Raw genomic sequence first — 144,179 nt, 5'->3', positions numbered from 1 at the left:
TGTTCCTTTGCCTGAGTCAGACTATGTTTACTTTGTTGATGGCTCTTGTTTAAGAACAGAGGAAGGCTTTTTGAGAGCAGCATATTCTGTCTGCACGGTTGCTGATGTTGTTGAAGCATCATGTCTCGAAGGAATTTGTTCAGCTCAAGTAGCAGAATTGATTGCTTTGATTCGTGCATGTGAAAGAGCAATACATTTGAAGATTACCATAATAACTGACAGCCAGTATGGGTACGGGGTTGTGCATGATTATGGACAGCTCTGGTCTCAAAGAGGCTATTTAACATCTGCAGGTTCACCTATCAGAAATGCAAAATTAATTAAAAGATTAATTGATGGCATTCAGTTACCAGAAAAGATTGCTGTCGTGAAATGTGCTGCACACAAAAAGGGAGATGATTTCATTACCAAAGGAAATGCCTATGCAGACGAGATAGCAAAATACTGTGCAAGAAACAATTTTGCAATTAATCGGGAGAAAAATGATGAACATGTCTTGAGTTCACTAATGCTAACATCAGTAGTTGAAACATGGCAGGAAGTCAAAGATTTACAGGACGAAGCTGATGATGAAGAGAAAAACACATGGTTGAGAGCAGAATGTAGACAGCGAGATGAGGATGGAATTTGGACATTCAAAGATGGCAGAGTAGTTTTACCAAACTGCATGATTGCTGACATGGCCAGGATGTATAATGGTTTAGGACACATTGGAAGAGATTCCATGATTAGGCTTTTTAGAGAGACTTGGTTCAATACAAAGTTCAGAACGATTGCAGAATCTCTTTGTCAGAGGTGTTTAACTTGCCAGCAAATGAACCCAATCAGGAAAACAGTTGTGGGAATGGGAACCATAGGACGGGAGGGTGGTCCATTCACCAGATTACAGATGGATTTCATTGAAATGCCGCAACATAACAAATTGCGTTATGTTCTGGTGTTTGTCTGTTTGTTTTCAAGATGGGTTGAAGCGTTTCCCACACGTCACAATGATGCAATTACTGTTGCAAAATTACTTTTAAGGGAGATTATACCTAGGTACGGTTTCCCGGTGACTGTGGAGAGTGATCGTGGAAGACATTTTGAAAACAGACTGTTACAATTGATTTGTGAGGCTTTACACATAGAGCAGAAGTTACATTGTGCATACAGACCAGAGGCATCTGGAGTTGTTGAGCAAATAAACGGAACAATTAAGAACAGGATTGCAAAAATGTGTCTAGCTACAGCAATAAAGTGGACAGATGCTCTTCCACTTGTTGTGATGACTCTAAGAAGTACACCTGATAAAAAGACAGGTTTAAGCCCACATGATATTCTTATGGGCAGGGTCATGAGACAGGCTTTCATACCAGTGGGAAAGTTGATGGCTATTAATGATAGCGTCATTTTGGAGTACTGTAGGAATCTGTCTGACATCGTGACTTCTGTGTTTAATCAGGTGGGAACTGAAGTACAGAGAAGAGAAAAAGAGCAAGCACACGATCTGTTACCAGGTGACTGGGTGAGAACAAAAATTCATCGAAGAAGGAATTGTCTGGTTCCAAGGTGGCAGAAGCCAAGGCAGGTTATTCTTGTCACAACAAATGCAGTAAAGTGCAAAGGCCTGAAGAGGTGGATTCATGCAAGTCATACATTTCGTGTGCCTACACCTGAAAACTCTGATGAAGAAAGTGATAACACAGCTGATTCAGATTCAGAAGAGGAACCTGAAAGAAATCCAGATCCTGAAGATCGACAGGCAGGTCGACATCTGGAAAATTCAACTGTGAATGAAAAATTGAGTGAAAAAGATTTTAAGCCAAATCAGAAATATAAGTCTCCTGAGTGGACTTATATTATTATTCCAGCTGTAGTTGAGGTGAACAGTAGCAGTCAGGAAGAGATTGAAGAGAATAGTGACAATGATTGAGGTATTTTTCTGTTAAAATTTAGGGTTTTGTTTTTGGCGTAAGGCTGAAGAAATTGTGTTAGGTGACACAAAGTCGAAGAAATTGTGTTAGCTGGAAAACAAATTGTGACGCAAAGTCGAAGAAAAGCTGTTAGAAAGTTAAGGGTTAAAAAAAAATTTGAAAAAGGGGGGGTGTTAAATTTAGACAATTTTAAATTTTTGTTTTCTTTTTCCTCTTTACAAGCCTAGTGAAAATGCCTTATGTTTTTGTAAATAGTAGCTCAAGATGCTCCATCTGTAAGAGATGCTGTAAGATGTCTCTGATTTGTGTGTTCTTAATAATTCTGCTCTGGTTAGTTTTAGCTGTCATTTTTCCTTTCGGGATCGATAAGGAAATGTACAAGGTCAATATGACAAGCAAAGCTTCAGTTAAACAAGACAAACATGGTGTATCAGGCAAAACTAACAAAGTTATTGATCATAGACCAGAATCTCATCAAGATAGGTCTGTTGGTGATTTTTCTAGCAATACATTTTCAAGACTCCTGGCTGAATATGTAAAGGTCATGGAGGTGAAGGATTGTTATATTTGCGTGAAATTGCCTGCTTCTGTTTCAGAGGGAGTGACGTACAATATGCTTCCTCTTACTTATGGCATAACCTGTAGTGTAATAGCTAGCTTATTTTATCAGACTGGTCGTTTAGAGTATTATTATTAAAATTATGATGAAATCTTTGCAAACCTGAAAATTGAGAAAAGCTTAAATAAACACAAGCAAGCTAAACAGATGAGGGAATTCTTTATTGTAACTAACGAACTCACCTATGAGTATGCTTTCAGAAATAACTTGACCAGCAAGTTGAGAACTGAGGAAAAGACTTTCCTAAACCTTGTTGAGGAAAGAAGGGCAATCTATAAAATAAATGAGATGATCAAGCAGACCAAATCCAATTTTTGGCAGAAGGAAGATGAGAAATTTAATGGCAAATCTTTTGATAATGTTGCAATTCACATAGACAAACCAATTAGTGGCAAGTTTTGTATCAGGAGAGATAATACATTGTTTGACAACTATTTTGTTGGAGCTAGCAGTTGTGAGGACACTTACCAAATCATGGGGGGTTGGGGATTCAAGGGTGGCAAAGACCCAATTTTTCCTGGAATCTATTTTGTTTGCGGAGACAAAGCCTACTATAACCTCCCAGATCATTGGTATGGGACGTGTTTTGTTGGTCTTGTTTTTCCGAAAATATTTCATGTTGACAGAAATGCAGAAAGCTCATTTGAAATTAGCAATCATGTAAACAGGTTCAAAAGAGAAAGTTTCTCAGAAATTATGGGAGACATTTTTGAGGCAGTAATACCTTTAGTGGGTATAACCCTGAATGCAGGAAGAATCAGAAAATTGTCTACAATTGTTGACAGATTGTCAACTGACACAGCTGGTGGTTTCCAATTAGTGGATACTGAGGTTATTGCAATACGATCCATGGTAATGCAAAACCGTCTTGCCCTGGACATTCTCCTAGCTAAAGAGGGAGGAGTTTGTGGCATTTTACATGTTCAACACTGTTGCACTTACATTCCAGATGAGACTAGGAACATTGAGATGTACATTAAAAACATTACTGAGCTCCAAACAGAAATTGTTCCCTTAGAAGAGGATGATTTTTCAGAAAGTTTGTCCAAAAGATTTCAAGCAATCAAAACCTGGTTTCAAGAAATTTGTGGTTCAATTCTTGGCAAGATTCTGACACCTTTATTTGTAATAATTTTTGTGATACTTTTGTTGAAGATCAGTTGCATGTTAGATAAGAGAAAGAAATACCTGAGGGAAAAGAAGACAATTTATAAGATCAGGAAGGAACAGGAAAGGGAGATTGAACTGAAAGAGTTTCGTAAAACTCAATATGAAAGTTGCAGACAGACAGCTGAGACAAGTCTTTAGAAATACTAACACAGAGAAATCAAATCATGTTCATCTATAAAATAAAATTTTGCTAAATTTTTGGGTGTGGTGTGGTGATTTTGAAATCACCAGATGAGGGAGTTGATGGAGCGAGATTTGAAAATAAATTTATTTCAGCTCGCAAAGTTAAACTTCCATAACGAATAATATTATTAATAAAGTGTGCAGTGAGATTTACTAACCAACTTAGAATAAAAATTGCAGATCATTATACGCGGGGGACTAATATATGTGCTCATATATGTGCTTTATGTTGCAAATGCATGTGTGTGTGAAATAAATAAACTAATTTTGTTTATCGTTTGTCAGTATTAAATGCGGCTGTTTTATAATTGCATGTGCTTATTTCTGTGTGCTCATGTTTTGTTTTTCTGTCTTAAATGTTGCACGAATCTGTTTGTTGCTTCATTTGCTTCTGCTAGATAACATTAATTAATGGGTAATTATTAGCAAAGGTAGGTGGGAAACAGAACGAACTTTATTTCTCACATTAATCGATGTTTTGTGTTTGTTTATGCATTAGTTTTGAGAATGGGCCTAAAGAAGATGGCTGCCAGTACTACAGCCTTCGAGTCTTGACCAGAGCAGTTCTTTCACTTATGCGTGGAACATTTTTGCTGAGCTGATAATTTCTATTCCGAAGAAATCCTGGTCGTATTAAATGTGTTCTTGGTGACATTGTCAAGGACTGGACGGATGTGGTTCTGCCAAGTTTTGGAAGAAATAGTTTCCTCCGTCAAAAGTATCATTTTGAGGAAGCAAAGAGGATGGTGAGACTAAGAACAATAAAGGCAAAGAAGAAGCCCCGGACTTGGTCATGAGCGTGTGACCTCATTGTGGGCTGTCGTGGCTTGACCAATGAAATATCTGGATTAACAAAAAAAAATATACGCTGCTGTTACTTTAGATAGTTAGAAAGGTATAAAAACTGTCCCCTTGGGAGGGAGAGCGCGCTTGCTGCTCATCTTCTCCTGACACCGTGACGTGCTGATGGACTTTCTTGGAGCACGTAAGCATCAATAGGGCTAATTGACTTTTACTTTATTCTTTTAGGTGAAGTGAGTTTTAGACAGGGACGTTACGGCTTAGGTGATGGAAAACTGTTTTATTCTTCTTTGAAATATGCTAATTGATTTCGCTAAAATTGTCATTACTTTTTGCTAAAACCTCTAATAATGATGCTTGAATAAAAAGATTTTAATGCATTTTACTTGGATAATAGTTAATAAAATAAGATTTTTGGAATACAAGCTGGCCTTGTCATTTCATGAGTTTTAGGTTACCATCAGCAGATCCATTTGCCAAAAGTGGCTTAATTAAACTAAGAGCTTTATAAAACATGATGAAGTCATATTTCTCGAGATGTATATAAATGTGTATATAGTTTGTGAATAGGTTTTATTAATTAGGTCACATGATTCAGTTGCTCAAAATATGACATGTTAGTTTGTGGGCCTTGTGAATGATTTATGATTAATGGTGAGTATTGTGGAGTTGGGTAACGTTGCTTAAGGTATATTTTCTATAGGGGCGCGGATCAGGTGCATGTGGTGTGCACAGAGGGCTGTGTGCCCGTGGGGGTACTTCATGTAATTCTGCCCCAGAATATTGATGTTAATTGGGTATTGAAGGACATGGAACATTCTTTCACCCTGTGCCTTCTCTCCGGCTCAAGACTCACATCATCTCTCTCTTTCTTCCAACCTGTCTCACATTGTCCTCCTCCGCCATCTCTTTGGGTATCTGCCATGCTTATCTCTCACTCTCCATTTATCTCTTGCCCCTCTCTACTTTTCTCTCTCTCCTGTCCTCCACAGGTCTATTTCTCTCTCCCTTTTATATATGTATCTCTCCTCTCCTGCTGTCCGCCCTCTGCATATTTCTCTCTTCTCTCCCTTCCTTCCTGGGTCGGTGTTACTCATGTCCACCACCCACCCCCCCACTGTCACCTCTGTGTATTTCTTTCTAACTAGCTGTGACCAAGTAGAGTAGATGTTATGTAATGCTGATTGAATGTATATTGTGTGTTTTTAATGTATTTCCTTATAGTAAGATGCCCCCCGGAATTAGTAGCCAATGTCTGGGTTGGGCGGGCGGGCGGGACTGGCTGTAAGTCTGGGCTCCCCAGTCTTAACGCTGGTTCTGGTCCTGCAGAGGGTGGTAGGATAGGGGAGGGTGAGATCAGTGGAGGGGTAGGAGTGACTGGTAAACATGCAGGAAGTGTTTATTTTCCAGACAGGCCAAAGGATATATATATATATTCTATCTTGCTCAACATCGGCTTCTCAGTGACCCCTACCTCTCATCTGTGGCTGGTTGATTTCTGATTTATCAGCTGTATCACGTCACCTCTGGTCTGTCTTGTACCCATGCTTCCGTCATTGCAGCTAAAAGTTCAATTTCTCTAGACCTGTTTTTTAACTCAGTTTTTATCTTTTGTACAGTGCCTAGATTGCTATTGTCTGATAATAGAAATGTATTATCAAAATGTGCTCTTTTTACTTGCATCTGCTTTTGAAATACAGCATTGTCGCATTGCCTGGTAATGTTTTGAAAAGGTGGTAATTTTTTTTCTTTACTCTAGCCCCACGTCCATTGACCCAGCCCCCATTGACCCCACCCCCATCAATGAAGCCCTCGGCCACAAACCACACCGTAATTTTGACCACCGAGACAAAGTTTGTGAGTACCCATGATCTAAATACTGTTCAAATATGGCTGACTTTTTAGATTTGGTACCTTCTTCCTTGTTGTTTAGTCTAGAGTCCTTCTTTGGTTTCAGTTTGTCTGCCTAGAGACAAAGTCCTACTATACTTTCCTAGAACCTGTACATAGCAAGTCCTCTGTCTAATCGCCATCTTGGGATAGTCCACCATGTAGGCTAGGGGGAAGGGGAGAGGGGTCCCAAAATGGAGGACTGGATAAGTCCCAAAATGTAGAGCCTTGATAAAGAGAAATCAGAAAAAATCAAGCGCGAGGAGCGTGGCTGGCATTGAGTGCTATTGCTATGAATCAGCCCCTGTGAGTGATCCCATTAGGGACAGACTAGCGTTGGGCCACATGGGGGCCTGCAAAGCTCCCAATGCGAGAGCAGAGAGGGCTGTATGTGCCACTCCCTGATTAGTGCAACTGTTGTTTCAAACCATCACCCAGGAAGTACTGGATGCAGCCATTGCAGGGAGCCAGCCCTTGGCTGTGTTGCAACCCATATGTGATGGAGGGTGGGGCACGAATAGTCCCAAGTGCGACAGCCCTTCTCCGGGTGCTTCCTGATAAGAGTGCAGAAACCTCCATTGTTGGGTGGACACCCTGTACAGCAGAAGAACGCCCAGTGTGAGATAGCCACCCGGCAATGTCTGGGAGGTTTGGCTGGTCTTCTGCCCCGGACCAGGCAAGAAACTGGCAGAAGTAATTGACAAGATGAGTTGTGCAGAAGCCTTAGTTGTCAGGCGGACAGCCTGTGCAGCAGAAGAACACCCAGTGTGAGAAAACCACCCCCGTAGGCCCGGGAGGTATGTCTGGTCTTCTGCTCCAGACCAGGTGAGAAAATGGCTGAAGCAATCAGCCACATGTCGCCAGTTACTTACATGAGGCTGGAAACATTCTGATTTTCACATGAGCAAATCTACACATGCAAATTTGCTCATGGAAAAATGCAGTACACAAATATTTTCTAGGAGTACTATTTCTTGGCCTACTACTGTAAATTCTTGTGAACTCTAGGAAACCGTATATATGTGCAAGGATATATACCATGCATGCACTTTTGAGACTTTCTTTAAGAATTGGGCCTCTAATTAGGCCTGGCGTTAGCCATGACCTTTTGAGTATATTAAAATGATGCCTGTCACTCTCTCTCTCTCTCAAACAGCTGGCATCACTGTGAGTGACAGTATTCTGCTCTTTCACAAGGAGCATATTGACACACAAAGTAGTTTTGTACAGTGCCCAGCACTCCTGTGGCAATGTGAACTTATTGAGACCAAAAACGATTATTGCTTTTGCCAATGCTTGTTAGAATGGTGAGGGCCCAGCAGCTCCAACACTGATATGGGTTAATAAAAACCATGCCTAAAGAAGTCACGCATTGAAAAAAAAACAAAAGGCTGACCTCCAATTTCAGACCTACTGGCTTTGGCAATGGTTGTTTATTTTTGTTTTCTATAAATGTATTTAAACTGGTTAAACTGATTTTCCATTATCAATATTTTTGGGAAATACTAGCATACATCGACATGTTACTAAATAATGCTGCAAAGATTATCCTACTTGCATTTTTAGCTAACGTTTTATTTTCAAAGCAAAGAATGATAACACTTGCTTTCAAGCATCTGCAAATATTTGCATATAATAAGAGAGCATTCTGGGATCATTATACATAGCCTCATATGACTAAACTTTAAAACTTGTGTACAAATTTATACTGGAACCACCGTCAGTGGTGCAGTCAGAGCTTACAGCATTTAAGAATCAGAGGCTTTTGGCAGCTGTTAACCCAGGACGTATCAAAGAGGGCAGGAAAGGTCCTAGGGTCAGGCTGGGATAGATTTGTTGGGGAGGGGTGATTTTAGAAGTGCGGGCGAGTGGTTTGGTAGAGACAGACATGGCTAGCTCAGTGGGTCATTAATACTAATTGGTACATGGTAATGTTAATACTGACTTTTCCTAGGAAAAGGCACTAAATAGAAGAAAGTAGGCCTCACCGAAAAAAACGAATTTATGTGTTTTTACAAAACTAGGACATAACTAATATTAAAACGTTGAAAATTATCCTGTGCAAAGTATATATCCAGATTTCAATGTGCACATTAAGATTTATCCCCAACTGGTTAAAATATGTTATTGCACCACATAAAAAAAGTGAATATTAGTTTTTCTGGCAATCACAGACAGGAGAATTATATTGCAAGCCTTTATGCAATCTTTTACTTGTATGCACAAGAATTCTGGGCACACTATGGCATTCAGAAGGCTGAAGTTTTGAGCCAATTTTTAGATGCTAGCACGCACAGTGCACAATAAAAAAAAATAATAAAAGTGGACCATACCTTTCAATTATAAGCACACAAGCACGGAGCAGGAAGGCTTTTCAGTCATGCTTGTTGAGAGATACTTTCAAATGCGATTGTACCTATTAAAATATTACCACAGAGACACGCTCCCTCAGTCATGCTTCTGGAGATGTTTCTTTACTTCAAGTCTGTTTTATTTTCAAACCACAGGGTTCATAATAAATGCATTTGATACACAGCGTTAAGCCTACAACTTTGAACAAATAACTAACAAACTACTTTTCCACCAAGGGGCATTTGTTTCTACTCTTGAACATGAGGCCCACAGTAGCTTTACAGGTCTTACATGCGTGATTTAGAAGGTTGTATTGCATTTGTGCCATGTAGTATGGTGCACGTATGAGGCCCACATCTGTTATGTACGCACCCAACAGAATTTTGGCTATTTTATCCTACATAATTTACTTTCACGCGGTCAGTCATGTGCTTGAGATTTATTTACCAACCTGTAGGCCATTCCCATATGTCTCATTCTGGAAGCTCTCATTTATGATGGAATGTCTAAAGATGCATGCATCATGAGCACTTCCAGGGTACTTTGCCAGCACATTGATGAACATCCCCAGATCGTCCACTATTCCCTGCATGTTGATGGAATTTGTGTGCTTCCTATTGCGGTACAGGTGGGATGCAGCTGCATTGCTACTTTGATTTGTTTAGCTACATTTTAGTTTTCAGAGGAGTCTGGGTAAGAACATGTTGAGGATCCACACAAGCCATACCTCTCTGAACTCCCCCGGGTATCTAGCTTTCAGAAATGTCTGGATTTGGTTGTTTTCCCTAGATGGCAGCCAAGCCTGGGACCAAAAACGCAGGTGCCCCCCTTGCAAAATCAGTTTGTTTTGTGATAGATAATTTGAAAGTCTCCACAAAACCTTTTAGGCCCTTTCTTTGTCGCAGGCACTTAGCCCACCCACACAAGTGACGTACCATTTTTATCGTGAAACCGGGGAGGATGCTGGGTGGTAGAACATTTGTGCAGGCATTGTGATCCCACAACTTTCCCACACAGAAATGTGAGGAAAATGAGATTCTTTTAGCTACATTTAAGGTTTGCAGGGGTTTATGGGTAAGAAAATGGTGGGGATCAATGCAAGCTATACCTCCCTGGAGTCCCTCAGGAGTCTAGTTTTCAGAAATGTCTGGGTTTGGTAGGTGTCCCTAGATAGCCGCTAAGCCAGGTACAAAAAACACAGGTGATGCCCTTAAAAAAACAGGTTGTTTTATGATTGATCATTTTGATGCCTCCACAATGGTTTGTGCCACAGGCACTTGGTAGGATATTTATCAGGAGACCTGGAGGAACGCTGAGTTGTAGGAAATTTGTGCCGGTGTAGTGATCCCACAACTTTCCCACACAGAAATGTGAGGAAAATGAGAATTCTTTGTAGCTAAATATGAGGTTTGCAGAGGATTCTGGGTACGAAAATGGTGGGTGATCATGCAAGCCATTCCTCCCTGGACTCCCGTGGGTGTCTAGTTTTCAGAAATATCTGGGTTTTGCAGGTTTCCCTACATGGCTGCTGAGCCCGGGACAAAAAACACAGGTTACCTCTTTGCAAAACCAGGTTGTTTAGTGATAGTTAATTTTGATATTGCCACAATATGTTTTTAACCAGTTAAATTTGATATTGCCACAATATGTTTTGAACCATTTCCTGTCACTAGCACTAGGTCTACCCACACAAGTGAGGGAAACATTTTTGTTGGGAGACTTGGAGGAATGCTGGATGGGTGAAAGTTTGTGCCTCCCTGCAGATTCCATAACTTCCATCACAGAAATGTGAGGAAAATGTGTTTTATTTAGACGAATGTTAAGGTTTGCAAGAGATTCTGGATATGAGAACCTGGTTAAATCCACACAAATCGTCTGATCCTGAATTCATCTGGATGTTTATTTTTCAAAAATGTACAGGTTTGCTGGGTTTCCCTAAGTGCCGGCTGAACTAGGGCCCAAAATACAAGGCTAGGCAGTTTTCGGTAATATGTTCACGTTGCGTTTTGAGTCTTTTTCTGTTGAGAGCAGTAGGCCTACCCACACAAGTGAGGTACCATTTTTATTGGGGGACTTAGGGAAAACAGAATAGTAGAACAAGTGTTATTACCTTTTGTCTTTCTATACATGTCTTTGTTGGACCGTTCCTTTTGACAGGTTTATACTCAAACTTTTTGCCTTTTGCCTCCTATTTTTCTGACCCTATTTTGTTGGCGTTAAAACTTCAGGCACTTTTTTACCACAGCTGATCAGTGCTAAAGTTTATATGCTCTCTGTGTATATTGTGATTCTCATTGATTATCCATGCTTGGCATATTTGATTTACTGGCAAATCCCTTCTAAAGTGCCCTGAGTGTGCGAGGGCTTGTAAATCAAATGCTAATGGTGGGCTTGCAACACTGGTTGTGCCACCCTCATAAGTAGCCCTGTAAACGTGTCTCAGACCCAATGCACTGGCAGCGCATGCAGTTTCCAACTGCCCTGTTGACCTGGCAAGTGCACCCATTTGTCAGACCCTACCTTTCCCTTTTCTTACATGTAAGGCACCCCTCAGGTTGACCTGAGGTACCTGAGGTACCCCCCGTGGGCAGGGTGCAGTGAGGGTGAAAGGGAGGACATAGACTAGTGTGTGTTACATGTCCTGATAGTGATATACTGGAAGAGAAAGACTGATTAAACATTAAAGATAGACACGTCCGATCGACAACAACAGAAAGTTCTGAGTACATATTCGAGACATGTTGGATAAACCCTAAGTTTGAAAGAAACATAGCAGTACAATTTTAGATCCTGGAGAAACCTTGCTATGCAGTTTAAAGGCAACTACAGATACCCCTGCAATTGCAGTGACTACTAGATCAAATCTATATAAGAGTCTTATAAGAGGGGACTTAGCACCTGTAGGGTAACATCAGCAGACCCTTATGACTGTACAAGCAAAGCCGATAACCTTGGTATATTCTTCTGGAACAGGCAGGTCGCTCCCCACGCCACCACACGGCCACACGGCCGCCAGCTGCTTCATGTCTGTTCTCTGCCGCCCGCCTTTTTTCCCGCCATTCCTGCTCCTTCCGCTGCTGTGTCCTTGCGGCCCCGCCCCCCTGCTTCCCATTGGCCACCCCACTCCCGCCTCCCAGCTGCTCCTCCCTCCCTCTCCCCCTCTTATGGAGGCCGCGCAGCAGCCGCACGCAGCGGCCACGCCGCTGGCACGCCGCTGGCTCCCCAAAGGCAAGCCTGTCTGTGCCTGAACCGCGCCCAGCGCCAGAACCCCTGGACCCTGCGAACGTCACAACACCAGACTCTGCTATGACGCCAGCACCCTCTACGCACTCAACGCCGGCCGAAACCACAACTGCTTCCAAGCCGCCCCAAAACGGACTCACAGACCTTTCTCCTGACACACCTGCAGCTTCACCTGTGACAGAACCACCAAACCTCCTAGGACTGGACCTAACCCACTCCGCTGCATACTCCTCAACACCCTCTCTGCACGCAAACATGCCGTCGAGCTCTGGGATCTGCTCGACACCTCTGCCCCAGCCGTTGCCTTCCTGACCGAGACCTGGTGGAATGACTCCTCGGTGCCCGACATCACCATAGCCATCCCGGATGGCTACAAGATCACCCGCAGAGATTGCGCCAACAGAATCGGAGGAGGAATAGCCATCATCCACAAGTCCACCCTCAAGGTTGCCACCCACGCAGACGACACCCTCAACACTGCCGAGCACCTGCACTTCCGGATCCACACCAACCCCAACACCACCCTCGGAGGAACACTCATCTACAGACCCCCCGGACCCCGGGCTCAGTTCAGCAACTCCATCGCCGACCTCGCCAGCACCCACGTACTCGCCTCCACGGACTACATCCTCCTCTGGGACCTGAATTTCCACCTCGAGAACAACAACGACGCCAACTCTGCCACCGTGATCGACAACCTCACCAACCTCGGCCTCAGACAACTGGTCACCGCACCCACCCACGCCGCCGGCCACATGCTGGACCTCGTCTTCTCCACAGGCACCCACGTCGCCTTCAAGCACACCACCGAACTCCACTGGACCGACCACGGCTGCATCCATTTCACCTTCAAGAAACCAACCACGCACCACCGCACCCAAAAGCTACCTCGCCGCTGCTGGAGCAAAAGATAGATAGATAGATAGATAGGTAGATAGGTAGATAGATAGATAGATAGATAGATAGATAGATAGATAGATAGATAGATAGATAGATAGATAGATAGATAACCACCCTCGCCCAAAACCCACCCACTGACCCCACCATCCCAGACACTGCAGCCCGCAACCTCAGACAGTGGATTGACGACTGGACCAACACCCTTGCCCCACTCAAGAAACCCTCCAACAACCACACCAGCAAGAGAGCCACCTGGTTCACCGACAAGCTGCAGACCTCCAAACGCGCATGCCGGAAACTGGAGAAGATATGGCTCCACGAACGCACTCCGGACAACCACACAGCCCCCAAGGATGCCACCCGCAGACATCACCACCTCATCAGATTAGCCAAGAGATCCTCCTTCAAAGACCACCTGGATAACAACGCACACAACAGCAAAGAGCTCTTCAGCATCATAAAGGAACTCTCCAACCCCAACGCCAACGACATACGGCCCTCAGCAGAACTGTGAAACTCACTAGCCATCTTCTTCTACCCCAAGATTGCTGACATCCATGACAGCTTCAAGACCATGATTGCCCCACCTATGCCAGACCCCACCTTCCCTGTGAACACCACCAGCACCAACCGCCTGACCTTCTGGTCGAACGTCAGCGATGACGAGACACGCAAGGACATGAACTCCATCCACTCAGGATCTCCGTCAGACCCGTGCCCACACCACGTATTCAACAAAGCAGAAGCAGCCATCGCACCCCAACTACGGAAGGTCATCAACATCCCCTTCGAAACAGCGACATTCCCAAAAAGCTGGAAATACGCCGAAATCAACGCCCTCCTCAAGAAGCCCAAGGTGGACCCCAAGGATCTCAAGAACTTCCGGACCATCTCCCTGCTCCCGTCCCCGGCAAAGGTCATCGAGAAAATCATCAACATGCAACTGGCCCGCCACCTGGAAGACAACTACATCTTGGACCTGTCCCAGTCCGGGTTCAGACGAAACCACAGCACCAAGACAGCCCTCATCATCCCCACCAACGATATCAGGCGCCAACTAGACAAAGGCGAAACATCAGCCCTCATCCTCCTGGACCTGTCAGCCGTCTTCAATACGGTCTGCCATCGCACTCTAAAGACACGCCTCCTAGAAGCCAGAATCCAAGAGAAGGCCCTCGACTGGACCACGTCCTTTCTCTCCGGCAGAACCCAGAGCGTCTGCCTCCCACCCTTCCGATCCGAAGCTACCGACATCATCTGCGGCGTCCCCCAGGGCACATCCCTCAGCCCGACACTGTTCAACGTCTACATGGCCCCCCTCGCACAAGTGGCCCGCCAACACGACCTCAACATCATCTCCTTCGCCATCCTCTCCCTCACCAAGGGCCCGCACACCGTCAAAACCAACCTCTACTACGAGGGAATGAAGGCCGTCGCCGACTGGATGAGCAACAGCCGTCTGAAGCTAAACTCGGACAAGACGGAGGTACTCATCCTCAGACCCACCCCCTCAGCCTGGGACGACTCCTGGTGTCCGACCACACTGGGAACAGCACCAACACCCACCGACCATGACCGCAACCTAGGATTCATCCTCGACTCCTACCTCTCCATGTCTAAACAGGTCAACGCCGTCTCCTCCTCCTGCTACAACACCCTCCGCATGCTCCGCAGGATCTACAAGTGGATCCCGACCGAAACAAGAAGAACGGTGAAGCAGGCCCTCGTCAGCAGCAAACTGGACTACGGCAACACACTCTACGGAGAAATTCCAGCCAAACACCTATGACGACTACAACGCATCCAAAACACCTCCGCCCGACTGATCGTCAACGTCCCCCGCCGCAGCCACATCACCCCCCACCTGAGAGTCCTACACTGGCTCCCCGTCAACAAGAGGATCACCTTCAAGCTCGGCACCCACGCACACAAAGCACTCCACAACACCGGACCAGCCTACCTGAACAGCAGACTCAGCTTCTACACCCCCACCCGCCTGCTCCGCTCCGCCAGCCTCGCCCTCTCCGCTGTCCCCCGCATCCAACGAACAACCTCGGGCGGCAGATCCTTCTCCTACCTCGCCGCCAAGACCTGGAACACCCTCCCCACCCACCTACGGCTGACCCAAGACCTACTCGCCTTCAGAAGACTCCTCAAGACCTGGCTCTTCGAGCAGTAGCGGCACCCCCTCCCCTCAGCTCCTTGAGACCCTCACGGGTAAGTAGCGCGCTTTACAAGTACTCTGATTGATTGAACAAAGATCACAAATCCTATATGGAACGAGTTCATAGAAAGATCTGACATTCTTTGCTTTCAGGAGACTTGGGTGTTGAATGCAATCCATATCAATGGCTACAAGATCTTCCATAAGCCAGCTGAACCCTCTCGTTAAGGGAGATCCAAGGTAGGGCTGAGTACATATATCTCAAATCTCGTGAACGCTACTAAAATACCCATGACAATATCTGATACCTATTACCAAATTGCTACCATACATATTAATAAACTGTTTTATGTCACATTGGTATATTTATATAATAATACTCCTTCCGTTTAAATTGTATGCATATTGAAATGAGTAAGTAATGACCTTAATAAATTACAAGATGGTACTGTAAAAGATGTATTGGTGGTATGGGGTGGGGATTTTAATACTATCCTATGGCCTTTGATTGAAGGAAAAAACTGTGGATTAACATTGGTCGATAATGGTACTGTGGTAAATAAATAAATAATACCCTATTTTTGACTAGGCATATAGCATAACAGATAGCTCAATAAATAAGAGTCAAGATTCGAGGTAGTAGGAGTTTCTGCAGGTTTAATACAGCATAAGGACAGGATCAGGACAACCTGCATAGGATGACCCAGCAGCTGCTGGGTCCGGGTCTGGGATGAGCGCGCTAACTTTTCATAACAATACACAGGCATATATACATAGCGCGAACACATAGCATTACATTGCAGTAGGCGTAGCAGTGGGTGGAACAGAAGGCGTGACGCGTAGCAGTCGCGAAAGATAACAGTAAAAGTAGGTGTAACTGGGCGTATACATAGACATGTGGTGCAAACGTAACAGAATATGTCATGAAATGGGCGGAAACATTGGAGGGGGCTACCTAAGGAGCCGGGACCTCTAACCTAATGGTGCGCGTAAACTGGCAATGACGTATCACTAGGAGAAGCTGGGGGCTATGAACTCTGTGCTAGGAGCAGAGACTAAAGTCTGGAGGGTCGGAGCGACATGTACCTAAACCCTATCTAGTATCTGATGTTTAGGGAACATGTCGATATAAACTAGAAGTCATGAGGGGAAAAGCTAACTTGACTCTAAGACTGGACCATGCATTATTCTACATGTAGTGCGTGATGAAGAATATTAAATGACCATTAAATACAGTATTTCTCTAACGTGGAGCCGCATAGGCTAGACAATGACGGAAACTATTGATGCAGTTCAGTAGCTTAGGAATGCAGAGAAGGAGGACTGAACTGATAGCTGGAACTATAACATACTCTTGGCAGACTCAGAGGCAGAGCCGAGCTGCACCGGGCACTGTGAGGCAGGAAGCAAGTGAAAGGTCGAGGATACAGGTGGGGGCTGTATCGCTCCTTAACGAGGCTTCAGGAGACAGGAGCTGAATCTGATGTCCAGGCCCTTTTGAGGCCTAGAAACGGGGACTAAAGTCTGGAATAACGTGCACACTGAGAAACGTGGCAACGTAGCTTTACATAGGCCTGATAATCGTATTATTCACGAGGACTGGAAACTGACATACTAGAGGTGGACACAACTGTAATTGCGTCATTAATCGGACATGGGGAATAACATATGCATATTGGTCATGCACACATAACATATGATGGATGAGGCGTAGGGACACAGAACATGGCAAAATTTACTTTTCCACAGTACTTGTCCTCATTTTCCCCATACTAATTATGGGGACTGTTTAAATGAGAGATTATTTTTATATGACTTGGGTTTCGCTAATAGTCTATGCACTCCACCTGTTGCTTTTGTTCAGACATTCAGTGGGAGAGGTACGCACTCAATTATTCACTGTATAATTTTATCCACATGACATGCATCAAGGCTTATAGATTACAAAGTACATAAAAACTCCCCGAGTGATCATTTTCCATTGAGCGTGATTCTAACCATACAAAAAATGCTTTAAACACCAAAGGTAATTCACGACAACTGGTACAGAGCATAGCGTTGGAAAAAACGAATGGGTATTCTCTGCACTGGTCAAAGATAGAACCAACTGAGTTCATTAAAAAAATTATGATTAAGTGCCAGGAATCCTTTCTAACTTGTTTGGACGAGACAGCTCCCCATGATGTGATCTCAGCTTAATTTGCCCAAATTACCGGTGAAATAAAGAATGTATTAAGGGTGGTGAATAAAAAGGCCCATAATAGCAAGCAAGGGTGGTTTAACTCAAGGTGTACAAAGGCTTACAAAGACCTCAAATGTGCTCTACATAAAACACCAAAAAATATCCCGGAAATAAAAAACAGTCGAATAACCTATAACCAGGCATTGAAGCCTCGTAAAGATGAATTGAAAGATCAGGCGTGAGCCAATATGCATGAAGCTACCCTGACCAGAGATAATACAGCTTTCTGGCAAGCCGTAAAAGCTCTATTTATTATAGCTCAAGATACTCCTGCAATTGAGATAGCTATAGACGAAAGCCAATTGGTGGGTTACATTTTCGAAAGTGTACGAACAGGTAATAGAAATGAGCCCTCCGAATACTCTATCCTTGCCACATGGGACAATTATATCTCTGAAATAGCCCATTGACCTCTGTTTTACCCTAGACTAGGTCAATTGCGCAATAAAGGCAAGCAAGGGTCGGAAAGCACCCAGTCCGGACGGCATCCCCATAGATCTTTTGAAATCAAATCATCTATTCTGTGGTCCCTTATTAACACAAGTTTTAGCAACCAGTTGCTCCACGGAGTTCATAGGGACTTGGTCGGAATCAATATTGGTCCAAATATTTTAAAAAGGCGATAGTCACAATCCTGCCTGTTATCGACCAATATTGTTGCTAGACTCCTTGGTGAAGATGGCAGGCCATATAGTGCTGAATTGACTCCAGGACTGGGCAGAAGAAAATAATTTAATATCTGAATTACAGTTCAGATAACGACAGGATATTGGCATGCTTGAGCAAGGATTAAACCTCAATATTTTAATGGGAAAATACACAAGGGCCAAACAGGAAACATTATTCCTGGTCTTCGTAGACCTTACTGCAGCCTTTGACAGTGTTATCCATGCTAAATTATGGCACATGTTAGCTTAAATGGGAGTGGAAGCCCCATTGATACACATGTGGAGACAACTTTACAGTAAACCAAAAGCTAGGGTCCGTTACTGGGCTAAGGGTGAGTTTATGAAGTTGTTCAGCGTGGAGAGGGGGGTTAGACAAGCTGTGTCTTGGTGCCACTCTTATTTACCCTTTACACCAATGGTCTGGGCCTGGCCTTGGTGGAGTGGTGCCAGGACCTGCCCTAAATAAATAAACGACCTATACCCGCCCTTTTATATGCTGACGGCGCAGTTCTGACGGCCCGTACGCAACTAGGGCTCTAAAGAGTGTTGACAAAATATAATGTATTCATGGAAAATTTGGTCCTTAAAGTAAATATTTCAAAAACCTTCATTATGAAGTGAGGAAAAGGCAGCTCACAATGCAGGAACATATTTATTATCAACAAACAGGTAGAGTTGACCAAGATGTTCCCCTATTTGTGCATTTTATTTTACCACAGTGGGATGTGGTCAAATGCAGTTAAAGCAGGGAAGTTATTATTTATGAAGACCACAACTGCACTGGCAAATGTTACAAAGAAATTGAGCAGAAGACCCCCGGAGGATCTCCTGCACATTTATAAAGCCAAATGCATCACTGTAGTTGTGTACGGGGCAGGCCTGAGGGGAAATTGTGACCCTAAGCCCATACAGTTGGTCGAGAACGCCTTTTTAAAGTTTGTTCTGGCAGTCCCGGGCAGCTCTTCAACGTATGTTTGCCATTCTGAATTAGGGTTACCCTATATAACGGACCTAATACATATCCAACCGGTCCTATTGTGGCATGGGATATGGACATCCACAAACACTTCTCTCCATCGTGACATCATAAAACATAGCCTTAAGTTAGAAAAGGCATTGGACATCCCATGGTTCAAATACATAAAGAATTTCATGAATGATCTTGGTCATCCTGAATACTTTGATGATCCAGCCTCTATGACCTCCATTAGCAGAAAAGACTTTAAAGTAAACTGCATGATGTACCCGGAGATAAACAGATACACAGCTGAAGCATTGAAACCATTGGTACAGTCCAATGAACTAGTACCTACCACTTGTAGTATGCAGCCATATCTAAAATTCAAATTGAGTGGTTATCGAAGGCTAGTATTGACTCGCTTCAGACTTGGGATATTCCATCATTTAGTTAGTTTCCCAGTAATAAATGATTGGTCCAAAACAATGTGCAATTGCCCATGTGACAATAATTCCCCACAGTCAACAATGCATGTAACTTTATTTTGTAAAGTTTATGAATCACAATGGAAAAGATGAATTTTACTAATTTTAAAGGTACTGAGCGTGAGACAATATCACCCTGCATCCTTATTAATGCCATTCTTAGAGAATGAATGCTTAACTACACCAATGTCATCCTTTTTAAGGAGTGTAATTAAATGCAGAAAGTTTATTATGGTATGAAATCAATGAAATGCATCGTTCTGTTTTTAAATGTAATTTATTTCTTGTTTGGAATCTTGAAAGTAACATTTTTATATTATAAAGGATAGCCAAATATGGACTTATGTATGCTTGCTTTTATGATTTTTTTTCTCTATGAATCGAATAAAGCTTTTTTTTATTATTTCAAATCATTTTTACTTGAGAAAAAAATAAAGAGTAAAGAATAATAAAGAAAAGAATAATAAAGAAAAGAAAGAAAAGAAGGAAGAACAAAGAGTAAAATGTATACATACATTGAATCATAAAATGAGCGTAATACATAAAATGAATATCAAAGGCCACAAGTGACATCCAGATCAACAAGTGTTACATGAACACACACTGTTACATATACAATGAGGTCTTCCAGAGTCCATGTTTTAATCCCACAAAAGTCCAACAATTCAGGTGTCAATTAAGATGAATACCAATAAGTGTAAGTATTGCCGCCGATCCCCAACATAGACGTATAAGAAGTGAAACTACCTACACAGTGACGAATGGACTGCACCCCATCCACCAGTGGTACAGTTACTTAGAGTATCCTCACGGAGGATCAAAGGAAAAGGAAGAAACATCAAGGGATTTCCACAGCTTCTTATGGGAAGCGCGCCAAGGGGAGGAATGCAGAGCAGGATTGTCCGCTCCTCTTAAAAAGGATAACCATTCTTGCCACATCTTGAAGGATACTTCAGAAGCGGTCTTCCACTTACATAAGACTACCTTACACGCCAGGGTGAGCAGCAGGTCTAACAATTGGCGGTCATTATCATTTGTTAGATTCGGATCCAGGACACCCAGCAGGACATAAGCAAATTCCCTTGCAGGCTTAATTTTAAAAGTATATTCTATGCAGTCAAAAATTCTTCCCCAGTATTTCCTTAGTGATGGACAGTTAAAAAGCATGTGGGCCAGATCCCCTACCCCTGAGTTGCAATTCCAGCATTTAGGGCTATCCCTTATGTGAAGTCTAAAAAGCCTTTCTGGCGTCCAATACGTCCTGTTAAGTAACAAATATTTGGTTGGTGACAGTATTGGGGAGACTTTATTCACGAGGGCTGTAGCATGAATTGTGTCCCAGTCGAAAGTGAGCCCTTTTGAATTGGGTTCATCCTCCCATCGCGTCTCATTACGCCTTTGGACTTTCCCGGGCAAAGGTAGGAGAAGTTTATGTAAATGTAAATGAATGTAAATGTAGTATACTTGTAAAGCGCACAGCTGCCCCAGCAACGGGGCGTCCCGGCGCTGTATAACTCTGGGGAACCCGTCCTGGCTTTCCCTGTGGGATGGTCCCTTGCTGGGAGTCCCCAAGGTGGAGCCAGGCATCCCCGGAATTGGTGGGGCCGTTGTGGAGATTAGGCAAGCTAATGCCCAGAGTTGCCGAGTGGAAACCCTGATTAGAGTAAGCACCGAAGCGAGAATTATCAAGTCCGCTGACCAAGGTCCACGACCCTGCCGCGTCGGGAATTGAACCCTGGTCCCGGGCTGACTTCTGCTCTCAGGCCTGCCGCCTCTAACCAGTGAGCTACACTACTCCACTTGATGCAAAATGGCTGGCTGCTCTAATACGTGTTAACTGGATCGTGAGCCATGGCTCGAAGGGTTTCAAAGAGCGAGTGGACAGGAGTGCTTTCAACTTTAGGAAGTCATAAAAGTCCATCGGTGTGAGACGTGTATGGCCTGGATCGAGGAGAACGGTAGGGGGTACAACCCATCATATAGGTCACTCACCAAATTAATACCCTTTACAGACCAATGCTCCCAATGGAGGGGTTTCCCGTTAAGTTTAAGGGCAGGATTATGCCACAAAGCTACTGAGGTGGTATTTTTAAATTTTAAACCGGTTTTGTGTGATTGATCAAGTCTTAAAAGGGCACGTCTCGTGTTCAACAAGATGTATTTCGAGTGGGGAAGTTGTGTAAGATCCATGGTTAGTAGATTGGGGAGGGGAATATTACCAATGAGGGATCTCTCTACATCTAACCACAGCGGAGTGTATGCTGGATCATCAACCAGCCATTGTGCACCCTGCTTACATAGGAACGCAGTTTGGTAGTTTCTGAAGCTGGGAAAACTCAGGCTGCCTTTATCTTTAGCTAGTTGTAGCTTTTTCATTGCTATCCTGGGCTTCTTCCCCTGCCACAGAAATGTACCAAATAGCTTGTCTACCTTGTGTAAGAAGTCATCCGAGAAGGTCATTTTCAGGGTCTCAGCCCTACCCCACCATGATAGATATTTAGGAGACCAGCCAACGAGTAATTTGGATATTTTCTTTAGGAGCAGGTCCTCATTAATTCGTAAGGTAGCAATGAGGTCCTTATCAAAGTCCAACCCTAAATACTTGAAGCAACCCGGCTGCCATGTTAAGCCAGATTCCCCCAGCACTTCCTTATTCCCTTGAATATTCAGTAATTTAACTTTCGTTTTGTCCTTATTTAATTTATAACCGGACACCTTCGAGAACTCCGCAATAGTAGACATGAGGGTTGGTATAGCCTCCTCCACTTTCTCCGAAACGACTAAAACGTCGTCTGCATAAGCTGTTAGTTTTATCGTGCAATCTTTAAAGGGGATCCCCGAGATTTCGTTATTATTGCGTATGTGATGAAGAAACGGTTGGATAGCTAATATGAATAGCGAAGGGGAGAGGGGGCACCCCTGTCTGGTTCCCTGCTGTAATCTGAATGATGAGGAGAACGACCCACCCGCTCTGACTCTGGCTGAGGAGCAAAAATAAAAGGACATAACTAACTTCGTAAAAGATTGCCCTAGTTTGAATTTATTTAATACAGCCTCTAAGTATGTCCAATCCACTTAATCGAACGCCTTTTCGGCATTGAGTGTGATTGCTGCAGTAGGGGTGGTAAGAAGTTTCGCTTTTTCAAGGACATGTGCTAAGGTCCTAGTGTTGTCGCTGGACAGCCTGTATTTCAAAAAGCCTGCCTGGGAGGGGTGTATAAGCTTAGGCAGAACTTTCTGGAGACGGTGGCTAGGATCGAGGCTAAAAGCTTACAATCCAGATTGGTAAGCGAGATAGGTCTATAGTTTTTGGGGAGTGTTGGATCTTTCCCATCTTTGGGCAGGACAGCGAGGATGGCCTCCGATAGTGTGCCCTTCACCTCACCCGTTTCATTGATTTCCTGAAAGAGGTGGAGGAGTGGGGAAGATAATAAGGAGGAGAAGCATGTATAAACCCTAGCAGGGAACCCATCGGGTCCGGGGGCCTTCCCACACTTTAGCGACTTTATGGCCTTCTCGACCTCAAGAATCGTGATTGGATTATTGAGATCTTCTTGATCTTCAAGACAGAGAGACGGTAGCACACAGTCCCCTAGGTAATCTTCAATTTTGCTCCTTTCCACATCCACGTTTTTGGCATAAAGATGCTCGTAAAAATCTTTAAATACCTCAGCAATTCTGAGAGGGTCTGAACAAGCCACCCCAGATTGGTCTTAATGGAGTAAATTGTGTTTTTCTGGACTTTGAATTTGAGATAGGCTGCCAGGCTTTTCCCAGCCTTATTTGACTCGCATAATTTAAATTGTTTCCTCCTGTTCAACCACACCCGTGCTCTCTCACTTACTATTTTATTGTTTTCATACTTTTTATTAGCCAGCTTATTTAGCGTCTCTTCTTTCCTGTCCCTCAGGTGTCTAACCTCCAGAGTAGAGATGTCCTTTTCTAGGGCCTCTAAGGCCGCGTTGTGGTCTTTGTTTATGGCAGATTTAAGTTTAATGATAACCCCTCTGACAGTGCTTTTCAGTGCTTCCCAGCGGGTCAAGTCAGTGGTATCCCCCCTATTGTTGTATTCCAAATATTCTTTGATTGCAGCTTCAATGGTGGACCGGTGTTGTTCTTTTTCAAGTACTTCCTCATTAAGGCGCCACAAAGATTGGCGGAGAGATTGTTTTACATTGGAGGTGGTGAGTGATATGCAAGAGTGGTCTGATAAAACCCTCGCTCTTTAGTCATCTCCTCTATTCTAGGGATGGCATTTTTTGTGATAAATAAATAATCAATTCGGGAGAACGAATCATGTGGTGAAGAGTAAAACGTGTATTCCCTCCCATCAGGATTTTGCAGCCGCCATGAGTCTACTAGGTGAAACCTGTTGCAGAGATTAGTGAAGGCTTTGTGCGACCTGTTACTACGGAAGGTGCATCTGTAATCCCTGTCAAGAGTTGGGTCAAATGGCAGGTTAACGTCCCCTGCGAGGATATGTACAGCTGAGTCAGGGATAGTGTCTAATTGTTTCGTAATGTCTGACCAAAATTTTAAATCACATGTGTTTGGGGCATAAACGTTTGTGACATAGAATTCGGTGTCATCCTTAAGTAACTTTGTTGTGACCCACCTCTCCTTAGTGTCAGCCGTAGAGGAAAGTAAGTCAACATTGGAGTTTTTGGCTATCAGTGTTAAAACGCCATTCTTTTTCGCAACGGCTTCCGAACCTGCCACTTCAGTGTAGAATTTGTTCCTAAGTGTATGAAATTGTTTAGCGTCTAGTTTGGACTCCTGCAATAGAACAATATCTCCTTTCTGCCTACGTAAGTAATCTAGGATTTTCTGGTGCTTGACAGGCTGATTAAGCCCTTTAACGCTAAGGGAGAGTATTTTCAGGTTACCTACTCTCGTTACCCCAAGGGGTGTATCAATTGTGGATGATGCCATGTAAATATAGTGAGAGATCAAGTATCAGCAAATAGGCCCGACGCCCGTATAGTTCGCATACCTTCCAAACTAAAGTGCAGCTGTGTGGACATAGAGGAGGTGTGTAAAGCAGCAGTCGTACTAGCCAGAACTGAATAGCAGTCGGAATAGGGACAGCACTGACTGCAGAGCAACCGATGGCAGTTCCAGAGTATTGATAATGTGAGAACCCTGGCATTGATATGCAACAACTAAAAGGTACATAAGCAAAAGCAAAAGCAAAAAACAAACGAAAGGTCAAACTCTTACCCCATCTCGTCCCCCCTCCCTTCCCCCCTCCTCCCCTACCCACCCAACCCTCCCCAAACGTAGGTGGTAGGCATGGTGACTAGGGAAAATAACAACGTTAACCCTCCCATGGCTTTTCATACAGATCCTAGTAAGAGTTGGGAACTAAATCAACAGTTGAGCATCTAAGAGCAATAGCGGTTAAACGTAATCGAACATCTAAAAACAATAACTATTAGGTACAGTACAGTCTGAATCCATTGCGCTTCATGGATCTATGTAACATAAGAACGATAAAATAGGATTATGACAGGATGACAAGAGTATGACAAGATGTGACCTTCCTGTGCAATTCGTTAGATTACAACAGACTCTCTCTTGTAGTAACATTCCCCGAAACCCCATGTCCATTTCAAACAGATCAACTTCAAGAGCAGTGTCTTGTACACAGGATATGGAGATTATCTTCATTTAGGCCGTGTCATACATGCTAGAGCTATCGTAGAACAATCTTATAACAAGTGCAACGTAATAACGCCATAACATTAGTTTGGAACCAGCTGAGTAACCAAGGCCGGGTGTCTCTGTATGTCTGTAATAACGACAGCGAGCCAGCAATCAAGGGTCCCATGTCCTAAAGCCGCATGGCGCCAAAAGGGCAACATGGCGTCAGTAAATAAGATGACATCAGTAGCACACTGTACCAAACAAAGTGTTCTGGCAATTGTGCGGAAAGGAATGCAAATGCTAACAATGAAAGCAAGGAAAGCTTACTAAAGATACATGACAGCATGATAGTACAGCTATACACAGATAAAGGATACTCATTTATGGTCAGAGACAGAGGCAGCTGCTGAGTCGGTCATCGTTGTGTCCATATTCAGCTCTTCTTGGCCATCCAAGAACCTTTTGAGTCTTTGCAGATCCGTGAAAATTTGAGAGACTCCTTGGATAGACACCCGGAACTTAGCCGAGCCAACGAATCCGAATTGGTGCCCCAGCGATCGTAGTTGCGGGCGCAGGGCAAGGAAGGCCCTCCTCACGTTGACAGTCTCCTTACTGTAATCTTGTGAGATGTAGATCTCGTTTGCTTTCCATAATACGTGGTTGTTTTTCCGCACAAAGTATAGTATTTGCTCCACATGTTGGTATCTAAAGGGTTTGCAAACGATGGGTCTGGGGCCTTTTTGATTCTTTGTTATCCTGCTTGGAACTCTATGCCTTATGTCAAATTCAGGTGGTTGATTAAAGGTGAGATTGGTTGCTTGTGTGAACCACGTCTCCAGAAAGGACACACATGAGCGATGAGCCTCTTCTGAGCCTCCCGGAATGCCAAATATTCGGAGATTCCCCCTTCGGTTCCTATCTTCTAACTCGGACAACCTCCTCGTCGTCTAATCTGAGGCTATAGTAAGGCGTTTAAGGGCTCCACAGGTCTTAACCTCTGTATCTTCTAGTCGACTGATTCTTGATTCCGTTTCAGTAAGTCTAGAGTTAGTGTCTCATATATCCTGCCTAATGGCCACGATTTCCTCCTTTGTAGACTTTGCTAGATCGCGCACTTCTTCAAGTCTGTTCAATATGATATCCATAGTCTCGCTGAAATCTTTCTTGCCTTTGATGGGCGATACTGGGTTCGGCGGCTCAGCCTTGAGTCTTTTGAGATTTTTCGTTGTTTCCTTGTCCCCCATGTTGCCTCTAGTCGCGAATGTGTGACAGATGAAGAGTCGTTCTCGGAAAGTGATTGCACTACTGAGCGCGTAGGATCTATGCTGTTGGGCTTAATCTGCTTGCACTATTCAGTGGCGTCGTTAGACACCGTTTAGAGCTTGAGAGATAAAGCTGCTACAGCGACATTATCAGGCACCTCATATAGAGATGGTGAGCGCCTCCATGTACCAGGAATTGGGAGTCATCAGTGGTCTTAATCCAATTACTCCGCCGGTTCAGAGTGAGGTGCGTTGCTACAAGCACGTTCCACCACTATGGGCTATAAATGCGTAATGCGATGCGCCCATGACCACGAGCCATTTTAAGTGGTATCCCTTCTTTAGATCAATAGTTTACTGCTCGTTTGCTTTTTTATTGTCCTGTGTGTCAATCGCCCCAACTCTGTCCCTTGACCTACGTCGCGCTGCAGAGTGCTGTTGTGTTGCCCTTAGTACAAGTTACTTCCTGATGCTTCCAATTGCAGGTCCCCAATTCACTCTCACAACTGCAAAAGGATCTCACTTCAATGCTGCTATCCCCAGCCAATGCGTAACATCAAGCACCATCCGTTCAGTCGCCAGTTGCCAGAGAGTCTTCCGGAGAACGCTGGGCTGTCTCTGCGTCTCTCCATTCGTTCCTGGCATGCATAAATCAGTGATAGCATAGCTTTAATACATCGTTCCAGCACTGCTCTGTCATCGCTCTATCACAGCGCCCCTCTGTCTGTAGGCACATTACCTGGTCACTTGTAAATCGGTGGGCGAAGGTGTTCAAGCTACTTCTCCTGAAGGGAATGGGCCACTGGTGTTTAAGCGCAAATGGAGATTGCGCGCCCGTCCACCTATTTGGTAAGATAGGTTCATACGCGTGGTGGCAATGGGGTACCAAGGATATCAAAGTTATGTAGGGATGGCAGCGCTAGGTCATAAAGTCTCACCAAAGCCCATTATCTGTATGGGACTGAGTGGGGGTGCCGTTTTGCAATACAAGGCACGGTCTGGCCGAAATTCATAATAGATCGGACGCGCCCGGCATTTTGTGTGCTGCCTAGGATTCCGGCAGATACTTCTGAGAAGCAGGGAGCAGCGCTATTGCCACATACTCACTCAGGAGTCCTGGGAGCACAATCATGTAAAGGGCGTTCGGTATGAGGCATATGCAGAAGCCTCAGATCAAGTCCTGCAGGAGCCGTCGGAACTCCGCGCTTACGTCAGTGTCGGGCGAGAGGGGAGATCGGAACTTTCACATTATCGCCGCACAAAGGTCTCGCAGCCGTCCAGGAGTCAGCCCCAGGTAGGACCCCCACATCCGATTTGCAGACCTACACTCAGATCCGTGTTTCGAGTGATGGAAGTGTCCACAAAATCACGTAAAGCTGGTCGCCACGGGAGGAGAGAAACTTCACGCCGCCATTTCTCCCGGCGTCCAAACCACGCCCCCGAATAAAGCTTTTATTGATTGATTGAGATACTATTGAAAGGCTGTTAGCCTACGGGACAATCATTGGAGCCACACTGTAGCATTTTACATGCGTAACTTTCAATTGGGAACAGCTAGAGATTTGGAGTTTAGGCTCTCTGAATTCAGAATTTAATAACACACCTTTTAGTGAAGGTGGTTTTTAAATTGTGCATTTGAAAAGGCCACTTTTTGAAAGTTATTACATATAAGGGTTGACCCAAGAAGTACCGGGACCTGAGTATTCAATGTTACAGGGAAGAGAGGGTCCCAGTATGTGTGCTTTTGGAGAACACAAAACGTTCTTTATACTGTTCTACGTGCAAATAATTACACAATTTATGAGATGTTATTTATTCACATCCTCACACACGCATATATATGCAAAAAACGTATTCAAGCGTAGATAAACAATGTGCCTAAAGAGTAGTAGGAAAGGAGGTGGGGTAGGTAAGTGGGTTTGTGAGGGTTGAGGTTAAGTGAATAGTTTCAAAGATCGATTTGATCACAAAATGAATAGTTGACATAACATAGGCATGTTTTAAGCCAAATAAACAACATTTGCAGGCCTATCCCATACATAAAAACATAGTAACAATAATCTGTTGTTCATGGGTAGGTAAAGATGTAAAAGTCGACGTTCCGACCCCCAGATGACGTAGGTTGGGTTCCACCTTACTATAGGGTCTTCCTCAGGACTAGAATGTGAAGTGGGTTGGGGGGGCACCTAGGATTGATAAAAAATAAAGTAAACTAACAAAGTTGCATCTAATTAGCAGTAGGGCATAAATGGAACGTATAATTACCAGGGGAGACTCCTTAAGTCTGGGGCTGAATCAATTAAAAGTAGGTTGGGCCCGTAGGCTCCTGTTGTCAGAGAGCGTGTTAACACCTGAAAGTTAAGGTATCAACATGAGTGACCGCATAGTGCACAATTTCCACACACATCAGGGCCACATCTATGCATGCTAAATAGTCATGTCAAGAACTAACCAATAGTTAACCAATGTAGAGGAACACACGGTTTCAAATAACTCAAGCCGGTTCAATGCAAATATTCACATACAACAGACATCATTGAATCAAGAAAAACACAGGTATATTAATCAGCGGACATGATAAATTAGCCAGAGCGCCAAGCGCTAGACATACACATAATGTTAAAATTAGAGGGTCTGATCAAGAGTGCCATATTGGACACCACAGAGTTTCTAAAGCTTAGACTGATACGACATATATGGCCAAAAACATCAAAAACTAATCTTACAGTACATTAAAGCTTAGGGGTACCTACATAGTCAGAGCGCACAACTGCTAGCCCCTGTTGTACACAAGCTTCGTTAACGATAAAGACACTGATCACCGGGCACTTTGATAATCATAGCGCAAAGTGCTAGTCACTGCTGCACACAAACTGCATCAAAATAATTACCTGATCACCAGTATAAACAATTATTGTTGCTGAGATCGCTCCTTGCATGTATACACGATCCAGGCAAAAACGATCAGGCCCGTGCTTAAATCTGTAGAGATTAAGTAAAAAGGGGCTCCATCACTTCTTGCAACTCGCATTCTATGTCAAATCTGTAACAGGGCTTACCGCGAGACAAAACGTCGGACCTCCCGGCTGAATCGAGGCAAGTGATGTCGGGCCGGCAATGTTAATAGATTTATACGCGTGTACGTTAAACGCGTATGTCTGCAGCCGCTAGATGCTGCCAGACACGGCATCACTGTGTTCCGGTGTAGTGAGAGTGAATGTCAGGGAAAGTAAGTGGATGACCCGTTTTGACTCTATCCAAAATGGTTTGAATGAACAAGATGCCAGTTATGTCCAGTTAGCATGTCTCTGCTAGATGGTGACGTACACGCTATGAATGCCGGGTACGGTGTGTACACACGCCATGAATACCGGGGTACGGTGCGTACACAGGCTATGGTGCGTACACACGCCATGAATGCCGGGGTACGGTGCATACCCGGGGTACGGTGCATACACACGCCATGAATGCCGGGGTACACGCTCGCGTATGGCTCCATCACAATAGTGATACGACTTGCTCATACGCAACGTTTTTCATACGGATTGCATTTTGATTCCCTGGTCTGGATCGTACTTGTCGGGTCGTACCACATGTTTACGATTAGTACGGTTCACTTTGAGGGTCCGTGACGTACGGATTTTCCCTTGCTATTCATACGGTTCGCAACGATTCGGTCGTATATTTTTCCTATGAATCGTACTACGGGATTCGGATGGTAATTGGACGAGTCGTATGGAAAGGGCTACGGATTCGGTCGTATGGATTAGTTACCGAATCGTAATCGGCTCCTATGTGTATGTCTAGCGATTGGCGCTCTGGCTAATTTATTATGTCCGCTGATTAATATACCCGTGCTTTTCTTGATTCAATCATGTCTGTTGTATGTGAATAATTGCATTGAACTGGTTTGAGTTATTTGAAACCATGTGTTCCTCTACATTGGTTAACTATTGGTTAGTTCTTGACATGACTATTTAGCATGCATACATGTGGCCCTGATGTGTGTGGAAATTGTGCACTATGAGGCCACTCATGATGATACCTTAACTTTCAGGTGTTAACACGCTCTCTGACAACAGGAGCCTACGGGCCCAACCTTCTTTTAACTGATTCAGCCCCAGAGTTAAGGAGGCTCCCCTGGTAATTATACGTTCCATTTATGACTACTGCTAATTAGATGCAACTTCGTGAGTTTACTTTATTTTTTATCAAACCTAGGTGCCCCCCCCCCACCCCACTTCACGTTCTAGTCCCGAGGAAGACCTCATAGTAAGGTGGCACTCAACCTACGTCAACTGGGGGTCGAAACGTCGACTTTTACAGCTTTGCCTACCCATGAACAACAGATTATTGTTACTGTGTTTTTAGGTATGGGATAGGCCAGCAAATGTTGTTTATTTGGCTTAAAACATGCCTATGTGACGTCAACTATTCATTTTGTGATCACATTGATCTTTGAAACTACTCACTTAACCTCAAACCTCACAAAACCACTTACTTACCCCACCTTCTTTCCTACTACTCCTTGGGCACATTGTTTATCTACTTTTGAATACGTTTTTTGCATATATACGCGTGTGTGAGGATGTGAATAAAAGACATCTCTCATAAATTGTGTAATTATTTGCACGTAGAACAGTATAAAGAAAGTTTTGTGTTCTCCAAAAGCACATATACTGGGACCCTCTCTTCCCTGTAACTTTTTGCAAGTGGGCATTTTCTTGTTTAACCATGCTGTGTGCCTCGACCTGTTTGTTTATTCACCATCTGGTTTTGCAGTGGCACAAGCTGGGGATATGCATTCAATGTAGACAGCCACTGGAGTGGTTGAGGTGTGTCCTGCCTTTCCAGGATGAGTCAGAGCTGGGCTGAATAGACCTGGGCTGCATTTTGAGTAGTGGGAGGAGATTTCCTCACACCTGAATGGGCCTGGTCTGCCTTACACAATGCTTTCTCCATCTTCTGCTGGGAAGCTGGACCAGAGAGGACAGAACTGGTTTGGACTAAGTAAAGGGAATCTCTGCCACCATAGAAGAAAGGAAAATGCTGTATACATTTTGGGGTCCTAACCCCGGAACTTTAGAATACTTCAGGACTCAAGAGGAACCTCTGCCAAGGAGAAGAGCCGGGAAAACTGAAAGAGTAGTACAGTCCCTTTGCTGCGTGCTATCTGGGGTTCACCTGCAGTTGCTCTTTCTACCAAGGAGAGGACAAAGACTTCGCTGTGTGCTGTGTATCCTGCTTGAAGAAGATCTCCAAGGACTTGAATCACAGCTTTCTTCCTGTTCTGAAGTCTCAGGGACACCACCGGCTCCCCTGAACTCCATTGCTGGGATGTTGTTCCTGCTGCTGGGAGCTTAGAGAACTTGAAGCAACTAAAGAAGCATGACACATTCACTCTAGACAGCCACAAGAAGGGTTGAGGTGTGTCCTGCCTTTCCTGGGTGACTCATAGCCAGGCTGAATAGACCTTTCTGCATTTAGAATAGTGGGAGGGGTTTTCACTAGCACCTGAATAGGCTGTGTCTGCTCTGCACAATGCTGTTTCCACCTTCTATAGTGAAGTTGGACCAGGGAGGACATAACAGGTTTTTACTGAACTCAGAGACTCTTGCAACAAAGACTACAAAGAGAAAATAGGATATAAGTATTAGACCTAAAACCCCAGAACTTTAGATTATTTCTGGAATCAAGAGGAACCCCTGCCAAGGAAAAAGATTCGAATAGTTGCGAGGAGGAGACGGCCCTCTTTGCTGTGTGTTGCTTTGCTGGGTTTGCCTGCAGTTTCTACTTCTGCCAAGGAGAGGACAAAGGCTGGAACTTTGTTGTGAACCTGCTTGTGAAGAATCTCCAAGGGCTTTTATGTACTTGCCTCCTGTTCTTAAGTCTCAGGAACACAAATACTTCACCACCAGCTTACTTGAACTCCACTGCTGGGAGTTTTGACCTGCCAAGAGGTGCCTATTTAAGTTCTGATCCTTTAGAGGTTATTCCTATTGCTTGGAGCAGAAAAAGCCTAAAGAAACCAAGAAAACCGATGCATTGCCCTTCTAGCATCTGTTTTTCCAACGCCGCACCGCAGTGCTGGAAGAATTTCTATACACTGCCGCCGTGGGGCCAACGAATTGACACAGCACCTGCCAGCAGCTGAAAAATCTGCTGCATGCGGAGTCCCGTGCACCGACCTCCGAAGTCCGAGATCCCCACACAGACTGCAATGCAGGCCCTGCTGTATGACTGAAAGAATCCATACATCATGCGACCATGTCGGCTGAAACAGATGTTGCTCCTGTTTGCCTCTGCTGCATCGACCTCCAGCACATCCTGGATTTCCATGCATCGCACCTGTGCAACAGTTTTCTGATACATCACTTGCAGACCAGAACTCTCTTGGAATCGAAGCATCACTTCCCCCTACAGTCCGGATTCAATGCATCACTTCTGTGTGCAGCAGAACTGACGCATCACTGTGTTTTTCAACGATTCCCTTCTCTGCAGCTGTTTGGCCTTGTGAATTTTGACATACCTAGATGTACATTGTGGAAAATCAGGCATCCATAGATTTTTATGGCTGGAGTTGCTTAAAACATTTAAAAAATCATATTTTGAATTGTGTATGTTGTATTTATTTTCGTTTTGGCCTTATTTGGTTTAGATAAAGATACTTTATTTTTTAAACTGGTTTCATGCCCCTTTGTAGTGTTTTCACTGTGTTACTGTGTGTTTGTGCAAGTACTTTACACATTGCCTTTGGGATAAGACTGTTTGCTCGTGTCAAGCTACCAAGGGGGTAAGCAGGGATTACCCAAATTGTGTAACTCCCTTATTTTGACTAGAAGGAAGGGTCCCTACTTGGACAAGGTGCATACCTCTGCCAACTAGAGATCCCCATTTCTAACAGTCTGTATACCCGGTACACAATAAAAAAACATTGCAAGGTGCAGCTCAGTTATTGGCTCTGGTTACCTCAGGTTCTTGGTGAACCTTCAAGCCATATATAGCCCTGCAACCAAAAGGGTCCAGTGGACATAACAGTATATTGCTTAAAAAAATCCTCCATAGTTAGAAGTTACAGGTAGGCACAGATGGCTGGGTTTTTTTTCAACTCAATTTCAATATTTTTTATTTCAACTGTTACTTTCTATAAAAGAACTTTGAAGAATCAACATAAATGACCCCTTGCTGGATTTATAATGTTATCTACTTTTCAGAAATATATAGCTTTCTGGGATCCACTATTGGGTTCATACCCAATTCGACCAGTAACTAGAAGGAAATTAAAAGCACAAAACATATGAAAAATAGGGTATCTCAGTAAAATGCCAAAACGGTGTAGAAAATGTTGGTTATCTAACAAAAGTCTACTCGTTCCTGAAAGTTGGGAATATGATTATTTTATTAATATAAACCCTTTGTTGATACCATTTGCAGGGAAAAACAGATGCTTTCTCCGGCAGCACTTTTTTCCTATATTTTTCCCAAAAATCCCTGAAATGTAGCTGTATTTTGACTAATTTTTGAGTCCCCTTCATGGGAATTCACAAACCCCTACCTTTAGATTCCACAGCATGTTGGAAATAATACATTTTGTGTGGATACCTTATGTGGACAAAAACAAAAAGTTATGAGGGCCTAAGTACAAACTACCCCAAATAGCCCAACATTTTTCCAAATACGGTAGCTCAAAGAACTGTTGGAGGAGCACCTGTGACAAAGTTTATCTTGACATTGCAGAGTTCTTAAATTGATGCTTGGACACCACACAGACTGTTCAGCCATTGGGGGAAGGGAGAAGGATTGTCTTTACAGCACCAATAACACAGGATGAGACTAAGTTATTTGAAGATGGGATTTTTCCCCCATGGGTTGAAGAAATGGCATGGAGAATAAAAAAGGCAGAAAATGCTGAAAATCAGGATCCCACTACATAAGAGATGAAAAAAGCTAACAAAAGACCTCTAAATGTCCTGAGGTTAAAAATAGAGCTAGAAGAAATCATTGTTGGATGTTTAGATCTTGTGCTTGTGAATCAGTAACTAAGGAAAAGAGCTGATATATTTGAGCAATGAAATTACTAACCGTGCAGCAGCTACGCATGATAAAATAACTGAATTAGCCCAAAACATATTACGTTGAGCTTTCAAAGTGTCCATTACCAAAAGGTTTCAGGGTACAACTGGATGATGAAGCTATTGAAACAATATGTTCTTAAGGAATGCGATTATACATTACTGTATTAGTAAAATGCAGTAGTAAATGGAGTGATTTCGGGAAATTAGAGAGCAAATGGGCAAAGAAGCATTATAAGAAAAGACACAATTATAGGCAGTGGTAACAAATAATAAGCCACTGTCAGGTTTCCGAGATGAAGGAGAAGCCTGATTTTACCTTTGAGAGAAATACCAGGTCGAGGGTATGTTCATGTATCTTGGAGAAGAGGCAATCATGCGCCATTTACGAATAATTTTCCAAAACTGAAGGAGAAACGTTTACAGTGTGTAGTAAAAAAAAGGGAAAGTCACAAAATTCTCCTCAAAACTGGTGTGCGCATCACCGAGCTAATGAGTTGTGCGTATCACCAATGCAACATGGTTGTAGTGTAATCCAACACAATACAAAAGTGTACCATGAACAGGTGTTCATAGCAGCGTAAGTGTATGCACATTGTCAAGACAATATTTAGACAGTAGAGTGGCTGGTGTGCATATCACTGCAAATATATACTAGAGGCTTGAGCAGAAAACGTAATGCGCATAAAAAGACAAAAACAATAAAACCAGTCAAGACAATATCCAGACTGTACTGTGACAGGTGTGCACATCACCATAAATGTATGCCAGATGACTGAGCAAATAAATTAATGAGCCTAACCTTAGGAAACAATAAACTACAGCAGAACATGAAATCAGTGTGCGGATCAACACACACAACTTTGCAAAAGTACCAGGGTCACTGCCGTCAGGCAAACTTGTGCGCGATTAAGACATTGATGGTGCATGCACTGTCTTCATGAATATGGCAATGAATCTACATCTCATCAATGTTGATGCAATTTCAAAGCTGGTGCTGACCCCACACCTTTTGACTCATATGGACCCCAAAGTATGAACACAGCTGTGCAGGGCATTCTGTAACTTTGGAGAGTTGGGCAGATTGTATCCAATGTTACTCATACAGGCCAACAACGACATTCAAATCATCCTGGACTGAGAAGAAACAGTGGCCCTCATCCTGCTCGACCTCTTTACAGCCTTTGACACTGTCTCCCAGAAAACTCTACGAGATTGGTATTCAAAGATCCGCTCTCAAATGGATCACTTCCTTCCTAATGGGTAGAATGCAAATGGTCAGACCGCCACCCTTCACATCAGTGACAAAGAAATTCATATGTGGAATCCCACAGGGATCCTCTCTCAGACCCGCTCTTTCCAACATATACATGAGACCACTCACCAACATCATCCGATCACAAGTCATAAATGTCATCTCCTATGCGAATGACACCCAACTTATCTTCTCCTTGACGGACAAATCAACCACTGCCAGAACCAATTTCACTAACTGCATGACCATGGTAGCAGACTAGACGAGAATTATCTGCCTGCTGCTCAACTCTGACAAGACAGAAGTATTGGTCTTCGGCAACAAGAAATCCCCATGGGACTCCACCTGTTGGCGGTCAGCTAGGACCAACAGCCACAGTCCATGCAAGAATCTAGGACTCATCTTAGATGACCAGTTCATAATGACTGCTCACATCAATGCAGTGTGCACCTCCTGCTTTCACATCCTACGGATGATGCAGAAAATCTTCAAAGGGTTGACTCAGAATACCAGATAAATGGATCATCAGGCAAGAACTCACCACCAGCAACCTGGACAACGGCAACATTTTCAATGGTAAAGTCTCCAAACAACTCTTACTCAGACTACAGACCATCCAGAACATTTCTGCAAGATTCATACTTGACCTCCCATGCCACGCCACCATCACACCACACCTCAGGAAACTTCACTGGCTCCCTAATCATAAGTGCTGCAAATTCAAACTTCCCAGGCACACATACAAAGCCCTACACAATTCAATTTGTCTTTATTAGGTTAAAAGAATCATAACCATAAAAGTACATAAAAAGCAGTTCATAATAATACAGTACCATATAAAACATGAATTAAATTTAAGTACAAATTGATTTGCGTAATCTAAAAACATTGCTAAAAAATTCCGAGATGCAGGCAACATTAAAAATAACATCTAGTTTCTGGAGTTCCCGAAAGGCAACCCTACAGCGTCTCACCCCCATTTCCCTTAAAATTGGTATAATCAATCTTTTCCTGGGTAGAGTATAATATTTGCAGAAAAATGTGATATGGATATCAGACTGTTCCGATAGGTCATCACATGGGCATTTAGACAAATTACAGGACCAGCAATTCATTGTGGGGAAACTTAAGGCCCTAAAGAGGATACCTAACCTGAATCGGGTCAAAATATGCCGCAAAAATTCAGTCAAAGAAAGGGTTAAGTATGGTTGAATTTTCCCTTGAGTTGATACAGGTAGGTGGGCTAAGACAGTTTTCTTCTTAAGTTCCACTGTCATTCTACATTCTTCCAGGTGTTTCATACATTTAGTTTTTAGTGCCTTTCTCGTGATGTTGCACATGGACAAAGGATTGTCATAATAGCTCGTACAGTCCATATCTCCAAAAAAGTCCCTAATGTATATAAACCACCTTATCCTCCCAACATAATCCAAACTTAGTCCATCCCTTAGGATAGCACGGTTCAGTACACATCCATCACTAGTTCAAGCCCTATGCCACAGCAGTATTGGTTGAATTCTAATTGTGTCTTCAATATAACATTGGCCCAGTTCCATATGACAAATATAACTTGAGGTACTCTCAGGTACAGCCAAGATGTATCTCAAAAATTTGTTTTCAACAACTTGTATAGATTTAACATTGTCATACCCCCAAAGTCCCGCGCCATAAACCGCAATAGAGACACGAGTGGCATTATACATTTTCAAAAGTTCTACAGTTGGTTTTTCCCCCATCTTTTGTGCAAAATTTTTAAGGGCAGTGATAGATTTGCAGAGCAGGGCTTTCCTTGCTTTTATCGCATCGGTCCAGTTCCCTGCTTCATGGAATAGAATGCCAAGATAGGAAAAGGTGGCGGTGTAATCTATAGGGCTGGCTTTAATGAACACCCGCCTCTTTCTTCTACTAGAACCAGGGCCACAGTTCATGTTGAATGTCTTAGAGCAGTTGATTTGCAAATCCAGTTTAGACATAAATGTATTAAAAGTACAATACAGGACCAGAATGCCTGAACAGCTGGATACACTTTCACCGACCCACCAGATACGTACGCTCTTCCTCACTCTCTGTCGCACACATTCCTCACATCCGCTAAAGCAAAACAGGAGGTTGCTCATTCTCCTACATTGCACCAAAGACATGGAATGACCTCCCTCAACACATCAGAGCCTCCTATTCAATCCTTGAGTTCTGTAACAAACTGAAGTCCAGGCTCTTCGTATGAGCACCTTGGTGACCACACACCTACCCAAGCGCCTAGATACCCTCTCAGGTGATTAGTGTGCTATAAATAATCCATATAAAATAACACACGCAAAAATGTGAAACACATCGGAAACTAGCTCATCAGGTGCCTTTTAATACTGGTTTTTATAGGGTCATGTTAATTGACGATACCAGTGGAAACCCTTTCACCACCAAATTCATACACTTAATAATGAATACGAGCCCTCACCTGTCTCTCCTTGGGACCTTCTGGGACCTTCTGATGCAGGATTAGCAAACATGAGTGAGTACATTACAGGGTAAATAGTGATGCCGTAAATATGTGTCCCATTCCCAGAACCCAGCACCCCGCCTAGAATCATTCTAATTCTGCCTCTTCCTACCACCACGTACAGTGCATCACTGCCTTTTGGCTATGTATGCACTACACAAATACCATGTACATAATTACATGCATACATGTATACACATAGGTGGGTTCATATTCTCTGCTACACTGACATTATTTAAAATGCTCCCCCAACAAACAGATCAAGTTTTCCATTGTGAAATATCTTATAGGTTTGCTGCTGCCCAGGACATGAGGTTAATGGTCGCAGTTATGCTCCCCTCAGTGTTGACTGTCATGACACTACACTACAGTCAACACAGAGGGGAGCGCAAATTGTGGACTGCATGTACCATGATGCAGAGGAACAAACTTTTCTGGGATATGATGTAGTGTCTGGCCACACTCTTTTCTTTGCTCAAATTGATTCTCATGACCTGTATAATTTATCACATGTTCCTGCGCCGGAGAGTACAGCCTGAGCCAGAGAGTATGGCCCAGGTGCGAAGCGTACGGCCCAAGCCGGAGTTTCTGGCCCGACTGCGAACGCAAAGATACAACTCGTAAATGACCTGTGTGAAAACAAAAAGTCGTAAAGTTAGACATTTGTCTCAGAGATTGCCTTTGTGAATCTGACCCATTGTTTCTAGACCTAAGATTTAAACGTGCTAAATATTGCTTTAAGGTGTGTTGATCTAATAAGCGGACTGGAAGCATATAAATACTACAATACCTACAATGCATCAGGTTGTCACATGAAAGCCAAGTACTACAAACAGTATCCATAATGACAAGTAGTGATTTGACCACCCAGTATCCTTAATGACAAGGAGTGATTTGACCACCCTACATCATGCACACCTTAACCACTGATGACGTCACAGGGTTGATTCCTTGCCCACCCTTGGCCTTCAACCACTGAAGGGAAAGACATGGAGTGGAAAGTGCATAAAGTAAACATTGATCTGTTAGCTGTGTTCACTTTGCGCTCATATCTACCTTCATGACCCCCTTGAACCAAGTGTAGCTGGGTTGGTACCAAAGGGTAAGCCAGGGGTTACAACTACTCTCCTGGCTATCTCTGTCATCACTGCGAGGAAGGCGAGCATTCTGGCACCGTGAATGACTTCTTCTTGGAACAAGACTTAAAGGTAGATCTGAAAAAACTAATTTCTCTTCCAAAAGCAAACGATTTGCTGACATGAAAGAAAGACCTTGATCGTTTTACTACCAGGATTGATATCTTGAATGTGAGGAAACAGGTAGTTGCTGTATTCATAAAAATCTATAGGCGGATCAACAACTTACATTTTATACATTAATAACACTGGATGCATGCAAAATTGATGGTATTAAAACTCAAATGTACTCTTTCGAATCAATAGGGTTTAACATATTCAGTGAACCATCATTAGTGGAAAGAGACCGTAAGTGTTTTTGATTAGTTTAGGGATAGACTGGAAAATTCAATTATGCAAATTAGAGATTCAAGAAGAGGCAATTAGATTCTATGAATATGTAATAGGCTATTTAGCATGCATCACTTCCCTTAAAACGTCTGTACTGGTGAAATTGTTAGCTATGGTATGCACGCAAAGTTCTTTTAATTCAGACTTTTTTGCACTCCCTTCAGAAGTCAAACAAAGCTGTTTTTATCACGAAAATAATTTATGCTCATGTTTGAGCATATGATTGGCAAAGCAGGTGAGAACATGTGGATGGAGATTTATACTGGCGAATTGCGGCATTAATATGGATTTTGTGAAACGTTCTTTGGTAAATATAGTATTGTCTTACATTATACTTTAATACAACAGTAAAATCTAAATTGGGATTTACTTTTTAAAACATTGTTCGTGTAATGTCCAGATTCAGGTGAATTATGGGTTCTGCGAACCTGGTCTCAGTTTGTCCTGTGATCAAAAGTAATAACAAAGCCAAAACACTATATATTAACTGGCAATACATCAATAAAAACAAATAAGCATACTGTACCATCATGGCCACTGGCTCGGCAGAGAAGCCTCATCTGCTGTAAAGTTTGAGCTGGCGGCTCTCCCCCCTCCGACCAGGAGGAGTCGAGGAACCACTCCAGTGTAATCCATGGCTGGAAACCGGAGCTTGTAGAAACCGGAGCCTGCAGTGAGTGATGGCGGTCCTGCGATTTAACCCTGGACATGCCTACCCTCCAGTCCCGACCTATATTGCCTGGCACACCGCAGCCCCTTCCGGAACATATTCCCCCCCCAGGCCCCCAGAGAACACTCTTCATCAGAGCGGCCCGTCCCGCCACGGACTCTTATGGACTTCGTTACTTTTTGTTTTGTCCTGGCCGCCATTTTGCTGCTGTTCTCGGCCGCTTTTCTCTGGACCCCGACCTGCCATCTTGTCCATTCCCTCGCCCTTTACCCTTTTCCCTCGTTTCCCCCTTGACGATCCTCAAATGTTTCTTCCCTTTTCTGATTTGCCTTTTCTCCATACCCTTGTATCCCTCCGACCCTCCCTTGGTGCTGTGACTGCGTCCCCCCTCCGACCCCACTTAATGGAACTCTCCTCTTCTGTTTTTTTTTTTGGGGGGTCTTGACCTGAGAAAATCTACTATGTGTATATATATGTATATAGAGATAACGCTAATCACTAGTATATGCAGTAGACCTTTGTACTCTCTACCATTCCTATGTGACTCTTAGAGTATATCCATTTGTATCTCTTCCTTGAGTGACTTTACATCTTGCACATTTGAAATTTTTTTCTGTTGGTATCTTTTATGTAACGCATGTAATCCTAAGTCCTTATGTTTTGCAACTGGTTCTTATGTAAAGCGCTCTGACACCTTCGGGTAAAGTTCGCGCTATATAAAATTGCATTAAATAAATAAATAAAAAATAAAAAAAGACTAGCGATTCGCAGAAGATGGCACCAGAGGTAAGTTTATTAGTCCAGCAATACCAAGAGTCAGGCAGAAACTGCCGACCTCGGTACCCCCTCACATTCCATACACTCCCTGCATTCCATCGCTAAGAAACTGCCCGCAGCTTTTGTTCTGAAAAAAATGAAACTGCCCGCAGAAATGCATAACACAAACCCCACCTATCCCCTTCCCTTACAATGCACAAAGATTAGCACATAACAAAATTACCAACTGTGTACAGATAATTGAGTTAGAGAACATGACCGGGGGAAAAACCTGTAAGGGAAAATGAAAACAGAACAAACATCATATAATATGCACAAAACAATATACTCAACGACAACGACAACGACAAAGGAAAATGAAAACAGTAAAAAAACAGACTGTAATTTTATACAGTACAGTATATTCAACATGACAGATTCAAATGGATAAATTTGAGACGGATCCTAGTATGTCACGGGCTACCTACTTATACATGACAAAATCGCTAAGGGCCAGATGTGCAACCCTTTTTTGCAGTCGCAAGCGGGAGATCCACCTGTTTGCAACCACAAAAAAGGGTGTATGCATGTACAAACACTATTTTCCAAGTCACTGACACGCAAAATAGCGTTTGCGACTCTCGCTATTAGGAAGGGGTGTCCCTCCCTCATAGCGAGACTCAATGCCATGTACTATTGTTTTGCAACTGCATTTGCAGTCATAAAACACTCGCAGTTTACCACCTACTTCAAGTAGATGGTAAACCACTCGCAAACGGGTAGGTGTCCCAGGGCACCCCATCCCCTTTGTGAGTGTGGGCGAAAATATTTTTTAAGAGCAGGCAGTGCTTCCAGGGACCACTGCCTGCCCTTAAAAAATGAAACTGAAAAGTTTCATTTTTCTTTTTTAAATGCATCCCGTTTTCCTATAAGGAAAACGGGCTGCATTTGAAAAAAAACTGCTTTATTTAAAAAGCAGTCACAGACATGGTGGCCTGCTGACCCCAGCAGGCCACCATCCCTGTGAGTGCTAGCCATTCCCAATGGGGTCGCACATTGCGCTTGCCTCACGAATATTGAAAAGGCACGCAATTTGCGACCCCATTGGGGATTGCAAACAATGTCTGAGACACTGTTGTACATTCACTTTAGCAAGTCGCAAATTGCGAGTCACAATTCGGCACAATTTGCGACTCGCTAAAGTGAATGGTCATACATCTGGCCCTAAATCTTTATGGCATACATTTTTTTCTCACACAGGTAAGGGACTATAACCAATGCTCGTGGATTGCCTTGCCTTTTTTAACACACCAGCACCCATTTTCTCGCAGACATAATCAGCCTTCAGACCTGGAACCATGACCACCATATTCTTGTTCCACACCATGCCCTTCTCCAGGAGCACCACATGTTCTTTAACCTCTCTCACTAACACTGGGAATGAAAATCTAGAATGGCATTTCCTCACATGCAGAGGAATGAGAACTCTGACAAAATCTCCAGCACATACACCAACCTCCCTGCGGGAACTGACCATCAATTGAATCATACATGCGAAAGCAATATCATAGAAACCACAAATCACTTTAGATACAATAACATTTAATGCACTTAGCTCGCTGCTGCAGCAGCAAAGAAAGAGGAAGCAGTATTGTGTTAGAGACATTTATACCTGTGGGTGCTATGTGATTGGTGCATACTATGGAGGGGCAGTCCTTCCGGGGTTATGCTTGTTAAAGTTTATTGGCTGCTGTTGGTATTCAAGTAAGACAGAGAAGCATAATCCGAAGCCTCCTTTGACTGCCATAGAATTGCCTGTGAAGTATGCACTATACAGCACCGGAAATTCCGTGCTGAGAATGAGTCGTCCAGGGGACATGCACTGGACCGGCACACGTTGTCAGGAGGTCGTCGTCGCACGAAGATGCACGCCAGGAATTACAGACCCGAAACCTAGAAACAGGAACATGCTTGGACACTGCATTCCATCGCTAAGAATCCACATGCAGAATCCACAAACCCCACACACACCTAAAGAACAACTCTGTATTATATAGTCTTTACTTCCTCTTACTTTGACAGGCACCTCCTCTGAGGCCTCTCATGTTTTCCGAATTTTTCTGTCTCCCAATACACAAAGCAAGAACTTTGGTGCATTACGTTTTTTTCTAAATTTCCTTTAAAAGCCGATGGGCATTGTGCAAAAGTGATTTTAGAATGCATTGATATGCTCATAAGAGTTAAGGACTTGATTTAGTGAGGTGGTCCTTTTCCTTGCGGAGCAAGTGATAAATCTATTCAGGACCAGTGGTGAAACATCTACCAGAATTACCTCAGCTGTTTACTCCCATGGAAGAGAAAACGTCTGCCGTCTGATTTTTTACTGGTGGAGGATCTACCACCGGACAACTGACCATATACTTCAGATAAAACAGAAAAGTACCTTGTCACCCAACTCTAGTTTATGCCTTAAAAAAATGTGGGATTTTTCTTAGCCTATCTCCAGGTGCACATTCCTTGAGTCAGTCATTCACAGTTCATAGCCTGCTGATCAGTTCGAGCACAAGCTTGGTGGTCAGCTAGTAGGCCAAAAGCAACAGGCTCAGAAAAGGGGGTGGTGATGGACAGAGCATCTGAATTAAGCAGAACACTCATACCCAGTCAAAAGATCAGGGATTGATCCATCACCGTTTTTTAGCTCACTGCACCATCCCAGTTCAGAACCTGGCTACATGCAAATTAGTCTGTCCCTGGCCCAGTGCATCATGGAAACAGAGCAGACCAAACTACCAAGCCAATTCTTTACTGGAAAGGAAACAAGACCAATTCTTTACTGGAAAGGAAACAAGCTTCCGGGGACCGGTTTCTGGCATTGCAGCCGTCTTCGGCCCGGCTTGCTTGAATCCTGATGGTGCAGTGAGCAAGGGACTCATGTCTGAGCATACCCTTCCACTCCTATAGTGGCCAAAACGATTCAGAAAAGGGGGTGGTGATGGACAGAGCATCTGAATTAAGCAGAACACTCATACCCAGTCAAAAGATCAGGGCTTGATCCATCACCGTTTTTTAGCTCACTGCACCATCCCAGTTCAGAACCTGGCTACATGCAAATTAGTCTGTCCTGGCCCAGTGCATCATGGGAACAGGGCAGACCAAACTACCAAGCCAATTCTTTACTGGAAAGGAAACAAGCTTCCGGGGACCGGTTTCTGGCATGGCAGCCGTCTTCGGCCCGGCTTGCTTGAATCCTGATGGTGCAGTGAGCAAGGGACTCATGTCTGAGCATACCCTTCCACTCCTATAGTGTCCAAAACGATTCAGAAAAGGAGGTGGTGATGGACAGAGCATCTGAATTAAGCAGAACACTCATACCCAGTCAAAAGATCAGGGCTTGATCCATCACCGTTTTTTAGCTCACTGCACCATCCCAGTTCAGAACCAGGCTACATGCAAATTAGTCTGTCCCTGGCCCAGTGCATCATGGGAACAGGGCAGACCAAACTACCAAGCCAATTCTTTACTGGAAAGGAAACAAGCTTCCGGGGACCGGTTTCTGGCATTGCAGCCGTCTTCGGCCCGGCTTGCTTGAATCCTGATGGTGCAGTGAGCAAGGGACTCATGTCTGAGCATACCCTTCCACTCCTATAGTGGCCAAAACGATTCAGAAAAGGGGGTGGTGATGGACAGAGCATCTGAATTAAGCAGAACACTCATACCCAGTCAAAAGATCAGGGCTTGATCCATCACCGTTTTTTAGCTCACTGCACCATCCCAGTTCAGAACCTGGCTACATGCAAATTATAGTCTGTCCCTGGCCCAGTGCATCATGGGAACAGGGCAGACCAAACTACCAAGCCAATTCTTTACTGGAAAGGAAACAAGCTTCCGGGGACCGGGTTCTGGCATTGCAGCCGTCTTCGGCCCGGCTTGCTTGAATCCTGATGGTGCAGTGAGCAAGGGACTCATGTCTGAGCATACCCTTCCACTCCTATAGTGGCCAAAACGATTCAGAAAAGGGGGTGGTGATGGACAGAGCATCTGATTTAAGCAGAACACTCATACCCAGTCAAAAGATCAGGGCTTGATCCATCACCGTTTTTTTAGCTCACTGCACCATCCCAGTTCAGAACCTGGCTACATGCAAAATAGCCTGGCCCTGGCCCAGTGCATCATGGGAACAGGGCAGACCAAACTACCAAGCCAATTCTTTACTGGAAAGGAAACAAGCTTCCGGGGACCGGTTTCTGGCATTGCAGCCGTCTTCGGCCCGGCTTGCTTGAATCCTGATGGTGCAGTGAGCAAGGGACTCATGTCTGAGCATACCCTTCCACTCCTATAGTGGCCAAAACGATTCAGAAAAAGGGGTGGTGATGGACAGAGCATCTGAATTAAGCAGAACACTCATACCCAGTCAAAAGATCAGGGCTTGATCCATCACCGTTTTTTAGCTCACTGCACCATCCCAGTTCAGAACCTGGCTACATGCAAATTAGTCTGTCCCTGGCCCAGTGCATCATGGGAACAGGGCAGACCAAACTACCAAGCCAATTCTTTACTGGAAAGGAAACAAGCTTCCGGGGACCGGTTTCTGGCATTGCAGCCGTCTTCGGCCCGGCTTGCTTGAATTCCGATGGTGCAGTGAGCAAGGGACTCATGTCTGAGCATACCCTTCCACTCCTATAGTGGCCAAAATCGTTTTAGCCACCACAAGTGTGGAAGGGTATGCTCAGATGTGAGTCCCTTGCTCACTGCACCATCAGGATTCAAGCAAGCCGGGCCGAAGACGGCTGTAATGCCAGAAACCGGTCCCCGGAAGCTTGTTTCCTTTCCAGTAAAGAATTGGCTTGGTAGTTTGGTCTGCCCTGTTCCCATGATGCACTGGGCCAGGGCCAGACTAATTTGCATGTAGCCAGGTTCTGAACTGGGATGGTGCAGTGAGCTAAAAAACGGTGATGGATCAAGCCCCGATCTTTTGACTGGGTAGGAGTGTTCTGCCAAATTCAGATACTCTGTCCATCACCACCCCCTTTTTGAATAGTTTTAGCCACCACAAGTGTGGAAGGGTATGCTCAGATGTGAGTCCCTTGCTCACTGCACCATCAGGATTCAAGCAAGCCGGGCCGAAGACGGCTGTAATGCCAGAAATCGGTCCCCGGAAGCTTGTTTCCTTTCCAGTAAAGAATTGGCTTGGTAGTTTGGTCTGCCCTGTTCCCATGATGCACTGGGCCAGGGCCAGACTAATTTGCATGTAGCCAGGTTCTGAACTGGGATGGTGCAGTGAGCTAAAAAACGGTGATGGATCAAGCCCCGATCTTTTGACTGGGTAGGAGTGTTCTGCTTAATTCAGATACTCTGTCCATCACCACCCCCTTTTTGAATCGTTTTAGCCACCACAAGTGTGGAAGGGTATGCTCAGATGTTAGTCCCTTGCTCACTGCACCATCAGGATTCAAGCAAGCCGGGCCGAAGACGGCTGTAATGCCAGAAACCGGTCCCCGGAAGCTTGTTTCCTTTCCAGTAAAGAATTGGCTTGGTAGTTTGGTCTGTCCTGTTCCCATGATGCACTGGGCCAGGGCCAGACTAATTTGCATGTAGCCAGGTTCTGAACTGGGATGGTGCAGTGAGCTAAAAAACGGTGATGGATCAAGCCTCGATCTTTTGACTGGGTAGGAGTGTTCTGCTTAATTCAGATACTCTGTCCATCACCACCCCCTTTTTGAATCGTTTTAGCCACCACAAGTGTGGAAGGGTATGCTCAGATGTGAGTCCCTTGCTCACTGCACCATCAGGATTCAAGCAAGCCGGGCCGAAGACGGCTGTAATGCCAAAAACCGGTCCCCGGAAGCTTGTTTCCTCTCCAGTAAAGAATTGGCTTGGTAGTTTGGTCTGCCCTGTTCCCATGATGCACTGGGCCAGGGCCAGACTAATTTGCATGTAGCCAGGTTCTGAACTGGGATGGTGCAGTGAGCTTAAAAACGGTGATGGATCTAGCCCCGATCTTTTGACTGGGTAGGAGTGTTCTGCTTAATTCAGATACTCTGTCCATCACCACCCCCTTTTTGAATCGTTTTAGCCACCACAAGTGTGGAAGGGTATGCTCAGATGTGAGTCCCTTGCTCACTGCACCATCAGGATTCAAGCAAGCCGGGCCAAAGACGGCTGTAATGCCAGAAACCGGTCCCCGGAAGCTTGTTTCCTTTCCAGTAAAGAATTGGCTTGGTAGTTTGGTCTGCCCTGTTTCCATGATGCACTGGGCCAGGGCCAGACTAATTTGCATGTAGCCAGGTTCTGAACTGGGATGGTGCAGTGAGCTAAAAAACGGTGATGATTCAAGCCCCGATCTTTTGACAGGGTAGGAGTGTTCTGCCTAATTCAGATACTCTGTCCATCACCACCCCCTTTTTGAATCGTTTTAGCCACCACAAGTGTGGAAGGGTATGCTCAGATGTGAGTCCCTTGCTCACTGCACCATCAGGATTCAAGCAAGCCGGGCCGAAGACGGCTGTAATGGCAGAAACCGGTCCCCGGAAGCTTGTTTCCTTTCCAGTAAAGAATTGGCTTGGTAGTTTGGTCTGCCCTGTTCCCATGATGCACTGGGCCAGGGCCAGACTAATTTGCATGTAGCCAGGTTCTGAACTGGGATGGTGCAGTGAGCTAAAAAACGGTGATGGATCAAGCCCCGATCTTTTGACTGGGTAGGAGTGTTCTGCTTAATTCAGATACTCTGTCCATCACCACCCCCTTTTTGAATCGTTTTAGCCACCACAAGTGTGGAAGGGTATGCTCAGATGTGAGTCCCTTGCTCACTGCACCATCAGGATTCAAGCAAGCCGGGCCGAAGACGGCTGTAATGCCAGAAACCGGTCCCCGGAAGCTTGTTTCCTTTCCAGTAAAGAATTGGCTTGGTAGTTTGGTCTGCCCTGTTCCCATGATGCACTGGGCCAGGGCCAGACTAATTTGCATGTAGCCAGGTTCTGAACTGGGATGGTGCAGTGAGCTAAAAAACGGTGATGGATCAAGCCCCGGTCTTTTGACTGGTTAGGAGTGTTCTGCTTAATTCAGATACTCTGTCCATCACCACCCCCTTTTTGAATCGTTTTAGCCACCACAAGTGTGGAAGGGTATGCTCAGATGTGAGTCCCTTGCTCACTGCACCATCAGGATTCAAGCAAGCCGGGCCGAAGACGGCTGTACTGCCAGAAACCGGTCCCCGGAAGCTTGTTTCCTTTCCAGTAAAGAATTGGCTTGGTAGTTTGGTCTGCCCTGTTCCCATGATGCACTGGGCCAGGGCCAGACTAATTTGCATGTAGCCAGGTTCTGAACTGGGATGGTGCAGTGAGCTAAAAAACGGTGATGGATCAAGCCCCGATCTTTTGACTGGGTAGGAGTGTTCTGCTTAATTCAGATACTCTGTCCATCACCACCCCCTTTTTGAATCGTTTTAGCCACCACAAGTGTGGAAGGGTATGCTCAGATGTGAGTCCCTTGCTCACTGCACCATCAGGATTCAAGCAAGCCGGGCCGAAGACGGCTATAATGCCAGAAACCAGTCCCCGGAAGCTTGTTTCCTTTCCAGTAAAGAATTGGCTTGGTAGTTTGGTCTGCCCTGTTCCCATGATGCACTGGGCCAGGGCCAGACTAATTTGCATGTAGCCAGGTTCTGAACTAGGATGGTGCAGTGAGCTAAAAAACGGTGATGGATCAAGCCCCGATCTTTTGACTGGGTAGGAGTGTTCTGCTTAATTCAGATACTCTGTCCATCACCACCCCCTTTTTGAATCGTTTTAGCCACCTCAAGTGTGGATGGGTATGCTCAGATGTGAGTCCCTTGCTCACTGCACCATCAGGATTCAAGCAAGACGGGCCGAAGACGGCTGTAATGCCAGAAACCGGTCCCCGGAAGCTTGTTTCCTTTCCAGTAAAGAATTGGCTTGGTAGTTTGGTCTGCCCTGTTCCCATGATGCACTGGGCCAGGGCCAGACTAATTTGCATGTAGCCAGGTTCTGAACTGGGATGGTGCAGTGAGCTTAAAAAGGGTGATGGATCTAGCCCCGATCTTTTGACTGGGTATGAGTGTTCTGCTTAATTCAGATACTCTGTCCATCACCACCCCCTTTTTGAATCGTTTTAGCCACCACAAGTGTGGAAGGGTATGCTCAGATGTGAGTCCCTTGCTCACTGCACCATCAGGATTCAAGCAAGCCGGGCCGAAGACGGCTGTAATGGCAGAAACCGGTCCCCGGAAGCTTGTTTCCTTTCCAGTAAAGAATTGGCTTGGTAGTTTGGTCTGCCCTGTTCCCATGATGCACTGGGCCAGGGCCAGACTAATTTGCATGTAGCCAGGTTCTGAACTGGGATGGTGCAGTGAGCTAAAAAACGGTGATGGATCAAGCCCCGATCTTTTGACTGGGTAGGAGTGTTCTGCTTAATTCAGATACTCTGTCCATCACCACCCCCTTTTTGAATCGTTTTAGCCACCACAAGTGTGGAAGGGTATGCTCAGATGTGAGTCCCTTGCTCACTGCACCATCAGGATTCAAGCAAGCCGGGCCGAAGACGGCTGTAATGCCAGAAACCGGTCCCCGGAAGCTTGTTTCCTTTCCAGTAAAGAATTGGCTTGGTAGTTTGGTCTGCCCTGTTCCCATGATGCACTGGGCCAGGGCCAGACTAATTTCCATGTAGCCAGGTTCTGAACTGGGATGGTGCAGTGAGCTAAAAAACGGTGATGGATCAAGCCCTGGTCTTTTGACTGGGTAGGAGTGTTCTGCTTAATTCAGATACTCTGTCCATCACCACCCCCTTTTTGAATCGCAAAAGCAACAGGCAGCATTGATGATGAGATTTTGCTCTCCTATGTAATGCTGTTATGCTATGTCATGCTGTTATTTTTTGGTGTTATGCTATGGTATGTTGTTATTGCTATGTTCTACTGTTATGCTATGATATGTTGTCACATGTTGCTTTGTTGTGCTGTTGTTTGGTGTTATTTATTTGCTTATCTATTTACACATTCTGGTTACTTAAAACAAAAGTAAGAAACCATGTAACTGGAAACAAATATGTTAATCTACGCACCAAACCACATCATGAAACACCAGGATGGAGGTGAAACATGACTCAAGAGATCAGGAGTTAGGAAATAAATTTTGGATTAGGCAGTAGAGAAGAACACGGGAGAGGATTATTAACCCGCAGGGTCGTGCATAGGACAGCAAACAAGAGAATACCAATGGCTATGGAGAACAAGCACTGCTCCAGATGTAGTCTGAACAAGAACATTTGCATTTTCTTCTAAATTGGAACAGTGAGTGTTTCTGAACATCTCACTTCAACGAGGAGACATTTCCAGATATACTTATGATATGATATGGTGTTGTATGTTGTAATGCTATGTTATGTTGTTCTTCTGTTATAGGTTATGTCAGCTTATAAGGTGCAAACAATCACCACAGATTGTTGATGGGAAGACATTTAAGAACAACTTAAGCAACAATCACTTTGTCTAAAATAGACACCTCACCTAAAGTTACTGTTGATGATAGTTAAAAGATACTAGACATGCCCGATATAAAGGCAATAATAGCTTGACAAATGAGTTTCAATAATAAGAAAATTAAGCATTTATTGTGTGAAAAGAAGTATAACAGCTGATAATGTTGCAATTAAGAAAAGTCAATAGAAATAATTTTTAAAAACTGTCACTTCGGGACAGAAAGATGTTTACGTTACAAGGGAGGTTGTTGCGGATTGATGTAACTGAATCCGTAAAATGGTCCTCTATACCTCTGTTTAAAGACTTTGCTTGCTTGTAATTGAATCTGGATTTCATTAAAAACACAGAGGCTAGCATTATGCATTAATCCTTTTAGTTCTACTCCATGCAGCACTTTAAAGAACACATTACATCATAAAACATTAACATTATTGAACCAGAATCTTCCTTCACATTTACACAGTCCCTTCACATAATCATATTCCATTCCTCTTTTAAATTTCAAGCCTTGCTCTTCTTCTTTCTTTAATAATACAAGTTTTGGTCTTGAACACCTTTCTTCCTTCTAACCTGAATACTCATTCCCCACCCACTGTACTATCATTTAAAAAAAAATATATATATATATATATATATTGAGTGGATTCAAGCATTACACCTGATGCAAATTAAAAAACAACGGATGCAAATTAAAAAACAATTTCATTGAGCAAATCTGTCCAATAGTGCCAATCAATACATGAATAAAGTGCTAGTGCAATATAGATAAAGTGCTAACAATACAACCAGAAATACAGTGCAAATATCACAAAAATAAAAAAACAAAAGCAGCAGCCATTATCATGACATCGATAGCAGCAACTTAAACTCAGATCACCCTTACATCGAGCAAAAGAGATAAAAAAAAAAGTTCATGTTAATGCAAAAAATTAGTTCCCATCTAAAGGAGATAAGACCTGCATTGTAGAAAAGATTATGGGCCAGATGTAGGATGGCTATTACCGGTCGGTAACGGCCGAAATGAACGAATTTCGTCCTTTACCGACCGGTAATAGGCTTTTCTGATGTAGGGGCCGAAATTAAGGATTCGGTAATTTACTGAATCGGTAATTTAAGGAATCGGTAAATTACTGATTTCTTAAATACCGATTCGGTAAATTACCTAATTCCTAATGTAGGGAGCACTTAAATGAGTGCTTATCCCATGTTAGGATTCTTTATTTACCACCAACTACAAGTTGGTGGTAAATAACGGGAAAAAAAAGAATTTTTATGCAAATTGCTTCAGTGCCATGTTGCAGACATGCATGCCCTTGGGGCATGTATGTCTGCAACATGTGCACCCATATACAATTGAGGGGTGCAACAGGGTGTCAAAGTGACACCCTGCCACCCTTCAATGTTTTCCCCATTTTAAAGAATCGGTATTTACCGATTCGGTAATTGCCATTCATTCCTATGGGCCTGGAGGCCCATAGGAATGAATGGCAATTACCGAATCGGTAATTACCGATTCGATAAATACCGAATCTTAACGATTCGGTCATTTTTACCGATTAATTTGCTACATAGCATTTACCGATTCGAAAATACCGAATCTGTAAAATTCGGTATTTTCGAATCGGTAAATACTATTTACCTACATCTGGCCCTAAGAGCATTAGGGGTAAGAGTGCCACAAAGCAATCTAGGATAAGTTGTTAAAAAATCCGACCAGGTTGCTACAAATCTATGAAGGGACCCTATACATTTGACATGTGCTTCTTCCCAGATAAATGTCCTAGCAATCTTCTCGTGCCAAGGATGAATCGAAGGTATCTTATCGGACTTCATTTCTGAAGAATTAGGGACCTAGCCACTGCTATAGCTACAGAGAAAAAATATTGCTAGTACTTTGACATGTGCTGGACTTCTGTTGAATAACCAACTAAGACTCATTTAAGAGAAGGGGTCAAATGGACCGATAGTGCTAATGATTGATTTATCATTTGAAATACATAGGACCAAAATTGATGTAGATAATGACATTTAAAAAAAATATGATTCCAAGACTCTATCTCTAGATCCCCGCATCTAAAACAATACTCTGAGGAAGCCAGGGCCATGTCTGAACTGGGGTGGCAGAGTGGGCTAAAGAACGGTGATGGATTAAACCCAGATCTGTTGACTGGGTGTGAGTGTTTGATTGGTTCAGATGCTCCGTCCATCACCACCCCCTTTTGTACCACTTTGGCCGCCATAAGATGGCAGGGTATGCTCAGACGTGAGTCCCTTGCTCACTTTGCCACTGGATTCAAGCAAGCCAGGCTGAAGACGGCTGAAATGCCAGAAACCGGTCGTCGGAAGCTTGTTTCCGGTCCATGGAAGGCATGGCTTGGCAGTTCGGGCTGGACTGTTCCCATGAGGCACAGGGTCAGACTGATTTGCATATGGCCATGTCTGAACTGGGGTGGCAGAGTGGGCTAAAGAACGGTGATGGATTAAACCCAGATTTGTTGACTGGGTGTGAGTGTTTGATTGGTTCAGATGCTCCGTCCATCACCACCCCCTTTTGTACCACTTTAGCCGCCATAAGTGTGGCAGGGTATGCTCAGACGTGAGTCCCTTGCTCACTTTGCCACTGGATTCAAGCAAGCCGGGCTGAAGACGGCTGAAATGCCAGAAACCGGTCTTCGGAAGCTTGTTTCCGGTCCATGGAAGGCATGGCTTGGCAGTTCGGGCTGGACTGTTCCCATGAGGCACAGGGTCAGACTGATTTGCATATGGCCATGTCTGAACTGGGGTGGCAGAGTGGGCTAAAGAACGGTGATGGATTAAACCCAGATCTGTTGACTGGGTGTGAGTGTTTGATTGGTTCAGATGCTCCGTCCATCACCACCCCCTTTTGTACCACTTTGGCCGCCATAAGATGGCAGGGTATGCTCAGACGTGAGTCCCTTGCTCACTTTGCCACTGGATTCAAGCAAGCCAGGCTGAAGACGGCTGAAATGCCAGAAACCGGTCGTCGGAAGCTTGTTTCCGGTCCATGGAAGGCATGGCTTGGCAGTTCGGGCTGGACTGTTCCCATGAGGCACAGGGTCAGACTGATTTGCATATGGCCATGTCTGAACTGGGGTGGCAGAGTGGGCTAAAGAACGGTGATGGTATAAACCCAGATCTGTTGACTGGGTGTGAGTGTTTGATTGGTTCAGATGCTCCGTCCATCACCACCCCCTTTTGTACCACTTTGGCCGACATAAGTTGGCAGGGTATGCTCAGACGTGAGTCCCTTGCTCACTTTGCCACTGGATTCAAGCAAGCGGGGCTGAAGACGGCTGAAATGCCAGAAACCGGTCCTCGGAAGCTTGTTTCCGGTCCAGGGAAGACAGGGCTTGGCAGTTCGGGCTGGACTGTTCCCATGAGGCACAGGGTCAGACTGATTTGCATATAGCCATGTCTGAACTGGGGTGGCAGAGTGGGCTAAAGAACGGTGATGGATTAAACCCAGATCTGTTGACTGGGTGTGAGTGTTTGATTGATTTAGATGCTCCGTCCATCACCACCCCCTTTTGTACCGCTTTTGGCCGCCATAAGTGTGGCAGGGTATGCTCAGACGTGAGTCCCTTGCTCACTTTGCCACTGGATTCAAGCAAGCCGGGCTGAAGACGGCTGGAATGCCAGAAACCGGTCCTCGGAAGCTTGTTTCCGGTCCAGGGAAGACAGGGCTTGGCAGTTCGGGCTGGACTGTTCCCATGAGGCACAGGGTCAGACTGATTTGCATATAGCCATGTCTAAACTGGGGTGGCAGAGTGGGCTAAAGAACGGTGATGGATTAAACCCAGATCTTTTGACTGGGTGTGAGTGTTTGATTGATTTAGATGCTCCGTCCATCACCACCCCCTTTTGTACCGCTTTTGGCCGCCATAAGTGTGGCAGGGTATGCTCAGACGCGAGTCCCTTGCTCATTTTGCCACTGGGTTGGACCTAGGGAACCCCCAAGTCACATAGGGTAGCTTGGCACTAAGTGGGAAGGCCTAACTCCAAAGCAATTGTGTTAAATTTGCGTCACACCCTTCAGTAACCAAACATCCATCCACTCAAAAATGACACTACACCAATTCTAGAAAAATACGGGTTGCTTTATAAAATCATCTTTAGCAATTTCGTTCTACTTTTAGCACAACCTTTCTATAATATAGTACAAATCTCTATTATCACTTTCTGGGCGAAACCCAATTTTCACAAAACAGCATTAATACTTTTTAACACTTTTTCAGGGCAAAAGTTCTGGGATAATTCTTAGAACCAGAGCACTAAATACAGTTTCTACAGCTTCAACTCAGGTACACGGATTAGTTTTGCTCCTCAGTGTGACAAGCTTATATTTTACTCACTATGCTCCAAGGCTATTGCAAGCAGAGGATTACAGGTTCCCAGGTACAATTCACTCACAGGCCCCTAGAGTCAAGGCTCACGCAGCTGGCTATCTGGATAAAGACAGGCAATTGAAGTTACGTTTATTAGATATCCATTTACGTTATACTTTAAGCACAAGGTAACATTCGTCTCTCACAAAAATCATTCTCAGGCTCTAGGAGCTTTGTTTTACAAGGAGAAACCCTTCTCATCTATTTCCCTCGTATTTCCTATACAGCTCTCAGACCTTGACTTTCAGGTCCAGTACATTAATTCAGTCAGATACCCCTCCGTCTTCTAGGCACGTTTTCTTGAGCAGTGTTAGTGTTGTTCTGGGCCACGCGCTTCAGTAACGCTGTCCCTGGCGCCGTTAGCTAGAGAGATCCTCCCACCCAGTCATTTGGTTCTAGAGTAACTCCCCAGGTGAGGCAGACTCCCACGCCACTACTTCTGGACCGAAGCAGGCCCCTTTTACTCCGGGAGCTCCGCTCCTCCCTCCCGATCTTACTGGGTCTCTGCTATGCTGGTCCCGGCTGGTTTGCTGGGTAACACCTGTTCTGCTGGGCACCCACCGCTCTGTGGAGGATCCGGTCCCAGTGCTGCCGGCTCTCACACAGCTGACTGGGCCGGGGCTGTGGCGTCTCTCACTCGGCGTGCCTCGCGTCTTCGGGACACGCCCCACGCCTTAGCCGTCGGAGGCGGAGGAGGAGGAGGCTTCCTGGGTTGGTCTTGGGCGACTTCCCGCCCCCTTCTTCTGGGTTCCTGCGCTGCCGCTCCTTGTCAGCTCTCCTTACCAGAGACCCCCAACTTGGGGCAGACGTCCGGCAACAGGCGGTCCCTTCTCCGGCCCGACGAGGTAGGATTACTGCTCTCTACTGTCGCCTGACAACGGGGACCCTTGAGATACGGGACAACGGCTAGGTCCTGCACTTTCCAGCAGCAGTCCAGGCTGGTCTTCCGAGGAGGGGGAAGGCAGACGGTTAAGCTAACCGCGCTTTCTCTAGTGCCTTATTTGCTACAATCCCAGGGCGGGTGTTCTACCGCTCCTCAGCTGGTGATTTGGCAAGATTGGAAAGCTGGTGATAACCCGTGCTGATAGGGCTCGGTCAGTAGGCGGGGGGTACGTCAACCGGGTAGGGTAGCTAACCTAAGAGACAGACTGACCCCTCCCTCAGTGCGCCTTCCTTCCCACGCTAAAGCTTTGCTCCTGACCAGTCTCCACCCAAGCTCTCCCTGGTCACTCTATTTCCACACCTAAAATGGCCGCCCTGGTGCTGGCCTTATGTAGGCTGGTTCTGGCTACCAGAACCCTCCAGAAGGTTCTAGTACCTTCTTAGTGTAACCCTATGGTCCCTTCCCTAGAGGTGACAGTTATGGCAGTTAATGGCGACCATTTTGTGGCTCTTACAAATCTAGTCAGAAGAGGCACCTAGGCCTCAGGGAAAAGGACTACGAGGGTCAAAGAGCATCTAACCCCTAGCTAACACCGCAAAAATTCAGTGGACATAAAAATTAAGGAATTTGAGGGGCAAAAAGGGGACAAAAATAAATAACTAAATAGGAGGGACTACCCAGAGGGCAGACAGGTCTAACACGCGTCCCCCCCCAGCTGAAAGTGGGGAGAGCTACCCAACCCCTTGGGAGTCCTCATCACTAAGGCGGAAATACCTAGAGAGACCGTCTGCATTGGCGTGGTCCACTCCAGGCCGATGTTCCACCCGGAAGTCCATTCCCTGTAGGGAGATGGACCATCTCAACAACTTGGGATTTTCCCCCTTCATTTGCATCAGCTAACGAAGGGGTCGGTGGTCAGTCTGAACCAGGAAGTGCGAGCCAAACAGGTATGGCCGTAGCTTCTTCAGAGCCCAAACCACCGCAAAAGCTTCCCGCTCAATTGCACTCCACTTCTGTTCCCGGGGAAGCAGTCTCCTGGACAGGAAGACTACAGGCTGATCCAGACCCTCTTCATTGAGTTGTGATAACACTGCCCCAATGCCATGCTCTGATGCGTCTGTCTGGACAATGAACTCCTTGGAGAAGTCTGGGGCCCTCAGGACCGGTGCTGCACACATTGCCTGTTTCAATTTCTCAAAGGCTTGCTGACAAGCCCCTGTCCAGACTACCCGTCGAGGTTGTTTCTTGCATGTGAGCTCTGTGAGGGGCGCTACAATAGTGCCATACCCCTTCACAAAGCGACGGTAGTAACCTCTGAGGCCCAGGAAAGCTCGGACCTCAGTCTGGGTCTTGGGGGGTTCCGAGGCCATGATTGCCTCAATCTTTTCCTGAAGGGGCTGCACTGTTCCCCTACCCACCAAGTGACCTAAGTACACAACCGACCCCTGCCCAATCTGACATTTGCTGGCCTTGATTGTCAAGCCAGCCTGTTTCAGGGCTTGGAGAACAGCTTGCAAGTGACGCAAATGGTCCTCCCAACTGCTGCTGAAGACAGCAATGTCATCCAGGTACGCAGCGGAGAAAGCCTCCATTCCGGAGAGGACCTGGTTCACCAGCCGCTGAAAAGTGGCAGGGGCGTTCTTGAGCCCAAAGGGCATCACGCAGAACTGGAAGTGTCCCTCAGGCGTGGAGAAAGCTGACCTTTCTTTTGCTCCGTCTGTAAGGGAGATCTGCCAGTACCCCGAAGTGAGGTCAAAGGTACTCAGATATTGGGCAGCTCCCAGCCGGTCAATCAATTCATCCGCCCTAGGGATCGGATGAGCATCAGTCTTGGTTACTGAGTTCAGTCCCCGGTAATCCACACAGAACCTCAATTCAGGAGTGGTGCCCGGTGGGGCAGCTTTTGGTACTAAAACCACCTGACTGGACCAGGGGCTACTAGAAGGTTCAATAACTCCTAGCTCCAGCATCTTGGTACACTCACCGTGGATGCTGGCCTTCACCTTGTCTGACAGCTGGTAGGTCTTTGACTTCACTGGTGGGCTGTCTCCTGTGTCCACATCATGGGTACACAGGTGGGTCCTTCCCGGGACAAGGGAGAACAACGAAGAGTACTGCTCCAATATCTGGCGACAGTCCTCTCGCTGTTCAGGAGTTAGGGATGGGGAGAGAATCACTCCCTCCACGGACCCATCCTTTTCTTGAGACGAAAACAAGTCCGGGAGAGGCTCGCTTTCCGCTTCCTCTCCTCCATCAGTCACCATCATCAAGATGACCTCGGGCCTCTCATGGTGGGGTTTAAGGCGATTAGCATGCAGCACCAGTACGGGCTGTCGAGGGGTCTTAAGGTCCACCAGGTATGTGGCCTTACCCTTCTTCTCTAACACCTCAAAGGGGCCTGTCCAGCGATCCTGGAGGGCACTTAGCTCTCCAGGCTCCATCACCCACACTTTCTGGCCAGGCTCCAACTCCACCGGGTGAGCGTTGTGGTCATACCACTCTTTCATAACTGCTTGGCTGACTTCCAAGTTGTCAGAAGCTTGCTTCCACAACTTTGCCATTTGGCTCCGGAAGGCCAGCATGTAGCTCACCACATCCTGGGGAGGCTTCCTGGGAGACTTTTCCCATCCATCCTTCACCAGGCTGAGAGGTCCACGTACAGGGTGCCCATACAGAAGCTCAAAGGGGCTGAAGCCCACTCCCTTCTGCGGCACTTCCCTGTAGGAGAATAGCAAACAGGGTAGGAGGACGTCCCATTTCCTCCGCAGGCTCTCAGGCAGACTTCTGATCATGCCTTTCAAGGTCTTGTTGAACCTTTCTACCAGTCCATTTGACTGGGGGTGGTAGGGAGTGGTGAACCGGTAGGTCACTCCACACTCCTTCCACATTGCCCGCATGTATGCTGACATGAAGTTGGTCCCCCTGTCGGACACAACTTCCTTGGGGAAACCCACTCGGGTAAAGATCCCCATCAGGGCCCTAGCCACAACAGGTGCAGTGACAGTCCTCAGAGGAATTGCCTCTGGGTACCGCGTGGCGTGATCCACCAGAACCAGGATAAACCTGTGACCAGCTGTAGTTGGTGGATCCAATGGCCCCACAATTTCGATGTTTCAAGAAACAAGGGAACCCTAAAGGTATAGCGTAGGGACCTTGGGCATTACATATTACAAAGAACAATGGTCCCTATGTGCATTAAATATACAGTCCAAAATAATCATATACCCAATCAGTAATATGTCTTCTGTCCGTCCGGACAGGATTTAATGAATTCCAAATCAAAAAGATAAAATATTTTACGAAAAAGAATGTCAAGTGGGCACAGCCGTGACCATCAACATACAAGACAAAACAACAGAAAAGCAATGTAAACAAGGCAAGGGAATAAGTCTGCGTACTTGTACTTCAGTAAGGCAGGCATAAGTTACAGGAAAACACTCCATTGCATTTTGTAATTTTAGACACAGATAATATGCATATGGGGTTTAGAGGTCGACGACGTTTCGATGCCTATAAAAATAGAGGCATCATCATCAGGACAAGAATTGGCACTATTGTTGTCTTGAACACAAAGCAATATATGGTGCCTTTCAATTACATTTATTGATATAGCTGAGACCGCTCCCCGTTATATCAGATCAGCCGATCTGGCGGTGCTTAAGGGTTTGCTCGGCAAGTCTAATTACCCGGTCGGGCAATGCAGTATCCGTGGGATTAGAATTATTATTACCGGGACTCTGGCGCTTCAATGGCGGCGTAGCGTAATAGCTACCTGAGAATTGAGGAGTGCGGCGGCACTATGGCACGAGTGGTGGCCGCCGCACTCCTCAATTCTCAGGTAGCTATTACGCTACGCCGCCATTGAAGCGCCAGAGTCCCGGTAATAATAATTCTAATCCCACGGATACTGCATTGCCCGACCGGGTAATTAGACTTGCCGAGCAAACCCTTAAGCACCGCCAGATCGGCTGATCTGATATAACGGGGAGCGGTCTCAGCTATATCAATAAATGTAATTGAAAGGCACCATATATTGCTTTGTGTTCAAGACAACAATAGTGCCAATTCTTGTCCTGATGATGATGCCTCTATTTTTATAGGCATCGAAACGTCGTCGACCTCTAAACCCCATATGCATATTATCTGTGTCTAAAATTACAAAATGCAATGGAGTGTTTTCCTGTAACTTATGCCTGCCTTACTGAAGTACAAGTACGCAGACTTATTCCCTTGCCTTGTTTACATTGCTTTTCTGTTGTTTTGTCTTGTATGTTGATGGTCACGGCTGTGCCCACTTGACATTCTTTTTCGTAAAATATTTTATCTTTTTGATTTGGAATTCATTAAATCCTGTCCGGACGGACAGAAGACATATTACTGATTGGGTATATGATTATTTTGGACTGTATATTTAATGCACATAGGGACCATTGTTCTTTGTAATAACCCACAATTTCGATGCCCACCCTTTCAAAGGGGGTGCTAACGACAGGTAGTGGTTCCAGGGGAGCTTTCAGCTTCACCCCTGTCTTCCCATTGGCTTGACAGGATACACACGTCCGACAGTAAGTGTCGGAAGCCACTTTTATCTGAGGCCAGTAAAAGTGGGGGACAAGCCGGGCAAAGGTCTTGTCCTGACCTAAGTGTCCTGCCAAGGGAATCTCATGAGCCAGTTCTAGAAGAAAGGCTCGGTATCGTTGAGGGACTACAAAGGCCCGTGATGAACCAGGCAAAGGTACTTTGGGTTCACTGTAGAGAAGTCCATCCTCCCAGTAAATATGGTAGTGCCTCGCAACGTTCCCTGCTGCCTGGGCTTCGGCCTGTCGCATCAGTCCCTCAAGGGTAGGGCACTCCTTCTGGCCCTTACAAAACTCCTCCCTGGTAGGCCCTCCCTCCACCTGCCACTCGGCAGGGATAGGTAAGTCCTCCAGGGAGACTACTTCCCCTTCCACGGACTCCTGGCCCACCACCGCAGGTGGCCAATCTGTCTCATGGGGCGTGGAAGCCGAAGCAGGCTTCTCCTGTCTTCGGGTCTTTCCCTTTTTGGCAGCGGGCTGGGCCATTGTTCCAGGCTCCAACCCAGGCGAACTCCCTCTCTAGGCAGTCGCAGACCTTGTGCTTACACAGGCCCAGTCAGGTGTACCCAGCATCTCCAAATGAGTCCGGTATTCCACCTCTCTCCAAGCATTGTACTCCATGTCATTCCCCAGCAGGCAATCGACTGGCACGGCAGGGCTTACGGCAACTCGAAGTAAACCTGCAACCCCTTCCCACTCAAAGGGAACCTCGGCCACAGGGTAATGGCCCATTCTGCCGTCAGCCATCGCGGCAGGGTGGAGTACATTGGGAATCACCTGCTCTGGAGACACCAGTTGACTCCTTACCATAGTCATACTGGCTCCTGTATCTCTCAGAGCCTCCCCTCTTTGGCCATTGATGGTGATCCATTGCCCATACTTGGTAGTATTTGGGGGCACCTGGATCTTAGGAACCATCTCCCGATCTCCCAGGGATACTAAGGTGACACCCGCCCACTCACCCCCCTTATCTAAGGGCAGCTCCTCCCGAGCGCTACACTAGCTACTCCCGGGGCTTTTCCTCCGGTGGGAGGGGGTGGTCTCTTTGGGCACTTGACATCTCCCTTATAATGTCCAACACCACCACACTCAAAGCAGTGGATAACCCTTGGCTGCTGGCTTTGGCCAGGATGAGGGTTTCTGGGCGGGTTAGCCTTAGGGGTGAATCCTGTTCCCTTTCCCTGGAAACTGTTTTGGGGACCTTTTGAGAACTCCTGCTTTTTATCTCCCCCCCCTTCTTCTGAGGGGCGCCCTGTCCGGCCATTTGGGAATCCCCTCCCGTCCCCTTTGAGGACACCCGGGTACTTGCCCAAATGTCCGCCTCCTCTGCAAGCTTCCGGGGGTTAGTCAGCTTTCTGTCCACCAAGTGTTGGCGCAGCTCGGGAAAACATTTCTCGAGTAGGTGCTCTTTGAGAAAAAGGTCATATAACCCCTCATAGTCCTTCACCTCGCTGCCCTGTATCCAGCCCTCCAAAGCCTTCCTTGCATAGTCCAGGAAATCCACCCAGTTTTGGGTACTTAATTTGTGACTCCCCTGAACTTTTGGCGATACTTCTCTGGGGTTAGCCCAAACTTTTTAATTAACGCTACTTTCATGGTGGGGTAGTGGGTCTGCTCTTCCTGTTCCAGGGCCAATAATGTGTCCCGACCAGTAGGAGGCATATACTTGTATAAACCACCCCCCCCAGTGTTTCTCCTGGATCCCATGGGCTCTTAAGGAGACCTCATAGGCAGCCAGCCACTTGGCTATGCCATCCCCTTGACTGTAGTTGGCAACTATGTCTTTAGGTAGGTAGGGTCTGGATTCCCTGGTTAATTCTTTGGTTTCGTTGCCACCATTCGGAGAATTGGAGGGTCCTAACTGTAGGGCCTTGAGTTCTAGCTCTCTCAGTTTTAACTCATGAGCCATCCTCTGTTCCTCCCTCTCCTGTTCCAACTTGGCTAATTCCAACTTTAATTGTCTTTTCTCCCTCCTGTCCATTAGTTCAGCTTCGGTCAAGCTTCCTCCGGAGACACTACTGCCCTTCCTTGAGTAGGTCATCGGTCCTGGAAGTAGGTTTCCCATCTCAGGATGAAACAATCCCTCTACCCCTATGACTGTGTCCCGGTCCGTCCCCTCTTCCTCCTCCTTCCTTTCTCCATGTGCTGCCACCCAAGCCCTCAAACTGGTCTGGAGTTCCCCCTTCTTCGCACCACGCTTAAAAAACACTCCCATCTTTTGGCAAAAGTCTCTAAGCTGGGCTGCAGAATACGTTTCCAGTTCTTCCAGAGCAAATTCCATTTTGCTGAAGAGCAATGTAGGGACAAGCACACAAAAAGAATAGATTCAAAAGGGGCAATTCAAAGCTATCTCCACCCACCACCAGGAGTAAATTTAGAAAAAGCAAAAGTAGTAACTGGGAAGTCTGCCAGGAGAAAACTCCAGGTGTAGGCCTGTGGGGTATGCTTTGTTACTTCAGAGTAGACGCAAACACAGTTCGGATCCCACCGCTGCCACCAATTATGTTGGACCTAGGGAACCCCCAAGTCACATAGGGTAGCTTGGCACTAAGTGGGAAGGCCTAACTCCAAAGCAATTGTGTTAAATTTGCATCACACCCTTCCGTAACCAAACATCCATCCACTCAAAAATGACACTACACCAATTCTAGAAAAATACGGGTTGCTTTATAAAATCATCTTTAGCAATTTCGTTCTACTTTTAGCACAACCTTTCTATAATATAGTACAAATCTCTATTATCACTTTCTGGGCTAAACCCAATTTTCACAAAACAGCATTAATACTTTTTAACACTTTTTCAGGGCAAAAGTTCTGGGATAATTCTTACAACCAGAGCACTAAATACAGTTTCTACAGCTTCAACTCAGGTACACGGATTAGTTTTGCTACTCAGTGTGACAAGCTTATATTTTACTCACTATGCTCCAAGGCTATTGCAAGCAGAGGATTACAGGTTCCCAGGTACAATTCACTAACAGGCCCCCAGAGTCAAGGCTTACGCAGCTGGCTATCTGGATAAAGACAGGCAATTGAAGTTACGTTTATTAGATATCCATTTACGTTATACTTTAAGCACAAGGTAACATTCGTCTCTCACAAAAATCATTCTCAGGCTCTAGGAGCTTTGTTTTACAAGGAGACACCCTTCTCATCTATTTCCCTCGTATTTCCTATACAGCTCTCAGACCTTGATTTTCAGGTCCAGTACATTAATTCAGTCAGATACCCCTCCGTCTTCTAGGCGCGTTGTCTTGAGCAGTGTTAGTGTTGTTCTGGGCCACGCGCTTCAGTAATGCTGTCCCTGGCGCCGTTAGCTAGAGAGATCCTCCCACCCAGTCATTTGGTTCTAGAGTAACTCCCCAGGTGAGGCAGACTCCCACGCCACTACTTCTGGACCGAAGCAGGCCCCTTTTACTCCGGGAGCTCCGCTCCTCCCTCCCGATCTTACTGGGTCTCTGCTATGCTGGTCCCGGCTGGTTTGCTGGGTAACACCTGTTCTGCTGGGCACCCACCGCTCTGTGGAGGATCCGGTCCCAGTGCTGCCGGCTCTCACACAGCTGACTGGGCCGGGGCTGTGGCGTCTCTCACTCGGCGTGCCTCGCGTCTTCGGGACACGCCCCACGCCTTAGCCGTCGGAGGCGGAGGAGGAGGAGGCTTCCTGGGTTGGTCTTGGGCGACTTCCCGCCCCCTTCTTCTGGGTTCCTGCGCTGCCGCTCCTTGTCAGCTCCCCTCACCAGAGACCCCCAACTTGGGGCAGACGTCCGGCAACAGGCAGTCCCTTCTCCGGCCCCGACGAGGTAGGATTACTGCTCTCTACTGTCGCCTGACAGCGGGGACCCTTGAGATACGGGACAATGGCTAGGTCCTGCACTTTCCAGCAGCAGTCCAGGCTGGTCTTCCGAGGAGGGGGAAGGCGGACGGTTAAGCTAACCGCGCTTTCTCTGAGTGCCTTATTTGCTACAATCCCAGGGGGGGGGGTTCTACCGCTCCTCAGCTGGTGATTTGGCAAGATTGGAAAGCTGGTGATAACCCGTGCTGATAGGGCTCGGTCAGTAGGCGGGGGGTACGTCAACCGGGTAGGGTAGCTAACCTAAGAGACAGGCTGACCCCTCCCTCAGTGCGCCTTACTTCCCACGCTAAAGCTTTGCTCCTGACCAGTCTCCACCCAAGCTCTCCCTGGTCACTCTATTTCCACACCTAAAATGGCCGCCCTGGTGCTGGCCTTATATAGGCTGGTTCTGGCTACCAGAACCCTCCAGAAGGTTGTAGTACCTTCTTAGTGTAACCCTATGGTCCCTTCCCTAGAGGTGACAGTTATGGCAGTTAATGGCGACCATTTTGTGGCTCTTACAAATCTAGTCAGAAGAGGCACCTAGGCCTCAGGGAAAAGGACTACGAGGGTCAAAGAGCATCTAACCCCTAGCTAACATCGCAAAAATTCAGTGGACATAAAAATTAAGGAATTTGAGGGGCAAAAAGGGGACAAAAATAAATAACTAAATAGGAGGGACTACCCAGAGGGCAGACAGGTCTAACAATATAGCCATGTCTGAACTGGGGTGGCAGAGTGGGCTAAAGAACGGTGATGGATTAACCCAGATCTTTTGACTGGGTGTGAGTGTTTGATTGATTTAGATGCTCCGTCCATCACCACCCCCTTTTGTACCGCTTTTGGCCGCCATAAGTGTGGCAGGGTATGCTCAGACGTGAGTCCCTTGCTCACTTTGCTACTGGATTCAAGCAAGCCGGGCTGAAGACGGCTGGAATGCCAGAAACCGGTCCTCGGAAGCTTGTTTCCAGTCCAGGGAAGACAGGGCTTGGCAGTTCGGGCTGGACTGTTCCCATGAGGCACAGGGTCAGACTGATTTGCATATAGCCATGTCTGAACTGGGGTGGCAGAGTGGGCTAAAGAACGGTGATGGATTAAACCCAGATCTTTTGACTGGGTGTGAGTGTTTGATTGATTTAGATGCTCCGTCCATCACCACCCCCTTTTGTACCGTTTTTTGGCCCAGCCAGCATATTCATTTACAGTGTGCAGTGAAGCCTATGCCTGACCATGGAGGTTCAAAGGTCCAGGTCTGCCTGCGCCCTAGAGGGGCAATGCCACATGTGTTCTCCTTTATGACATGTGAATACTGTACATGCCCTGGGACTTTGCCTTAAATGGTGGTGGCAGCATACTAATATTTTTGTCACTTGATATAACCAAGCGGGACCTTATTCTGTTTTGTGAGGAGTGTAACCTACTGGCTTGACATTTAATGATCCTCTTAGATGTAACTGCCAGATCTTTATGCTTGCATCGTGTGTGTGTGCGTGCGTGCATGTGTGTGTGTGTGTGTGTGTGTGTGTGTATATATATATATATATATATATATGGTATAGCAATGTTAGGAGGTACTGAGATAAATGTAGGCTTTTATATATATTATACCTGAGGATTGGATTGTAGCTCAAACAAACTCGGCATGGAATGGTGACTCATGCAGTGTCAAGAGAGCAATGTAGACTAGAAATTATCAAAAATATCATTAAACAGACTGCTAAAACCACAAACGCACAGTCTGGGGGAAGTTTGCAGACACTTTTCTTGTTATTTGAATTGGTGTGCAAGCTCTTCATTACTTACAAATAATATCTATAGTTCAACTATTCATGTCTTAGATTTGCGGCTTCATTTCTGTAAAGTGTTAAAAGCCCCTATGTGTACCCAGTTTCCATAATTTGTAAGCAACACTCTGGAATGACTGGCAAGATAATTCTGTTTCATAGGGTGTTGAGTTAACCAATTAATTATTAGCATAAATTATACTGACGTGATTTAAAGAAGCAAATGTTCATCTGAAAGCAATCAAACCTCTGACCTAATAAAAAAAAAATCACGTTTTATTTTGGAGCATGTTTCAAATTAGTTTTAGGCATGTAATAAAACATATTAACATGGTTTTACAGTGATTTTCCCATGTTTCATCTCTATAATTACGTATACAAATCAATCAACATGTGTTTATGTTATACCAACCAAACAGATATTTATTTTTCTTGTTCTAAATTCTGCAGGTTTTCAAATTTGGCACAGCAGATGGTGTGGTAAAAACTGCCTTGAGTGCCAATAAAGAATTCAGAGGAAAAAAGATAATTTCCAAATCAACTAATTTTCCATTTTGAAAGAGTTTTTGTTATAAAGCATTCACTTGTCCTTTCATGCAGTATTTGTTCACACAATAAACTTTACTTAACCTATTTAAACATGGTCTTTGGATCAATTCTTTAATAAGTCTCTGAAAATATCCTCTTTGTGGAGGTTTGTAAAGCAATCTTATAACATATAAATCATGTCACTTTTGATTCCTTTTTTTGTCTAAAGGTAGATTTATGAAAATATAGCACATAATGTATGACACACCTCTTTCTTTAGAGAAGAACTTGTGTCATTCTGGGAAAGAATAAAACCTCCAATAGGCAAAGAAGTTATCTCTGTGAAATTTGACTAAAAGGTGCCATCAACTGCCAATGCCATTAATGGCCAATGCCATTAATAGTATATCTATGAAACAATAATATCTGCAATCCTTGGCTTGGCCATTGGTACACCAAAAACTGACACTTACGACCCATGTTTGCAGAGATCATGAAGGCAGCGGCTGGGACATAAAGTTAATAGGGCTCTGAGAGACCTGTTTTTAGCCTGCTGTTTTCACTTGTGTCCTTAGCCTGAGCAGCAAATAAGACCATGTTAACGGCCAACTGTGGAAGAAGGCGTAAATCATGTGCTGTTATTTGTAATGTTGAGTGTGGTGTCCTGCCTACTACCCCAACCGTTTTAGTGAACAGATATCCATGTTTAGTTCTTTGGAAAATTTGCAATTGTGGATAATTGTTTATTATGGATCTTCCTTTCAGTTCTAAACATTAGGAATTCTTCCATGCCGTAAGAGTAAACCCACAGCATATTTAGGGGCATTTTCTCAAGGACTTGTCGACAAGTTAGCAGCACTTTATCGCAGCCGAAGTCACGATAAATGTATCATCCCTTTCACAAGCTGGTGCTAACATCCGATATCACCAGTTTACCTGCGATAGCAGCCTCAAAAAACATCGCCACATTTGACACCGGCAACTATGGCTGATGAGATGCAGAGTAGGGGTTCCCGTGCAAAAAGCTGCAACATGGCCACTTCACAACATTCTCAACAACCATCCAGATCAGCGATAAGATCACAAAACAGGCGATAAGGCACGTTAGCAGCAGGAATTTAACACCTGCTCTTACCTAGTGTAAAGTCAGACGACAACCTGCACCATAAAAGGGAGCCCTGCCCAGAGCCACACCTGATGAACAATAGATGCCATGGAGCTACTGATCATGCAGCTCGGAGCCACAAGAGGGCTACAACACCCACTGCCACCACCCCCAGGCCCGCCACCCCCCCCCCGGATTCCCCCGCCCAAACCCCCAAGACTACCACAGAGGCAGCGCAGACAAAGACAGCGGACTTTCAGAAAACACACTAGCCTCACAGACTTAACACCAGAGGATGTCATTCCCCACTACAGGCTCAAAAGGATAATCATCCTCCGCATCCTGAAGATCATTGCCCACAGGCTGACGGTACCAACACAGTGGACAACCAACATCCCACCTCAGACAAAGCTGCTGGCTGTGCTGCACTTGTTGGCCTCTGGTACCTTCCAACCAACAACCGCCAGAGTCGGACTAGTGTCACAGTCAGCCCTATCAAAGTTCATCACAACTGTCTTGGATGCCATCATCAGCTTGGTACCCCAGCACCTTCACTTCCCCCACACTAAGCAGGAACATCTGGAGACCATTCAAGGCTCCTATGCCATAGCTGGCTTCCTACTTGTGCCCCCTGCCGACACTGCACACAATTACCGCAACAGAAAGCACATGCATTCCATCAATGTGCAAGCAATAGTGGACCACCGGGGACTCTTCACCAATGTCGTCACCAACTACCCAGGCAGTGTGCATGATTCCTACATCTTCCGACAGTCCATCATCAACCAGCGCTTCCAGGATGGCACCTATGGGAATGCACTGCTCGTTGGTACGCACCAAATTAACACACCACACACTTCAACTCCACAATCATGCAACTCACAACTCTGGGGATGTACATGTAATAAACTCACATACAACATGCCAAACAACATGCCCACCTACCAGACACAACAGCTCAACTTACTGTGGTAACCTGTGCTAGCCATGTACATAAGCCTTCAATGGCATGGTACCTCAGCCACATAATAGCAGATTGTAGGGAGAGGTGGGAACCAGGCATGTGCGTAGGAGGCAAGTGACCCATGAATGAGAATGTACACAATGTCAAGTGTGGCGTGGATGTGCTGGACAGACTGCAGTATGCAGACCACAGACATATCTGTGTCGACATACACTGCTGGTGTTTGGAGTGTACTGAACAGTGGACGCAACCATGTTACCTCAGCCAGTGGGGAAGATCATGGAAATGTAGCTTGTTACGCCCCCCCCACCTGTAAGTGTGAGCAGAGTGGGCTGGCCCGACGTATGCCAGGCTAGCGTAGGGGTGTGAATAAAAAGCACGTAGCTCTGGGCGTGGATCTCTTCCGGAATGGCCAATGTGTTTGCCAGGGCGGCGCCTCTCATCCTGCCATGAGTCCAACGCTGTGAGTGGTATTGCCTGCGCCCCTGTGCACCTGCTGCACCGCAGGCCGCTGGTCCCCAGACCCGTCTTGCCCGCCCCTGTGCACCCAGGCCTCACTGCTCACCTGCCGAGACCGGCGTGTGTCAAAGAGGGCCCACCACATGCAGGTGCAAGCTGCAAGCTCCAAGCCCGAGGCCAGCAACCTTTGGCAGCCTCCTCAGACCATCACAGCCTCTGCGACACAGTCCCCCAGAACTCCTTTCTCATTGACGTATTCCACCGCTGCCCCTGGCCTACACTGTGGTCTAGTAGGTCACACATTTGGAACTGAGTCTTGATTTATTAAGGAGAGGAGTAAGAAGAAGACGTGGTTAAGTCCAGAGGAAAAAAGGTTAGTTACAGAGGTGATTGAACACTACCAATAACTGCTCTGGCGCCACTAACTCTGTGCATCGCAAGTCAACGACACATGGCTGTGGGCCCTTGCTGACTACTGCCTTCGGCCTACACTGCGGCCAAGTAGGTCACTAATTTGGAACTGAGCCTTGATTTATTCATGGCAGAGTTTATATCATTGTACATGCCTCATCGCAGACTGCATCCCCTTTCAGGTCTGGTGCCACTAGCCCTGTGCCCCGAAATTCATGGATACTCTCTGGTTGAACTTTGGTGGCGTCTGAGTATACGGCCTGGGGGTTGTCTTCATCATCATGTAGCTGATACTGACTTGGTGTTAAGAATGAATCGGTAGCATTTATCTCCTCCATATTGCCTGTTTCTGCTCGGGTATGCCATCTGCATCAGTACAGCCTGAGTTGGTCAGAGTCTACCTCAGAACACAGGGTTAACCCTACTACACCCTTCTTCTGAGTACCACCACTTAGAACTGAACTAGGGGAAACAGTTGCCTTCGGGGCAATGGTGGCTGGAGTTGAGTCCTTGGACTTACTACAATCACTTGCCCAGTGGGTCTTCTATTTACAGATTTAACACCATGGTTTCCTTTGGCCTTTACCCTTGTTGGATTGTGACTCCCCACCAGATGCAGATTTTTGGGGCCCTTGAGAAGACTTCTGGTCTTTACCCTTTTCCCCAACCTTATCAGCGTTTTTAGAATCTTGCTTCTTTGAGTCACCACATTGGTTCTGAACCTTCTGCCTCACCATGGTTCGGACCCATTTTTCTGCCTTCTGGCCCAATTCATGGGGAGAGGTCAGATCAGAGTCCACCAAGTACTGAAGCAATAGCTGATTTTGACAATTATTAAGGATCTGCTCCCTCATAATTAAATTGTGCAATCCTTTAAAATCACACACTTTACTGCCAAGTAACCAGCCTTTCAGAGCCTTAGTGACACAATCTACAAAGTCAGCGGGTAAGTCAAACCCATCAATCAGAGCACTCTTTGTAGTTATCACCATCCTCTTATCCTCTTATCTAACAAGGAGGAGCTTGTCTCTACCCTTGTCTGCAAAGGAGAGCCACAAGATTGCTGCCCACTGCTCCTGAGTGACCCTCTGTACTTTACAGGCTCTCTCAAGTGCAGTTATCCATTTGTGGATGTCATGCCCACTCTGGTAGAGAGGGGCAATCTTGTTCAGGACACTGTAGCTGCCACCATGGGGTTCTATCTTCAACCTTTGTGAAGCTCTCTGGAGCTCCAGGATTCCCTGTCTGAGGCCAACTGCTCTCTCTTGATTCTAAGCTGATCTTTCTCAAACTCAAGCAGTTTGCACTTTTTATCATAGGAAGTCTCTCTCTTGTGAGAAGTAGAAGTCCTATGAGAAACAGAGATCCCTACAGAATTAACAGAATGATGAGATTGCTGAGAAGGAGATCTTGATCTTCTTGGTGAACTACTAACCCTTCCAGGTGGAGTAAAGAGAGGGCCCATGGGGCCTTCCCCCCCACCCATGGGAAGAATTGGATTTTCCAAGTTAGAATCATCATGTTACTCCTGGTCAGCTTGAGAGTCTAGGTCTTGGATGTGTTCACCTCCTAAACTTTCCTCTTCTGCTTCTCCACCCAACCTGCCTGCCTCATCAAACCCTGGGGTCTTTCTGAGGTCATCTAAAAGCTATACCTCTATGAGGCGTTGAAATTTAGGGTTTTTCCCTGTCTTCAGTTTCCTAGATGCACATGTGTTCCTCAATTCTGGGAACAGCAGATGGTCATACTTAGTCAGCATGGAGCCACTGGCTTCAGCTCTTTAAGACATACTAGTGTTATGTGGAGTAGGCACCTACCTAACCTAGTGGGCCTACTAAACTCCCTCTTGAGTTGGAGAAAGGGTGTACTAGACCCTTGACTTACCCAACTCTAAGTTCAATAGAACTTACTTTATTCTGGACTTGATTTATATGTACCTAAGTACCTATAGTGGTTTTTAGTTAGTCACTCAATGAGATTATCTGGTAAAGCAATAGCAAGCTTGAATCCCACCGCTGCCACCAATGCGGGAAGTTGGCCTGGTATATGCTGTCCACTAGTTATAGTGGGCACCTTGCACCAATCCAAAAAACTCCTATTGATGAATAGGTTTAAGACAACCTTTATTGAAAGCTATCCTAGTGGTAGCTATGGAGAGCAGCCTTCAGGCTAAGTTTTGAAGGAGTGTAAAGCAGCTTGGTTTACCAGATACCTCTTGAATGACCAATTGAAAGGAGAACCAAACAAGGTATATGTAAAATATATGTATTTATTACTAAACACTCTCTCTTTATGAGATTAGAGAGCCAGATACACAATATCAACACACTTGAATGTAAGTAAATAGCACAATATACAATGGGCCCCAGGGGGAGACCAAACGATATCTTAAGAAAGAGGTATAAGAACCACGACTGGACTAGACACAGTGCCTAGAGCACGTAGGATCACTGGAACCCCAAGAAACCACCAAAGGTAGTGATAGAGGGGACCCACAGGGACGCGTCCTGTGTGAGAACACAGCAGCAAGCTCCGTACAATCCTATGGGAAAGTCGCTGTTGGAATTTTAAAGATTAGTGACACTTTAGAGAGGACTTGGAGCAAACCCTTTTAGACTTAGAAGGTTCTAAGACCAGCACCCCTGTGAGCACAGAAGTACTTGTGTTACCTCACCCATGGAAGCCAGGTGCATAGGTGCCAAATGGTGTCGGCAATCGTAGCTGTTTTGGTGAGTTGATGCAAAATGCTGCTGCCATGGAAAGGAAAAGTGTCTGGTGTGATCCAAGCCAGGATAGACGATGTAAAGAACCTGATAGCAGAGGGGACAGTGTCTGGGTCACTTCAGGGTGACCAGGGGCATGATAGACCAATTCCCACCAATGTAAGGTGTTTCAGGTGTGATGAGGTGAAGCTCGACTCCGTTGCCATGGGGACCAGGAGACGTCAACAATGACTAGAGTCTACAGGCGAGCTGTCCCACCAAGGATGTCGAGTGCAGGGGGGTCAGTGTCTTGAATGGAGACCAACAAGCCTTGGAAACAGCAAACCACGTGGTGAGACTAAAAAGGCTTTGGGGTGGACCAGCAAGGTCCAGGTGACTCCCCAAGCGTTGGAGAGTCAGGGCACATCTGGAGCAACCAGGTAAGCCTGTTCAAAGTTACAGTACCCTTCTTAGGGATCCACAAGTTGACGAACAAGGAATCACAACGGGACCTCAAGAGGAATCACTAAATACCAGCCCACGGGTCACTCGTGGAGTGTAGGCCAGTAATATTCAGTGGAATCACTGCTCGGGGTCTGGACTACAAGTAGCCCAAAGCCAGCCTCAGGGATTTCCAAGAAGCATATGCTGCTTCAAATGTGCACGGTGTCCAGGGGTTCAGGTTGCCCGGTCCCCACGGGGGCTTTGGATCTTAGGTTTGCTGAGAGTATGGATCTGCCTCGGGGAAGCTTGGAAACCCACCTCCTGTGTTGCAAAGTCTTCCGAGTCCTTCAGGAGCTGCGTAGTTGCAAACCAGGCAGATATGTCTATGGTGCCTGCCTTGCAGGAACGTAACTCCTTTACTTCAAGGGAGATTCTTCGGTCATCCAACGAAGTGTAGATAGTTGAAGTTCTGGGATTCGGTAGCAGAGTTTCGTCCAGGTAAATCTAAAGTCCTGTAGTCAGGGGTTCCTACTTTATATCCAAGGAAGGGATAGGACAAACTCTGGAGACATACCTATGAGAGGGTCAGGACAGAGGGGTGGTTACACCCATGTCCTTTTTCCAGTTTCACACCAGAGCAGGAGCTAACAGCTACCAGGACTGGTTTGAACTGGACTATGCATAGGGACACCAAATGTGCCCCACTGCAGACATCAAAGCACTCTTGGAGTGCACCCACCCAGCCCCAATACACTAAAGCCTGTCTGGGAGGTAATTATACCTCCCTGTGACAGGAAACCTATTATCCATCCTCCCCTGCCGGAGTTTCATCTAGCAGCAGGAGGGCAGACGCATGTCTGTGGCTGGCAGTGTCCATTTTGTGATGCCAGGGTTCTGTTAAGCTGGTACTGGGTGTGCCGGTGTAGTCATATTTCTCCCTCTAGGAGGGTGGAATCATACCTCCCCCGACAGGACTGGTGGGGAGGTATGATTCCAAGGTGTTTGACATCAAACACAACATGTTTTCTTGCAGCCATCTCAAAATTACCATTTACAGCGAGGTTATAATGCACTTAAGAGTATATGGTATGGCTGCATCACAGAACAAAACCGGAGGATAGATTCTGGAGGCTGCAGATGGGCACTGCTCATGCATAGGCACTCTCTCACACAAAACCTGGCACCCTACCTTCAGGATTGATAAGGCCTGCCATAGGGTTGACTGATAGGTTTATATGTGTAGTGATATAAGGTAGATATAGGGAACCTATATCTAAGTAAGGGGTGCATACATCACCTTACACAGGCTGCTGTAGCAGACCTGTTGTGTCATTTTGAGTCGTCTCTCAGGGGTGGCATAATACATGCTGGAGCCCCTGAGAGGCCTCTGGGGTACCTATGCCCTGGGTATATAGGATACCATATACTAGGGACTTATAAGGGTACCCCAGAATCCAATCTGTGGTATACCTAACGTACATGCAATCATTTTAGAGAGGAAGCTGCTAGGCTGGGTCCCTGGATAGCTGGGTCCCAGCCAGACTAAAGTAAAAAAACAGTAAAAAATCAGCAGAAAGTGGGGGTAACTATAAGAAGCAGATCCTACTCTCCTACAGTGAGCAGCTTTGTCCCGCCGTTTCTGTTCCTCCCCACAGCTCACCTTACAGCTCGCACCGGACTACGGGCTCACCCTGCCGGGATCTTTCTGCCGCTGCTGGGTCACTGCTGTGCTGTCGGGCACTGCCCAGCACCGGACTGCCATTTCTCTGGGCTTGTCAGTGTTGGCATATTCTGTAGAACAAACAATACTCAGGGCAGAAGAATCATCTTACTAATCCCCATTCACCCCATTAAGGACAGAGGAAACTTTAGCCATCTTTGGACACTACTTTCTGCATTTTTTAATAAATTAGCCAAATTGGCCTCATATATTTCCCTAACACAGGTACGCCCCCAAATATTTAATAGGTGTTCTCTGCAATCTAATATCGCTGACAGCTTCATCCCCTAGTCGCGGTGCTCGTATCAAGTAAATAACTGATTTATCTGTATTCTACATGAATCCTGAGTGGGCCCCCATTTCCTTAATGGTGTTACATAGTATGGGCCTCGCTCGTTCGTGGTCCCGTAAAGTCAACAAGATATCCTCAGCATATGAAAAAGCAATTTCTCTTTGCATTCCTACCATTACCCTCTCTCCCTCGTGTTGAGCTCGTTTCAACCTTGCAAGAGGCTCAATAACCAACACGAATATCAGTGGAGACAGGGGGCAATCCTGCCTGGTCCCCCGCTCAACCATGTTAGCGAACCTATTACCTACTTTTACTCTGGCTTGGCTATTAGTGTAAAGTAATTGTATCCATTTTAAATAAGTATCATCCAGATTGTACCATTTCAACAAACTCATCATATTCTGCCAGTATTGAACGCTTTATGTGTATCCAAACTCTCAAATGCGCAAGGCTCTTCTCCGTTTTGAACCTGTTCTAGTATAAGAAACACTTTCCTTATATTAGTAGTGATAGTAAATCCTCCCACAAAACCTGCTTGATCAGGGTGAACTAGTGCCCCCCCTCCATTTAGCCAAACAATGAGCCAAAATCTTCCCTAACAGCTTAGTGTACACATTGATCATGGATAACGGGTGACATGATTCACATTCAGGCGCATCACATAGTGGCTTTGGCAGAATCACAATATATGCAGCCCTCAGTGCATCAGGTAAAACCCATCCATCAAGTCTCTCCCAATGGATATTTAAAAGTAGCCTGCATAGCAAATCGACATATTCCTTATAAAACTTGGCTCCCAGACCACAATCCCCTTGGGTTTTCCACAGACACAGATATGCAATGCCCATTGTATATCTGTATCATCTGTCATGTCATGTTATGTTAATGGAATTTGTACCACGCACAGATACTCCAGGGATTGTCCCAGCGCGAACCTTAAGGGGGTAAGGGAAATACATTAAATAAAAAGGTACATTTTCAGAATCTTTTTAAAATGGGAGTGGTCCTGGATGCAACGGAGGGCAAAAGGAAGTGAATTTCATGCCAGAGCGGCCTTAAGAGGAAGGGAGCTGTCGGCCATGCTTTTCAAACGAAAGTGAGGAACATGGGCTAAGAGTTGAGAGGCAGAGCGCAGATGTCTGGTTGGAGTATAGAACATAAAGCATTTCTGCAAGTAGATTTGGCAAGAATCATATAGGGCATGATGTGCCATAACCAGACCTTTAAACTTAACTCGCTAGGTTATGGGCAGCCAGTGAAGTGAGTGCAGATGCTGTCTTACACTGCTTCTAGTTGGGATGTTAAACAGAAGCCTGGCCGCCGCATTCTTTAAAACCTGCAGTTTGTTAGGCAAGTAGCCTGGTATGCCAACGTACAAAGCGTTGGCATAATCTATAAGCGAAAGAATCAGCATCCAGGTAACCGTTTCTTTAGCTGCTCTAGGGAGGAGTGCAAGACATTTCCTGAGGGATTTATGGATTTCGAAGCAGTTCCTGGAGAGCCTCTTGATCTGCATGGAAAAGGTGAGATTCTCTTCAAACCAGATCCCCAGATTCTTAGCGGGTTGCCCTGTTGAGGCAGGCAACGGATAGTCAATCGGCCAAAGAGCATCCCTAAACCGAGGGGGGAAACTTTCTTAAAGGAGGATTTCAGATTTGTGTTCATTACATTTTAATTGAGTAGTAGACAGCCAATTAAAGACTGCTGTCAGAATATTTTTTGCAGAGGAGGTGGCACACTCAGCTCTATTAGGGAACTTAATACCTCTTTCATCTCATCATCTGCTTCTGCCAGCTGAGCTGCATCTAGGAGTACTGTCATACCCGCCTCATTATGGGTTCCCTGTTGAGTATATAATTCCGAATGAAATTCTGCAAAACGCTTTCATATATCATCATGAGCTGTAACCATGTTTCCCTGTTAATCCTTTATTGCGGCTACTGCATTCCCAGCTTGTTCTCTATTGACCAGCCAAGCCAGCAGCTGGCCTGGAGTTTCCCCTAATTGTGTTGTATCTCTGTAAATGTTTTATAATTATGACAGCTTAGAGTTTAGCGCCTTATCTAGGTACTATAACTTTTCAAACTCAATTGCTTGCTCAGGGTGTTTCAGCAAGTAGTCAATCATGGAGAATGTACCGTGGGGTGCAAAATAGAAAGAATATCCCCTAGTTGGACCATCCCTCCATAGCTCCAAATAATTTAACATGTCAATAATTTCAAAGAGTGCCTTAGATGCTCTACCTAACAGCTGTTTCACCTGCCTGACCTATCCATTCCCCCATCCAATATGCAATTATAATCCCTCCTCCAGATAATATTATAGTAGGTATAGCAGGCCAGAACACTCGTCAGCCCTTCTAAAAAAATAGGAGTATCTGAATTGGGTGCATATGAAGGGAAGAGCATTGTAAGTTTGCAGAACATCCCTTCTACTACCCCACATACCTTTCTTCTGAGGCCTTCAGTTCTGCAGTAACAAGCAGTGGAACACCATTATCTACCCATAGCAATACCCGTCATGCTGAGGAGGTGTGAGAAGCTGGCCTGGTATATGATGAACACTAATGTAAGTGGGCACCTTGCACCAGTTCAGACAATCCTTATTGTGATTTAGGAGGACTCAGGCAACCTTAGAAAGCTATCCAAGTGGTATCTGTGGAGAGCAGACTTCAGGCTTAGTCTTCAAGGAGTGTAAAGCAGTTTGTATTTCCAGAATGCAATCCTATAGTATAGATTAAATGAAAAAGAACCACACAAGGTATTTAATAAAATATGCATTTAGTATATAATACTCTCTAGTACGTTCCCATATCTCCCAAACAGAGATATACACAAAGCACACAATACTATAGCAAAGAAATCATAGTAAATAGCACTAATACACAGTGGGCCTCAGAGGAGACCAAACCATATACTAAGAATGTGGTATGAGAACCACGACTTGAGTCAGGACAATGCTGAGAGGTTGTAGGATGGCTGGGTACCCAAGCAACCACCCAAAGTGAGTAGACAGGGACTCTATGGAGGGCGCATGCCGTGTGAGAACACGACAGCGGGCTCCGTACAACTCTACGTGTAAGTCGCAGTAGACTAGGAACCCTTCCCAGTGGACCCTGAGGAAACCCAATAGCATGAAGAAGGTTGGAGAGCCACCCCTCCTGTGGATATGATGGTACCCAAGTTACCTATCGCAGGGAACCCAGGTGCCTAGGTGTAACCACCATCGAACCCAATGGAGGACCTCAGTAAGTGCCGCTGCTGGAAGAGGAGAAAGTGCTCATGGGAATCCAAACATGGATTATTGATGAAGAGTACCTTAAAGCAGAGGAGACAGTGTGTGGGTCACTTGAGAGTGACCAGGGGCTCGGTAGACGAATGCCCACCGATGTCCGGTGCTGCAGGATAGATATCGATGAATTTGACTCTGCAGCTGTGGGGACCAGGTGATGCTGAGGATGACCAGGAGCTGGATATGAGCTGTCCCAAGAAGAATGTAGAGTGCTGCGGGGCCGGTGTCCGGCGGGAGCACCAACAAGCCTTGGCAAAAGCAACCCACACAGGAGGTCAAGAAATTGCAAGAAGAGGACCAGCAAGGTCAAGGAGAATCACCATAAGCAGGGAAGTCAGGGCAATCCCAGAGCAATCTGAGAAGTTCAAAGAAAACAGAGTTGAAGCTCCACAGGACCCACAGCTTAAAGATACTGGAGACGCAGGAGGACCTTGTCTTCTTTACAAAACAACAGTCCACGGAGCACACATGCAATGTGCTCAAAGATTTTTCCAGGCAAAGTTGCCAGAGGTTGGGGCGACTTGAAGCCCAATGCACTTGCTGCAGAATTGCCAACAAGCATTTGCACTTGCAAAAGTTGGTTGTACACTGGGGTACAGGTATTGCAGCCCCCACAAGGAAGTCTGGCCTCAAAGTGGGTGAGAGGGCAGCTCAGCCTCAAGAGACATAGAACACACCTCCTGTGTTGTTGAACCCTTCGTAGTCCGTAGGAGCTCAGGATCAGCAGACCAGTCATCAGTGTTGCGGTGCTTGCGAATGCAGGGGAGTGACTCCTTCACTCCAAGGGAGATTATCTTCAGATGTCTTGGATGCTCCACCACCCTACATGGATCCTGTATGGTGCACATGCACAGACGAGGCAGCAGACTGGAGGGGAGACAACGTTAGGCTCAAATGAAGTGCAGCGATGTCCAGAGTGCCCAGACGGTAGAAGTGCAGTGGTTTCAGGTCTGAATATTGTCCACACCAAATCTAGGGAGCTACACTCATGGAAGCCCTTAAGTACCCTAAGGAAAGGGTTGGGAATATTCAGAGGACCCTCCCAGGGGAATGTCAGGACAGGGCAGAGGTTACTCCCATGTCCTTTTTCCAGTTTCACACCAGAGCAGGAGCTAACAGCTAATAGGACTGGTTTGAACTGAACTATGCACAGGGACTCCACATGTGCCCCTCATGCATATTTTAGGCACTGGCAAGTGCATCCACCCAGCCCTAATACTCTAAATCCTGTCTGGTAGGCGGTCACACCTCCCTCTGACAGGGTGCCTATTATCCTGCCTTCCCCTGCTCGAGCTTGGCTCAGCAGCAGGAGGGCAGAAATGTGTCTCTGGTCAGCAGCAACCATTTTGTGCTATACGGGACTAGAAGGCTGGTACCGGAAACACTGAGAGCCTAACGGACGATCCCTCCTGGTGGGTGGAATCATACCTCCCACACCAGTAGCGGTGTGTGGGTATAATTCCAACATGTTTGACACCAATCACAATAGGATTGATTGCAGCCGTTTTTGAGATGCTCATCGTGCGGTTACAACAAGCATTCCATAAGCAGAACACACAGTTTACCCATCTCAGCTACGGCCAACACTCACCCTGATCATAATCGTACATCATTGCCCCCCCTCAGTAATCTTAAAGAGCATCAACCCTCCTCCCCTTATCCAGTCTTATTGACTCGTAAATCTTAGATAGCAGGCAACAACTATGCATAATCAATGGTTTTGAAGAAACTGCAAAGCCTCCTCTGGTTGTTCAAAGAAATATTTCTTACCCTGCCAATCAATTCTTAAACATGTCAAAGGGAGCAGAGAATAATCCAACCCTTTATATCTCAGTTTTCTTTTAACTTCTATGAACGATTTACTTTTTTATGAGTAGCCTTGCCATAATCTGGATGAAATGAAAGTTTGTTACCATAGTATTTTCTGCTGTTTGAGCGCAGCTGCCAAAATCAGAACAATAGCTCTATGTTGCAATATACGTGCAATCAACAAATGGGGAGGTGCACCAGGGTTAGGCCTACCACCAGCAGTTCTTTGAGCTCTGTCCACATGCAATATCCCTCCACACTTAGCTCTGGGATGACCTTAGGATGTCAGCTCTCAAAAAACAGTTCAATGCTGTTGTCTCATTTTCTCTGGTAGTCCAAGAATACGCATGTTGTTTCTCTTTGATTGGTCTTCCAAGTCCACAGTCTTCATTTCCTGTTGTTGTACGCGTAATTCCTGATCTTTTAATTGACTCGCATGTACACTCAGTAGCTCCTCCTCAGTATCAATCCTTGATCCGAAGTCCTTAACTCGCCCGCAGAGTTTGTCCATATCTGGATGCTGTAAAGTCAATGTTACCATCACACCATCTATCTTTTCAGTAATAGTTTTGTTCCCTTCCAGTATCAAATTCTTAATGTCCAGATTAGACGGCGGGTCAGGTTCTCCTTCAATATCAGTATCATGTGTGGCCCCAGACTGTGCTATACTAGCAATGCTCTCCTTAATTGTATTGCTTGAGTTTGGCTGGCATACAGGGTGGCAGCCTCCATCCCAAACATCAACAGCTCAGTTCAAAATTCAATCCAGTATAATCCGGTGTTCACAATCAATGGAGAAGGTTATAATATCCCCCCGGCACAGTCTGTTATATATATTGAGGTCTCAATTAGGCCCTCTTTCTTCACCCAGATAATTCCAGTTATAGGACAACCCAATGCAGTAATTCAGTGGAAAGAGGAGCATACAGTATAGGGTCTGCCTTAAAGAAAAGCCACTCTATCGCACTGCCTTTAAAGCTGGTTGTAGAACATATTATCAATCTGCACAATACTCTAATGTTAGTCTTATATGGCACACATGGGGTTAATTGCAGGCGACCCAACCGTTTTGCTAATCCCTGGTGGCTGGGGCTTCTTCTTCATAAATACTCGCTTCAGCAATGTAATATTAATAGTGACAACTCTTGCAGGATATGCTGCCGATCAGTAAGCGGGGCTGCAACACTCCTACCGTTCTTCCCCCGTGTCTACTCTCAATAGGGCTAAGGCCCTCCTGGTCTTGCAATGCCACTCAAGGCTGCTGTGGTACTGCTCTGATCTGTTTCAATTATAGGCTGACTCAGAGCTGGCCTCTGCCTTCGTATGTACCGTCTTCCAATCACACCTTCTGAAAGCTTAACAAGCACCAATCCTGTGAGTTGTCATCAGTTCCTGTGCCAGTTTAGGTGCGCCGATGTCCGCATTTAAGGTCCCGGCTCAGTAGGCCTCATCGCCCTCCACTGCCGCAGCTCACTAGTCTGTCCAGTTGTGGTCATGATTGGGCAGCCGCTCTGATATCAGGGTAAGCTAATAATGTCATGGGGGGTCCTACTGAATACGTGTTGCCAGAGCTCCAATCAGCCATGTCTTCTAAGTCCTCCTCGTCCAACACCTCAATATTAACATACTTGTCAAATACCACTTAAATATAGCTCTGCCTAGCCCGGGATCTTGGATTACGGTGAATGTTATGACCAAAGTGAACTCTTTGCAGCAAGGGCATTATTTTTCATAAGCATGAGTACAACAGCCCCTCCGTCACCCTGTCGAATCATCCAAAGGTAGATGCAGCTAATTATGCCCAATGGATCAATACTGTAGTCTCACAGCTGGCCTCCCTCAAACTTATAAAAAGTCATAGAACCAAGGTAATGGCCCTTGGTGCTCTACGGATCTTAGGGTGCTTAAACAAAAATGCCAAACATCTGGAGAAAAAACTATGATTCAACTGAAAGAAGTAAATGTTAAATATATATTCAGGATTGCAAAAATGTAATTATCATCAAGAAAACTCAGCATTTCACTGAAAACATAAACCAAGCAAAAAACTCATCAAGAGAAATTCTTAAAACAGTAAAAATGCTTTCTAGCCTCTATGTGATAATTTTGCAAGATGTTTTAAGAATAAAGTTGAGGCAGTGTATGGAGATTGGACTGGAGTTCCAATATCAACTTTTGTGTTTCAGGAAATGAATCACAAGGCCAAAGTTCCCCCCTCTCCCTAAAGAAGGAGTGCTCAGGCATATGGCACACACCAAATCAGGGTCTCCTTCAGACCCCTGCCTCCCAAACATTCTTCATGATATAGCTGGGACAGTAGCAGCTCCTCTTACTACCTTTTTGATCAGCATTATTACTGTTGGACAGTTTCCTACGAATGGGAAAAAGCTACCAGACACGCTCTGTTAAAGAAACCTTATCTCAATCCCAATTAAGTGGAAAATCTGCTCTTGATACCGGCAGAAGACTGACTGGTCCATTCAGAAAATGCTCTTCTGCAAGTCATGCTATGGTTAAGCCAGTCTTCCACATGCAAAGTTCAAATTGATGGAAATTTCACACATAACACATAAAATGAGATTCTAGAGTTATGTGAGGAAATACCTGCATATTAACATTCAATCTTGGTATTTTCCTAACTACTATCCTAGCTAGATTTATTTCCAATGGTTATAGCTTCTGTTTTGCAGTTTTTCACTTTTCTTTCCACTGATTTCTACCTAAATCCAGATCATGTTTTCCCCTTGGGATTATTCATAGTGTTATGTAAGATCCAGTAATATTTTGAGGTAGCTCAGTGAGTTATATATTCATTGCTATAATTTTATGTCATCTGCTGTTCATGGACTCAAATCCCTGGTAAGGCTGTCTGAGCTTTTCATTCTCAAGAGGAGAATACATTTAAAGCTATTAGCTAGGTAACAGAGACATTTGTTTTTGCAATGCTACAAATTGACAAAGATTATGGTATCAAGAGCAGTAGTAAATTTGTAAAAAAATAAGTGATTGGGATTTCTTCAGGGGGCAGCTTCTGTCAGCCCTTTTCTCTTGTTAGCGCCTCCTAAAACAGAAGCCATGAAACCCTACAAGTGAGGAGAGGATGTGTTGTAATGGCCAGAGCTGCCGAGCTCGGAGCTGGGAATCAAAGTTTGAGTCTTGGCGTCGGATCACTATCTTGTGGCCCACTTAATCTCCCTGTGCCTATCAAAAATAAATGTGTCTTTAATTGGTGCTCAAGCTCCAATGTTAATGATTAAGTACCAGTGGTGAGCAATTGAAACCACTGGCTCATATTAAGCACTGATCCATTGCTATCCAAGTCCTGAGAATTACTGTCTTCCCATCATGTGGAAACATTATTTTCTCATGAATTCTTCCCTCAAGTGTAACAATTAGGTGTATCAGCAGATCCTCTTTCCAATAGGATATCTAACAAGAAGGGCACACAATATGGCCCAGGGATTACCATATGCCAGTTTAACAAGAACAACAACTTTGCAGGCACATGGGATGAAACACATCCCTTCCACCTTGTTTACAGAAGGCACATGTTACTCCTTCCAACCTTTGTGCACAGGTTTTAGAGCTCAAATGAAAGGTCCTGAAGCCGAAGTAAAAAATCTCAAGACTAGTCCCAATAAAATCCTGTTCATCCACTAGCAAAAACTATACCCTTAATTTTACTAATGTAAACCTGCAATATTTACTCACACTCCTAATGAGATTACTCATACATAGATCGGACAAGCAAAGGAAATTAGCCCACCTGCCCGAGATATTCCAAATCAACACTTTGGTGATACCCACTTTACTCTGCACAAGGCAGGGCCAGATCTACCATTAGCTATGTACACAACTGTTAATCATGTTTAAAAAATAAAATAAAAACAGAGTTCTGAGACAGATTGTAATCTTGTTGCCATGATGTGTCTCTCTGGGGCCATGGAATCCTCTGGAGTCTTAGCATTGCAGAATCTTCAGGGAACTCTGATGCAGCCATTGTTGCGTCATGGTTTACTGTTCCAGAACGTGGCTTATGTTGTCATTTCTTAGCTTGGAGACAGGACGGTAGTTGCTGAGAAGGTGTATATTTCTTCTTATATTTGGTGTTTCATTGTCATTGACATTTACCTATTGTTGGAGACTTCTTTTCATCACCCCAAATCCGCCACAGTAGTGGATAGGGGTCTGTGAAGGACTCCTCTGCTTCCCAGCAGCTGATACTGTCCTTCATCAAATGGAGGAAAATATGGTAAGAGAACTTTCAAAACTTAATCAGAACATTCAGCAGTGATTTCGTTTTCTTGTGACTGCAAACTCTGTTTCTAAGGTACTTTTAAACTACATTTCAACAGAATATAAAGGAATAGCAGCATTTCAAAATACTTTACACTTGGCCCAAAGATGTAAACCTACAAGGTATTGTTTCGTATGTAGTCATTATGCCAACTTGAAAATCTATGTATTACCAAAATGTATTTAAAACATACTGGAAGAAAAACCTGCAGCGTTACATGAATGCGAGTTTGGAACCGTCCTGTCACCAAATGTAATGGCTCACTGTAGGATTTAGTTAATCATGACCGAATAGTATTATTGGACTTAAAGGTGATGTATAAGGTCAAGTTTCCAATTTAGACCTGAATATTTGACTTGATGTCTTGAAAGTTTTCGAAACAGAATAGTTGCCCTTTAATGATATCCAGTTTTTGGTAGTTTGAATATGCAATGTGCATTAAGCAAGTACCCTCTAACATGTAACATTTACCACCCTGTGGCCACGGGGAAACAGTTGACCCTTTGATATATGCATCAGCATCTGGAGGTGTTGTCTCTTTTCATTACTTAGTTGAACTGAGTAAAGTCAACTTAACTGTGACAGAGTGTATCAAATTAAAGACGTTTACCAATGATATTGCAGCTGGTACAGGAGTGGTTGACTTTTGGCCTTTCATCTTTCCAAACTTTTAGTTATGTCAACATTTCTCTAGAGCTCTAAAATTGTTGAACAATTTTGAAAGATACATTGTACAAACGTAACTGGTTAAGCAAATGAATATGTGACTTCTGCATAGACCTGGGTTTTGATTACAGAACAGATAGATGGCTGAAGTAAGTGCTGGGCACCCTTATCAAGAAATGTGCATGGACCAGACTGGGACAGTGTACCCTATTATCATAAATGTGCTGCCCCAAGGTCAGCTGCCAACTTGCACCTGCCCTGGAACAGCTCATTAAGCGAGAGATGGAGCCACTGTTTATAAGCTGCGTTGTGTTTCACAGTGCAGGTGACTGCACGCACCAGCAGAGAGATGTTTGGGCGGTCCATGGCACTCCATTGTCCCATCCAGAGGGCTGCCCTCTGGGAGCGTACTGACAATGTGCCACAATTTTCTAGTGCACTCTCAGTGCATCTCTTAAGGGCCTCTTTACCTTTGTGTCTGAATCTGTAATAGAGTTCAAGAGCAGAGGTAAATTGTTTCCCTTATTTGCATGGGCCAAAACCCCATGATAACTAGTGAATAGTCTCACAAGATAGCGCTAGTGCTACAAGTGCTACTGGTATTACAGATGCTGCCGCACAAGCATCTGCACCTCCTCCTGCAATACTAACAAAGGGGATGCATACTCCCATTGCCAGCTTGGGCACTATGCAGAATACGGCTCGAGATGGCAGAGCTAATTTAAGGCATGGGAAAAGTTGGCAATTGCTCAGGACCCTCAGCTCCAAAGGGTGTCCTGGTGAGGTGATGCAGTTAGTCAGCAACCCTGTTGTAAATATTGTGCATAAAAAAACAGGTTCCTTTTTAATTTGACAGCTTAGCATGCCCATTTCCTAACGTTTAGTATGCAAGCCCGGCTTTCCCAACCATAATCCATGTGCTCTCAGGCAGTCGGTGGCAACTACATATCTCATGTCCCTGTTTTTATTTCACCTCACCATACCTCTCTCTTTACATCTCAGTGTACCTTCCCCCCTCGATCGCAGTAGTAATACCTCGCCTATTTCTTCCACTCCTCTTACTCAGTACACTTCTCTCTACCCCATCTCTCTGATTCTAACTCACACCCTCCCCTCTCACTACTACACGGTGTACCTATCCTTCTTTATCTCTCTTCCATGCATTTAATCTTTCTCTCAAGTTCATCTCTTTCCTTATCTCACCTCTCTATCTCTCCACCTCCAAAGAGTTCATTTTTCCACCCCTCTCAGCTCTCTCTCAACCTCACTAGTCTCTGCTCACCTCCTTCCCTTGACCACACATGTTTCACTATCTTGCATCTCTCTTCATCTCATCTTTGCTTTTCTCTCTCTCAGGCTGTCTTCTTTCTGTCTTTCCCAATTTCTAACCCCTCATTTTACCTCACCATGTTCTTGCTGTCCCACCTATCCAAACTCTTCTCTACCTTTCTACATTAATTTCCTCTGCCTCATCTCTCATACTATCCTACTCATTTCTCACTATCTCTTTTTTCTACGTCTCTTCTCTTCCATTGTCTGCTGTCTGTCTCGTCCTCATTTCTCTCAGCATCTTCTTGTCTATTTCAACTCACTCTTCGCACCATGCCTTGCTCTTTCTCTCTCTCTCCCCCTCTATGCCTCTCTGTTATAACATCTTCTCTTTTTCCCTGCCACACCCTGTCTCTCTACTGCGATAAAGGGAGGTGCATAAATATAAAGGGGCATAGTTACAAGGTCCTATCGCCACAGGAACATCACTTTTATTGACGTTCCAGTGGCGATAGAAGCTTTGCCTTATTTACAAGGCGGCTTTAAGCCACTTAATGTGGATTAACGCCGCCTTGTAAATAAGGCACACTTTCATGCTATTCTTAGCGTGAAAGGGGTAGGCAATGGGTGTTGTTATAGTATTTAGTAATCCCTATCCCGGACAACATCACACACAAAGCAGTGAAAATAAGGCGAATCATTATAAAATGTCATCACTTCTCCAAAAATTCTTCTAGTGCTGATGAAGTGCCTGTGGTAGAGAGGGACATTGATGTGCCGGTAGAGAGGCAAGAGCCATGTGAGCGGCAGCCTAGGTCCTCAAGGTTTCCCTTTTTTTCTCGTCGGGAACAGGCAAGTGTGGTAAAGGCTGCGCCCAAAAGGTTTCACATTGCTGTGGTGCGCCAAAGGTTATCTGGTGCTGCTAGTCTTCCTGTTGTAGAGCAGCATGAGGCATCTGGTGCTGCTAGTCTTTCTGTTGTTGTTGAGCAGCAAGTGGCATCTGGGGATGCGAGTTCTTCTGTTGATGTTGAGATGCAAGAGGCAGCTGGGGATGTGAGTTCTCCTGTTGGTGAAGAGATGCAAAATGTATCTGGGGATGCTAGTATTCCTGTTGGTGTAGTGATGCAAGAGGCATCTGGGGATGCTAGTGTTCCCGTTGATGTAGTGCAGCAAGAGTTGTTTTTTGACGATGAGTTTTTGCAGGAGATTGTGGAGCAAACTAATTTGTATGCCGAGCAGTATTTGAGGGACCACAGTGCCAGCCTTAAGCCCCATTCTAGAGCTACCCATTGGTCTCCCACATATGTTGAAGAGATGAAGAAGTTTTTGGGATTAACTTTTTTGATGGGCTTGCTAAGGAAGCCATCAATGTCTTCTTATTGGTCCACTAGTCCCTTGATGGCAACATCTATATTTCCAGCAGTTATGACTCGTGATCGATATATGCTTCTTCTTCGCATGATGCATTTTGTTGATAATGATTTAGCGTTGCCACGCGATCACCCTGATTGTGACCGTCTTTTTAAGATTCGGCCTGTCCTTGATCACTTTGTTGATCGTTTTCCTGAGATCTTTGCACCTGGAAGAGAAATAGCTGTGGACGAGTCTTTGGTATTGTTCAAGGGCCGCTTGGTTTTTAGGCAATACATTCCTAGTAAGAGGGCACGCTATGGCATCAAACTGTATATGCTGTGTGACAGTGAGACTGGATATGTTTATAATTTCAGGGTGTACACCGGTAAGGATTCCAGCATTAACACTTCTGCTTGTCCGTCCACTTTTGGAGTGACTGAGAAAATTGTGTGGGAACTAGGTAGACGATTATTTAACAAAGGCCACCATTTATATGTAGATAACTTCTACACTAGTGTGCGTTTGTTCAAGGAGTTGGCCAAAGTGGGCACTATTGCATGTGGCACGATGCGCAGTAACCGGAAAGGTTTCCCAATAGAACTTGTTTGCAAAAGGCTTGTGCGGGGACAGTCTACTGCATTGCGATGTGGGAAGCTTCTAGTTTTCAGACAGCAGAGATGTTTACATGCTGACTACTCTCCATGAAGAAAGCACTGAAACTCTGCCAGTTCGGGGTGAGACTGCTGAAGTGCGTAAACCTGTGTGCATTTTAGACTATAATAGGCACATGGGTGGTGTTGACAGAGTAGATCAGAGGTTGGAACCTTATGCTGCTCTTCGAAAGGCTTACGTTTGGTACAAGAAGTTGGCTATCCATCTTTTCCACTTGGCATCCTTTAATGCTTTCGTTGTTTTCCAGAAATCTTGTCCTGAGTCAAAGATGCCTTTTGTTAAATTTCAGTAGACTATAATAGGCAGCCTTGTACTAGTGGAACAGGCAAGTGTGCCAAGATTTGGAGTGGTGGAGGAAGTGGCTAGACTGAAAGATCGCCACTTTCCAGAATACATTCCTCCCACAACTGCAAAAGACAATCCCACTAAAAGATGTAGAGTCTGTTGGCGAAGAGAAGTGCGGAGGGAGTCTCGTATGCACTGTCCTGACTGTCCTTCAAATCCTGGATTGTGTGTGCCAGCTTGTTTTAAATCGTACCACACACAAAAGAAGTTTTGGGAGTTTCATTGAGCTTGTAAGTGTACTGTCTGGTCTGTTTTCTGTAATATTTTTTAGTTTGCTTTTAGGTTTGCATTAGTGCAAAGCATTTAGTTTTTGAATTTGTGTTAGCAGATTTGTAGGTTTCTACATTTGATTTGTGGTATTTCTTTAAAAAATTCTAATTTCGATGGTGGTGTGTGCAGGATTGTGCTTGGATTGTTGGTGTGCGTGGACTGGTGCTTGGCTGGTGGTGTGCGTGGTCTGGTGCTTGGCTGGCATAGTGCATGGATTGGAGTTGTGCTGGGGGGGTGAGTGGATTTTTGCTTGGCTGGCGGAGTGCATGGTTAGGTGCTTGGCTGGTGGTGTGAGTGGATGGCGCTTGGCTGGTGGTGTGCGTGGTCTGGTGCTTGGCTGGCATAGTGCATGGATTGGAGTTGTGCTGGGGGGTGAGTGGATTTTTGCTTGGCTGGCGGAGTGCATGGTTAGGTGCTTGGCTGGTGGTGTGAGTGGATGGCGCTTGGCTGGTGGTGTGCGTGGTCTGGTGCTTGGCTGGCATAGTGCATGGATTGGAGTTGTGCTGGGGGGGTACGTGGATTTTTGCTTGGCTGGCGGAGTGCATGGTTAGGTGCTTGGCTGGTGGTGTGAGTGGATGGCGCTTGACTGGTGGTGTGCGTGGTCTGGTGCTTGGCTGGCGGCGTGTGTGGAGTGGTGCTTGGATGGTGTTGTGTTTGTGGAGTGGCGCTTGGCTGGTGGTGTGCGTGGAGTGATGCTTGGCTGGCGGTGTGTGTGGAGTGGTGCTTGGCTGGTGTTGTGTTTGTGGAGTGGCGCTTGGCTGGTGGTGTGCGTGGAGTGATGCTTGGCTGGTGGTGTGTGTGGAGTGGTAGTTGGCTGTCGGTGTGCGCTGAGTGGTGTTTGGCTGGCAGTGTGCATGGTCTGGTGCTTGGATGGTGGTGTGGGTGGACTACACACACTGCTAGTTGAGTGACACTCCACACAGTCCATCATTTTGTGTAGTTGCAGTGTCATAAATGTGGGCGTGTGAAAGTGATGGGCCCTTGAATGGCGCTGTTTGCTGGTGTGAGTGTTGAAATATGATGGGTCCGCGGCTGGCGGTGTGAATGTTTTGTATGTGTCACGCGTACGAAAGGTGTATGAATGGCCTGTAAAGAGGTTGGTGCCTTGACGTGGCTTTACAGATCACGAGCTGTGAGTCAGTGGTTCAGTTTATCATACTTTCAATTATACGCAGTGTATTTCATTTTTGATGAAATTACTTGCGTATCCAATTGTATGTACTGAATCATCACTCACCCTCGTGCCAAATCCAACCAGTATGTGTGTGTGCTTGCGGATTAGATGGGTGTGCAGTAATAGTTGGTTTTTTTCTCTTTCTGCATTAGGGTGTACCTTGTCCCTTATTGTGATTGTTGTAATGTGTTGCTTTTCCATTCGGATGCTGTCAATGGTCTGGTTTGTATCAGGTATGAAAGGTGCGTGAATGGCCTGTAAAATGGTTGGTGCCTTGTCGTGGCTTTACAGCTCACGAGTTGCGAGTCACTGGTTCGGTTTTTATGCATTTATTTATTGACAGACCATTTCATTTTTTTGAAATATCTTGTTAATAAAATTTTATGAACTGAACCATCACTCGCCCTCGTGCCAAATCCAACCTGTATGTGTGTGTCTTTGAGGAACAATGGTGAAAATGTTAAGTTCACCAGCTTTTGCAAGAGGGGTTACCTGGGTTTTTGGCCCCGTGCGAGACAGCCATCTAGGGAAACCTACCAAACCCACACATTTCTGAAAAGGAGACACCCGGGGGCTTCCAAGGAGGTATGGCTTGCGTGGATCCTCCAACGCTCCTTTACCCAGAATCCCTTGCAAACCTCATTTTGTGCTTGGAAAAAATCAGTTTTTTCACACGTTTTAGTGTGGGAAAGCGTGGCATCACTAGGCTCACACAAATTACCACCCACCCAGCGTTCCCCAAGGTCTCCCGATAAAAATGGTACCTCACTTGCCTGGGTAGGCATAGTGGCTGCTTTAGGAAAAGGCCCAATTCATACTGTGGCGACCAAAACATTACCTTTAGCCAAATAATCTTATTTTTTGAAGGGGTCACCTGAGCTTTTGGCCCGGGGCTTGGCGGGCATCTTTGGAAACTACCAAACCCAAACAGTTCTGAGAACTAGACACCCGGGGGAGTCCAGGGAGGTATGGCATGCATGGGTCCCCCAATGTTTTCCTACCCAGAAACCCCTGCAAACCTGAAATTTTGGTCCAAAAACCCACTTTTCCATACTTTTTTGGGTGGGATCTCGCTGCCGGAACAAATGTCCTACCGCCCAGCGTTTCCCTTGTTCTCCCGAGTAAAATGATACCTCACTTGTGTGGGTGGGCCAAAGGCATGTGACTCAGGCTGGGGTGCTTAATTTGTAAAACTTAAATATGACTTAAATCATTTTTGGCGCGTTCTGCTTTGGGGCACCCACACAAGTGAGGTATCCTTTTACTCGGGAGAACAAGGGGAACGCAGGGTGGTAGGACTTTTTTGCCGGCACGGCGATCCCACGCCAAAATGTTTGGAAAAGTGCTATTTTTACCTATTTTTAAGGTTTGCAAAGAGTTCTGGGTAGGAAAACATTGGGGGACCCACACATGCCATACCTCCCTGGACTCTCCCTGGTGTCTAGTTTTCAGAACTGTTTGGGTTTGCTACTTTGCAAAGAATACCACCGAGCCCCGGGCCACAAACTCAGATGCCCCCCCCCAAAATCAAGGTAGTTTTGCAATGAGGTAATGTAAATTCACCACCGTACGATTTGAACCGTTTCCTGTTGCAGCCACTATGTCTATCCACGCAAGTGAGGTACCATTTTTTTCAGGAGACCTGGGGGCACGCTGGGTGGGTGGAAATTTGTTGATCCACGCAGATTCCAGAACTTTCCACCACAGAAATGTGAGGAAAATGTGTTCTTTTGGTCAAATTTTTATGTTTGCAAGGGATTCTGGGTAACAAAACCTGGGGGTAGGCAGAAGAGTCACCCCATCCTGAATTGCCCTGGGTGTCTAGTTTTCAAAAATGTATAGGTTTGCTAGGTTTCCCTAGGTGCTGGCAGAGCTACGGCGCAAAAACAAAAGGTAGTCTTTTTGTCCGAATCGTGCTAAATTTCACTGGGAAATTGAGGTGCGACCATGCTGCGTTTTGCGCTGTTTCATGTCGCAGCCACTATGCCTACCCACGCAAGTGAGGTACCATTTTTTTCGGGAGACCTGGGGGCACGCTGGGTGAGTGGAAATTTGTTGATCCACGCAGATTCCAGAACTTTCCACCACAGAAATGTGAGGAAAATGTGTTTGTTTGGTCAAATTTTTATGTTTGCAAGGGATTCTGGGTAACAAAACCTGGGGGTAGGCAGACGAGTCACCCCATCCTCAATTGCCCTGGGTGTCTAGTTTTCAAAAATGTATAGGTTTGCTAGGTTTCCCTAGGTGCTGGCAGAGCTACGGCGCAAAAACAAAAGGTAGTCTTTTTGTCCGAATCGTGCTAAATTTCACTGGGAAATTGAGGTGCAACCATGCTGCGTTTTGCGCTGTTTCATGTCGCAGCCACTATGCCTACCCACGCAAGTGAGGTACCATTTTTTTCGGGAGACCTGGGGGCACGCTGGGTGGGTGGAAATTTGTTGATCCACGCAGATTCCAGAACTTTCCACCACAGAAATGTGAGTAAAATGTGTTTTTTTGGTCAAATTTTTATGTTTGCAAGGGATTCTGGGTAACAAAACCTGGGGGTAGGCAGACGAGTCACCCCATCCTCAATTGCCCTGGGTGTCTAGTTTTCAAAAATGTATAGGTTTGCTAGGTTTCCCTAGGTGCTGGCAGAGCTACGGCGCAAAAACAAAAGGTAGTCTTTTTGTCCGAATCGTGCTAAATTTCACTGGGAAATTGAGGTGCGACCATGCTGCGTTTTGCGCTGTTTCATGTCGCAGCCACTATGCCTACCCACGCAAGTGAGGTACCATTTTTTTCGGGAGACCTGGGGGCATGCTGGGTGGGTGGAAATTTGTTGATCCACGCAGATTCCAGAACTTTCTACCACAGAAATATGAGGAAAATGTGTTTTTTTGGTCAAATTTTTAGATTTGCAAGGGATTCTGGGTAACAAAACCTGGTGGTAGGCAGTCGAGTCACCCCATCCTGAATTCCCCTGGATGTCTACTTTTCAAAAATGTATAGATTTGCTAGGTTTCCCTAGGTGCCGGCAGAGCTAGGGTGCAAAAACTACAGGTAGGCACTTTGCCAAAAAAGGGTCAATTTGTAACTGCTAAATTTAGGTGTGACCACGTTGCATTTTGCGCCGTTTCCTGTCGCAGGCACAAGGCCGACCCACACAAGTGAGGTACCGTTTTTATCGGGACACTTGGGGTAATTCAGATTTGTAAATCAACTGTTATTACCAATTGAGCTTTCATGCATTTCTCCCTTTGAATGAAAGACATTGTGTAAAAAAAAAATCTTTATGAAACATGACCAATAATTCTCATGCTAGTATGAGTATTCCCAACTTTGAAAATGTGCAATTATATACTGTTTCTGAACTCTATAATTTGTACCCAATTCAGAAATACATAGGTGTCTTTCATACAGATTATTCCATGTATACATTTTCCAAGACAAATTGCACTATACCCAGTAAATGAAAAAATACCATTGCACGTTGCTGCTCAGTTTTTGGATCTGGGTTCGTCGGGTTCTTGGTGAAACTACAAGTCCTATATATCCCCACAACCAGGAAGGTCTATCGAATGTAACGGTATATTGCTTTCCAAGAGCTGTCACAATTAGAAAAAGTTATAGGTGAAAACGTTGAGATAAAAGGCTGTTTTTTTCAACAAAATTTCAAATATTCCAATATCTAACTGTTAGTTTCTATAACGAAACCTTCATGGATTTAGACAAATGACCCCTTTCTGAATTCAGAATTTTGTCTACTTTTCGTAAATGTAAAGCTTTCCAGGATCCATTATTGCTTTCAAACTCATTTCTACCATTAACTAGAAGGAGGTGGAAAGCTCTAAAAATAGCAAAAATAGGCTATGTCCCAGAAAAATGCCAAAACTGAGTGAAAAATTTCGGTTCTCTGACAAAAGTCTGTCATTCCCTGAAAGCTGAGAAAATGGAGATGTCAGCCCCACAAACCCTTTTGTGATACCATTTTCAGGGGAAAACCCAGAGGCTTTCATTTGCAGCCCGTTTTTCCCATTTTTCTGAAAAAAACAAAAAAATCACTATATTTTGGTTAATTTATGGGACCCCTCCAAGGGAATCCACAAACCCTGGGCGCCTTTAGAATCCACATGATGTTGGAAGAAAAGGACGCAAATTTGGCGTGGATACCTTATGTGGTCAAAAAGTTACAAGGGCCTAAGCGCGCACTACTCCAAAACGCCAAAAAAAGCCTCAGCACAGGAGGGGAAAAGGCCTAGCAGCGAAGGGGTTAATAAATGCAAAATGTATTGTTTTTCCTCATTGATTTTATTGAGAACTGTAGATTTCTTTTCTTTATCTGTAATATAATGAGCCTCATCAGTAAGTACTTTAGATAATTAAACATTAGAGGACAGATTCATCAACTTATTTCATCACCTACTAGTGCAGATGGAGAAAAATACATTTTGCTCATGCGCAAACCAATAAAAATGAATCTGCTCATGCATAAAATGTGTTACCCGTGCACAGTTTGAAGTCGACCTGGAAACTCCTCTGCACCAAAGGGACAATGATTAAGGCTGTTGAAGGTGCACTTCTATTCACTTTGCCTAGTCATGATTTGACATAGATCAAATGTAGCTTTATGCACATTGTTGTTATGAAATTGTTCTCTAGTGCCCGTGTATGCCCTGTTTATCTTATTACTGTAATCTTGACCCTTACAGGATTGTAAACAAGGTATATAAAACTATTTTTCAATTACAAATCCTCGGTTTGAAAAGCTTTGCCAGTGTGGCTCCTTTAAGGAACATCAGCTGCTTTATAAAAACAAAAATCCCATTTAGGATTGCAAACACAAGGATTGCGTTGCAGGCCACAGTCCTTGTATTTGTAGCCTTTCACAGCTGGTCATAATTAGCTACACTGTTAATTAACTTGTATTAAGCTTGTCACTCTGCGATGCCCTGCAAATGAATAGTTTGCAATGCCACCTAATGGGACAACGGTATAACATAGGTATCATCCAGAAACAGTTCTCAAAAAGTTGGCGCGCGCAATTTGTCGCAACTGCGACCTGTCTTTTAGTACATCTGGCATTACTTTCTATTATTGTATGTCAGTGCTACTCCCATTGATGAGATGGACAGGGCCTATACCTAGGTGTGTCATGTGAACCAGAATTTCTGAATCCATGGGAATTTCCCACCTCTAGGGTTCACTTTGTAATCACTGTTAACTCCATCCCTCCATCCCACCAGATTTATCTGTACCCCTGGTATTGGTAATTTGGTGTGGGCAGACTTAACGGCAATAAATAAATAACATTAAATAAAAGGCCACACCTAATGTGGTGGAAAATGTTTAAGAAAAATTAACAATTAAGAACAACAGACCAAAGAACTCTTGCAATTTTACAATAGTGCAGATATTACCTTCCAGCTGTGTTGTAGTTATTCCATTCCACACCCAGCACATTACCTTAAGCATGACCCTAGAGTTAATTAAAAGCAAAAATGTGGTTTACTAAAAGTGATGGTATTAAAGGAAAGGTATACAGGAGAACATTTTCTGCAAGTGTGTTCTCTTGGAGCAGAGAGTAAAAGATGACTGATAATAATAATTTAGGGCATTTGCATAATCTCTTGAGGAATGAATTAGGGCTCCCTCAACAACTGGACTAAAAATTATATATATTTTTAATTTGATTAAAAAAAAGAAAATATAACAATAGGTTCTATATGTAGGCCATAGAAGAAGAAAGGAGTTGGTGAGGAACGGTCTGTACCCTGGGGCAACACAGTTCATAGAAGCTCCTTAAACTGACACATTAATATTATTAGTGTATTAATACAAAAAATACCATGGTACATTGTGGGATCACCGTGCCAGCAAAAATGATTACCACCCAGCGTTCCACTTGGTCTCCCAATAAAAATGATACGTTTCCCAAGAGTTTCGGTGCTCGGAGGATGATATAGCCCCACAAGCACCAAAACATTGAAACTGAAACTGACGACAGCACCCCATGCTCGCAATCAACATTACATTGAAAATAAGAAAAAGGCCTCAGGAGGTTGGGGAAGCTCTTTCCCACCGCCAGAGCCTCCCCCCGCCCCACCAGAAAAGGAAATCCGTCTGCTGTCGGCAGTAGAGGGAATTAGTGCGCTTGTGCACATGACGGAATGGTTCCGTCATGAGCACGGGGCACTGGTGCTCATGACGGAACTATTCCACCATGAGCACAGAAAGGGTTAACAGAGTGTCAAATTATAGAGGATTACCGATAATAGTGCTGCTTTGTGCAGAAGTGGTTGCCGTCTGGCCAATCAACTTTCCTAACTTCCAGGGTTGTCAAGATTTCTCTTGTGCTCTAAAATTGTTAAACAATTTCGAAAGATTCAATTTTTGAAGTTTAAGTGGTTTGGGGTAAGTATGTTGCATACATTAAGGGGAAAATCTACTCTTGATACCGACAGAAGACTGACTGCTCCATTCATAAAATATTCTCTGCAAGTAATGTAATGCACGAATCAGTCTTCCACATGCAATATTCACGTAAAAAAAGTCTCATTATTCAAAACGACAATTTCACACATAACACCTATCTTGAGATTCTAGAGGTATGTGAGGTTATGATTGCATAATAAATTCAGATTTTCAACTTTCCAAACTAGTGACCTAGTTAGATTTATATTCAATGGTTATAGTTTTGGTTTAGTAGTGATTTTTTCACATTTCTTTCCATTGATTGCTACCTAAATCCAGATCATGTTTCCCCTTTGAATTATTCATAGTGTTATATATTACCAAGTAGTATTTTGAGGTAGCTGAGTGAGTTATATATTCACTACTCTTATTTGTGTGTCATCTGCAGTTCATAGATTCAAATCCCTGACAAGGCCATCTGGGCTTTTCATTCTCATGAGGACAATACATTTAAAGCCATTAAGTTAGATAACAGTGAAAATTATTTTTGCAGTGCTTCAGATTAGCAAAGATGATAGCATCAAGTGCTGTGGTAAATTCGTAAAACAAATAAGTGCTGGGGCTCTCTTCGGGAGGCAAACCCTACAAGAGGGGAGAGGATGTGGTGTAATGGCCAAAGCTGCCAAGCTCAGGGCTGGGAATCTAGGTTTGAGTCTTTGCATCGGCTCCATATCTTGTGACTCACTTAATCTCCCCGTGCCTATCAAAAATAAATGTGTCCTTAACTGGTGCTTAAGCGCTGGTGATAATGATTGAGTGCCGGTGTTGAGCACCAGAAACCACTGGCTGAAATTAAGCATTGATTCAATGCTATCCAAGTCCTGAAAACTGCTGTCTTCCCATCATGTGGAATCATTATTTAATCATGTATTCTTCCCTCATGTTTTTTTCTTTGGGGTCCTTCTTTTGCTGCCCACACAAAACCTTTTCCAGTTTAACAGTTAGGTGCATCAGCAGATCCTCTTTCCAATAAGATATTGACAAGAAGAACACAAAATGGACATGGGATTACCATATGCCAGTTTAAAAGCACAACAAACCTTCAGGCACATAGGATGAAACATATCCCTTCCATCCTATTTACAGGTGGCATCTGTTACTCTTTCAAGCCTTTGTGCACAGGCTTCAGAGCTCCAGGGAGAGGTGCTGAAGCTGAAGTAGAAATTCCCAACCCTGGTCCCAATAAAATCCAGTTCATCCACTGGTAAAAAAAACTATAGCCTTAATCTCACTAATGTAAACCTGCAATATTTACTCACACTAATAATGAGATTATTCATGCATATATCTGACAAGCAGTAGTGGTTGGCAGTAGTAGTTACTGCAGGGCGGTGATGTGGGCAGGGGGAGGGGCACCAAATGTGATGCAGTGCAGGCAACGAAATTCATTTTATTTATTTAAATGTTTACTTATCTGTAAAACTCTGTAATCCATACATTACTAACCCCCACCCTGCCCCTCCCCCTGCCCACGTCACCGCCCTGCAGTAACTCCTACTGCCGACCGCTACTGCTGACAAGCAGAGGAAATTAACCCAGCTGTCCCAGATATTCCAAATTAACACTTTGGTGATACCCCTGCTTTACTCTTCACAAGGCAGGGCCATATCCACCATTAGCTATGTAGACAACAGTTAATCATGTTTTTTAAAATAAAAACAGAGTCCTGATACAGATTGGAATCTTGTTGCCATGATGTGTCTCTCTGGGGCCATGGAAACCTTTGGAGTCTTCGCACTGCAGAATCTTCAAGGAAATCTGATGCAGCCATTGTTGCGTCATGGCTTACCGTTCCGGAATGTGGCTTCTGTTGTCATTTCTTAGCTTGGAGACAGGACGGTAGTTGCTGAGAAGGTGTATATTTCTTCCTATATTTGGCATTTCACTGTCACTGACATTTACCTATTGTTGGAGACTTCTTTTCATCACCCCAAATCCGCCACAGTAGTGGATAGGGGTCTGTGAAGGACACCTCTGCTTCCCAGCAGCTGATACTGTCCTCCATCAAATGGAGGAAAATAAGGTAAGAGAACTTCAAAGACATAAACAGAACATTTAACAGTGACTTTTAAACTACATTTCAACAGAATATAAAGGAATAGCAGCATTTCAAAATACTTTACACTTGGCCCAAAGATGTAAACCTTCAAGTTATTGTTTCGTGTGTAGTCATTATGCCAACTTGAAAATCTATGTATTACCAAAATGTATTTAAAACATACTGGAAGCAAAAGGTGCAGCGTTACATGAATGCTAGTTTGGAACCGTCCTGTCTCCAAATGTAATGGCTCACTGTAGGATTTAGTTGATCATGACAGAATAGTATTATTGGACTTAAAGGTGATGTATAAGGTCAAGTTTCCAATTTAGTCCTGAATATTTGAGCTGATGTCTTGGAAGTTTTTGAAACAGAATAGTTGCCCTTTAATGATATCCAGTTTTTGGTAGTTTGAATATGCAATGTGCATTAAGCAAGTACCCTCTAACATGTAACATTTACCACCCTGTGGCCACGGGGAAAAAGTTGACCCTTTGATATATGCATCAGCATCTGGAGGTGCTGTCTCTTTTCATTACTTAGTTGAACTGAGTAAAGTCAACTTTACTGTGACAGAGTGTATCAAATTAAAGACGTTTACCAATGATATTGCAGCTTGGTACAGGAGTGGTTGACTTTTGGCCTTTCATCTTTCCAAACTTTTAGTTATGTCAACATTTCTCTAGAGCTCTAAAATTGTTCAAACGTAACTGGTTAAACAAATGAATATGTGACTTCTGCATAGACCTGGGTTTTGATTACAGAACAGATAGACGGCTGAAGTAAGTGCTAGGCACCATTATCAAAAAATGTGCCCGGCACAGATTGGGACAGTGTACCCTATTATCATAAATGTGCTGCTCCCAGGGCAGCTGCAAACTTGGACCTGCCCTGGAACAGCTAATTAGGCGAGAGATGGAGCCATTGCTTATAAGCTGCGTTGTGTTTCACAGTGCGGGTGACTTCAAGGACCAGCAGAGCGATGTTTGGTCTGTCCATGGCATTCCATTGTCCCATCCAGAGGGTGCCCTCTGGGAGCGCACTGACAAGGTGCCACCTTTTTTGTAGTGCACTCTCAGTGTATCTTCTATGGGCCTGTTTGTCTTTGTGTCTGAATCTGTAATAGGATACAAGTGCAAAGGCAAATTGTTTCCCTTATTTGCATGGGCCCAGACCCTATAATAACTAGTGAATGTTCTCACATTATAGCGCTAGTGCTACATGTGCTACTGATATTACACATGCTGCCGCACAAGCATCTGCACCTCCTCCTGTAATACTAACAAAGGGGATGCATACTCCCATTGCCCCCTTGGGCACTATGCAGAATATGGCTCAAAATGATATAGCCAATTTAAGGCACGGGCAAAGTTGGCAATTTCCCAGGACCCTCAGCTCCAAAGGGTGTCCTGGTGAGGTGATCCAGTTAGTCAGAAACCCTGTTGTAAATATTGTGCATAAAAAACAGGTTCCTTTTTAACTTGACAGCTCAGCATGTCCATTTCCTGACGTTTAGTATACAAGCCCGGCTTTCCCAACCATATTCCAAGTGCTCTCAGGCAGTCGGTGGCAACTAAATAGCTCATGTCCCTGTCTTTAGTTCAACTCACCATACCTCTCTCTTTACATCTCAGTGTACCTTTTCTCATCGATCGCAGTATTCATACCTCACCTATTTCTTACACTCCTCTTACTCAGTACACTTCTCTCTACCCCATCTCTCTAATTCTAACTCACAACCTCCCCACTTACTACTACACTGTGTACCTATCTTAATTTACATCTCTTCTATTCTACCCCTCTGTCTGCCTCAATGCTGCCTCTACCTCACTAATCTCTTTACACTTCCCTGTTGTATTTCCATCACATCCTTTTCTCTCTTCCATGCATTTAATCTTTCTCTCAAGTTCCTGTCTTTCTTTATCTCACCTCTCTATCGCTCCACCTCCCAAGAGTTCATCTTTCCACCCCTCTCATCTCCCTCTCTACCTCACCTACCTTCACCTCACCTGTTTCACTATTTTACATCTCTCTTCACCTCATCTTTGCCTTTCTCTCTCTCAGACTGCCTTCTTCCTGTCTTTCCCAATGTCTAACCTCTCATTTTACTTCACTATTTGCCTGCTGTCCCACCTATCCAAACTCTTCTCTACCTTTCTACATTAATTTCCTCTGCCTCAACTCTCATACTGTCTTACTCATTTCTCACTATCTCTTTTTTGTACCTCTCTTCTCTTCCATTATCTGATGTCTGTCTTGTCCTCATCTCTTTCTGCATCTCCTTGTCTATTTTAACTCCCCTTCTGTACCATGCCTTTCTATCTCTACCGCTCCTACTATATCTCACTACTTCACCTTTCTCTCTCTCTCCCCCTCTGTCTCTCTGTTGTAACCTCTTCTCTTTTTCTCTGCCACACCCTGTCTCTCTACTGAATTTCTTTTCTCTCTATACCACATCCCTCTTTCTCCACTTTAACCTACCCTCCCTATCTTCTCTTACCACTTCGCCTGTCTACTTCTAACTTTCCCCCACCTCTAATTACTTCAAGTTCTTTCTACCTTACCTTTTTCTCTTCCTCAACACTAAGGCTACCCGGCTACACACCCTACTATAATTTTACTTTTACCTATCTCTGATTTTTCTGCCCATCTACCTCACTCTACAACAATACCTTCTTATATACATATTTCTAACTACCCCATCCCCTTTCTACCTTTCTATGTCTGTTTCCTTCTGACTGTCAGCTTTGTTCCTTCACCTTACTTCTCACCCTATCTCACCTATTTCTCTACATCTTTTGTTCTTCTACTTCAACTCTCTTACTATATCATTCTCTTTACCTCTCTTTTCTTCTTCTGTATCCCACCTCGTAACATTTCTCTTACTTAAGCTGGGTCAGACTCTTCTGTCTAGCCAAAGAAGTGTACACGTAAAAAGAAAAGAGCAGGGAATAGGGATATATAAGGATAAAGTTGGCAGATTTCACCTGATGAAATCACAAAAATTCTAGTTGCAGTGCTTTGATTTTTAAGTTTGCAGTGAGAATGGCAATTATGAAGGGAATTTATTTGTGATTATGAATATCTGGCACTTAAAGCCACACTTGAAAGTGCTAGTTGCATAAGTCTTTTTTTTTTTTATTATGGACTAGTTGTCACTGTAGATTATCTATCATTTCTTTTGGTACTATTTGGCTAGCAGAGGCCTTGAGCTGGGAACTGATTTTATGTGCTCTGTTTCTTAAAGTGTAATGTATAACTCCATATTTTTGGCATAATTTGGGCTTGAATTAACTGAGGACAGTGCTTAATTTGTAAAATAAAAAGGTGCCGGGCCCTCCTCAGGAAGCCACCTCAGTATTCACCACACATTGCCACTGTACACACACAACTACTAACCGTCACACTTTAACAAGTGTGACAATTCAGACTGTTCGAGGCCCCCAAAGCTTCAAGAATGGCTTGGGTGGCAGGTATTAGTTGTTTTGAATGTATATTAAATTAACAAAACAATAGTTTCCTGCTCATCTTTAAATTATACAAACAGCACCACCAAGTGGCAGCTGTCATAAGTGCAGGTTCTGGCAATGAAGTGCCAGTGCCTGCAATTAAGTGGCTGTGCTGAGCTCCGGAAACCACCAGCTCAAATTAAACACTGGTTGAAGATGTATAATAAAGGCAAATCGTTCCGAAAATGAGTGCTAAAATATGTCTTGCCCGGGCTCCAAAAACATTTAAGATAGCACAAATAGATCTACAACTTCAAGTAAATGTTTGATCAAATGTTTAGATAAGTGCAAATAGGAAGATTGGGGACTACAATGTTTTGGGAGAGATCATTTATCTTAAGTCTTTTCTGAAAGCTGATCACAAGTGTGATGTAGGGGCATGAGAAATATATCGGACTTGTTAAATATCTACTGCGCAAGTTGAGGTATTTGCTGGGCCCTGCTTATTATCCAATTTTAAGTTTGAACTCAGAAATGAGGAGTAATATGTAGAACCTTGTTGCCCCTGCACCAAATGTGGCTTATCTTGGTAATTACAGGGATTTCCCCCTGGTACATTTTAACAATTTTGACCTGTTGAAGTTGACATGGGGAAAATCATGAAATCCAGAGGTTATGCATTTGCATAGAGATTAGTATTTTATTACCCACTTGTTATACAAGCCTGAGTGTTATTCTGTAGATCACGACAATTGAGCTTTAACTCATTTGGTGATTTTAGGGAGACACAAGATAACCTGGACTGGGACACATTTACAGATAAATAGGATTGTGAACCACATTCTTTCCAGAAATGTTATAACCTGAGACTAAATATACAGGTTGCAAAAGAATCCTTTCCCCTTAATATTATTCTGTTTGTGGATCCTGCAAATGAAGGGTGGAAATGCATAAACGTTTCATGCAGGTGATATCAAGCCACCCTCCCTGCATTACAAATTGCCATGTGGCATTTTGTTTTCTGAGAACAACCCCTGTCCCTGTAATCAGACAAAAAAACTAACATGAGGCTAAGCACATTGTCTGCAGCTTGAAGAAGTTCCCCGGAGTGCTGTGTGCTTCACCCATTGCTCAGAAGCCAATATTCACAAAGTGGAAGTGCCCTTCTTTTCCTAAATATTCCTACTGGGTCCCGTAGTGCAAATTATGACACAGAAGTGCATTGGTGAATTGCAATGTGCCTTTGATACATAGCAGCTTTACATTTTGTAGTCAGTCAGTCAATAACCTTTATTTCGCTATGCTTCTGTAGCATTAAAGTACATGTAAAAGATAAGACAAACATTAAAAAGACTTCATTTACCCCTGTGAAACACATTACATCACACTGTTCATTGAGGACTTCATTTGAACCCATATCTCACTTTGATGTTTCAAACGTTAAAATACCCCATCTCATAAAAAATAATTAAAACCATAATATTGTATTTAAAAATTACATAAGATACAAGAGACGCTCTACAATAAACAACAATTCTTTACAATTGCAGCACTATTGCACTAAAATATTGCACATTCTGAGTTCTGCGATAAAGGGAGGGTCATAAATATAAAGGGGCATATTTACAAGCTCCTATCGCCACAGGAATGTTACTTTTATCGACGTTCCTGTGGCAATAGGCGCTTTGCCTTATTTACAAGGCAACGTTAAGCCACTTAATGTGGCTTAACGCCACCTTGCAAATATGGCATCCTTCCACTCTACACTTAGCGTGAAAGGGGTGGGCAATAGGTGTTGTTATAGTAATTAAAAATTAGTAATCCAATCCCGGACAACATCACACACAAAGCAGTGAAAATAAGACGAATCATTATAGAATGTAATCACTTCCCCAAAAAAGTATTTGCAATCAGGGTAAGTAGACCACCTTTAGCTCTGCTAGCATTAGAATGGATAGCTGACGAATGATATGTACAAAACCAATCTAACTATCTTGGTTTGCACTCCTAGGTTTCTTGTAGGCAGATCACATGGTATCTAGCCACTAAATTGACCCACTCTTGGACTCCTAGGGCCAGATGTAGGAGGCCAAATACCGGTCGGTAACGGCCGATTTCGGCCGTTACCGACCGGTATTTGGAGTTTCAGATGTAGGGGGCCTTAAATTTACCGATTCGGTATATTTACAGATTCGGTAAATTTACCGATTCTGTAAATTACCGAATCGCAAATTTGTGATGTAGGTGGCACTGAAAACAGTGCCACCGGCCCTTAAGAATTTGTTATTTACCATGATATACTATGTCATGGTAAATAACGAATTCCTGTGTACATGCACATCTGTGCATGTACACCAGTACCATGTGGCACACAAGCCAGAATCAGGGGTGCAACAGGGTGTCAAAGTGACACCCTGTCCCCCTTGCAAATTCGGTAATTTTACCGAATTGGTATTTACCGATTCGGTAATTGACATTGATTCCTATGGGCCTCAAGGCCCATAGAAATCAATGGCAATTACCAAATCGGTAAATACTGATTCGGTAATTACAGAATCATACAGATTCGATAAAAATTACCGAATTTTTACCTACATCTGATTTACCGAATCTAGAATACCGAATCTGTAAAATTCGGTATTCTAGAGTAGGTAAATCAGATTTACCTACATCGGGCCCCTAGTTATTTCCTAAATCCTGCAATTTGCCAAGATGAAACCTTAACTGGCTCAATGATGTTAGCAATCGTGTCAGCATCTGCCACTTGTGCCTGGGTGTCACCCCCACTAACAGGAACCTAGACTTTGTGTAGAGCATTCAGTCAATCGCACTCATACGAACCTTCCAGGAGTGTATATCTGTTACAGCACCAACCCGGCTTGACCAGAAGCGCAATTTTCTGCTTATGATTTCTATATATTAGTCTTTGTACACCAGGGATGGGTGGGAGAGATGATAAGGTTTGTAAAAAAACTGTAGTGGGAAAACAGATATCTAGGAAACTCTTGAAAAAGGAAGAGGAAGTTACTGTAGGAGGGTTGCAACAATTCTTGGATCATCGCAGTTGACCACTATGCAGTTACAAGGGATAGTTTTATGGGATGGCAATATCCAGTCACTTCCTCCTTGCCATCAAAATGTGTTCAGATAAAGAGTGGTCATTGCCTCTAAATTTCGTAAGCCAGTCAGATACTTTTAAAATCAATAGGACTGTGTTTTCAGTCTGGGTCTGTTTAAGACATAAGGGCATACTTCTGGTGGGAGATTCAAAACTTGAACTTCCCTGCTAAATCTACTCTTGCACATCTCCCTCGGTTCACTACCCATCCTAGAAGCAAGCTCTCTGGTCACCATGTCACAAAATTGTCCAGGAAGCGTCGCTGGAGCAGTTTGCATGGGAAGAGCGAATGGGAGCTATAGGCCCTTGTACCTGTGAAGATGATGTTTATGTCATTTAAGTCTGATCTGGCATAACCCCCAGCGCCTCAAATCACAACCCATACGGACCATGGTTTGAATGAGGTTAGGACCACAGAACATACTAGCCATATTGCTTAAATCCTTAGGAGGGTATGAGGACGCCAAAAGCACATCAGGGGCTGAGTGAGTTTAGCAAGGCTCAATATTTGGGTTTCACTTTCCTCTAAGGCATCAAGGCGATCATGTACTGGTGTTCGATGTAATTTAAACAAACATCCTATCCTAGGGCATAACTCATCCATATTAGAGGACGTCCACAATGGGATGACATTATGCTTCTTCAGTTTAGTGCCCTTGCAGTCTATTGTCCCCTTCTTGCACAGTGTGCTACCCTTCTTCTTTTTTACTAGAGGCTCCATAATAGGCACATTTTCCACAAGGGGAAAACACACACTGTCCATACTTGATCGGGCGTCAACAGTTCCTTCCTTTGGCCTCATGAGAATGTCCAGACTATTAGAACTATTGGAAACAAGCAAGTTGCCCCTCACCTCCTCCAGGGAGATGGGTATTTTGGTGGGTTACCTCTCCTTTGAAAGGACACTAGCTGCACACACCATGAAGGAATCAATTGTAGTTGTCATATCACTCCTTGTTGCATCACATGCAATTTTCCATTTCCCCATAGTCCCAGTACAGGAGAAAAGGCAAACCTAGATGGTCAAGAAAGGAGTCGAAAGCGGGCAGATGCGAGCCAGGGGACAAACAGAAAGGGCCTGACTCGGCCTCTTTCGGCTGCTGAGAGGTGCAGATGGGCGCCTTCTTGGCCCAGTCTTAATCCAGGGACGCGCCTGGCTAAGCTCCGCACCACAGGAATGTAGTTAGCCCTTTATAGCACGTCTGCAGCAGCAGGACCTCCCAAGTTGCCAGCCCCTCCTCCTCCGGGCTTGCGATGGTTGTGAGACTGTGAGTCCTCAGGCAGAGTTAAAAAAGCGTCCCACAGTGCATGGATGTAGTTTGCACTTTATAGCGCATCAGCAGCAGTGGAGCCTCCCAACTTGCCAGCCCCTCCTCCTCAGGGAACGTGAAGGTTGTGGGACTGTGAGGCTTCAGGCAGAGCACAAAAAGTACACGCAAGGCGCAAAGAATATTATTCTGCAAAATCCAGGTGTGAAGACTTTGGGACCACAAAATTAAGCAATGTATCGAGCACTTTAATAAATGCAAAATGTATTGTTTTTCCTCGTTGATTTTATTGAGAACTGTAGATTTATTTTATCTGTAATATTATGTGCCTCATAAGTAAGTACTGCAGATAATTAAACATTAGAGGGCAGATTACTGGATTTATTTCATCACCTACTAGTGCAGATGGAGAAAAATACATATTGCTCATGCACAAACCAATAAAAATGAATCTGCTCATGCATAAAATGTGTTATCCGTGCACAGTTTGAAGTCGACCTGGAAACTCCTCTGCACAAAAGGGAGAATGAGCAAGGCTGTTGAAGGTGCACTTCTCTTCACTTAGCCTAGACATGATTTCACACAGATGAAATGTAGCTTTATGCACCTTGCTGTTATGAAATTATTCTCTGGTGCCCGTGCAAACCCTGTTTATCTCATTACTTATAACCATGAACCTTACAGGATTGTGAACAAGGTATATAAAGCTATTCTTCAATTACAAATCTTTGGCTTGAAAAGCTTTGCCAGTATGGCTCCTTTAAGGAACATCACCTGCTTTATAGAACCAAAAATCCCATTTAGAAATGCAAACACAGGGATTGTGTTGCAAGCCAAAGTCCTTGTATTTGTAGTCAGTCTCAGCTGGTGTTAATTAGCTACATGGCTATGTAACTTGTATTATCACTCTGTGATGCCCTGCAAATGGATAGTTTGCAATGCTACCTATTGGGACAAAGGTATCATAAAGGTATTATCAAAAAACACAAACAGGCCCCAAAAAGTTGGTGTGCGCAATTTGTGGCCACAGTGACCTGTCTTTTAGTGCATCGGCCTTACTTTCTATCATTGTATGTCAGTGCTGCTCCCATTGATGAGATGTACAGGGCCTATACCTAGGTGTGTCATGTTAACCAGAATTTCTGAATCCATGGGATTTTTTTAATTCTAAGGGTCCACCTTGTAATCACTGTTAACTCCATCCCTCCATCCCACCAGATTTATCTGTACCCCTGTGTTAGACCTGGCGCCATTGGCGTGGGTCTCCCTTCCATTTTCTTTCTGTTGCCTCACATACTTTTGCTGGTATTATATGCTTTGGGCACTGTGCCACTGGTATTCAGTGCCACAGTGCAAGTTCTCCCTCTTGTAAATGTATGTATTATTCTGTGTTTCCATGTTTGGCTATTTGGTTTACTTGTCAGACCATAGTCTAGTGTACTTGGGACACCAAGTTGGGAGCGGCCAGGTGGCGCACCTACAACCCAAGATTGAAATCATCCTGGCTTGGGAGCCACCCAAAACCCAGACAGAGGTGAGAGCCTTCTTAGGTCTCACAGGGTATTACAGGAGGTTTGTTAAGGGGTATGGCAACATTGTTGAACCCATGACAGAGCTGACTTCCAGGAAGCAGCCCAAGGAGGTGATCTGGACTGACACCTGTCAGAAAGCTTTTGAGGCCCTGAAAGCTGCCATGTGCACGGCGCCCGTGCTCAGGGCACCCAACTTTTCAAGTCAGTTTATCGTTCAGACAGATGCTTCAGAGCATGGTGTGGGGGCTGTTCTGTCACAGATGAATGAGGAGGGCCTAGATCAACCCGTAGCCTTTATCAGTAGAAGGTTACTTCCACGGGAACAGAGGTGGAGTGCTATTGAGCATGAGGCATTTGCTGTGGTCTGGGCACTGAAGAAGCTGAGACTATACCTGTTTTGGACTCACTTCCGGGTTCAGACAGACCACTGACCCCTCAGATGGTTGATGCAGATGAGGGGTGAGAATCCAAAGCTGTTGAGGTGGTCTATTTCCCTACAGGGTATGGACTTTACGGTGGAACACCGCCCTGGTACAGAACACGCCAACGCTGATGGTCTGTCCAGATTTTTCCACCTTAGTGATGTGAACTCCAAGGAGTTAGGGCAGTTCTCCCCACTTTTTACCTGGAGGGGACACTTGTTAGACCTGGCATCATTGGCGTGGCTCTCACTTCCATTTTTTTCTGTTGCCTCATGTGTTTTTGCTGGTAATATATGCTTTGGGCAATGTGCCACTGCTATTCAGTGCCACAGTGCAAGTGCACCCTATTGTAAATTGATGTATTAATCAGTGGTTCCATGTTTGGCTATTTGGTTTACTTGTCAGACCCTAGTCTAGTGCACTGAGTGTGCCCAGGCCGTGTAAATCCAAATGCTGCTGGTGGGCCTGCAGCACTGGTTGTGCCACCCACAGAAGCAACCTTGTAGTGTGTGTCTAAGGTCTGCCATTGCAGAGCCTGCGTGCAGTCTGGTACTGTCATGCTGACCGGGCAAGTGCACCCACTTGCCAGTCCCTAACCTTCCCTTTTCTTAATATCAGTCACCCCTATGGTGAGCCCAAGGGCAGGGTGCATTGTAAGTATAAGGTAGGACAAGCCCTGGTGTGTGTGGCATGCCCTAATAGTGAATTACAGCCATTTTAGTTTTTCCCTATTGCAAGGCTACCTGTTCTCTATAGGCCAGAATGGGCTGTTAGAGTTATTACATTTTATAATCTTGACTGTCTCAGAGAACATGGTTGAAATTCGAGTTTAGTATGCCTGAACTTGGAATGATAAAATATATATTTTAGTGAAGTTAGTTTTAACCTTCTGTGTCTGCAAATACCACTTTTAGAAGTAGATATTTGCTTGCCTAACCATTCAAACCTGCCTCTGCTAGGTTGTGTATTCCTTTGTCTGGTTTTGTGAGTGACAGGGCTGGGGGATTCCCAGAGACAAGCTGAGTGACCTAGCTGTGAATAGAGAGATCTGCATCTAGATGGGAGGGAGGAGTTGCACCTGAACCTTGAATAGGGCTGTGCCTGACTCCCATAATGCTGGCCCCACCCCCTGGGGAGCGGCTGATGTCTCTGCCCTGCACACAGAAAGAAGAGAAGGAGTCCTATAAACAAAGTGCTCCAGGACTGTACTTGCGTTCCACAATGCTGGCTCCACCTCTAGTGCGGTATCCGATGTTTCTGCCCTGCACTGTGAAAGGAAAGAAGAAGTCTGGTAAACAGAGTGCTTCAGAACTGGTTTGGGCTGGGCACAGGCCCCTCTCCCCTCAGAGAACAAAGCATTTTGGGGTATACATATTGGGACCCTGATCCCATGAAATTAGATCACTTTGGAATACAAGAAGAAACCTTTACTGAGGAGAGGAACCTGAAGAAACTACAGAGAGACCATTCCCAAGCTGAAGTGCTGCTTGGGGGATTGAGCGATACAAAAGGGGATGATAGACGGAGCGCTTGAGCAAATCAAACACTCACCCCAAGTCAACTGATCTGGGTTTAATCCATCACCATTCTTTAGCCCACTCAGCCATCCCATTTCAGACATGGCTATATGCAAATCAGTCTGATCCTGTGCCTCATGGGAACAGTCCAGCCCGAACTGCCAAGCCATGTCTTCCATGGACCGGAAACAAGCATCCTGGGACCGGTTTCGGATTCATAATCCTCATCAGCCAGGCTATCTTGAATCCAGTGGCCAAGTGAGCAAGGGACTCACGTCTGAGCATACCCTGCCACACTTAGGGCGAACAAAGCGATACAAAAGGGGATGATGGACGGAGCGCTTGAGCAAATCAAACACTCACCCCCAGTCAACTGATCTGGGTTTAATCCATCACCATTCTTTAGCCCACTCAGCCACCCCATTTCAGACATGGCTATATGCAAACCAGTCTGACCCTGTGCCTCATGGGAACAGTCCAGCCCGAACTGCCAAGCCATGTCTTCCATGGACCGGAAACTAGCATCCTGGGACCGGTTTCTGATTCATAATCCTCATCAGCCAGGCTATCTTGAATCCAGTGGCCAAGTGAGCAAGGGACTCACGTCTGAGCATACCCTGCCACACTTAGGCGAACAAAGTGATACAAAAGGGGATGATGGACGGAGCGCTTGAGCAAATCAAACACTCACCCCCAGTCAACTGATCTGGGTTTATTCCATCACCATTCTTTAGCCCACTCAGCCACCCCATTTCAGACATGGCTATATGCAAATCAGTCTGACCCTGTGCCTCATGGGAACAGTCCAGCCCGAACTGCCAAGCAATGTCTTCCATGGACCGGAAACAAGCATCCTGGGACCGGTTTCGGATTCATAATCCTCATCAGCCAGGCTATCTTGAATCCAGTGGCCAAGTGAGCAAGGGACTCACATCTGAGCATACCCTGCCACACTTAGGGCGAACAAAGCGATACAAAAGGGGATGATAGACGGAGCGCTTGAGCAAATCAAACACTCACCCCCAGTCAACTGATCTGGGTTTAATCCATCACCATTCTTTAGCCCACTCAGCCACCACATTTCAGACATGGCTTTATTTCTTTGTATCTGAACTTTGCCTCATTTCCCATCGCTGCAACATTGCTTGACGTGGAAGCCCAACGCAACTTAAAGTACATTGACGCAGAGTGTCGCATCTAAGAACTGAACTGAACTAAGCTTAAATCTATCATCTTAAAGTAATAGTATTGTGTACTTTTGTCGTTTATGGGCTTGTGGTAACTCTATATAAAGTCTACTTATTTTTTGTATAAAACCTGTGTGGTGTCAATTTGTAGTGTTGTCACTGGGTTACTGTATGTGGTCACAACTGCTTAACTTACCACGCCTCTGAGATAAGGCCTTGCTGCTCGTGCCAAGCTACCAAGAAGTGAGATAGGGGTTATTTTAAGAGTGTAATCCCCTTATCCTGACTAGAGGAGAGGGTCCCTATTTGTCAGGCGTACCTACCTGTGCCAACTAGAGACCCTCAAATCTAACACCCTGGTATTGGTAATTTGGGGTGGCAGACTTAACAGCAATAAAGAAATAAAATTAAATAAAAGGGTACGCCTAATGAGATGGCAAATGATTAAGAAAAATTAACAATTAAGAACAACAGACCAATGAACTCTTGCAATTTTACAATACTGCAGACATTTCCTTCCAGCTGTGTTGTAGTTACTCCATTCCATCATTTAAAAACCCAGCACGTTACCTTAAGCATGACTCTAGATTTAATTAAAAGTTTACTAAAAGTGATGGTATTAAGGGAAAGGTATTCAAGAGAAAATTTCCTGCAGCAGTATGTTCTCTTGGAACAAAGAGTAAAGTATGACTGATAATAATAATTTAGGGAATTTGCATGATCTCTTGAGGAATGAATTAGGGCTCCCTCAAATTTGAAAAAAAAAAATATTACAAAAAGTTCTATATCTAAGTCATAGGAGAAGACAGGAGCTCCTTAATGTAACTCAGTAATATTATTGGTGTATTAATACCAAAATATACCATGGTACATTGTGGTATCACTGTGCCGGCAAAAATGTCCTACCATGCAGCGTTCCCCTTGGTCACCCAATAAAAATGATACCTCTCCCAAGTGTTGGGATGCTTGGGGGGCTGAGATAGCCCCACAAGCACCGAAACATTGAAACTGAAACTGAGTTTCAGTTTTGTTTTCAATGTAATGTAATGACGAGAGCGCACCATGCGTGTGATCAACATTACTTTGAAAATAAGAAACAGGCCACTTCCCAAGGCCCCGCCCAAAAAAAGGAAATCCCTCATATTTTTGCAGCAGAGGGATTTAGCGTGCCTGTGACCATGGTGGAATGGGTACGTCAGGAGCACATTAGCACTGGTGCTCAAGACAGAACCATTCCGTCATTAGCACTGAAATGGTTAACAGAGTGTGTCAAATTAAAGACGTTTACCAATAATATTGCTGCTTGGCGCAGAAGTGGTTGACCTTTGGCCTATCACCTTTCCTAACTTCCAGGGTTGTCAAAATTTTTCTTGTGCTCTAGAAATTGTGGAAACATTTTGAAAGATTACATTTTTGAAGTTCAAATGGTTTGGGGCAAGTATTTTGCATATGCATAAGTGGAAAATCTACTCTTGATACCAGCAGAAGACTGACTGGTCAGTTCAGAAAATATTCTCTGCAAGTCATGTTATGCTTAACGATGACAATTTCACACATAACACATAGCTTGAGATTCTAGAGTAATGTGAGGTTATGATTGCATAATTAATTCCTTTTTTTCCCCAACTACTAACCTAGTTAGATTTATATTCAATGATTATAGCTTTTATTTTGCAGTGATTTGTTTCACTTTCATTCCACTGATTTCTACCTAAATCCAGATCATGTTTCCCCTCAGGATTATTCATAGTGTTATGTAATATCCAGTAATTTTTTGGGGTAGCTCAGTGAGGTATATATTCACTGCTTTCATGTCTGTGTCACCTGCAGTTCATAGATTTAAAACCCTGGTAAGGCTGTCTGAGCTTTTCATTCTCATGAGCACAATAAATTTAAAGCCATTAGGTTAGATAACGGTGATTTTTTTTTTTGCAATGTTACAAATTGGCAAAGATGATGGCATCAAGTGCTGTGGCAAATTTGTAAAAAAAATGAGTGCTGGGGCTCTCTTCAGGAGGTAGATTCTGTCAGCTCATTTCTCTTGTTAGCGCCACCTAAAACAGAAGCCATGAAACCCTACAAGTGTAGAGAGGATGTGGTGTAATGGCCAGAGCTACCGAGCTCGGAGCTGGAAACCAGGTTTGAGTCTTAGCGTTGGCTCAATATCTTATGACTCACTTAACCTCCCTGTGCCTACCAAAAATGAATGTCTCCTTTACTGGTGCTGAAGCGCCGGTGATAATGATTGAGTGCCGGAAACCACTGGCTCAAATTAAGCACTGATTCAATGCTATCCAAGTCCTGATAACTACTCTCTTCCCTTCATGTAGAATAATTATTTTCCCATGTATTTTTCCCTCATGTTTTCTTCTTTCGGGTCCTTCTTTTTCTGCCCACACACAACCTTTTCCAGTTTAACAATTAGGTGTATCAGCAGATCCTCTTTCCAATAAGATATCTGACAAGAAGAACACAAAATGGCCCAGGCATTACCATATGTCAGTTTAACAAGCAAAACAATCCTGAAGGCACAGAGGATGAACCATATCCCTTCAATCTTGTCCACAGGAGGCACATGTTACTCCTTTCAGCCTTTCTGCACAGGCTTCAGAGCTCCAGGGAAAGGTGCTGAAGCTGAAGTAGAAATTCCCAAGCCTGATCGCAATAAAATCTAGTTCATCCACTGGCAAAAACTATACCCTTAATCTCACTGATGTAAACCTGCAATATTTACTCACACTCCTAATGAGATTACGCATGCATATATCTGACAAGCAGAGGAAATTAACCCACCTTCCCCAGATATTCCAAATGAACACTTTGGTGATACCCCTGCTTTACTCTGCACAAGGCAGGGCCATATCTACCATTAGGTATGTACATAACTGTTAATCATTTAAATAAACATAAAAACAGAGTTCTGAGACAGATTGTAATCTTGTTGCCATGATGTGTCTCTCTGGGGCCATGGAAACCTCCGGAGTCTTAGCACTGCAGAATCTTCAGGGAACTCTGATGCAGCCATTGTTGCATCATGGTTTACTGTTCCGGAATGTGGCTTCTGTTGTCATTTCTTAGCTTGGAGACCAGACGGTAGTTGCTGAGAAGGTGTACCTTTCTTCTTATATTTTGTGTTTCACTGTCATTGACATTTACCTATAGTTGGAGACTTATTTTCATCACCCCAAATCTGCCACCGTAGTGGATAGGGGACTGTGAAGGTCACCTCTGCTTTCCAGTAGCTGATACTGCCCTCCATCAAATGGAGGAAAATAAGGTAAGTAAACTTTCAAAACATAAACAGAACATTTAACAGTGATTTCGTTTTCTTGTGACTGCAACCTCTGTTTCTAAGGTACTTTTAAACTACATTTCAACACAAAATAAAGGAATAGCAGCATTTCAAAATACTTTACACTTGGCCCAAAGATGTAAACCTACAAGTTATTGTTTCCTTGTGTAGTCATTATGCCAAGATGAAAATTTATGTATTACCACAATGTATTTAAAACATACTGGAACCAAAACGTGCAACGTTACATGAAAGGGAGTTTGGAACAGTCCTGTCTCCAAATGTAATGGCTCACTGTAGGATTTAGTTGATCATGACAGAATAGTGCTATTGGGCTTAAAGGTGATCTATAAGGTCAAGTTTACAATGTAGTCCTGTATATTTGACTTAATGTCTTGGACGTTTTTGACGCAGAATAGTTGTCCTTCAATGGTCTACAGTTTGTGGTAGTTTCAATATGCAATGAACATTAAGCAACTACCCTCTAACATTTAACATTTACCACCCTGTGTGCATGGGCAAAAAGTTGACCCTTTGATATATGCATCAGCATCTGGACGTGTTGTTTCTTTTTATTACTTAGTGTAACTGGCTAAAGTTCCTTTACTGTGACAGAGTGTATCAAATTAAAGATGTTACCAATTATATTGCAGCTTGGTACAGGAGGGGTTGACTTTTGGCCTTTCATCTTTCCAAACTTTTAGTTATGTCAACATATCTCTAGAGCGCTAAAATTGTTGAACAATTTCAAAAGATAGATTTTTCAAATTTATCTGGTTAAACAAATGAATATGTCACTTCTGCATAGACCTTGGTTTTGATTACAGAACAGATAGATGGTTGAAGTCAGTGCTCGGCACCCCTATTAAGAAATGTGCCCAGCACAGACTGGAACAGTGTACCCTATCATCATAAATGTGCTGCTCCCAGGGCAGCTGCAAACTTGCACCTGCCCTGGAACAGCTCATTAAGTGAGGGATGGAACCACAGCTCATAGGCTGCTTTGAGTTTCACAGTGCAGGTAACTGCTCGCGCCAGCAGAGAGATGTTCGCGGGGGGGTCCATGGCACTCCATTGTCCCTTTCAAAGGGCTGCCCTCTGGGAGCGCACTGAGAATGTGCTACCTTTTTGTAGTGCACTCTCAGTGCATCTCATAAGGGCCTGTTTGCCTTTGTGTCTGAATCTGTAATAGGATACAAGCGCAAAGGCAAATTGTTTTCCATATTTGCATGGGCCAAGACTCCATGATAACTAGTGAATTTTCTCACAAGATAGTGCTAGGGCTATATGTGCTACTGGTGTAACAGATGCTGCCCTCAAGCATCTGCAACCCCCTCCTATAATACTGACAAAGGGGATGCATACTCCCAATGCCTGCTTGGGCCCTATGCTGAATATGGCTCGAGATAGTATAGCCAATTTAAGGCAAGGGCAAAGTTGGCAATTGCCCAGGACCCTTAACTCCAAAGGGTTCCCTGGTGAGGTGATCCAGTTAGTCAGAAACCCCTCTGAAAATATTGTGAATAAAAAACAGGTTAATTTTTAATTTGACAGCTCAGCATGTCCGTTTCCTGACGTTTAGTATGCAAGCCCGGTTTTCCCAACCATAATCCATGAGCTCTCAGGCAGTTGGTGGCAACTAAATATCTCATGTCCCTGTTTTTAGTTCACCTCACCATACATCTCTCTTTACATCTCAGTGTACCTCCCCCTCTCAATCGCAGTTTTCATACCTCACCTATTTCTTCCACTCCTCTTACTCAGTACACTTCTCTCTACTCCATCTCTCTAATTCTAACTCACAACCTCCCCTCTCACTACTACACTGTGTACCTATCTTTATTTACATCTCTTCTATTCTACCCCTCTGTCTGCCTCAATGCTTCCTCTATCTCACACATCTCTTTACACTTCACTGTTGTATTTCCATCACATTCTTCTTTATCTCTCTTCCAAGCGTTTGATCTTTCTCTAAAGTTCATCTTTCTTTATCTTACCTCTCTAGCTCTCCACCTCCCAAGAGTTCCTCTTTCCACCCCCTCAGCTCCCTCTCTACCTCACTAGTCTCTACCTCACCTCCCTTCACCTTGCTTGTTTCACTCTCCTACATCTCTCTTCTCCTCATCTTTGCCTTTCTCTCTCTCAGTCTGTCTCCTTTCTGTCTTTCCGACTGTCTAATCTCTCATGTTACCTCACTATTTGCTTCCTGTACCACCTATCCAAACTCTTCTCTACATCTCTACATTCATTTCCTCTACCTCAAATCTCATACTATCTAACTCATTTTACCTATCTCTTCTTTTCTACCTCTCTCCTCTTCCATTATCTGCAGTCTGTCTCATCCACATCTCTCTCTGCATTTCCTTGTCTATTTCAACTCACCCTCCATACCATGCCTTTCTATGTCTACATGCTTCTACTATATCTCACTACTTCACCTTTGCTCTCTCCCCCTCTATGTCTCTCTGTTGTAACCTCTTCTCTTTTTCTCGTCCACACCATTTCTCTCGACTGCATTTCTTTTCTCTTTACATCCCATCCCACTTTCTCCACTTTAACCCACCCTCTCTAGCTTCTCTTACCACTTTGCCTGTCAGCCTCGACCTTTCCACCACCTCTAATTATTTCAAGCTCTTCCTACCTAACCTTTTGCTCTCCCTCCACACTCAGGGCTCAATTCACAGAACTAACTTAAGACAAAATCCTAAACTTACTAACATTTTGGTATTCACAGAAGGCACTTACTCATTTTGGTTTTCACAGAAGTTAGGAGTCCTAACTTTAGGACTCCTAAATGCGTTCTGTGAATACCGAAAGTCTTAAAGTTGGGATTTTTCTCAGTTTAGGAGTCCTAAAGTTAGGAGTCCTAACTTTACTACTCCCAAACTGAGAAAAATCCTATCCTCAAGACTTTCGGTATTCAAGAAGGCATTTAGGAGTCCTAAAGTCAGGACTCCTAACTTCTGTGAATACCGAAATGAGTAAGTGCTCTCATATACTGGAAGGTGGTGCTGATGGGCGATGGATGCATCTACGCGACCTTTATAGATCTGAGGTCGGCCTTTGATCTTGTGCCAAGAGCTAAATTGTGGGTAGTCTTGAGAAACCTGAGATTACCGCTAGACCTACTAGATCTAGTGGTCAGATTACATGAGGGCAATTTTGCCAGGGTAAGGTGGGGAGGCCAGGGGTAGGTGACGGACAGCTTTCCTGTAACACGAGGTGTCCATCAAGGGTGCGTTCTGGCACCCACCCTTTTCCTATTGTTTATTGATCAGGTGGTGAAATTTTTTGCCGACACCCCTACGGATGCACCATGTTTAGGTGGGACCAAATTCCCAATGCTCATCTTTGCAGATGATACTTTACTCCTCTCAAAGACACGCAGAGGGTTGCAAACCGCATTAAATAGGTTTGAGGAGTTTTGCAAGTTAAACGATCTGCAAATAAACGTGAGCAAGACCAAATTCATGGTCCTAACCAAAAATCGTCCCATTAAAAGTTCTGTTATGTTGAATAGTGCCAGTCTTAAACAAGTGGAGGCTATGACATACCTTGGAGTGACTATAGATTTTCGCCTCCGCTGGAAACCCCAGATCGACGTGCTCTGCTTAAAATTTGCATGCCTCACGGGCTGTTTAATTCAGGAACAAAAAATGTCATTAACTAAACGGGTTAAACCAGCACTTAGGATTTATGAAGCCAAGATTAGTTCTGCCATTTTGTACGGGGCTGACCTATGGGGTTACATGGACCTTTCTCCATTCATAAAAGTACAAAAAAAATTCATGCGGAATTTGGTAGGTCTCCCGCAATCTACACCAATCAAACCACTCTTGCTGGACATGGGCTGCAAACCGATTAACGAGATGGCGCGTTATCGCCTAGTGGCGCTGTGGAGATGGATCTGGACGTCACCGGATTTAAGTCTCTTTGCCAGCGAATTGATGGATGTGAGATCAGTGCTGGGTTCTAGTAACATTCCTTGGCTACGTGAGGTGAAATCAATTTTGGAGGACATGGATCTTAACGACCTGTGGGTCTCTCCTTCAAAGCACTTTACTGGGCATCTGCTAAACTTCCATCCATTGCGCAATCTGATGCTACCAGCTTGTCAGGCAGATTTTTGGCCCATAAATTAGACCCTCTTCTGGAGAATTATTGGGATGTTATTACGAAAACTCTAGATAAAAACCTATACCATCAGTTTCGAGTTGGGTCCCTGCCAGTAAGATCTTTTACTAAAAACTGGTCTGGTCATTCTAATGAGCTCTGCCCCTGGTGTGTTGATCAAAGGGAGAGTGTGGGTTACTTCATTTTTGCATGTCCAGCCTATCATGCCCCTAGAACCAAATGGATTAGGCCTATTTGTCGCAAAATGAAAATTAAAGGGAGCTCTGAAGCTTTGTGGGCGCTACGTACCAATACATCAGAGATGGTGGTAATAGGTGTGGCTAAGTATCTGGGGTGGGCATGGATCATCCGAACTAGACACCTGCAGACACCTGCAGTCAGTTGATTGATACATTTTTAGCAGGGTTTTCATACATTGGGTCTTTAATACACTGTTTAATTCTTTTTTAATGATGAAATGTTTTAAGTAAATATGATGTTTTATTCATTTTATGTATCCCATCAATTTTATTGTACAAATTGTCTTTTATGATGTAATAATCGAAATAAAGACGTATGAAACCTGAAACCTGAGTAAGTGCCTTCTGTGAACACCAAAATGAGTAAGTGCCTTCTGTGAATACCAAAATGGTGGTAAATCTAGGATTTTGTCTTAAGTTAGTTCTATGAATCAGGCCCGCAGGTTACGCGACTACACATCCTGCTATAATTTTACGCTTACCTAGTTCTGATGAAATAACAACATTTCTCATTCCAGTGCTATGATTTTCACGTTTGCAGTGAGAATGGCAATTAAGAAGGGAATTTATTAGTGATTAAGAATATTTGGCACTTAAAGCTACACTTGAAAGTGCTAGTTGCATGTTTCATATTTTATTTTGGACTAGTTGTCGCTGTAGATTATCTAACATTTCTTTTGGTACTATTTGGTTAGCAGAGGCTGAGTAGCTGGAGCTGAGAACTGATTGTGTGTGCTCTGTTTCTAAAAGTGTAATGTATTACTCAATACTTTTGGCATGATTTGGGCTTGAATTAACAAAACAACAGTTTCGTGCTCATCTTTAAATCATACAAACAGCACCACCAAGTGGCAGCTGTCATAAGTGCAGGGTCCGGCAATTAAGAGCCAGTGCCTCCAAAAATTAAGCACTGGTTGAAAATGTATAATAAAAGCAAATCGTTCCAAAAAAGAGTGCCAAAATATGTCTTGCCCAGGGCTCAAAAAACTCTTAAAATAGCACAAACAGATTTACAACTTCAAGTAAATGTTTGTTTCAATGTTTAGATAAGTGCAAATAGGAAGATTGGGGACTACAATGTTTTGGGAGAGATCATTTATCTCAAGTCTTTTCTGAAGGCTGATTACAAGTGTGATGGAGGGGCATGAGATATGTATATCGGACTTGTTAAATATCTACAGTGCAAGGTCAGGTATTTGCCGGACTCTGCTTATTTCTCCAATTTTCCGTTTGAACTCAGAAATGAGGATTAATATGTATAAAATGTATAATAATTCACATTTGTAAAGCGAGAACAATCACCCGTAAGGGTCTCTAGGCGCTGGGGGCCGTCGGGAAGATTAAGCAAGCTATTGCCCAGAGTTACATGGTGTTGGGCTAATCTGCCGTAGGCACCGGGGATCGAACCATGATCCCCAGATGCCGGAGTCAGTCACCCTGGCCGCAGCGTCATACCTATGTGGCTTATCTTGGTAATTACAGGGCTTTCTCCCTGGTACATTTCAGCAATTTTTTCCTCTTGAATTTGACATGGGGGAAAATCGTGAAATGCAGAGGTTATGTGTTTGCATTGAGATTTGTATTTTGTTATCCACTTGTTATAGAAGCCTGAGTGTTATTTTACACATCATGACAATTCAGCTTTAACTCATTTAGTGATTTTAGGGAGACACAAGCTAACCTGGACTGGAACACATTTACAGATAAATAGGATTGTGAGCGACATTTTTTCCAGAAATGTTATAACCTTGGACTCGATATACAGGTTGAAAAATAATTCTGCCCCATTAATAATATTCTGTTTGTTGATCCTGCCAATGAAGGGTGGAAAAGCATAAACATTTCCTGCAGGTGCCATCAGACCACCTTCCCTGCATTACAAATTGCTATGTGGTATTTTGTTTTCTGAGAACAACTCCTGTCCCTGTAAGCAGACAAAAAAAAACTGACATGATGCAAAGCACATTGTCTGGAGCATGAAGAGGTTCCCTGGAGCACAGTGTGCTTCGGCCATTGCTCAGAAACCAATATTCACAAAGTGGAAGTGCCCTTCTTTTCCTAAATATTCCTACTGGGTCCCAAAGTATTTATAATGACACAACAGTGCATTTGTGAATTGCAATGTGTCTTTGATACATATCAGCTTTAAATTTTGCAGTCAGTCAGTGAATAAACGTACTTTCGCTACGCTTCTGTAGCATTAAAGAACATGTAAAAGCTAAGACAAACATTAAAAAGACTTCATTTACCCTTGTGAAATATTACGTCCCACTGTTCACTGGGACTTCATTTAAACCCATACCTCACTTTGATGTATCAAATCTTAAAATACCCCATCTCATAAAAACAATTAAAATCACAATATTGCATTTAAAAATTACATAAGAAGAAAAAGGCATACTACAATAAACATAACAATTCTTTAACAGTGCACTAAAATAGTGCACATTTCTGATTCTGCAAGAAAGGGATGGGCATAAATATAAAGGGGCATATTTACAAGCCCTTATCACCACAGGAACATCACTTTTATCGACTTTCCTGTGGCGATAGGGGCTTCACCTTATTTACAAGCTTGCGTGCACCCTTTCAGGCTATACTTAGCATGAAAGGGGTGGGCAATGGGTATTGTTATAGTAATTAACAATTAGTAACCCCAATCCTGGACAACATCGCACACAAAGCAGTTAAAATAAGGCAAATCATTATACAATGTAATCACTTCCCCCAAAAATGTATTTGCAATCAGCGTAAGTAGAACACCTTTAGGTCTGCTAGCATTAGAATAGATAGCTGAGGAATGATATGTACAAAACCTAAATAACTTGGTGTTAGTCCTAGGTTTCTTGTAGGCAGATCACATGGTAGCTAGCCACTAAATTGATCCACTCCTGGTCTCCTAGTTATTGCGCCAATCCTGCAATTTACTAAGATAAAACCTTAACTGGCTCAGGGGTGTTAGCAATCGTGTCAACACCACGCTTATGCAGGAGAGTTTCAAAAAGACAGTAAATAAAACTACTGACCATCTTTCCTTGATAAAGGACAAAGATAACTTCGTTAAAAGACAGCATGCGTGGCCAATCGTAAATGGTTTTAAGAAAAAGAAGATACAAACCTATCTGGAAACATCTTGGTCGAATTTTTTTTTATTTTTTTATGAATGCTAGGTTTGGTATCTTTCCAGGCTTATGCCATTAGGCACCATGGAAAAGAACTGAAGATATCTGTTTGTGCAGGCCATGTAAATCTGGTCAAGAAAACATCTTACACTTAATGTGCCTTTGTCCGAACCTGGAAGCGGAAAGAAAAAGTATACTTAAGAAACTGTTTAATGAACGAGGTGTAAGGACTTGTAGGCAGGCACTAATGGCAACCTTAGATCCAGAAGACCTATCAATTAATTCAGCTTTCGTGAAATTTCTCATATTGGTAAAAAAAAAATTGGAAGCCTGTGTTTGAATAGACTATAATCAGTGTCAAGATGATTCTACCAAATTAATAATTTTAAAGGACAGAACATTTTATTGTCTTACGAGTAGTATTTGAATATATGTATTGTTTCAGCATTTTATATTTGTATAGGTTTTAGCTGTTTTGTAAGATTTTAATTAATCAAACAAATAAAACAAATTGAATTGAATTGTGTCAGCATCTGCCACGTGTGCCTCGGTATCACTCCTACTATCAGGAACCTAGAATTTGGGTAGAGCTTTCAGTCTATCACTTTCATCCAAACCTTGGTGGTTATGCGGTATACAAATGGAATTTTCAATTCAATTCAATTCAATTCTAGGAGTGTATATCTGTTACAGCACCACCCCGGGTTGACCAGAAGCATGATTTTCTGTGTTATTATCTCCATATATTAGTCTTCCTACACCAGGGATGGGTGGGAGAGATAAGAAGGTTTGTAAAACAACCCTTGTGGGAAAACAGATATTTATGAAACTCCTGAAAAGGGGAGAGGAAGTTGCCATAGGAGGGTTGCAACAATTTTTGGATTATCGAAGTTGACCACTATGCATTTACCAGGGATTGTTTTATAGGATGGCCCTACCCAGTCAACCTTCCTTGCCATCAAAATGTGTTCAAATAAAGAGTGGTCATTGCTCCTAAATTTCGTAAGCCAGTCAGATACTTTTAAAATCAATAGGACTGTGTTCTCAGTCTGGGTCTGTTTAGAACACAAGGGCATACTTCTGGTGTGAGATTGAAAACTTGAACTTCCCTGCTAAAGCTACTGTTGCGCATCTCCCTCGGTTCCATAGCCATCCCAGTAGCAAGCTCTCCGGTCCCTCTGTCACATAATTGTCCAGGAAGCATCACTGGAGCAGTTTGCCTGGGAAGTGAGATTGGGAGATATAGGCCCTTGTACCTGAGAAGATGATGTTTATGTCTTTTGAGTCTGACCTTTGATACGGTTTCCCATCAGATCCTTCTGCACCGTCTCATGGAGGCCGGAGTCGGAGAGTTGGCACTTGAGTGGTTCCGATCCTTTCTTTCGGATCGAACCTTCAAAGTATCCACACCACCTTTTGTCTCGGCCTCTCGCCCCATTCATTAGGGTGTCCCGCAGGGATCGGCCCTCAGTCCTACCCTTTTTAATTTGTATGTTCAGCCATTGGCGGAGGTAGCCCATAGTTTTGGTCTCACCATGGTGTCATACGCCGATGACACACAGCTGGCGGTGGCACTTAATGGTGATTCCAATATGGATGCCCCTAACTTTCAGTCAGCCCTCAAAGCTGTGGCAGGCTGGATGGCGAACAACCGATTACAACTTAATGCCTCTAAGACCGAGGTCATTATTTTTGGTAGGGAAGGTGGACTCTGGGGAGATCAATGGTGGCCATCTGAATTGGGCCCTGTTCCCACCCCCGTTGCTGAAGTTAGAAATCTCGGGGTGTGGCTCGACGACAAACTTTCTTTCACCTCCCACACTAAACGTGTAGCTGGTACATGTTTTGGTGCCCTGCAATGCCTCCGACCCATCTTCAAGTTTTTTGATGCGGACACCAGACAGATCATAGTCCAAGCACTGGTTCTTACCAGACTGGACTATGCCAGCTCTCTGTTGCTGGGTGTGAATCAGGCAGAACTGGCCCGCCTTCAGAGGGTGCAAAACGCGGCGGCCAGGATGCTTGTTGGCCTCCCGAAGTTTGTCTCTGCCCGTCGTACTATTCGAGACCTACACTGGCTGCCTGTTGGGCAAAGAATTAAGTTTAAAGCTTTGTGCTTAACTTTCAAAATTCTTAAGTCTGCCTCCCCTCCTATCCTACTGCAGACAATCCAACATTATGTTCCTTCCAGAGCCCTTCGATCCTCAGGCTCAAATCTCGCCATTGTGCCCCGCTTTAAAAGAGCTAGAATGGGCGGACGCTCTTTTTCAGTGTTGGCGGCAGCTCTCTGGAATTCTTTACCTACTACTCTTCGTTCCATCCCAGATCTGCTCCCTTTTAGGAAGGCATTAAAAACCTTCTTATTTTCTTCAGTTTAACATTGCTTTTCTGGTTATTTCTGCTGTGTTGTGTTCTACCATCTTTGGAAAGCGCCGGGACGCCTCTTGGCTGCGGCATCTGAGTGCTATATAAATTAAAATAACATAACATAACATAACCTGGCATAACCCCCAGCACCTCAAATCACAACCCATAGGGACCATGGTTTGAATGAGGCTAGGACCATGGGCCATACTAGCCATATTGCTTAAATCCCTAGGAAGGTAAGAGGACGCCAAAAGCATATCAGGGGCAGTGTGAGTTTAGCAAGGCTCAATATTTGGGTTGCACTTTCCTCTATGGCATGAAGGCGATCATGTACTGGCTTTAGATGTATTTTGAAAAAAACATCTATCCTAGTGCATAATTCATCCATATTAGAGGACGTCCACAATGGGATGACATTATGCTTCTTCAGTTTAGTTCCCTTGCAGTCAATTGTCCCCTTCTTGCACAGTGTCCTACTCTTTTTTCACTAGAGGCTCCATAATAGGCACATTCTCCACAAGGGGCAAACACACACTGTCCATACTTGATCGGGGGTCGACAGTTCCTTCATTTGGCCTCATGAGAATGTCCAGACTATTGGAACTATTAGAAACAAGCAAGTTGCCCCTCACCTCCTCCAGGGAGATAGGTATTTTGGTGAGTTACATCTCCTTTGAAAGGACACTAGCTGCATGCACCAGGAAGGAATCAATTGTAGTTGTCATATCACTCCTTGTTGCACCACATGCAAGGTTCCTTTTCCCCATAGTTCCAGGACAGGAGAAAGGCAAACCTAGATGGTCAAGAAAGGAGTTGCAAGCTACAGGGCAGATGCGAGCCAGGGGACAAACAGAGAGGGCCTGACCCGGCCTCTTTCGGCTGCTGAGAGGTGCAGATGGGCTCCCTCTTGGCCCAGTCTTAATCCAGGCACGCACCTGGGTGAGCTCAGCACCACAGGAATGTAGTTGGCACTTTATAGCACGTTTGCAGCAGCAGGGCCTCCCAAAGTTGCCAGCCCCTCCTCCTCAGGGCTTGCGATGGTTGTGAGACTGTGAGTCCTCAGGCAGTGTCCAAAAAGCACCCAGAAGGCGTCCCACACTTGCATGGATGTAGTTGGCACTTTATAGCGCATTGGCAGCAGTGGAGCCTCCCAACTTGCCAACCCCTCCTCCTCAGGGAACGTGAAGGTTGTGAGACTGTGAGCCTTCAGGCAGAGCACAAAAAGCAATAGAAGGCCTGAGTAGGGTTTAGAAGAGAGCAGGACACTGGCCCTCTAGCAGTCACACAAGTGGTTAGGGAGTAGTTAGTTTATGCAGATTTTGACGGTGCAATCAGTATAGAGCAGAGGTCTTCAAACTTTTTGATGCCGAGACCCCCTTGTAAAACCTTTTTAGGCGTAAGGAACCCCTTCCGACAAAAGTTTCTAGAAACTGGTACTCCTCATCATCAACTTTTGACAACCATAAATGCGCCTGTTAGACTTCATCACATCCATCCATCATTCATCCACTCACACTTTCACACATCCATCTATCCACCCTTTCATCCTTCCATCCATACATCCATCCTTCATCCATCCACCCTTTCATCCTTCCATCCATACATCCTTCACCCATCCACCCTTCCATCCATCCACCCATCATTCATCCACCCACCTTTTCACACATCCATCCATCATTCATCCATGCAACCATTTATTCATCCATACATCCATCCTTCATCCATCCACCCTTTCATCCTTCCATCCATCCTTCATCCATCCACCCTTTCATCCTCCCATCCATACATCCACCCTTTCATCCTTCCATCCACCCTTTCATCCATCCACTCATCATTCATCCACCCACCTTTTCACACATCCATCCATCCTTCATCCTTACATCCATCCATCCATCCTTCACCAGTCCACCCTTTCATCCATCCATCCATCCATCATTCATCCACCCACCTTTTCTGTGCCTCTCTCATGGGGGGGTCAGTATCTCTCTGCGTCTTCTTCCTTCTTCTTTCCCACTCATGGGAGGGCATCTCTGTGCCTCCCTGCTGAGGGTGGGGGGGCATATAGGCTGTAACAACATCTCACTATGAAGATCAGACTCTCAGGCACATTTCTCCCGCACAGGCGCCAGGTATGAGGGCTCCTGGGACTTAACCAATGATTTCTGGGACTTGTCACGGGACCCACAGCTCCAGGCGCGCAACGTCCATTGAACTCAAAGGGCTACACTACAGCCTGCTCCCCCAGGCTCCCCCATTCCCCCCCCCCGATCGTGTATGTGAGCCCGGCTGAAACAGCTTCAGGGACACACACACAGCCACACCCGAGTACTTGACAGGTCTTTAAAAGACCTTTTACTTGTTAATGAGGCTTTGATGTTTTTTTCACCCCTCGGTGTGAATTAGGCCTCCGCCGTGAGCACCCTCAATCAGCCCAAAACCAGGAACTGCATGCTCTGACAGAATCTGCGACCACCTTCCAAAGACTCCATGACCCCCCTGGGGATCGCGCCCCACAGATTGAAGACCTCTGGTATAGAGGAATACCCTAAACCTCTGTAAGAGTGAAAGATGAGAAACCTTGACACTGGAAAGACAATATGGCAAGTACTGGGCACACATTTAGAGATAAACAGTATTGATACTGAGAGATTTACATAAAAACAAGTCAACACCGGTTGGATAATAAACACGTTGTTTATGTGGATGTATTATTCAGAACATACAACGCCAGCCGACACGTATTTCGTCAACAGGGGGAAACCTGTGACTCTTCAGGGCTGAAAAGGCGTGACGCGCAGATCTAGTTACCGGTGATAGTTACAACCCTGATAGTCGGAGCTCCTACTATCAGAGATGAGACGAGCACCACCAAGACACGGTACTACAAGATCTTGGCCACACAGACTTACCTGCCTGTGTTTATTCCTTCATCCATTCGTGCCGTACCTACGGCTCTTTTAAATACCCGTCGACCGGGTTGGAACTATCACCGGTAACTAGATCCGCTCAACGCGCATTTCAGCCCTGAAGAGTCACAGGTATCCCCCTGTTGACGAAACACGTGTCGGCTGGCGTTGTATGTTCTGAAGAATACATCCACATAAACAACGTGTTTATTACACCACCGGTGTCGACTTCTTTTTATGTAAATCTCTCAGTATTAATACTGTTTATCTCTAAACATGTACCCAGTACTTGCTATAGAGCACAAAAAGCACACACAAGGCGCAGAGAATATGATTCTGTAAAATCCAGGTGTGAAGAGTTTGGGACCACAAAATTAAGCAATGTATCGAGACCTTTAATAAATGCAAAATGTATTGTTTTTCCTCATTGATTTTATTGGGAACTGTAGATTTCTTTTTCTTTATCTGTAATATTGTGAGCCTCATCAGTAAGTACTTTAGATAATTAAAAATTAGAGAGTAGATTCATCGATTTGTTTAATCACCTACTAGTGCAGATGGAGAAAAATACATTTTGCTCATGCACAAACCAATAAAAAGGAATCTGCTCATGCATTAAATGTATTACCCGTGCACAGTTTGCAATTGACCTGGAAAGTCCTATCCACCAAAGGGACAAATACCAAGGCTGTTGATGGTGCACTTCTCTTCACTTTAGCCTAGTCATGATTTGACACAGATCAAATGTAGCTTCATGCACATTGCTGTTATGAAAGTGTTCTCTGGTGCCCGTGCAAGCCCTGTTTATCTTATTACTTATACCCTTGAACCTTACAGGAGTGTAAACAAGGTATATAATGCTATTCTTCAATTACAAATCCTCGGTTTGAAAAGCTTTGCCAGTGTGGTTCCTTTAAGGAACATCACCTGCTTTATAAAACCAAAAATCCCATTTAGGAATGCTAACACAGGGATTGTGTTGCAGGCCAAAGTCCTTGTTTTTGTAGCCAGTCACAGCGGGTGTTAATTAGCTACACTTCTACGTAACTTGTATTAAGCTTGTCATTCTGTGATGCCCTGCAAATGGATAGTTTGCAATGCCACATAATGGGACAAAGGTATAAAAAAGGAATTATCTAAAATACAGAAACAGGTCTCAAAAAGTTGGTGTGCGCAATTTGTGGACACTGCGACCTGTCTTTTAGTGCATTTGGCCTTACTTTCTATCATTGTATGTCAGTGCTGCTCCCATTGATGAGATGGACAGGGCCTAAACCTAGGTGTGTCATGTTAACCAGAATTTCTGAATCCATAGGATTTTCTCACTTCTAAGGGTCCACCTTCTAACCACTGTTAGCTCCATCCCTCCATCCCACCAGATTTATCTGTTCCTCTGGTATTGGTAATTTAGGGGGGGCAGACTTAACAGCAATAAACAAATACAATTAACTAAAAGGGCACTCCTAATGAGATGGCAAATGATTAAGAAAAATTAACAGTTAAGCACAACAGACCAATGAACTCTTGCAATTTTACATTACTGCAGATATATCCTTGCAGCTGTGTTGTAGTTATTCCATTCCACCATTTAAACACCCAGCACGTTAACTTAAGCATGACTCTAGATTTAATTAAAAGCAAAAATGTGGTTTACTAAAAGTGATGGTATTAAGGGAAAGGTATTCAGGAGAACATTTCCTGCAGCAGTATGTTCTCTTGGAACAGAGAGTAAAGGATGAATGATAATAACAATTTAGGTAATTTACATATTCTCTTGAGGAATGAATTAGGGCTCCCTCAACAACTGGACTAAAAATTGTAGTTTTTAAAAATTTGATTAAAAAAAGAAAATATTACAAAAAGTTCTATATGTAAGTCACAGAAGAAGACAGGAGTTGGTGAGGAGCTCCTTAAAGTAACACAGTAATATTATTGGTGTCGTAATGCCCAAAAATACCATGGTACATTGTGGTATCATTGTGCCAGCAAAAATGTCCTACCACCCAGCGTTCCCCTTGGTCTCCCAATACAAATGATACCTCTCCCAAGTGTTGCGGTGCTCGGGAGCTGAGATAGCCCCACAAGCACCGAAACATTGAAAGTGAAACTGAGTTTCAGTTTTGTTTTCAATGTCATGACGACAGCGCGCCATGCGCACAGTCGAAATTACATTGAAAATAATAAACAGGCCTCAGAAGGTTGGGGAAGCTCTTCCCCCACCTCCAGAGGCACCCCCAAAAAAGGAAGTTTGCAGCAGAAGGATTTAGTGCGCCCGTGACCATGGTGGAATGGTTCCGGCAGGAGCACAGGAGCACTGGTGCTCAAGACGGAACCATACCGTCATTAGCACTGAAAAGGTTAACAGAGTGTGTCAAATTAAAGACGTTTTTCATAAATATTGCTGCTTGGCGCAGAGGTGGTTGACCTCTGGTCTATCACCTTTCCAAACTTCCAGGGTTGTCAAAATTTCTCTTGTGCTCTAAAATTGTTGAACATTGTTAAGTATGTCACGGTATCACACGACATTCTTCTGAAACGTCTGGAGATGGCCGGTGTGTCTGGCCTTGCTCTAACCTGGTTCCGCTCCTTTCTTAAGGACAGATCCTTTCGGGTATCAGCTCCCCCTTTCCTCTCAAAACCCTATCCAATAGCACAGGGAGTTCCCCAGGGCTCAGCGCTGAGCCCCTCCCTTTTCAACTTATATGTTCAGCCTCTTGCGGAAGTAGCCAAAGAGTGGGGGCTCACGATGGTATCGTACGCCGACGACACCCAGTTGGTCGTCACCCTCACTGAAAGCCCTTCCATCACGGCGTCCAGGTTCAGAAATGGCCTGGCAGCAGTGGCACAATGGATGACGGACAACTCTCTCCAACTGAATGCCGGGAAAACCGAGGTGCTCCTTCTTGGCAGAAACACCAGCCATTGGAACGAGCACTGGTGGCCGTCATCCCTTGGTACCACCCCACTCCCTAAATCTAGCGTCAAAAACCTGGGAGTCTGGATGGATGCCACTCTCAGCTTCCAGACACACACCAAAAAGGTGGCAGCCACCTGTATAGGTCTTCTGAGAAATCTTAGGCCCATACTTGGCTTTTTCGATTCGAAGGTCCGCCAGCTGATTGTCCAGGCAACCATCTTATCACGCCTGGACTACGCGAACGTCCTCCTCCTAGGCGCAAACAAAGCAGAAACTGCTAGGTTTCAACGAGTTCAAAACGCGGCGGCAAGAACGCTGGTCGGTCTTCCCCGCAGATGCTCAGCCAGAGCCACCATCCGCAAACTTCACTGGCTGCCCGTCGAAAACAGAGTAAAATTCAAAGCTCTCATTACGATCTTTAAAATCGTCAAACAGGGAAACCCCCCTCTGCTATAAAACCTCACCTGCCCCTATGCTCCTAGCCGCGAGTTGCGCTCCTCCAACCAACTCCTTCTGAAAGTACCTCGAATAAAGCTCTGTCGCACTGGAGGTCGCTCCTTCAAGGTCCTGGGACCCAAGTTATGGAACGCTCTTCCTCTTCATATACGTTCCATAGACTGCCTCTCTGCCTTCCGTAAGGCAATCAAGACTCTTCTCTTTCCTCCCGACTAAGGCAGCTCCTCTTCCCCCCCCCCCCCCCGCCCCCTCCCTGTTCTCCTCCTGGTAGGGTGTGTGACTTCTCTCAGCGCCGGGACACCCTATTGCTGGGGCAGCTGTTGCGCTTTACCAAACCCAGAATAGAATAGAATAATCAAAACGATGACAATTTCACACATAACACTTACCTTGAGATTCTAGAGTAATGTGAGGTTATGATTGCATAATAAACTCATATTTTTTGTTTTCATAAGTACTAACCTAGTTAGTCTACTATCCCTGTTCTCCTAGTAACGAGTCGACTCCCCCTTTACCCGACATCACCTAGACCCCCTCAGCAACTAACTTCCATCCTCCCTGATCCCTCCACTCAATACCCTGACCCCTTGCCATGCGACTGATATTGCGGAAACCATTCTCAATGAAAACATAGATATTGCTTTCCTTACGGAAACCTGGCTCAACCCCCACTCGACTCCTATCCTCGACTTGCTCATTCCTCCTGGATATTCCATCATTAGGAAAGACAGAATAAAGCAAATAGGAGGTGGCCTTGCCCTAATATTTAAAAAGGAACTCAATCTCACACTTGTTCATCTCCAGGACCCTGCTACCTTTGAATACCTATGCGTTGATCTTACCGCTCCTGACTCCCCCACCATTCGTCTTCATACTATCTACCACCCCCCGGCAATCCCATTCCCTTTACCGAAGAGCTATCGGATCTCATCACTCAATCTTTGCTCACTCATCCCAAGAATCTCTTGGCGACTATAACATTGACTGGAATGATAACGACGACCCGTCTGTCTTCCTCCTTAAGGATATCATGGACATTACTGACCTGACACAACTCTGCCAAGCCCCGACTCACTCTAAAGGCGCCACCCTTGATGCTATTATGACTAGCAAGGATCTGGCCTCTCTCTCAACGATTCTTCCAGTCGACTGGTCGGATCATCACCTTATCCTCTTCAATTTGAACTACTCTATTACTATCCCCACCCCTATCTGCACTTTACCCTTGAAACATACCCGTAATCTTCACCTTATCCCCCTGATGAGTTGGAATCTTCTATCAAAACCCGCCTACTCCCCCCCTCTCACAGCACCACTGACCTAACTGATCACTACAATAACTCTATCCTTCAAGTGCTTGACCAAATTTCCCCAATCAAACTTAAACATCAAAATAATATACCTCCTAAATCCTGGTTTAACTCCAACCTTAATAATGAAAGATGGGCCCTCAGACAATCTGAACGCTCATGGAGGAATCATCCCTCCCCTGATAACCTGATACTCATTAGAACTGCCAGAGCCAAATACAAGAAGCACATCTTCACTGAAAAAGCCTCCTTCCTCCGTTCACAACTTGACCAGGCCAAAAACCGTCCCAGAGAACTCTTTAGCATTGTTAAAAAACAGACTTCCTCTGGTCCCCCTAAAATACTAGCCACTGTTCAAAGATGTGAAGAAATCGCCAGCTGCTTTTTGAATAAAGTCAACTCGATTGAACTTTCCTTCTCTTCTTCTCCTCTCCCATACCAATCTACCCTTAGCCAACACCTCCTCCCTAACAGTCCTACTTCACCTTGCTCCTCTGCCCCTTCATGCCACGACCCCTCTCTACCCCTCCCTACTCTACCCCTTCCTGACTCTATCTTTAAAGACACCCCTACCAAAAACAATGCCTCCTGGAACGAATTTTGTCCAGTATCTGAATCGACTGTCCTCAACATTATCTCAAAACTCAAACCATCTTCAGACACCAATGATCCTCTTCCTGCCCAGTTGGTTCAGGAACTCAAACACATCATCGCACCCATCTGGACCAATATCATCAATTGCCACCGGCTGTGTCCCAGCATCCCTTCAACTAGGTCAAATCTCCCCCATCCTCAAAAACCCCACCGCTGACCCCGATGACTTGAACAATCTACGCCCTATATCTAATCTTCCCTTCCTCTCCAAAGCCCTTGAAAAATGTGTACTTTCCCAGTTAGACAAACATATCACTTCATTCAATCTCCTCGACGTTTTCCAATTTGGTTTTAGAAAAGGATGCAGCACGGAAACCGCCATGCTCAGTATCACAGATGATATCCATCGCTCTCTTGACAAAGGCGAATCCTCCCTCCTTATCCTCCTTGACCTCTCTACTGCGTTTGATACTGTCCACCATCCTCCCCTTTTTAATACTCTCAAAGACCGTTTTGGGCTTGAGGGCATTGTTCACCAATGGTTCACCTCTTATCTCCAAAACAGATCCCAACAAATTAAACTCAGTCACTGTCTCTCCAAACCACAACCTGTCTCACTTGGGGTCCCACAAGGCTCTATCCTTTCCCCTACCCTTTTTAATCTATTCATGGAACCACTCACCCTTATTCTCAAACAAGCTAATATCAGTTACCACCTCTATGCTGACGACACTCAACTATATCAAATCCCACCATGACATTCTTCTCCTCAATGATACCTTGAACAAAGTCCAAGCCTGGTTCCATCTTAATCATCTCAAACTGAATCCCCAAAAAACAGAAATCATCCTTTTCACTCCCAAAAATAGTTCCCTGCCTATTCAACTCTGGATCAATGATATAAAAGCACTCAACGGCACCCTCTCCACCTCTAACTCTGTCAAATCCATGGGCATCAGCATTGATAAGAATCTTTCTCTCATCCCTCACATTAAAAATGCTGTAAAAGGTGCTCTCTTCTCCCTTCTCCACCTTAAAAAAATCAAACCTTTCATTCCAGCAGTGACTTCAAAATTGTTGTCCAGTCTCTTGTACTTTCCAGAATTGACTATGGCAATGCCACCCTTGTAGGAACCCCAAAAGTCCACCTTGCCCCAATTAAATCTGTCCTCAATCTGGCCGCCAGACTTATCTCTGATTGTAAATGATTTGATCACATTTCTCCTATCCTCAAAAACCTTAACTGGCTCCCAATCGAAGGTAGATCCACCTTCAAGATGGCATGTATTACTCACAAAGCCCTTCACCAAAACACCCCCTCTTACCTCTCGGACAAACTACAAAAAGCTGTTTGCTCCAGGTCCTTGAGAAGCACCACCGCCCTTGTCCTCATCCCCCCGAGACTCAAATGTAAAAAGACACTGTTGGACTTGGCCTTTTCCCCCCAAATTTTTTCGCTTTTGACCCCCTTATCTGGATTGTCTCCCCCATGGGATTAAACCTGTATAGGCCATGAGTGGTGTGAGACACCTTGTGAAAATGTAATTACCTGACATAATGTGAGCACTTGTAAAATCCCCCATTTTAAAACTGCACCCCCATTTTGGAAATGTACCTGACTGAAATGTATTGTTTTTAAAATGGATGCCATGGCCATGGGTTTTGCCACTGGACTGACATAGGTCAGCGGTCTAGATAATATTACCCAGCTACCCCTAGTTTTGGAGGGAAAGCCTGGCACCCAGGGTGCTCACCCCCTCCCCTAGAACCAGTTTAGGCTAGATGTGCCAACATTCTAGAAGGTCCTGGCACTGCCTGGGAGGAGGGTATAAATAGGGTGAAGTGTCACCAGAGAGTCAGTCAGCGCTGGGACAAAGAAGAGAGGGGACCTGCTGTGAGGTGCTACCGCCACATGGGCCTGTGAGCTGGGCCCTGCACCCCTATAAACCCCCCCCTCTGCTGTCCCCATGGGCCCCTGACAAGGGAGGGCCCCTACCCAGGTCACTGACGCTATTTGACCGGGTACCACGCCAGCGCTGTGTGAAGAAGCGCCCAGGAGGTGAGGAGTGTGCCCCTGAGGAATTGCTGTGGGACTGTCTGCCCCTCTGAAGCACCCTGGGGAAGATTGTGCCCCCAAAGGAACTGTTGCTGGCTGAGGTGGTGTGAGGCCCTTTGGAAGCGCTGGGCTGTGAGGTGCCTATGGTGAAGGGCTGTGGACAGCTCACTGGCGTAAACTGTAGTATCGCCCCCTAAGCGCTGGGTGTCTAAAGACTGTTGCTGCCTGGGGAGGATTGTGCCCCCAAGGGATTGGTGTGGCCCCCGAAGTGCTGTTGGCCCTGAGGACTGTGTGGGCTGAGGGTGAGCTGTCCTCCGAGAAAAGCGCCCCCCTTCCAGTGATAGCACTGTGCCTGTTGTGTGGCCTGAGGAAGTTGTTGACTGAATAGCGCTAAGGGAGCTTACCCCTCGTTGTGGAGCGCTCTGCGTGAGGAGACGGTGGAATCCTGTGAATAGCGCCGGTTGAGGAGGCGCGCTCTCGCCGCTACATAGCGCTAAGGGAGCCTTCCCCTTTATTGCCGCCAAAAGTCACTGCCGTGGCCTGGCGCTGTGAGGAGAAATAGCGTTGGAGGAGCCAACCCTCGTTTTGGCGCTTTCCGCCATATAATTAATTAATTAAGAAGGGAGCCTACCCCTTACTGGTGCCATCGTCACCGCCGCAGCCCGGTGTCGCCAGGGAGACCCCCGCCGTGTTTGGCATCGTCGCGGCGGCCCCCGGTACCAGGAGAGGGCCGCCGAAGTGAAGGAAGGGCCGCGCTCGGCCCTGAGGCCGCCGACTCCCGCATCACGTGACGGGGGGGCCAGGCTGCATCATCGGCCCGCCCCCGCCGCGCACGGATTGGCCTGCGCGGCCGTGACCTCTGAAGGCCGCGCAGGGATTGGCGGACGGCCGGGAAGGCCAGGAGAAGCGGAATCCCAGCCCCGGGTCCCCGTGAGGTAGGAGGGGGACCCGGGTGAAGCGCTGGAGCGGGGCCCCCGTGGACGAGGGGGGAGCCCCGAGGATTGAGTGACCGGAGCGGGAGCCTACCCCGCCGGTCTGTGCCCCCACGCGAGGGGCCGGTGAAGTAGGCGGGGCCGGGGCACACTGTCGGTGCCAGCCCCGCCTCTCGACCTGAGGCGGCCGGAGCAGAGTGCCGGTGGGGCTCCCAGGAGGACGAGGGAGCCCCGAGTGAACGGCGGAAGCCGTGTAAGGAGGGGGGAAAGCCAGGCAGGCTTCTCCCCCACAAGTGCCTAGACACCGCGTGTCTCCCCGGAGGCCTTCTTGAGGCAGTGCTGAAACCCCGGGTGAGGCGAGTGTGGCTGCCCCGAGATGCAGTGAACCCCCCCTCGAGCCCCCGAGAGGAGAGGGGGGGCCCGAGTGATGCCACAGGGAGGGAGGGGCCTCGAGGCACATTGTCGGTGCCTGCCCCCCCCCTGGAAAGGAGGCCTGGTCCCTACGGTGGAGAGCCCCGGGACCCTAAGAAAGGGGCGGAGCCTAGAGGAGGCCAGAAGTCAGCAGGAGTTGTGTAACGGGGCCCCCATAGTGAAGAGGGAGCCCCGATTGCGGCGCTAAGGCCTGAGTGAGGCCTTGTGGGCCCAAGTGACCGGCGCAGATCACCGGGGAATCCTGCGACTCGAGGCACATTGTCGGTGCCTGGTTCCCCCCTGCAGAGGAGACCCCAAAGGACGCCCCGCAGGACCTACTGAGCCCGGTGAGTGGGGCTTGTCTTAAGTTGGTGGAAGGGGGGGCAACGGGGTACATTGCCGGTGCCCGCCCCTGGGACCGTGTCGCCTTGACAGGCGCCCCGTTTTGCGGAAGGCACCTGTGACTTGGGCTCCAGATTTGTTGAACTGCCCTAACTTTCCGACACAAACTGCCCTTATTGCATATTCTGGGGTAGAGAGAGTCTTATTCCCCCTCATTGCAAATTTAGGTACCTACCTTATGGGTTGTCCTGGGGTCCCCAGTTAGAGAGGAAGTCTGGGCAAGGAAATGTCTAAGGGAGTCTAGAAGTAATAAGGGTGGGCTGTTGTGTACACCCTGATGTTGATTCTCCAGGGTTTATGGTAGAGGAAGCCTTGCTGTTTTCGTACAGGTGCTCCTGGTCCAGAAGTAGGGCCCCTACCTGATATCTATGCTGGGCGATGTATGTTCCGCCTAGGTTGTTCAATGGGTTGGCCTGATGTTATTCCATGCCCTTGTTTATGTACCAGATTGATGAGCCAGCCATGTTGATTCATGATAGGTGCTCCTGTCTAATATTAAATGTGCTGTGATGCTCTGTTTTTCCCTTACAGGGGTGGGGATTGGCGTTATAATGCATGAGGTGTATTTATGCATAATGTTGTAACTTACATTTTTCAGCCAACCCCCTAAGGATGAGAGCCTGAGTTGGCCCCGCCAGATTGGCCCCAGGTCTAATGTTTTATTAACCATCCTTTTTCCTTACAGCTATGGACTATGGACTCAAACCCTTTTTGTTCCTATGTAAATAATTCCCCCTCTGAAATACTTGGCTCTGGTGCCAGTTGGCGCTGTGTTATGATGACACTGTTAATGCATTTTTGACTTGCAGGTTGGAAACCCTACTAAATGACGTATCTTTTTCCAACTCAAATTGGTGTCCTGCCTCTTTTGTGGTGTGCCTGGTGTGTTGACTGAGGGTACTGCGTGAGTGCTTCACATGTCCTCCAAGTTTGGCCTGCCCGCTTGATGCCATGCTACCCCCTTTGAGACTTGGGCAACCCCCATTTCCAACATTTGGTGGCAGAGCGGTGGGATAGGACTTGTGTTTGCGCAGTACCACAGCAGCCACAGGTTACACCACAAGTAGAGCCTTGTGGTGGGGATTATTGTTTGAATATTGTTTTTGATTGCTTCCTCCTGAAGAGTATTTTGAATTGTCCCCTTGTTCCACTGGGAGGGTGTGTCCCGGGTGTACCTCGCCACGATGGGGTTGATTTACCAGGAAGTGGAACTGATGGAGTACACCGAACAGGAGGTGATAGACTTCCTCCTGGAGAGAGGGATACCCCCAGTAGGGAACATTAGGAGGAATTTGTTTCTCTATGAGGCCCTCAAGAGGGGAGAGCCCTTAGAGATTAATGGGGACTTGTCTGACTACCCCCCCGAAGTTTTGAAGGGTCAGTGGGTTAGAGACCAGAGAGAGGGCTCCCCATCCAGAACCCTGGGAGGTAATTGCTCCGATGAGGAGGAGGAAGAGTCTAGCAGGGCAGAGACGCCAGTAGCTGTGGAGGACACCGAAGATAGGGAGTCTCGCACTGGGTCCAGTCCCGGGGGCACTGCCCCATCCCTTTCCCTGTCCCCAGAAGAGTGGGTAGATAGGAGAGAAGAGAGGGAGTATCAGCTGTCGCTGGCAAAGCTCAGGCATGCCGAGGGCTTAGCGCAGCTGAGGGTAGAAGAGCAGCGACTAGAGACTGAAAAAGTCCTAGCGCTGGAGAGGATGGCGGAGGCGGAGAGGGCCTTCGCCAGGGAGAGATCAGCTCAGGTGGGTAGGTTGTCCCCTGAGAGTGGTTTTAGGAGTCTGGATTCACCGAGGAGGGTGGGATCCAGTGGTGGCAGCGAGTGTAGGTCCAGTGCAAGGAGTCCCACTCCCGAAACCCAAGAGACTGTGCCTGATTCCCCGGAAGAGGAGGACGGGTTAGTGTTTAGGGGCAGGGGAAAGCTGTTCCATCAGTCCTGGGGAGAGTTTGAGGAGGAGTGTTGGACTGTACTGGAGGATTGGGTGGTGAGGAGAGCAGTGGAGGATTGGGAAGGGCTGTGCCATGCCGTTATCCGGGAGCACATGCTAAGGAGTTGTTTCCCAAGACTGCGTCACCATCTGTTGCGGTGCGGGTTCTCAGACCCCAGGGAACTTGCACGGGAGGCAGACCTCTGGGTAAGTGCCAGAGCCTCTGGGAAGGCTGAGGGAAGTGATCCTGAAGGGAGTGAGACGGGGAGGTGTCCCGAGAGGCCCCAGCTGTGGTCACCGGGCCTGGAGTGTTCTTTAAGAGAACCTCCGGTTGGGAGACTAGGCTGTCCCGATGCGTCATCCAGAGGAAAGGATCCCCTCATGTCAGGAGGACCCGGAGCATCATTAATTGGAGCTCCAGTGGTTCGGGGGTCTGACCAGTCACAGGGTTTAGATCCTGGACTGGGGTTCCAGGTTAAGGGGTTGCCTGACCTGGAGGGTGGGGTACCTGTAATTCAGGTCCCTACCAATTTGACTCCCAGGGGTACTACTCCCAGTGGGAGGGTGCGGAACTCTGGGAGGGGGTGCAGAGGGAGGAAGGTCTCTTCTCTGTCACCAGCTCAGCCACAGGGCGCAGATCCTGGGTTGGGTGGCCAGGGACAGGGTTTGCCTGCCCTGGTGGGAGGGACCTCTGTAACCAGAGTCCCCCCGGAAGTGACTCCCAGGGGTACTACTCCAGTTAGGAGGGTGCGGGACTCTGGGAGGGGGTGCAGGGAGAGGGAGGACTCACCCCTGTCACCGGTTCAGCCTGTGGGTTTCGGCTCCAGGTTAGGGAGAGAGTTGTGTGAGGGTGTCCCCCAGCGTAGGAGATGGAGGAACCCTAGGAGGAGAAGTAGGGGGAGGAGAGCCTCGCCCCTAAGGGCTGGTCAGTCTGAGGGTGTAGACCCCAGATGGGTGGACCAGTGGCAATTTGGAGAGAGGAGAGTGGTCCAAGGGAATTACAAGCCTGAGGCTAGAGCCTCCCACTCTAGGAAGGAGAAACATCCCACTAGGGAACACCAGTGGGGTGGTTATGTTGGTGAAAGGGAGGGTTGCGAAAGAGAACCATTGGGTTCCAGAGTGGAGGAGAGACTGCAGGTGCTCCTGTAGTTGCAGGCCTGCGTCCACCTTTTACCGCCCCAAGCAGGGAAGCCCATCAAGGCATTGATATGTCTACCCTGGCTTTTGGCTGGGGGGGAGTCGTGTTGGACTTGGCCTTTTCCCCCCAAATTTTTTCGCTTTTGACCCCCTTATCTGGATTGTCTCCCCCATGGGATTAAACCTGTATAGGCCATGAGTGGTGTGAGACACCTTGTGAAAATGTAATTACCTGACATAATGTGAGCACTTGTAAAATCCCCCATTTTAAAACTGCACCCCCATTTTGGAAATGTACCTGACTGAAATGTATTGTTTTTAAAATGGATGCCATGGCCATGGGTTTTGCCACTGGACTGACATAGGTCAGCGGTCTAGATAATATTACCCAGCTACCCCTAGTTTTGGAGGGAAAGCCTGGCACCCAGGGTGCTCACCCCCTCCCCTAGAACCAGTTTAGGCTAGATGTGCCAACATTCTAGAAGGTCCTGGCACTGCCTGGGAGGAGGGTATAAATAGGGTGAAGTGTCACCAGAGAGTCAGTCAGCGCTGGGACAAAGAAGAGAGGGGACCTGCTGTGAGGTGCTACCGCCACATGGGCCTGTGAGCTGGGCCCTGCACCCCTATAAACCCCCCCCTCTGCTGTCCCCATGGGCCCCTGACAAGGGAGGGCCCCTACCCAGGTCACTGACGCTATTTGACCGGGTACCACGCCAGCGCTGTGTGAAGAAGCGCCCAGGAGGTGAGGAGTGTGCCCCTGAGGAATTGCTGTGGGACTGTCTGCCCCTCTGAAGCACCCTGGGGAAGATTGTGCCCCCAAAGGAACTGTTGCTGGCTGAGGTGGTGTGAGGCCCTTTGGAAGCGCTGGGCTGTGAGGTGCCTATGGTGAAGGGCTGTGGACAGCTCACTGGCGTAAACTGTAGTATCGCCCCCTAAGCGCTGGGTGTCTAAAGACTGTTGCTGCCTGGGGAGGATTGTGCCCCCAAGGGATTGGTGTGGCCCCCGAAGTGCTGTTGGCCCTGAGGACTGTGTGGGCTGAGGGTGAGCTGTCCTCCGAGAAAAGCGCCCCCCTTCCAGTGATAGCGCTGTGCCTGTTGTGTGGCCTGAGGAAGTTGTTGACTGAATAGCGCTAAGGGAGCTTACCCCTCGTTGTGGAGCGCTCTGCGTGAGGAGACGGTGGAATCCTGTGAATAGCGCCGGTTGAGGAGGCGCGCTCTCGCCGCTACATAGCGCTAAGGGAGCCTACCCCTTTATTGCCGCCAAAAGTCACTGCCGTGGCCTGGCGCTGTGAGGAGAAATAGCGTTGGAGGAGCCAACCCTCGTTTTGGCGCTTTCCGCCATATAATTAATTAATTAAGAAGGGAGCCTACCCCTTACTGGTGCCGTCGTCACCGCCGCAGCCCGGTGTCGCCAGGGAGACCCCCGCCGTGTTTGGCATCGTCGCGGCGGCCCCCGGTACCAGGAGAGGGCCGCCGAAGTGAAGGAAGGGCCGCGCTCGGCCCTGAGGCCGCCGACTCCCGCATCACGTGACGGGGGGGCCAGGCTGCATCATCGGCCCGCCCCCGCCGCGCACGGATTGGCCTGCGCGGCCGTGACCTCTGAAGGCCGCGCAGGGATTGGCGGACGGCCGGGAAGGCCAGGAGAAGCGGAATCCCAGCCCCGGGTCCCCGTGAGGTAGGAGGGGGACCCGGGTGAAGCGCTGGAGCGGGGCCCCCGTGGACGAGGGGGGAGCCCCGAGGATTGAGTGACCGGAGCGGGAGCCTACCCCGCCGGTCTGTGCCCCCACGCGAGGGGCCGGTGAAGTAGGCGGGGCCGGGGCACACTGTCGGTGCCAGCCCCGCCTCTCGACCTGAGGCGGCCGGAGCAGAGTGCCGGTGGGGCTCCCAGGAGGACGAGGGAGCCCCGAGTGAACGGCGGAAGCCGTGTAAGGAGGGGGGAAAGCCAGGCAGGCTTCTCCCCCACAAGTGCCTAGACACCGCGTGTCTCCCCGGAGGCCTTCTTGAGGCAGTGCTGAAACCCCGGGTGAGGCGAGTGTGGCTGCCCCGAGATGCAGTGAACCCCCCCTCGAGCCCCCGAGAGGAGAGGGGGGGCCCGAGTGATGCCACAGGGAGGGAGGGGCCTCGAGGCACATTGTCGGTGCCTGCCCCCCCCCCTGGAAAGGAGGCCTGGTCCCTACGGTGGAGAGCCCCGGGACCCTAAGAAAGGGGCGGAGCCTAGAGGAGGCCAGAAGTCAGCAGGAGTTGTGTAACGGGGCCCCCATAGTGAAGAGGGAGCCCCGATTGCGGCGCTAAGGCCTGAGTGAGGCCTTGGGGGCCCAAGTGACCGGCGCAGATCACCGGGGAATCCTGCGACTCGAGGCACATTGTCGGTGCCTGGTTCCCCCCTGCAGAGGAGACCCCAAAGGATGCCCCGCAGGACCTACTGAGCCCGGTGAGTGGGGCTTGTCTTAAGTTGGTGGAAGGGGGGGCAACGGGGTACATTGCCGGTGCCCGCCCCTGGGACCGTGTCGCCTTGACAGGCGCCCCGTTTTGCGGAAGGCACCTGTGACTTGGGCTCCAGATTTGTTGAACTGCCCTAACTTTCCGACACAAACTGCCCTTATTGCATATTCTGGGGTAGAGAGAGTCTTATTCCCCCTCATTGCAAATTTAGGTACCTACCTTATGGGTTGTCCTGGGGTCCCCAGTTAGAGAGGAAGTCTGGGCAAGGAAATGTCTAAGGGAGTCTAGAAGTAATAAGGGTGGGCTGTTGTGTACACCCTGATGTTGATTCTCCAGGGTTTATGGTAGAGGAAGCCTTGCTGTTTTCGTACAGGTGCTCCTGGTCCAGAAGTAGGGCCCCTACCTGATATCTATGCTGGGCGATGTATGTTCCGCCTAGGTTGTTCAATGGGTTGGCCTGATGTTATTCCAGGCCCTTGTTTATGTACCAGATTGATGAGCCAGCCATGTTGATTCATGATAGGTGCTCCTGTCTAATATTAAATGTGCTGTGATGCTCTGTTTTTCCCTTACAGGGGTGGGGATTGGCGTTATAATGCATGAGGTGTATTTATGCATAATGTTGTAACTTACATTTTTCAGCCAACCCCCTAAGGATGAGAGCCTGAGTTGGCCCCGCCAGATTGGCCCCAGGTCTAATGTTTTATTAACCATCCTTTTTCCTTACAGCTATGGACTATGGACTCAAACCCTTTTTGTTCCTATGTAAATAATTCCCCCTCTGAAATACTTGGCTCTGGTGCCAGTTGGCGCCGTGTTATGATGACACTGTTAATGCATTTTTGACTTGCAGGTTGGAAACCCTACTAAATGACGTATCTTTTTCCAACTCAAATTGGTGTCCTGCCTCTTTTGTGGTGTGCCTGGTGTGTTGACTGAGGGTACTGCGTGAGTGCTTCACATGTCCTCCAAGTTTGGCCTGCCCGCTTGATGCCATGCTACCCCCTTTGAGACTTGGGCAACCCCCATTTCCAACATTTGGTGGCAGAGCGGTGGGATAGGACTTGTGTTTGCGCAGTACCACAGCAGCCACAGGTTACACCACAAGTAGAGCCTTGTGGTGGGGATTATTGTTTGAATATTGTTTTTGATTGCTTCCTCCTGAAGAGTATTTTGAATTGTCCCCTTGTTCCACTGGGAGGGTGTGTCCCGGGTGTACCTCGCCACGATGGGGTTGATTTACCAGGAAGTGGAACTGATGGAGTACACCGAACAGGAGGTGATAGACTTCCTCCTGGAGAGAGGGATACCCCCAGTAGGGAACATTAGGAGGAATTTGTTTCTCTATGAGGCCCTCAAGAGGGGAGAGCCCTTAGAGATTAATGGGGACTTGTCTGACTACCCCCCCGAAGTTTTGAAGGGTCAGTGGGTTAGAGACCAGAGAGAGGGCTCCCCATCCAGAACCCTGGGAGGTAATTGCTCCGATGAGGAGGAGGAAGAGTCTAGCAGGGCAGAGACGCCAGTAGCTGTGGAGGACACCGAAGATAGGGAGTCTCGCACTGGGTCCAGTCCCGGGGGCACTGCCCCATCCCTTTCCCTGTCCCCAGAAGAGTGGGTAGATAGGAGAGAAGAGAGGGAGTATCAGCTGTCGCTGGCAAAGCTCAGGCATGCCGAGGGCTTAGCGCAGCTGAGGGTAGAAGAGCAGCGACTAGAGACTGAAAAAGTCCTAGCGCTGGAGAGGATGGCGGAGGCGGAGAGGGCCTTCGCCAGGGAGAGATCAGCTCAGGTGGGTAGGTTGTCCCCTGAGAGTGGTTTTAGGAGTCTGGATTCACCGAGGAGGGTGGGATCCAGTGGTGGCAGCGAGTGTAGGTCCAGTGCAAGGAGTCCCACTCCCGAAACCCAAGAGACTGTGCCTGATTCCCCGGAAGAGGAGGACGGGTTAGTGTTTAGGGGCAGGGGAAAGCTGTTCCATCAGTCCTGGGGAGAGTTTGAGGAGGAGTGTTGGACTGTACTGGAGGATTGGGTGGTGAGGAGAGCAGTGGAGGATTGGGAAGGGCTGTGCCATGCCGTTATCCGGGAGCACATGCTAAGGAGTTGTTTCCCAAGACTGCGTCACCATCTGTTGCGGTGCGGGTTCTCAGACCCCAGGGAACTTGCACGGGAGGCAGACCTCTGGGTAAGTGCCAGAGCCTCTGGGAAGGCTGAGGGAAGTGATCCTGAAGGGAGTGAGACGGGGAGGTGTCCCGAGAGGCCCCAGCTGTGGTCACCGGGCCTGGAGTGTTCTTTAAGAGAACCTCCGGTTGGGAGACTAGGCTGTCCCGATGCGTCATCCAGAGGAAAGGATCCCCTCATGTCAGGAGGACCCGGAGCATCATTAATTGGAGCTCCAGTGGTTCGGGGGTCTGACCAGTCACAGGGTTTAGATCCTGGACTGGGGTTCCAGGTTAAGGGGTTGCCTGACCTGGAGGGTGGGGTACCTGTAATTCAGGTCCCTACCAATTTGACTCCCAGGGGTACTACTCCCAGTGGGAGGGTG

The sequence above is a fragment of the Lissotriton helveticus genome, chromosome 8, assembly GCF_964261635.1.
Source record: "Lissotriton helveticus chromosome 8, aLisHel1.1, whole genome shotgun sequence".
NCBI lineage: Eukaryota > Metazoa > Chordata > Amphibia > Caudata > Salamandridae > Lissotriton > Lissotriton helveticus.
This window is presented reverse-complemented; position numbering follows the sequence as displayed.